This window comes from Anopheles maculipalpis, chromosome 3RL (assembly GCF_943734695.1).
Source record: "Anopheles maculipalpis chromosome 3RL, idAnoMacuDA_375_x, whole genome shotgun sequence".
In the NCBI taxonomy this organism is placed as follows: Eukaryota; Metazoa; Arthropoda; class Insecta; order Diptera; family Culicidae; genus Anopheles; species Anopheles maculipalpis.
Window position 1 is genome coordinate 69,646,558 of NC_064872.1, and position 134,570 is coordinate 69,781,127.

Consider the following 134,570-nt stretch of genomic DNA (forward strand, 5'->3'; position numbering starts at 1 on the left):
TACTAAGCGGAAGTTGGGGCAAGTGAGCCACTTATCATTTCTACAAAAATGCGTTTAATCTTATAATATTTTCACCAGTTCAAATAAGCTCTGACAAGAACAATAGAAACAAAAATTCAAATAGCCTTCAATTACAAGGCAAAGTTGAGATAAGAAAAGACAGCAATTCGTGAAGTAAATTCAAGAAAAAAAAACTAGAGTTTTCCAAGGAAAAATCGAACATGCAAATAATTCATCTTTAGGGCCAAAACAGCCTCTATTTTTACCGGCAAGAGTGCCACCAATAATTTACGCTGATTTTATAAAAAAAAAATGTTGTTTACGAGCTCAAGATCTTAATTCTGGATTGGAATACTTATTCCGATTCATCCGACTAGCGATCGAGCGCCAGAAACCGATCCATATGTGTTTTTTTCATTAGTAGACCGCAAAGAAGCGGCGATGGTGAGTCCCTGTAAGCGGATTGGACCACAAAAAATGGTGGCTAGAATACAATCGGCAGCGAAATTCGTGACCGAACAGAGACATTGGGTGACCTGAACCGCTTAAGAAGATGAAGTTTTAATCGATAACAAAAGTCAAAGATTACCACCCCAAGAAGACAAATCCCATGGCCAGTAGCAACCAGCTAGGTCGTCTAGGTCGTTAGGAAACTATTATTATTTTTTATTTTAGTTTAAGTATTACGGCTCGGTGCCGTATTCTAAGTTTTTCTTGATCTGATTGTTTACAAATTTGTCAAGCTACTCCCTCTTTATTCTCGGTATTCTCGGTTTTTTTGAAGCTATTTTAACACCCAAAAAAGGAGGAATTGGTGAATCATATTTTACCCTAGTATTTAATAATGAAATTTCGTCTTCTTCTTCTTGGCTTTGCGACCTACTACTAGGTCACGCCGGCCATCGAAAGGCTAGGTAGACATTCTGATATCACATTATTGGATAGTCAGTCCCTTTCTACGGGGATCCAGTACGAATGGGTTTTTAATCTCTTCTTGCCGTATGAAGACCGGGGCCATATCTCCATCGGACCGCCATATTTTATCTGAATTGATTTTTTTTTCATAATTTTTGTATATTTTATTTAGATGATCTTCTTGCCCCTTATGGGTGGCACTCTTGTCCCAGTACTTATAAAATCACCACAGTTTTTTTTAGCTTTAATAAAACAGATGTATTTTCATATTTTATTTTTCTGTTGCTGGATATTAAATGAAACAATAAGGGTAAAATGACAATGAAAGCATATCCAGCCATTTTTTAAACAGATTTAAGTAAGTAACAGCATGAATTGCTTAACATGGCACACTTGCCCCAATTTCCGCTACAGCTAACATACGCAATGCAATAGTCGATGCAATCGTATAATGTTTAAGTACACAACAGCCGAATTAGTAAGAAAGTTTAACGAAACACACACACACACATACCTAGAAGCAAACAGCGAAACAAATGGTCCGACACCCTGCCCGCATAATAGTAACAAAGTAATAAGAAAAAAACATAGAGGAAACACATAAAAAACAGAAACAAAACATTAAACGAATCCCCATTTACCTAGATGTTATGTGTTGTTGAAAAGAAACTAAATAAAAATGAATGAAAAGAATGGAACGGAATAAGCAAGTGGCAACAAAAACGCAACGGAGAAAAGGACAATGCATTCAATAAAGGCGTATAATATCTGTATTGGAAATCGGTAGTTTAAAAAAAGATGGTCCCGACATGCACTACTACTCTCTGTCTTTTCATTATATTTCTCAACACTTTTTTCCTTTTTTGAATATGCAACGAAAATCCGGATTCATATGGTTGCCCGATTCACGATTCATTCGAACGGTGTTGCCGGAAGCACCACACCGGCGCACGTGCCGAATCCAATCCTCAGCCCATCATCCGTCGAGCAGTACCCACGGATGACGACCTCATCGTTGTCCTGTAGAAATTTACGCGACTCCCCACCGCTCAGCGGAACCGGTTTCGTGCCCTTCCAGCTTAGCTCCAGCATCGAACCGAACGAGTCGGACGCATCACCGCTGATCGTACCGGACGCCATCAGATCGCCCGGGTTAAGATTGCACCCGGTAACGGTGTGATGGGCGATCTGCTGCAACGCCGTCCAGTACAGGTTTCGGTAGTTCGAGCGGCAAACCGTCGTTGCTACGCCCGTTGCTTTCGCTGTACGCGGTGCGAGAACGAAGCGAAGCAAGAAGAAGAAGCAGAGGAAAGAATCGGAATGTTAGAATCAAATCTATTCAAATGTGGCACCGAGGCGATCGAAAAACAGGTTTCACTTTCAGCGCTCGCGAGAACCGGCTCCACGAATGACTTACGCTTAATGTCGACTTCCAGTTTGATGTCGAAGTTGAATTTTTGCTCGTGCTTTAAGTACGGGAATGGAGTCGGATCCTGCGGGAAGTTGTCCACGAGGAACGGTTCCAGCGCTGCCACCGGTACAATCCACGGTGAAATGCTCGTGCCGAGATTCTTCGCCGTGAACGGTCCCAACGGAACGTACTCCCACTTTTGTATGTCCCGTGCACTCCAATCGTTCATCAGCACGAACCCGAACACACGCTTAGCGGCGTCACGCACCGTAACCCGTTCGCCCAGCTCGGTTGGTGGTCCACCGACAAAGAATGCCATTTCCAGCTCGAAATCAAACAATCGGCATGGGCCGAAAGCTGGATCGGCACCATCGACCGGAAGCGTTTGGCCATATGGACGACGGATTGGTGTGCCGGATACAACGACCGAGCTAGCACGGCCATGGTATCCAACTGGAAGATGCTTCCAGTTGGGCATCAGGGCGTTTTCCTTACCCCGGAACATAACGCCAACGTTGGTGGCATGATGGATCGAAGAGTAGAAATCCGTATAATCGCCGATGTTGGCTGGAAGGTGCATTTTCGCATCGGATTGCGGTACAAGGGCACGGGCTTGAAGAGCCGCATCTTTGTGTAGCGCAGAACCTTCGAGCAGGAGTTCCTTGGTGATGCGTCTTACTTCGGTCCAAGCGTCACAACCGAGCGACATTAGATCGTTCAGGACGGTCGCTTGCAGGGCATTCTGGAATGGGAAGTGGATGGATCGGATCTTTTGTGATCTATTGCTTTATAGGAAATTGTATTTTACTGTACATACCCGTACACCTTCCGGATAATAGCTCGCCACTGCCGATAGATCGAGGATCTTTTCGCCGATCGCAACTCCAATGCGAGCTGTTGGCTGTAAGGGATGGGACAAGTATAAAATGCTTTTGTATCGTTCATTTAATGTGATCTTACATTGCCAGCGGTGCTAAATACACCGTACGGAAGATTTTCGATCGGGAAATCGCTTCCCTGTGGTACCGCAACAAACGACATGGTTCCGCTCGTAGATGGTTGGTGCTCTGATTCGGAGAGATAGAAGTATGGAATGCAGACACAAACCACAGTGACTAGCGTCGGTAACAACCACAAACGGATAGCTATACTGTTTGCTTCCTTACGATAGCGGTCTCGGTAGATAACTGACCATCCAAATCCAGAAGATCCGACCGGAGAGCTTCTAAACGCGAGCGTGATGACGACGTAAAACGATGACGGTCTGGAAGGCACAACTTGTTTACGAGTTGGCGTCCAGCATCGTACGGCGAGAGACCGGTTTTTGTGGTGTTGGTGAGATAGCATGGAATGAGTTTTTTTTTGCCCTAATGTTGTTTACCGCATGGGAACAGAGGGCAAGCAACATAGCGATGCGGCGACGCAGTCAACCGGAGATAAGCTCATTTGCATTCTCGCTTTGGGAGGCTTGTCTCTCAGCGCGCGAGGGTGTAGATATATCTCGTACAAAACAAGCTTTTAAAGTGATACAAAACTTCCAACATAGTGTTTCTGGATATATGTACATTTACAGGGTGGCACATCGTCGAAGTGATACACTTTGTTTATGTAATAAAATTTGAAAACTATTATAGAAATCGTTTCATTCACCCCACGAGGAAAAACAGTCTAACATCAGTTGCAGAAATAGACAACCAGCTGAGAAAAAATTGGGTGGAAAATTGTGAATCGTTTAATATGTTTAACAAAAAAAGCTTACCGGATCAGTTCTTTCAATGGAGCAATTTTGTACTAATGAAATGAATTTCTTGAAGGTAGTGTTTATAATGTTCTCACCATATCAATCTACAAACTTTTGGTCGCGCCGTTCACAACTCCGTAACCACAAGATGCTGTTTGGCGTACTCCCACATAAAGATCGCCCCGGTAACGTGCACGTTAAGCGATCGTACCACACCGAACTGTGGTATTTCCCCGATTAAATCCAAGTGTCTTATAACTTCAGCCGGTAGGCCATTCTTTTCGTGTCTGGAAGAAGCAAAACAAAAAAAAACCTAAAATGGTCGTCAATTTTTACACGCTAGAAGAGTTATACGTACCCCAGCACAAGGATACATTTCTTAGGGAACATTAGCTGCTGTATCGGTTTACTGCCGGTCGTTTGTTCCGCTCCCACGATGGAATATCCTTTGCCCTTCATTTCCTCCAAATACTCGACTATCTTGTGTGCTTTCAGTTCGCCCACATTAAGCCACTTTTCGGCCGTCATGCTGCAGGGTTGGGGTGAGACAAAATGAGCTTTTTATGAAGCGCTTCTAATCAATTACCGTCCGGGCAGTCCGGAAGTAGAGGTAGAGGAAGAGTCGTTAAGAACAGAAGGAAGTTTTTAATTAGGATGTGAAAGTTGTGTGCCTTACCTAAGCGCTTGAAACTCCTTATTATCGATATCTTGCAGCGAGTTTATGACAAACTGTTTGACCGCAAATATTTCACACGTTCTAGCTAGCCCACCGAGATTTGGAGCCCGATTAACCAAGCTCGCTACAACGATTAATCCTTCGGTTGAGTCCTTAAAAGAAAGGAGGAAAAATAAAGATAAAAGCACAATTCTCCTTCGTCTTATTTTCGCTACTTTACCATTTTCTTTACACAAAGCTGCTGCGGCAACCCTAGCAGTAGTTCCTGGTTCGGTTCCAAGCTTTTCAACGGAACGATCTTTCGCTGCACAAAATCCGTTCCACCTACCGATTGGGCGAGGAAAAGATTTTCCCGCTGCTCCATCTGTAGTTCATCAAACACAAGCGCATGACCAAGATTATTGTCACCCAGCCCGAGCGTTTTCAAGCAATCCCTCAGTATATCTGTCTCGACGATATCCTCACCGGGCGCACCCGATACCTTCGGTATGCTGTGGAACACGTTTTCCATCGTGAGCAGATTACCGTAATCAAACACACTGTTGAAGCGAAAATCTTTCATACACTTTTCAATGTTACGCTCAACATTGCCCTGCCGAAGGTAGCTATTAACGGCGCCATATATCTCCCGGAACGGTCCTTCATCGATTGGACCCGTTGCGAACCTACCGATCAGCTTTTTGATCGTTATTTGTGCGTACAGTCGGGTGGAAAAGTTTTGTGCCATTGTCCAGGGTAGTAGCAGATAGATGTACTGCTCGTCGAGCACATTCGTCTGGCAACAGCGCAACCAGAGTATGACAAACACCGACTGTATGCCGGACACTTTCACCTTCTCGTTGCGGATCGATTGTGCGATCGTGAGCGTATCGATCGAGCTGTCCGCTACGATCAGTTCGATCAGATAGTTTATGTTGGGTTGATTCGTTTCGTACAGCATGACCTCTAGGAGAGGGTACGGTTTGGTGCCGGTTAGCTTCAGTACGACACACAGAGCCTGTACGATTCGAAGCTTCTGCCGGTGGGTGATGGAATCGGCATAGTAACGTTCCTTCGCTTTCGTTAGTTGTGTGAACCGTTCGATTAACATACGTTCTAGCTTAAGCAGAAAGAGAACGGCATCCGGATGGATGGTCCGCACGATTCGGTAGAGGAACTGTACGCAAAGCACACGTACTCGGGCGTCCGCCTGCGAAAGGTAGCGTGTGCATTGCTTGAAGCTAAAAATAAAAAAGAATATGATCAACAGAAATTATGTAAATTGAATTTTAGACTCACGGAACATTGATCCCACAACGATCCACAACATCGCATTCCAGTCTGTAAAAATAAATTAATTTTTAACTTTTTTTCCAACGGTATCTCCACGCGATGTACGACTTACTTTTGATCTCGCTTCGGGACATCGCCAAAAATCATTCCCTGCAACAGCAGCTTTCCAAAGCTTCCCCAATTCAGTAGAATTGCTACGGGAACTTGAAACAGCGTGTCAAACACAATATTAGCCAGCCCGTAAATGGTTTTTGCCTGATCGAGAAACATGCTAACGTACTCGGTAACACGTGGCTCAATTTCAACCGAATCCAGATCCCGTTCGGCGGTCATACGGCGGTACGGTTGCAATAGCATTGCAATGAACTTCTCCATCAGCTTCATGAAATGGTCCGATTTGCGGTAATTTAAAATTTCCTTGTAGCAACGATCAACCACAGTAAACCGTCCCGCATCGTAACAATCATCTGCCGTATCTGTGTAAAGGATTTCGATCACCGTCGTTAGTACATGGATGTTCCCAACGTCCAGTAAACTGATCAGTTTCGAACAATCCTCATCGGATGCGAACGTTCTTGCTGGTGGTACGCGTGACTGGCAGAGGCACAAATAAATGTCCGTAATCATCCCATACACTTCATCGATCGTTGGACGTTCCGTGGTTTGATTGCGTTGAAAGCTGTCCTTCAGATCTTTAATTGAAACTGTGAAATAAAATTTGGCAGCAAGCATGTGGTCGTTCATACATGCAGCTAACACGTGCGTCATTTGAATCGTCTCTATGGCAACCGTTTGAACGTAATCGAAGGTAGCCAACCGGGTGTTTGCTAGCGTCCTCAGGTACGCTACTAGTTCCATCCAATCCTCCAGACAATTACTGTCGCAGACTGACCGCACTAGACTGGCCAATTGTGCCAGAACGTTAAATGTAACGGAAGGAATCCTTTGTCCCGTTTCTTCTGCTTTCATAATGTTGCTCTTTGTGGAGTGAATAATAGAAGCAATGTTCGTAAGCTGAGTTGTTTGCAGCTCGGGGAACCATTCCAAAGCATTTAAATAAACGGGTTGATTAGAAACAAGGATTGCGCTTAGGAGTTGATTCTTTTCTAGCTCGGTAGCTGCTGCAATTCGCTTCGCCAACAGTTGCTCGATGAAAAACCTATCCGTCACGCTAACGTTTCCCAAGCAAGTCATTAACGCATCGGTGGTAATATAGTCGACGAATGTACATCCTTGCTCATTATGGAATTTTTTCAACGACAGGTGAAATACAGACGAAAGCTTCTCGATTTCCTTGACCATTGTGAGTAGAGCGAGCGAATCTTGATCATTTTTCGATTGGTTCAAAAAGCGAGGTATACATTTGAGCAGTGGCACGAGTGTAATGTAGCGCAGGGATACATTCTTAACGTCGTGACATATTTTTACACAGTTGGTTAGAGATGAGAGGCTTATCCCTGGGAAGGAGTCCATTTTAGATGTTAGCTTGTGTACCACGTTTGCGATGCAGTAGAATGGAACAGAGTTCCATCCGATGTCTGGTATTGTGGCTAGCAGATAGGCGTAGGCAGAAGCTTCCGGTGTGCGATAGTACTCAGTAAGGTTGGAGATCATTTCCGCAACATTTTCAAACACTGCCATCCGGTTAAACGTGTCCAAAAATAGTTTTTCTACTTCCGTTGCCGTCGGATCAAACGTCCTAAAGCGTAGAAAATGATTCATTCCAACGTTCACAACACGCCCATTTTCGTGCTGCATAATTAATCGTAGAAGCACATTTTTCCATGCAACATGCAGCGGGTACACCTGCCCAAACAGTTGCAGTGCTGGTAGAATTAGATGCGTTTGGGATTCATTTAACGCTTCCACAACGGTCACGAACGATTGCCAACCGTTGGTAAGCCGTTCCGATTCTGCTCGCTCGGCGGACCAGTGGACATACTGTCCATCCAGCTTCTGTCCGCTTTGTTTCGCATATCCGATAGCGTACCGTACAAAGGCCAACGTTTCCTTTCGGGTTATGAGGTCCCTGGTGGTGAAACCTTCCATACATATCTGCCAAACGTGTTCTGACTGCAGGGTGGTTAGTATATCAGCATCTCTATCGCACAAACGCAGCAAAGTCTCCATCAACTGGTGCAGCATAAACACTTTGCTCTCGATCATGAGCTTTGAATCTTGAAGTAGGTTCAACCACTGTTTGTATAAGTCCTTGTTGAATTCCATCATCGTTTGCAGACAGGCCAATGCTTTCATCCGTACCAATCTCGATTCCGATGACAATCGGCGAACCATTTGCTCACCATCCAATCCACTGCAGCAGATGGGAACGAGCTCGTGGTTTTCCTTTGCTAAAATGAGTATTGTACGCAGCACATCATAGTACAGTGGTATTTCGTGAAAATCGCGATCAAACTTGTTAACAATCGTTTCCAGCTGCGAGCGGACGGATCGACCACCATCCTGCTCGATTAAAACGGTCAGCGTTAGGGCACTTAAAATCCATCGGAAGCTTTCATTATCCTGCTGAAGCCGTAGATGGTTAAGGTGAATGAGCGATACAACGTTCTGGAGGTTAAATTTGTCCCCGTTGAGCATTGTGTCGGGAAGTTTGCCGCGCCGTTTCACGAGCAACACGTACACCAACGCTTCGAGGGATGATTTCCGTAGGTTTTGTACATTCTGTAGGAAAATGCTTTCGTTCAGCACGAATTGTATCACTTGTTCGTAAATTTCCGTGTTGGTTGTGCATAAATCATGCAACAATTTCGTATTAAAGCCCATTTTTTCGGTTGTTGAAAGTTTACTTTGTTGAACGATCGTTTGTTTAAGTTGACTGGCGGGCGAGCATGCGGCTTTTTGGTGCAGTAGTGTGCGTGAGAGAAGGCGCAATGACGCTTGACAGCTGGAATGTAAACATTAGGCCCAGGCTACACATTTGCATGGTTTTTGAACATAATGCACTATTTTTGTTAATATATTATATTTGGACAACATATAAATTCAGCTGTAAAAATATGAGTTTTGATTTTGTTCACTCAATGAAAAAAAACATTTCACAAAGTTGCAGTATTTTAAAATAATCATCTCAAAGGAAAGCAAAGGAAAAATGAGTATCATTCCGTAACGTGTAACACTGTGCGAGGGATTGTTTTGGTGAAGAAAATAATTTTGACAGCTAGCCAAGTCCAGTCCTGTTTATTTATTTTACGCTAACAAATTTCGCAAATAAAAATCCGTAATTTTCAGGCAAAATGAATGAAAATCCAGTGCAAGAAGTGCATACCGAAGGGTGAGTACGGACAGTTCCTAGTTTGCCGGAAAACTAATGCTTTCCTTCCCGTGGTTCTAGACCCTCGACAGAAGAGCCACAACATCTGTCCCTATCACCACGGGCTGATGGGGGAAAACCTGCAGAAAAGTTAGTCCCACACGATGATTGGGTTGATATTACAAAGGATTTCTTCGAATGTGTTAAAGGTAAGAAAAAGGCACGCGAGAACGGAGTATGCATCGAAATTGTCACTTTGTCATTCTTGTAGAGCTCAAACTGGGCGAGCTGGTGCATGATTCGATGTTCGGTTTGCTGGAAGCAATGTCCGCTATTGAAATGATGGACCCCAAAATGGATGCTGGCATGAGCTGCAATAGAGAGGCAACACCGCTAACTTTCGATACAGCTGTAGAGGTAACGGGTTTAAGTTCTAGACGGATTAAGAATATGATGGCAAATAGGAAGTATTCCTCCATATTTCAGACCGGACAGATGAAGCTAAACAATCTGCTGCCGAAAGAATCGATCGGCATCATCGATGCGGTATACTCGTGCATGGCATCCTGGCTCGAGGGCCACTCGATGGCACAAACGGTGCTGACCTGCCTGTATCTGCACAAACCGAACCAAATCGAGTGTAAAACGATCAAATCGTTCTCGATCGGAATACAGAAGATTATTAATCTGATTCGGAATTTCACCGTCCGGTAAGGAGAGATAGAGAGATTGTGGCTTGCTCTGGATCGATCAAAGAACTTCTTTGGCTTATTTATATGGTACATTTTTTTTCATCGCTCAGAGCAAACGTGTACGAGGAGGAAGACTTTCAACACAGCTCGTTCGATTGCAATCTGAGCGCGGAAGTTACGGAAACGAAAGCGATCAATATGCTAAAGGCAGCAGAAGAGGAACTGATCAAAAAGGCGAAAGATTCCGAGGATGAGCGTGAGAAGGAAGAGCTACAGGCGCTGCTGGCACGCGTTCGTTTCACACGATTGTTTTTGTTCAGTTTGGTTGGATTGTATCCACTCAAGGTGAGTAAAATCGGACAAAAAAGATAAAAAGGCATAACATCTGGCTGAATTTCTAATTATTGTATTCTTACAGCAAGGAACAACATGGCAGCATGGTCAGGAGGTCGCCGCGGTACGTTTGAATATTAGATTTAATAAAAAAAAAAAAAAACCGTTGAAACGATCGGGCGAAATAATTCTACTACGATTGTCTCTTTATAGCAATCTACCGTCTCGTTGAAGACAGAAATGATTGACATCGTGAAAGCACTGAATGGAGCACTGGAGCTGGCACAGGTGATAGAAAAAACGATCGAACTAGGAACACAACCAGAAGAAGGATGTAAGTAGACTTTTGTTGGGTGAATCTGATTTAGATTCAAGAATTTGAATGAATCTTTCAGTGGAATGAATGAATGTATGAATGAACGATTCGTAATTTTTAAATCCCAAAAGATTAGTAGTCGATTTTTTATTTGAATGACTGTTCATTTAACATTCATATGAATGACTCTTCCTAAAAGATTCATTGAGTACTACACTAAAGTACACTGTTTCATGAAATCGATTGACCATCGTTCGTCATCTTTCTGGCTTCTCTTCCAGCGGATGCACCTAACCCGATGGGATTTTCTATGATGGTCAACCAACGCTTACTTCCACCGACATTTCCTCGCAGTACGAAGATCAAGGATCGACACCTTAGCATACAATACCTGACGGAGCTAATTCAGCGCATCAAACATGGGTGTAAAATTATCAACTGCACCAGCTACCATGCAGCACTGGTGGGTTTTCGTTAACTGCCGGCATTCAGGATTGTTACGCATTGGAATGTAATATTGTTTTCCGTTACAGAATTTTTTGATGGACTTTAATAAAAAGTATACTCCGTGTTTGCTATCCCGGAGTATACCGCAAACACTGTACTTACCGGCCGGTCGGATGGTGTTCGGTGTGAAATCACTCACGGAGGTGCTGAAGGAATCGGTCAAAGCGTTCATCGCACCACCGGCATTGCGTCCGGACAATCCGCTGTACAACAATCCCTTCGTATGTGATGCTCTCTCCCCTATTATTTTTCATTCTGTACCGTGGTTTTAAACTGTTTATACTTTTTTAGGCGATTAACTGCATCAACTCATTCTTCGAGTACAACGAACAAAGCTTCTACTCACTGTTCGCCCTCTGCGGCTACAACCAGGCCCGGCAGCGTGACAATCTCGGCTGGATATTGCTCGGCTTTGCCGAACTGCAGGATGGTGCGGAACGGGTGGACGTGTATCTGCACTCACTCACGCCGAGAAGTGAAAATTCGCGCCATCTAGCATGCTTTGGCACGTGGGTGTTTTATCACTGTTTGCGCGCCATGTCCTTCTATCTGCTGGCCGGCCTGGAGCTCGAACTATACAGTGTGCACGAGTATCTGTACATCTTCTGGTATCTGTATCAGTATCTGTTTAGCTGGATCGTATCGGCGCTGACACGTGCGGAAACGTTCCTAGCCGAGCAGGAATATGCAGCCGACCCGAAAGCGCTAAAATCGAACCAAAAGAAACCAAAGCCCAAAAAGCGTAAGGCAAAGACGGATGCGAAGGAAATCCTTTTTAATGAAGCACTGGAAACATTGTGCGGTGGATACTATAAGGCGCTGGCCGGTTTTATCAAGGAGGGACGCATCCCGGAACCGTTGCCAATGTTTGATAATGAGCAGGTACGGTTCGAGCACCGGTTTGCACCGTTCGCGAACCTCACCACGCCGCCCCCGATGCCGTACAGTGAGTTTAAGAATATGAAAATGATTATGCTACAGTCGCCAGCGACGGAACTGTATGCGGCGGCGGCGAAACACTTTCATGAGGCACGCAAACTGCTCGAAACGTATCCCAATCCGGACGAGGAGGTACGATTTGATACCGGCCACGCGCCGCGGTGCAATGCCTCTAAACTAAAATCTTTTTTTTTAGTTTTTTTGAAATTATTATTGCTTTCTTTTTCCACTTTTTTACAGTGGCACGATATAGTGAAGGTGGCTAAGATGAACTTTGTCATGATGAACCTGCTGGCCAGTGGGCACAGCCGGCAGTCGAAGTTGCCGCCCGAGTTTGACTTTTCCTGCCATCGATACTTTCCGATCATCAAGCAGCGAAAGTGAATGGTCGACGGAGTGTTTCACTACTAGGTTCGAACTCCTAGTGCTTTAATTTATTTCAATAGGAAGCTCTAACCCGAACGAAGTTGAACGGTAATGAATAAAAGGTTGCTATTTTTTTCTTTTTGGATGGAAATCTGTGGACACGTTTCGTAATATCGCTTGATTTTGAACCAAGAAAGCTGAAAGAAGCAAGGTAAGATTTTTAAAAATTATTATAACTACTTCTAAAATATCTAACGGTTGGGATCTACTGGTTGAGCATTAATTGTGGCTTAAACCAGTAGAAGTGGGTGTCCTCTGACTGAATTATGGCCGATTGGCAGTGAGTATTCAACCAATAATGGTCTATTCTTATCCGGAACGGTCCAGATGGGATTTGAACCCCAGTCCTGCCGTGTGAAGACCGGCGCCGCTGTAGTCTACATAGGCCGCTCTCTGATTAAATTATTTAAATATTAAGAATCCCTTCTGGCTTTCCACCACTTTCTATTGTACGAATTTAATTCTTTGGTATTCAAGATGAAGTAGTTTAACTGACTAACTGGGAGAGAAAAAAAAGAACTTTTAGTTTTATGACAGTTGTAACTTAGTAGATCCCAGCCAACGATCGAGGAATTTGCCTGCAAGACCGTATTTTGAGTTAAAAGTAGAAATCGAGCAATACCCTATCCAATTACTTATCTGTGTGTAGTTATAAATAATGGTCAACTAAGATGGCTTCTCTTCCGAGTCTTGGTTGGTCTTCGCTCGGTTGAATAGTAGACAGCCAGACCTGTGATAGTTGCAAAAGTCCTTGGAAAGTCTTCCTTCCACCAGCACCTGATGTGTGATGCAGCAACTATTATTAATTAACTTAATACGTATGTAGGGGAATGTTTTATTCCAACACTCACTTAATCGTATGCAAATGAATTCGGATTAATCTACGAAAGCAAAGTTTTGTGCTCTGCTCCGCCGTCCAACTCGTCGTAAAACAACGTTCCTGGGCCAGGGGCTACTACCGAATTGAAATAGGTCAAATCTACCCGTCTCAAGCGCGTTTTAATGGCTGAACCAACGGGGGCAGAAGCTGGAAATGGCACATAATTCAATCACCGAAATGATCCCTGTATCGCGTTTATGGGCGAAAGTTTTTCCATCCTTCCCCCTCTTTTTTCATTCCATTGCTTCAATGCAATGTATCATTTTATTAGTCTCCAGATGAGCTGCGCTGGGAATGGTGATGGAAATGGGAATATTTCGTAACGGTGTCCTGTCGTAAAAAGCTTGCCAGTGACCCACCGAGCAACACCGGGTCTCTTGGATGAAACGATGGGATGTTAAGTTTATCCTCCAGGAATTCCAGCCGGATACCGGCTCCTGCAAGACCGAGCATATCCACACCACATGGTCATGGTAAACGGTTACGTTTTATGGCCATTAGCGCTAGACAAGCAAACCGAGGAATGTCTCAGGGTTCGGGTTGGTTTAGTTTTGCATACATGTTAACGAACATTCTCAGCTTTGCCGGGATGCGAGCTGTAAGTCGAACTATTTAATGCCAATAAGTGTCTTGTTAGTTGAGTGAGTTTGGCAACGAATGTTAAACAATTTCAAGCTTAGGAACATCACCATCACCAATTGGAAATAATTGCATAAAAGATGTTTCGCAAGCATCAGTTCTTCGCACGTATACGTATGCTCGTGCACCCTCCGACAAACTGCGAAAGTCTAAAGTGCGTCCCATATGTTTGCAGCCTATCATCCGACGATGATGATGATGATACCGCAGGGTGTGTAATGTATGTATGTTCGACTGGCTAATATCACTTTACCGTTTGCCGCTAACGGCCACGAAGTTGCTCCGACAGAAAATGTTGCACTTTGCGAATAAACGATAATTGCCGCTGAGTGGAGTTTGTCCGGAACTTCATCCATATTGTCGAATGATGATGGGATGTGTGGGTTATGTGGGGGGGGGGGGGAGGGGGGGGTGAAGCTTGGCACAAGGTGCGTGTGTGAAATGGAAATTATTTTTTCTCCCCTTGCTACACAAACGTACACTGAATCCAGTTGCTGTAAAGCCACAGCTGAATTGGGGTGAAGTTTTAGGTGTTACAAGTTACAAATGATGTGTAGTTTTTATTTAATTCGTCCAATCGATCCCTATTCCAAGAAGTCTCATCAAAAAGACTTCGCCAAAGAAATCTCTTGTCAAGGGACCTCTACTGTCCTACGAATAGATCTTGTCATTTAAGAGGCCTTAGAAGCCCTTATTGCCAATCAAAATTGACCAAGAATTTCGTCAATCATGTGTCGTGGATTATTTGAAATCAACATTAAATTATAAGTTTCTTGGAAAACTCGGATGGTTATAGAAAATTGTAAGATATAGAAGTTATAGTTATAGAAAACGAAAGATTTTCTTCTTCGTTGACTCTGTATAACCTCCAAAAGGAGTTCAAGAGGTCGTTCGATTTCTAGCTGTGAATAGACATATGAAAGCTGGACCTCGTTCTAGCAGATCACCCATATTCCGGATGCTTCATAAACATTAGAGCTCTACAGAAGCTGGACGCAATGTAAACAAACGCACACAGATAATATTGATCGGCGCATCACTGGGGATAATCGTCGTAGTTGTGAGGCGTGCATCTCATTTTCAATTTGATGAGAATTGACCATATGATTACATATGATTATCAATTTTTAAACTCACAAAAGCGCGCAGCCAGATTACTCTAGAAAGACTAGAAAGTATAGAAAAACCAACTGGAGATTATGGCTGATCCGATCACTCATCGATCGCCTGCAGGAGAACGACCGACAAAGCATGTAACGAATCTCATTAAACCTTATTAGCGGCTGCACAAAGCACGGAAAATACATACACGGTGGGGGAAGTAAATTAGATTTCAATATCCCCCCCCCCCCCTCCCGCGGTCATTTATTTGTCCACCTTGCACAAGGGGAAGCAATGTGTACATTTTCGGTTCCAAATCTGCATCCAAACTCGCACCTATTCTGCTCCGGACTTGAACAGGACATGACCTGTATGGCCATAAAAGCCACACCTCTATGAGTTTTCCAATTCACCCGCGTCCACCGATGGGCGAATGGATTTATGATGATAAATTAATTAGACTTGTTACGCGACCGACCGTGTGCCGGTCAGCTCTCTCTTTGGCGGTTTAATGATACGACGAACTCGCCAGCAATCACGCCACGTAAACATCACCCGGTTGGAAGAATTCGATTGTGTGGATGATAATTTTCAACCCATTTTTGAATGTGGGAATCGATTCCGCGTCCACCGTTCCGGAGTTCCGGACAATCGATAAATCTTCCCACGCTGCTACACACCAGGTCTCGAACCACAGGCTTTGGGGGCAATTAATTTCGTGCCCATCGTTTATGTAGCACTGGTCGCGGGGAGGGGGGGGGGGGGGTTTGTAATTACCCGGGCTAAACGGGATATCCTATGGCTCATTAACGGGAAGCGAGTTTGGTTTGAAAATTGTTCCGGTGTTCCGGACAAAAATTCCACCAGAACCAGAACCACCTGTCTGGCTCGTTGGTTTCGGTTGGATCGTACGAATTGTGCCGGAAACGACAAATCCAGACCCAGAACCCCAGATTGGTCAGGCTTTTATCATTTAACAATTCCAATTTACGGCCTTTATCGAAACTGGACCTCTGTTCCGGATGCATCCGGCATCGTTCACACGCAAGTTCAATTGTGTGCACATTTTTCGTTGGAAGGTAAATTCCGTATCCGAGGTGAGGCTCGCTATTTTGCTAATGATTGATTCAAAATTTTACGCTAGTAAGGACCATGATTTGCTGCTGAATTTTACCACATCAGAAGACATCAATTTGACTTATAATTAGACCGACAAAACAACACACATTACACCAATCACGAGGATAGGGGCTTGTGGGTGGTTAATACAAAGTTAAAGTTCCTCGCACAAAATGTCAACCACAGGTGGCCTCGAGCAACAGACAACCGCTTCCAAACAGCACACAAACACTTGAACTCCCATGACCACTAACTGTATGATTCACTCTTACGTTTATACGTAACGACGAAAGGCACAGGTCTGCGAAGGGAAAACGAAAGTGTAAGGCAAAATGGCAAATGTCATTTCCCATATGCCTCTGTCGCTGATACGCGCGGCATTCGGTGTCCACTGTGCCCGCACTGAATTAGTTTATACTCTAATTGTGATGCAAATGATGCCGGCTCTGTCCTAAGGGGTTCGCATGGCACAAGAAGCCACCACACCGCCCTCGACAGACAACAACAAAGTGGCTCACACCGTGCCCCAAACAACGCAGAGCCTGGGAATGGCGAAAATGGCGAAAATCGTTGTGCAAACACACATGGAACACGAAATCGGAGCACAAACTCTGCGTCTCCAGTGTTGCTCTCCGGTGCTGTCGACTGCCATCCCCCGTGCAGTCGCAGTGTGATTTGCCCTTTGCGAGCTGAAGCTATTTTATGCAAATATTTGTCCGCTTCCGGACGCCGCTTCGAATTGACCATCCGCAAAAGGAAACAGGCAACACCGGGCCGACAACTGCCGGGCCAGAAGTCAGCAGAAGAAGCTTTCAATTGCTGTTATTACGCATAACGGCGCTCGGGAAGGTAAACTCTGGGTTTTAGGCCAATGCGACCGCCACACTCCACCGAAAGCGTTACGTAAATCGAATTATTATCATTATCACGATAAAGCGTTTAGCTATTGACACATACCCATACCTTTGTGGTGAGCGGTACGAAACTTCCTGGATAGGACGCACGTGTAAGGGAAGATAAATGCATAATTTGAAGTAGTGCGTTTTGTGTGGAGGTTGGAACTGCATTCCTGGGTTTTGTCTGTGTGTGTGCGAGTTCGTGTGGAGTGGCGGATAACTATATTTTCCGACAATTGATCGACACAATCGGAAAAACCGCAGCTCGTTACCATTTGTGGGGCATTCTTTTGTGTTGTTGGAAGGCAGAGTTGAGTCGTTGAAAATGTGTACAAAGTTTGGTTTGGATCGAACTATGTCAGCATGGAGGTACATCAATTGACCAGTAGCAACAGAATCGATGACAAATACATGGCTCAAACTACAAAAGAAAAGCTTCCTAAACGTCATATTTTCAGTCTCTTAAATTTTCAGTTCGTAAGATCCAAAAAGATCCAAATGTATAATCGCATTTCAATATCCATCAATATCCTTAAAAAGGTGGATTGAACCTACAGTTCAAGAATCTGTAACTGATACACCTTCATACCAACCAGTTGCTTGAGAATTTATTTCCAAGTGGTTCAACCTTAGACATTAAGATGGTCAGCTGTGGCTTGTATTTCTCTTGTGGTTCCATTTGCTCGATTTGAGCTGATCATCAGTAACATCGCGTACCAGTGAGAAGTTTAGATAGTCGGCCTGATGCAGCAGCTATCAACGCCGGGGGAAAGTCGCAAGTTGTTCAGAATTTTGAATGGGGTGATGTGCCTCAACGAGCAGTGAGATATTGACTACGGAAGACCACAACACTACGGAAGCCAGCTTGATGATGACGACGTAACTCCTCCGTATCCGGGTGAAAAGAGGCGAATATCAGCCAAACGAACAAAAAAATACATACAAAAAGGGCGACACACTGGACTGTGCATTTTCAGTCCTAAATGCTGCCTATAGGATCTTGTCCCAACAACTCTTCAGACTTGCGCTCTTGACTACATACTTTATCTAAAGCAACCAAGCTACCAAGCTGTTCAGCGATCTCGAGACGATCTACGATACTGTAGATCGGATCGAGCTGTGAAACGACAGCAGTACATCTTATCGGAATCGTTCGGTTCTCTCCCTGCGGCAAGGGAACGGACTCTCCTGTTTGCTGTTTAAAAACCTGGAGCTCTGGAAGGTGTCATGCGAAGCGCGGGTTTCGTACATCCAGGGCACGGTTTTTACCCTATAACCCCCTCGTGGAAGACTTTTTTTTTCGATTTATTTATAACGGCTTTGCGTCTCTACGATCTCATTCGCCTCTTCGCGGGTGGAAGGACATCTGAAGCGGTACAACCAACTAAAACGCGAGGCAGATAGGGTTGGAATGAGGAACAAAACAAGATACATGCTTTTCAGTGGCTCTGACGGTGATAGTGACAGCGACGATCGTTACTGACGGAGGACGTCTGGTCGTATTTGAACGGATGGTGCTAAGGATTATCTTTGGTATGGTATGGTGACGAAAAATGGCTATTTTTGACGATGCAGATTTTTCGACAGCAGGTCAAAACCGAGGACGCCCCGAAACTGGCATATCGGATACAATCGTGGATGGCGGACAACAGCCCTGCTAGTTGTTGTACAAATGTTATACCCCAATGCAATGTGATCGTCACAAACATTACATTTAGACAGTTAATGTAACACAAATGAACCATAATTTGCGTAAAGCCCTTAGCTGTAACTTGACTTTATCACATTTTCCTACCGGCTGCAATATTTAGATCTTTCCCAGGCTCTTCGCTACAACATCATCGATCATTCCCATTGCTCCAATTTCGCCATTACGAAAGCACACGCCTTCTCGTACGTGCAAGGTTTTGCTAGACAAGCGAGATGCGCCACACAGTAATTAGTCATCTTCGTCGCCGACGTCGTTGGTCGCTATTGCGTCCAACCTTCGCCCGAAAACGTTGCACGGTCCGACATGGTACCGTGTGACGCTTTTTAACGCCCCGCTCTGCTGGGGCTTGCAAGTTCGACCGACCGACCGACCGACCCCGTGTAATGCAAGCCAAAGCGTATATGTGTGTGTATGTGTGTCGTCCATCCTTGGTATCAAATCATTATCAAGCCATGCAGGTACATGGAAGAAGTGACTCGAAGTGGTATCCTCCTTTTCCTTTTCCTTGAGGTAACACAATATGGTACAACATTTATTCCCCGTTGCCCTACCGACACACACACACACACACTCCACACATGGATGGACAAAAGGATACGGGACCGGGAGATATAAATTGCAATTAGTGTAGATGTCTGATTGCGCGTACCACTAATGCGATTAGGTGCACGACAGTAACGATCGACATGCATATCAGGTATCATCTAGCGAAACCGTTTTCATCAGCCAACTTTCATCCATTAGCATGTTGGATGAACGTGAAGGAGGGGGGGGGGGGGAAGGGTTCAGAAGTGCAGGTGAAGGGTTTGGTGGGTGCTTTAAAATACTTCAGTCGCTGGTGGTGACACTAGAAGCTTTTAAAGTGCAAAGTTAAAGGTGGCTCAATTGTTCAAGCATTTTATGTTGAATGGCAAATTTCTTGAGACGCACAGAAGAAAGCCCTGGCCACATAGTACAAGCTGGAAAGTCATGTCCCCGCACACACACACACACAAACACACACGTAAGCTGCGTCTGTACGTGCGAATGTTAAATAAATATTGTACGGAAATAAATTACAAGTACACAAGCGTGTAACACACTCACACACGTGGGGTGGTAATAGCAGCGTAGCGAATTTTCTGTTCTGTCCCTGCAGTCACATAAAATAAGCACGGTTTTGTGGTGAGGGGCTTGAGGTGTGTGCGTGTGTTCTGGTTTTCCGGGAAGCGACACCGTCCATAATCACTCTCCGCATTCTTGTGCACGCCACGGCAAAGAACGAACGCACGGAACATTGGACAAAGCCAAAATGGTTGTAGAGATGGTGGGAGGGGATGGGGGGGGGGGATAGGATTAAGAAAACAGGGCGGGAGAGGTTTCCAGTTTCCCGTTTGCCTGTTCATTTCCACCATCCATCCAAAAATGCTAGTTCCCGGTGTTTGTCGGTCGGTTCTCCATTTTTAATGCCAGCATAAGTGTTTGCTGAGTTATTTTTGTACCTCCGAACGTCCTGTCCGGGGGACTTACACTTACACGACGACGGATGGATGCTGTAGCGGTAGCTTCGATTTTCTTTGCCAGCATTTGTACTTGCATTTGTTCTTGTTGGTTTGTTGTTGCAATGTCTGTTTCTTTTTTTTTCTTTAGGGGTTTTTCTTACTGTTTTCAAGCAAAGGAAGGAAACGAGCTTCTTGAAGAGGTGTTTGTGTGTTGACCGTATATGAAATAGGCAAAGGCACAAACGGGGGACGTGGGAAAGGCGAATCGGTCTCGTGCATTTGCATTTTCCTCACATTTTCTTTCTTTTTTTGTTGTTGCGAAAGGAAGAGTATAAAGTGGTGTGATGTACACACGTCAGTTAAATTGTTACACGGTACGTTTTATGATTGTGCTACAATCGTATTAAATTAAAGCGTGACATAAAGCGTACAAAAACGGTATACGTTTTATTGTGTAATTTGGCTAAATTCCCTTATGGAGGGAGAGATACAACAGCGAGCGTGTGAGAGAAACAAAGAGAGAGAGAGTTTTTTGTTTTCCGGAAGTGTAATAACATTCTTTAATACAGTCCTTAACATGAAAAACACGAAATTTTATATAATAAAACAAAAAAATTGGAGAGATATGTTAAATTTATGATGTAGCAAGTTGTAAACACTCATTCTAAATTTTTTAGAATATTGTTTCACATATTTTCACAATTTTTTGGCACTATTCTTCCATGTAACATCCTTCAAAAATGAAAATATCTTAAGACAATCTTTGTTAAAGTAAATATTGTATTTTGAAACAATTATTTAAAACGTTTTTAGCAGTGGCATGTTTTTCGCTCCCTGAGGGCGATCCGGTAGTAGAAGCAGGGACCTGGGTACAAACCTCTTCCACACTGTTCCCCCGTAGTGAGGACTGAATATCTAACTACGTGGTATCGGCAAGCCATTCGATGACCGGCGTGGCGTGGTCGTTAATCGAAGAAGAAAAAGCATTTTTTTCATATTTATTTGTTTTGTATTATCTGTTTTCATTCACAGAGCTTTTGAACAACTTTTTAAAATACGTATTTGTTTTGAAGATAGGACAACGCATAACCTTTTCAATAAATTAATATATGTAGAGAAAAATAGCTAAAAATCAGACGTAAATCGCTTTATGTGGGTAGCAAAAATTGAAAACTTACCGTAAAATTAGGTCAACAACAGGGTTCAAGGTTCAAACATTTGACCTAACCGAAAAATGAGGTGAAATGTTTGAAAATATTGAAAAGTTTTAGCAATGTTCGCACTGTCAGTATAACAATTTTTCGCATCTTTTCTATTTCTATTTTCTATCGAATGGGTGTGGTTAATTTTTTATTTAAACATGGTAGCTAGAAGGTTAAGTTAATAAAACTTTATTGAAATAGCAAGAGTTTAATTTAAACTTTGTACGAATGTAAAAAAAACTTAAACATTATAAAAAACCTTGTAGTTTTAATAATAATTTCCAACTCAAACTCATGCCTTTCCATACTCGATGGAGACGCATGGTTGTTCACGTGTTAACGCGTTCTCAAGTGGAAGTGTTTAAAAATTACCGCACAAAAAACAAGAAACAAAGCAGATAAATTACACAATAAAAGTTCACCGGGCGGTCACCTGTCCCAGTCACCGCAGGAAGTGTCAGACAGCAACGAGCATAGCAAAAAAGAAAAAGCCGTTGTCCACGATGATATGGGATTTGTATCTCGGAGCTTAGGGAACGAACGAGTGGCTTAAACCGCCTTTGGCATCGTCAATTCTTAAACGGAATTCTGTTTCTTTTTTCTCACTCTATCCCTCTTCACAATCAGCGCTAACCTGTATTACCGCTTTGCGGTCAGTTCGTGTCTTCTCCGCTTTTGCATTTCATCTAGAAACTATTCCGGGTATCGTTTCTAAGTAAAGTGTTCCTTCGTTACATGCAAAACTATCCAAACTGCGTGTCCTAGCTTCTGGATACGTGTGTTTGAAGGTTTCTGTTATCTGAACACCGGCAACAAAGCATAAAACAAGGAACAGAAACGGTGAATGAGAACCTCCGGCAATCTGTCCGGCGCTCGGCATGGATGTGCAACAGTACCGATTGAGATGCTGGAATTACGTACCACGTCCCACACGTATTTGGGAGAGAGAAAAATGAAGAAAGCAAAAAACAAAACAGTTTGTTCTGTTACCGGGAACAGGAACGTACGTCGATCGGTCCCTCCCGGGCAGATACATGTCGCTGCACAGTATGGTGTGTTTCAAAATTTTAAATCCTGTCTTTCCGGCAGACACATCCGTTTGAATCATTGAACCAAGACTGGAGCGCGTAACTGGCTGGATTGCGATGGAAGGGATGGGATCCTGGGATAAAGGATACGCGACATCTTCCGTTTGTTTAGGGTTAAGCGCTTCACGTACGGGCTTTTTGATTCTTTTTTTTTTCTCGATTGTTGTGCTACTACCACTACCACTTCTGTGCTGCTGCCACTTTGCTAGTCATATGTAACGTATCGCATATTCATCTGCCGTCTGATCCGGTCTAACTGCTCGAGTGAGGAAAGAACTCGAACATGTACTCAAACACGCACACACATGGAGAAAGCAATAGATAAGGATGTTTGAACGTGAACGAGTCATTGTATAGATAGAGAGAGAGAGAGAGGCATTGAGAAAACGCTCTTTCACAGTGAGAGAGATTTTTTCTACACCATCAAAATGGGGAAACATTTTACTCATCATCACGCTCACCAACTTCAATTCCAAGCATAATTTGGAGAGACGGCACACGGCAAGCTTAGGATTGGGATGACAAAACGGGGAAATTGTTATTGTACACACATTTCGATGCTAAGACGCTCGGATGGAGGGAATGCGAGCTGCGCATGAGCTTCAAACATGCGAGCATTTAATCGTTTCTAACGCGGATAAAGATGATACAGATATTTATCGAAGGAACATTTAATTGAGAAAGAGTTTTTGGAAATTTTTACTACAACACGCAATTTTTATGTTAAATACATAATTTATTGTAAAAAAGCGAAAAAAAATAATTAAAATAACCCGTTTACCACCGTCAAAAACGGATCACACGGTACTTTGTCATCGAAACACATCGAAAAACATCGCACAGAAAATGTGTTCTCTCCATCTAGTAGCTCCCATGACTACCGTGGAGATAATAGGCAGGAGAATGCGTCCACACCGTTCGGTGTGTTGGTGGCAAGAGCAAACCAAAACCGGGAAAGCTTGCCAGTAGTGTGCTCAGCAGCACCAGCAGCAGCTAGTCCTGGTTTGTCTCTCCGCCATCGCGGAGGCTGCGTGGTTAAACTTTCCCTTCCAAAGCCGTAGTAGCTCTTTATTCCTTGGTGCGAGACACTAAACTTGAACGCCATTTAACGGACTCCCGGGGTGTAGTGAAGAAAGAAAAGAAAAAAACGGTCGTTCAAAGAAAACGCCAGTCTCAAGAAAAAGTGAAATTTCATTTTCGAAGCCCTACTTTCGAAGGAGTGCATTTCGCTGTCTGTATGTGTGTGAGGTATGTGTGAGCGGTATACGTGATGGAGCGGTAGTGGTGGTGCGTTGAAGCGTAAAATATGTAAATCAACCGATTCCGAAGCAAACCCCCTCCCCCCTCCGTTTTGCTGCAAGTGTCCAGTGAAACGGGAGAAAAAAAGTGGGCGCACACGGACACTGTCGACCGAGACAAGAAAGAAGCGTTTGATGGACGTTCCTTTGTATGCTTACCGCAGGTTTGGGGCAGTAGGTGTGTATGTGTGCGAGAAGAAACATCTAAGCAAGCTGTGGAATTGGTTGATGAGGGTTGGAAGCGGATGATAGTGGGGAAGGGGGAACAACGGGACTGAATCCATCGGCAAATACCGGTGGAAGCTGCTGTGTTTCAGCCAGTCTGCATAGATCCTTTTGCATCATTACTCTGCCACAAGTACGCCTGAGGGTAGACTATTTCAGTGTCAAAGTAGTCTTTTTTGTTGTTGTTGCTCCATTGGTAAATCTTTATCCGCATCCCAGCATCCCGAGTTGTAGTAGTCTCTGTGTGTGTGCGCGAATGAAACGGATGCTCTAGCGTTCTTTTTCCCTCTCTACATCGCTTTTCCATCTCGCTCGCCCGTAACATTTATGACACCTTCTCTTTTCCCACCTATCGCCAACTCCACACCACGGCGCTGGTGTTTGGTTTCAACCGGATCATATCCCGAAGTGCGGACCGCTCGTGAAAACTGTTGACGGTGGAAATCTTTGTTGTGTCCTTCAGCAGCAGCAGCAGCAGCTCGGTGTGTTTCGAAAATTTTGTGCTTTTTTGTGTGCTTGTGCGCGGCGTCCCAATGTTTATGTGTTTGCTTGGGTACCGCAAAGGCGCTATAAGGCATGGTCACCGAACGATAAGAGAAATGGAACACATTTTCAACACGTTTAAAGATTGTTCCGTTCACACTATCCTCCGATGGCTTTTCATTCGCCGCTGGTGGAGTAGAAGCACTGTACCGCCGGTGTGTATGTACGGTGGAAAGTCGTTTGATCGCTCCCAAACTTCTTGGTGACTTGTGTGACTCTTTCGCTTGCCGGATAACTTCTTAAAGCGGGCAAAGAAGAACAAAAACTTAAGTCTTTGCTTCACAAACACAAAAACAGTTAAACACACACACACACACGAAGCACATACAGCCACACAAAGCGGTAAAATGCAATGCTTTCGACACGTTTCTTCGTACCGATTTCGTACTCCGAGGCCTTGGTCACTTTGACCAACTTATGGCACCCTTTGTATTCGCTATTGGAGGATTTCTTTTCCTTTGCGCCATCACTGTTTGTTGCCGCTTTCAATGCACCTCGGTGTCCTCGGTGTATCCTTTCCCGAAATAAGAAAACCTGTCGCATGTCTTGTACACCCTGTGTGACCCTTGTTTGTGTCGTTGGGAATTGTGTGCTCGGAACTAAAGGAATATAAAGGAAGAACGATTTTTCTCGATCACTTCGCGCGCGCGACCTAAGCTAAACCTCTTGCCCCGCGTGATTCTTGGTTTTGTGTATGCCTTCGGTAGTGAAGATAGAAGGACCAATAGACCATTATTTTGATAGGAAAGGATAATAAGAATAATGAAGTATCATCATCGCATCATTAATGTCAAACAACCTGACCGTTTCAAGTGCCCCTACCGTGTATGGTAGCGAGCGTGCGTGTGTGTGTGTATTGGTGGTAAATTTGTGCCAACAAAAGCGTCGAGGGGCGAGTGTTTGCACCATCTTAGTCTTAAGAACAATGGCTACCAAGTGTGTCGGTGTGTTTGTGTGTGATTTGGATCATCGTAGGTTTCTCATGTGTGGTGGTGGTAGCCATGTGCTGGTGTGTGCTTACCCGAAGCTTGAAAGGAGCCAAGAGTACACCCTTAATTGATTTTATCTCAATATCATTGACCTCGGCGTGAGGGACAAGGTGCTCGGGACGGCGAAAGAAAACTACAAAAGGACAACGTCGGGCTGCAGCTGTCTGTTATCCGTCGTCCTAAATAGGGACGAACGGAACGCGATCCGGGTGTAATCGATTTAATTACATACCAAAACAACATACCAAGGTAGAACCGAACGGAGCAGTATCGTATCGGTAGTCCTTTGGCCTGGACCTTGTTTGTAGGTAAGGTTGGACTAATGATGCTTTTTCTTTACACAACAGCTAAAATAGACAAATTTATTTATTTTGTAAATCGTTCCTGCCAAAGTAAGCAGAGCGTTTGAAATACGCTCGCTCAAGCGTAGTTCGTGGTTGGAGTAACGAAGTTATGGTACTAAACAATGTAAGTGCAGCAATTAGAAATCCATCACGTATGGCTCCATGACAACGCAGTATTTACAGCAGTAAAGAAGCTTTAGTCGCTGAGGACACACAATTAAACCTGGTTCGAATTCACCAATACTTCCAATATTGTTGAGTAATAGTAGAGTAGTAGTAGTAGTAGTAGTATTTACTACTAACTTAGCTAGGTACAGATAAAATAACAACAACTTCAAGCTGTTTGACGATACATCTCTTCACTTTAGTTGTGACTGGGACGAAAAGCCACTAAGACATGACAAGCTCCCGAGGTCCTGCAAGAGCTGCAAGAAAAATTAGAAAAGCTGCTTTGCTTTTCGCTTGTGTGTGTGTGTATGCGTGTGTGTCAGTGCGTGTGGTAATGTTTTATTCAAAAGCTTTTCCACGCTTTTCCACTGGTGCAAGAATGCTTCAACAGGACGGGATGATGTTTCAAGACGGCAGACCGACTTTAACGCTGAGCACAACCGCAACGAAAGCAACTAAGGGGACGGCTACAGCTGTAATACACGCGAGTTTAAGGATGAAATGCGTGTGTGTGTGGGTTTCTGTGTGGTTTTCTCCTTCCATACAAACACGACACAGGACAGTACGTCGGTTGGAAAAATATCGTTTCCAACCGTAACGTAACCGTTCGTAAGCTACCACGACAGACGGGCATACGGGTTTCTGCAGATCAAATCCCTTACCAGGACGGCAACTGAGCACAGGGGCACAGATAAAGAGAATATTCAATAATCCAAGGGCAATGGAAAAGTCGTCAGTACTTTACCATCACAAACCTTCGCGGTCGTCTTCGTCTTGGGCCGTTTGCCGCTCACATTCACACACACACACACACGCTACTAATACGCGGAGGGCAGACTCTAAGCGCTTGGAGCTTAAGTGATGGTCTTTTTTTGCTGTTGCCTTGCCATATTATGCCATGAAGAATATAGTCGTGACGCATTGAGTGGAGATAGTTACTAGCGGCTACCTCGGGGTGGGAAATTGGTTTGAAAAAAAAAAGAAATAGAGCAAATGTTTACCACAATGAGAAACATATGCAAAGCTCTCGTCGCTTTCTTCTGCTACAGCTACAGTTTCTGCTTATTAGCTTAAGAATCGTTAAGATGGTGGATGCAAAACTCTTGCTCGCTTTCCGTTTTTTTTTATTTCATTTTAAATATTTCTTTAACTTATCTAACCTGATTCTTAAAACCACATCCACCCACTCGTGCACTCCTTGTGCTTAATTCACTTCCGACCTTCGTTGCAGAAGCTCTCGACAGACACACAGACAGAAAAACATAAGGAAAAATCGCTGATCTGGCGACCTGGCTGCCAAGGTTGCAAGCAAATTGTTTCACCGCTTGCTTTACAGTAAGAAGTATTTTTAAAACTCACCGAAAACTCACTTCAAAATCTCCCCCCCCACACACACACACACACACACACTCATCCCCCACCCAGCTTTCTGTACCGTGTGCCAACCGAACCATGTGGGTTTTCTCACGCTCACGTACGTCTCCCGTCAATTGGTTTTATGCTGATGAGTTACTTCCTTGGCTCTTTTACCTTTTACCAATTGTTCGTCCCATTCCGAGCGGTGAAGCGGCGAAGAGAAGGACAGGAGGAAGAGAAGCGGGAAGAGGAGTACTGGGATAAAAATAAAATGTTCAATTTCGCGCACTCGGGGCAGGCCCAAGGAGGTGGAAAATTTTAATTGAAAAAGTTGCCGCACACAGCCACTGCAGGGAAGGATGCCGATTGTGTGTGCGTGTGCTGAGAAACAGGTTTCCGGTGACTGGTTTCCGAGCCGTATCCCGAAAGCGATGGCAGGAATGTTGGATGGGGATTTTTTGTCTTATAGTTAGAGCACACAAGCGCACAGTATTAAGATACATTTTCTATCTAAACCGAAATTCTTTCCTCCACATCGCGCAAACCTGTTCTGTGAGTGTTTATTGTCCGGATCAATTACTTTGGTGTTTGTGAAGTTGAGCTAGCACGATCATACCGTCGAGGCTCAGGCTCAATGAGGCGCATTATGTTAAATAATAATATTTTCAAGTGCCCACATAATAACCCTTGACGTTGCTCGAGCGATGCTTCTGCGTGGTGTGTAGTAGGTGTTTGACACGACTTCCCAGAGCTACACCAGCGCACGGTGGAAAAGGAGTTTTTTTTTGGGCAGGGTTGGATATTCGATGGCGCACAGTCATTACACCACGTCAATTCAGTTAAGTGTAGTTATGGTGGTGGTGAGCGCTGTTTTTGCAAACTGGTTACATTCAGCTTTATGGATACGGGCACCAAATTATGGTGTGCTGGTTTTATGATGGCAGTCGCAATTTCCCGAATGTAATTGCACGTGCGTTACGCTGACGTTCATAGGGGCGTTTTTTTTTTCCTGGGATGGAGGCGAACAGATCAAGAAACTAATCAATTTGATATACTTTCGTTCCGTTCGCCAAATAACGGAAAGATGAAGACTGTTCTGGAAGCTCTTCTTTAAAGAGCTACTGCCAGCTTCCAGTGGAAGCAGAAGAATGTGATTCAATTAGCTTGAGACCACCATCAAATACTGTGTTTTTTGTTGTTGTTGTTGCTACCAACATCCAACTTCAGCTGCACATGTGCAGCGCCGTCTAATGGGAACGAATGGGGTTTTGTGCTTCTGGTTTTTCGGCGGACGAACATCATTCATCAATTTCATACCATTTGCTAAAGTAGAGCGGCGACGAACGCTCCCCCGGTTGGAAGGGGAAGGAATTCCGAAATGGAACAGTGTTGAAGCGAATACCCCATTAGCATGGATTGCGAATGAGTGGTTTCTTCTGTCGATTCTTCGTAACAGAGTTCGCAACAGGACAACAAAGAGTACGTGCAAAAGTATCACCAGCAAAGGAAACGGACCCATCAAACCAGATGGAAAGCTCCAGAGGAACCGCCGTTACGCATTGTCGCCGAGAAGTTGCGGGCACCGGTCTGACATCTGGTCCGTGTGCAGGAATCCTTTCGCGCTTTACTTCTTCCCTTGGGCAAGGCGCCTGCTCTGGTCTGGTGTATCTTAAATGATGATTTCCGGTTCTAGCACCAGCTCATTATGCTTCTCTTCTTGTAAGCCTTTTTTTTTGTGTTCTGCCCTACATTTTATCATTTCATTTTCGTTTTGCCGTGTGGCGGTCAGCTGCTAATGCAGAACCAAAATTGGCCGGTGAGAGAGTGTGTAGAACCAAAAAAAAAAAAAAGATCACACTCTCGAGCATCAATCATTGGTCGCGAGTTCTAACATTCTTCGTGGGAACGTTGTGAGCTTGCGAATGCAGGAGTTGATTGCTGGCCCTGGAAGCTTCACCCTACAGGTCACGTGGGAACTATTGTCGTTCGGGGTAGGGCAAATTGTTGCGGTAATTAATCACACATAGCAAAAGTGACCAACGTTATGCTTCTGGTGCATGTTCGAGGTTTTCACACGTAATAGTTTTAGCACGCCTGTTATCTATCGAAAGGAAATGGGAGGAAAGAGAGGGAGAGAGAGAGAGAGAGAGGAAGAGGGAGGAAGGGTATAAACTTTGACGGCACTCGAAATGGTCGATATGGGCACTATAGGGCTACGGCCTGCAACTTTAATGAGTCTTTAATGAGTCACGATAGCTCTGGTAGAAGCAAGTTTCGTCAAGCTTTAAGAAGCATCGGCATGAAATATTCACACACACGCTCAAGCGTCGTAAAAAGGATAGGAAAATTAAATAACAAAGTTTGTCAATTATGTTTTGCATAATTGATCCCGTATTATGATTTGTGGGTCCTATGTTGTGTGCATATAGCTTTTAAAATTTGAAAGAAAATCTTCTACGAAATATATTGAGCTAAAAACATTGCACTGTTTTGCTAAGCGAAAAGTTGCTTAAAATATTGCAAAGAAAAGTTCTATAGGACCTCGTACGGTATGAACAGGTATCAAGTTCCATGCAGACTGTCTTGTTACATGCATGATTGATTATCTATGAAAGGGTAGAATCGGCACACGCCAACAAAGCCACAAATTGAAGACCAAGTTGTAGTAAAGAAAGGAGTAGAAGAAAAGATGTGAGTTTTTAAAATACTGTGAGTTTTCTAAATACTGATGAAGTTTTTTAAATATGTATTTTTATAAGTTAAAACATTGTACTAACCGAGTGGTTATGAGTCTTCATTCTCACAATGCTCCTAAGGCAGGCTCCTGTAGTACCCAGAAGAAAACTTGTAAATTTGACGTAAAAACTTACATTCAAACAAGATTTGAATCACAAATTTTGCAATTGTGGTGGAGAAGAAGATATCGGACCGGTCACGGTACGCCACGTGATGGTAAAAAAGAAACTCGGACTTATAATCGCGACGACTTTCTTTTCTTGAACTGTCCAAGCAGTCTAAAGATTCTAGATGATAATCTTTCTTACTAGAACGTTGGTCACAAGACTCGAAGATCGAGGTCTTACCTTTGGTATGGGGACTCCCCTGGGTCATCGGCGGAGCAAGTCGATCAGGTGATTTCGTACATCCAGAAGAATCCCTTACAGGTGTGTTGGAGGTTTGAGGCCTTACCTTGGGTAGGGGGACACGCTTTTGCACCGCCTCTAGGCAGCTCTCTTGACAGCTCTTGGCGGTTCAGAAGACAGCTTTATTTATACCCAATTCTTACAATAGTTATTGCTCGCATTTAGTAATCGAAAAGTGTTCCTTAGTTTTTATTTTTGTTATTGAATTTTGTACAAATAAGTTAACTTACGCACAAAATATGTTGCGGTCGCGATCGATTACTGCACCTACAAAAAATGTGTTGCTATTGTTGTACGGATCGGTCGCGGTGCGATCGATTGCTGAGTATGAGTAAAATGTGCCAGTTCTATCTGATTGCTTTGGTTCAATATGCGTATTATTCAATACATTATGGCTGTAGTATTAATTATTTGTTTTTTGCTTGTTTATTTAATTTACTGTTTTAAATCAATGATTTTTTTAAATTATTTATTTATTTATTTACAATTGAATATGACGGTCCAGTGCCGTATTGTCAACACCACTTGTGTTGAAAAAAAAAGTACAATTATATTGATAAGGCATTTCCTCCTTATTCTTTGCCTTATCCCGGGCATACTCGGTTATGGTTGTGGTGATGGTGATGATGATGATGGTGATGATGATGATGATGATGATGATGATGATGATGATGATGATGATGATGATGATGATGATGATGATGATGATCTATTGGTGGATGTTGTGCGTTTTGATGGTCCAGGACTATTGTTGTGTCTATGTGATGATGGAGGTTCATTATATCCGAATTCCGGTGGTGTTGTGGCCGTTCTATTGTTGATCTTTACGATATGATCTGGACTGTAACGAACAAATAGACATCGTTAAGACAGCACGAACATTTATTTGTCTGCGTACAGTGCTCTCCAGTGCATTCCAGCAATGACATTCCAAGCTCAATCTAGTCAACGTATGATTTTTTTAAATATTTCATCCCATAATTGCAAAATTCCCTTGCGAGTTTGCAATATTCCACTAACTATTTAAGATATATGATTGAAAAGTTTCTTTGTATAAATCGAAACGCTGTTTATCAATGTTATTGTAAATTCTATACAATGATCTACTGTAATATTCTATTGAAGCCACTTCGTACCACAATAGCTTCTGTCGTATCTAAGGCGATAGTCAAATTCAACATATTTAAAACGCTCCTTACCATTTTGCCTAAAAAATTATTTCAAACTTCATCATGATTCATGATAAACCAAAAAAAAACTTATCGTCCTTCCATTTACCTATGCTGGGCCACTGTGCTGAGGCACAAGAAAAAATCTCTCAAAAAAAATATTGTTCCAAAAACAAAAAAAGCTCCTTGCTTGAAGAATGGAATGTAATACAACGTAATGTAAGTCAGTCAGACGAATCATGTGCTCCGTTGCATCGTGGCATGTAAGCGTTAAAAGTAATAATAAATTTATTTGTCTCACGTCAATGCTAATAAAAAACGAAGCCCGAATCCGCCTTCATAGAAATCAGCGTCGTACCAGCCGGCAATGGCGATGATGATGATGATGGTGATGGTGATGCTGGTGCAATGGTTGAAGAAGTAGTGGAGCAGATTGTTGACGGAAAGCTAGTAGTGGCAGTGGTTGCGATGGGCGGAAAATTCATTGCCTTCCGCTTTCCCGAGACGTGCCGTTTGCCGTAGCGTACTGCTGCGCTGCACACGAAAAATCATCCTTCACCGAAAAAAGCGTGTTGATGAGCAAAAACCCGTAACGATTGTTACGTGAACCTATTTCAATTTTCCCGCCTTAGCATCGGGCGGCCATCGTTCGGCGGTGGGTGGGCACACGTACCACCGGGATGCACGTACCCGCTCGCTGACTCCGTTGGGGAAAAGGACCGAGCGGCAACAGTGGACAGATAAATTAAAGAACTAAAAGTCCTGTGATTTATGTGCCGCGTCCGGGGCACACGCTCGTCAGCTTCGTCGTACGACGGAAGAGTATCGAATGTCTGTGGGTGTGTGTCCGTTGCAACTGTGTGGTAAAGCGAGGCTATCACCGAGCCCTATCCACCAAAAAGTCGGATGAGATGACGAGTGAGAGATGGTCGTTTCCGTTTGGTAAAGATCGGCCGTTTCTTCCGAACGGTGGACGGTTTTGATGCGTGATAGCTTTGCGATGACTGGTATTTCGCTTTCGTGTCCTGCTTTGTTCGATTATCTTGCCATGCTTTTGTTATTACGCTTTGGAGCAAGATTTTTAATATCGTTTTTATTGTTTCTCGCTGCGAGTGGTGAGTGGTTTTGTTTTTCCTTCTTCTCTGCTACATCCGAGACACACGATAAACAAGGAATGTGTTTTCTGATGTTTTTTTTGCCCTCCTCCTGAAAACTGTCTTGTTCACGTCTCTCACTATCTGTATGTATTGTGCTGAATGGTTGAGGGGGCTGGGGAATGGTGGCGAGGATGTAGAGAAGACGGAACAGAATTTATGGTACAATATTTTCAAACACGACCAACACGAAGGATTGAACATACTTGTTATCGTTGTGTGGAACAATTTTTGAGCCCGATGCTGTTGGGTTCGGTTGGTCGACGGCTATCGGGTGGATCTCGGGTAGCAGTGGTACCGATTTGCGTCTTGCAGGTTCTGAAAGCTTGTGCCGCGCGGCTCTTTCCATTTTATATGGGCCAGTTTCGGTATGGTACCGAGTTGCACGTATAACATTATTATATGGCTCATCTTTTATAACTGCCCGACTTACTCTGGTCGTTCGGTGTTCCCCGATGGAAAGGGAGGCTGGCATGTTTTTCCTCTTGTGTGCGTGTGCTCTATCGTTGCTGTAACGATGGTTTATTTTTAACAAGCTCGTGCAGCATCGTGCCTGACCATGCGCCTCCATCGATCAGCCACGATATGGCCTGGTGGCCTAAAAGTGCGAATGTATCCGCGTGATTGTGTGTGTGTGTGTGTTTGTGGCTTGCAAACAAAAAAAAATGGCCTGATTCGAATACACGGTCCGGGTTGAAGTTGCAGCGAGATTGAGAGAACCCTTTGACCGTTTGAGCTTGATTTTTGGATGGACGAAATGGAGACGCCTGGTCGGTTGTGTGCCGCGCTCTGTAGGATAAGACACTTTATTGCTCGGTTTCACACGAAAGCGAACGTTTGTTCCCGGAACGGTGCACACGTATGGAATCGAAGCGTGTGGAAGTATGGTCCTACTACTTCCGCACCCAATTAAGAAAACCACATTGTAAAAGTTTTATTGCATTGCGTCGCTTTGGATCGCTTTTGTGTGAGTGTTTTTTCCTCTCTCGTTTTTCTCTTCCCCCGTCTCGCCACACGTACTATATCTATATGATTGTGGCGTGCGCATTATTTCCTCCACTTGAACCCTCAACGATAGCATCTGCAATCCATAGCTCCCTCCCGTTTTTTGTCTGCAAGGACCCAATTCGAACTTAACGGCGTGAGAGACAAGAAACTTTTTCGACAAGACGATTTGGTACCCTCAACAGAAGAGAGCTGTTTTTCGGGGGGTTTTTTGAGAGGGTTTCCTGAGAGGCATGAAATAGTATTCACAATGGCAAGCGCCGACATCCCCGACCTCCGTTGCTATTTTCGCTTCTTTTATTACCCGCACCCCGTTCGAGGCGTGAAATGGTTGGAAAATCGGACGTGGCGTGCGCGTGGTTATCGTAAAGATGTCCGCAAGCTGCCAACCTTTACGTTGGTGTTTTTTTTTCGCCATCCCAATTTTTGGAACGGGTTCGGACGACGGGTGGGGTGGGTTAGAATTTATTTCGTGTGCCAACGGTACACGAAGGCGAGCGAGCTTACGCATGATGATGTATGGCGCGTAAGTTATGGAAACGAGTTGAATAAATCTTCACAATCGCGACAGAAGGAGCTGAGGCGCGAAGAAGATGAAAATTATGGTTTCGTTGGAAGGGCGGGGTGCGCTTACCCACTCGGTTGGAGCAACGGCTTGAAGATTGATCGGAGAAAAAAGGAAGTATAGACGAGCGCACAGAACCTCGCGCGAGTGAAAAGGAACGCTAGAGTGCTGGGGACGGCGGAAGAACGGGGCCCAGAGCCGTGGGTCGACATCCTTTTGAGGAGATAACTCGTTGTCTTTGATTAAATTAGCATGGTTCCCGGGTGGAAAATCATTCCTCCTTCTTGCACACTCTTTCTCTCTATTACACTCCATTTCTTCGACAGGCGAAAAGACACTCGACACGCAGTAGGAAGGTTTTGCCAGTGTTTTTCTTCTTCATTGGTGGCACAAAGCAGAAGAAGTAACGTAACGCTCTGAGTGAGAAGAAAAAAAAAATCTGCTTCTTCCTGTGCCCTAACGAAGGCGTCATAAATATCGCACGCTTAGTACAATTAAAACGAGCCAAGCGAAGCAGGGCCGAACAGGGAGAATGGGATGCTGTGTGTATGCGAGAAAAGGAAAAATAAATCCCGTCAACCATCGGCTTTTGGGATCGTTTGTCACTTCCGGCACGTGAACGTTGGAGGCGCACGGGTGCAAAAAAAAAAAACATTCTCGCCTGCTGCCACAAAAAAAAGAACGGAAGTGATTTTGAAATTTATTCAACCGAATTAGCCGATGTTAGACCAAAACCCCCTGAAACGGAGAAAAAGAGTTGCAGGCTGTTTGACGTTATCGGTTGTGGGAGGAAAATGAGCTACGATCGGAAATTATCTAATTTGGAAGTGTGTATCGATACGTAACACTAATTGCAATCGATGATAGACGGGATTGGGATTCTGGCCGTCGCGGTGATACCGATCCGATTAATGGCCATTAGACGTCATAGCTTCGGTATCATAAAACAACCCCTGAAGGGTGCATTTCATCGGTGGGGATGGTTTCGGGATTTAGGTTGATACGCAGTAATAAATGGTAAATTACACAATGGCACACACCCAAACGCATTCCAGAAACGGCACGAAATAATGATGCGCCACCGCCGCCGTGGTGAATGTTTGCTTTCGTACTGGTGCAACGATGTTTGCTTTTGGGTAGGATTTGTAGTATCCTGCACACTAAGGGTTGGTGGTATTACTGATTATTGCACCATTGTAATGGGTTAGAATTATTACAGAAAGCGTTGGGAGAACTAATTCAATATTTAGATTTAAATGCGTGTTAAATACATTTGCTGTTGGTATAATGATATTCCACGAATGATGTTGACACGAATGGGTGTGTGTGTGTATGTGCATAGAATGTTGAAGATTAATAAGCCTTAAACATCATTAAATAATTATTTGCCTCACTACGCCAAAGCAAACGCACAGTCAAATGTTAATCAAACAAGCCACATCAAACGGGTAAATTGTTTATTTCGAAGAATTTTGAAAATAAGCACACTGTGGAGTATTTGTTGTTGTCCAAATATTATAGTACAGAGAGGGAAAATTGTCTGAAGATACTGTTAGCATATTGGTTAATGATTTTTTTTTTAAATTTAGGTGACAAGATTCATATATGAATGCCGCTTTTATGAACTTTAAAATTTTTTTTTATTAATCCCTGTTGTTATATCATTTTATTTTTATTTTATTATTAAGTATGATGGCCTGTTGCCGTTTTGTCAACACCATGTGTGACTGAATAAACGAACGTTAATAATAATGTATTTCGGTTGTTGTCCAAGTCTATTGATTGTTGTGTGTTGTGTGCCTCAGGTAGATGTAGGTGTTTTAATTCTGATGCTATTGGTGTAACTATTGCATCAATGGAAGTTGATATGCAATCAAATTCCTGGGTTGGCTGTTGTGGTTTGATGGCTGTTTTGTTTATTTTCAGGCATTGAACTGTAACAAAAAAAAAAAAAAACATTGTTAAGACAGTACAAACAATTATTTGACTGCGTACAGTGCTCTTCGAATACTCCAACAGTGACAGCTCCAATTCTACCTAGTCCGAATCGGATCCAAGAATGATCGCAAGTTCTATCGCGCAGCAGCAGAAACGAATTCGCTACTTGATACGAATCGCCTGCCTTCCTTCTACGGTAGTGTTGAAATTGCCCCCGAATCCTGTTGTCCCTTCATCGGAACACTCGTGGCTTAAGACATTAACAACAAATAGCAAACCAGGAATGGTGGAAAATGAATATGGATTGGAAGCATACAGTGTTTCTCTGGTCCCAGAAGTGTTGCCATGCTTTAGTTCTCTGTTATTATGTTGTAACAGTTTTGGTGAAGATTCATTTATTTCATTCATTTCATGCCCGGAATAGGGTAAAAAACAGGAAGAAAAAGGCCTCGTTAATCTAGTTTATAACCATAGTCATCACATGCGCCGTTGACAATACGGCGCAAGCCGTCATACTTAAAATAAATAAAATACAATTTAAATAGAAAATTAAATTGAAATTAAAAGACTACATAAATTAAAGATACATAATTTTTACTCCTTATTCACTACATTTAAACTCAAATGCTGCGGCCCGTTGATGTTGGCGACAGCGGCGCCAGTCGTCAAACGGCAGGACCGGGGTTCAAATCCCATCCGGACCGTCATCCCGTAGTGAGGACTAACTAACCAACTACGCTGTATCGGCAGTCTAGGAAGCCATTTTCGATGGCCTGCATGGCCTTAGAGGTCGTTAAGCCAAGAAGAAGAAGAAACTCAAATGCTACTTTTCCAGAACTGATTGAAATAAATGACTGCATTGAACATTGAAAATAAACTAATGATTAGCTATGGTACAGGAAAACAAGAATCCACAGTGCATTTGGCAGTGCTTACAGTGCTGTGCAGTGCTTTCTCAGCTTGCAGTTTAGCACACTTTGTAGCTTTGTTTGGACCAAGAATCGATCATTTCATCGAAAAATTGGAACGACCCTAACAGGATCAGAACAAAATTTCCATCATCAGCTCGAATATATTTTTTCTTACCATTCCAACTGTCAATAAGCGATCATCTCTAACATTTTTTGATTTTGAAGATCAAAAATTCTCTATCTCGATCTCGACATTGTTTGAGAAATTAGCACTTTTGACGATTGTTTTGACGTAGTGTTTTTGAATGAAATCGTGAAGAAAATTCTGGCATTCTTTTGACTACTTTTGAGCACAACTAGAACATAATTTTCCGTTACAAGACATGTTAGTTTTATCAGTGAAAATGTATTTTTTTCTATTATCGTGACCATTGCGCTTATGGCTTTCGAATACGCAATGAAAAACGCTTCCTAATTCGTCATCTGCTTGCTCACTATTTTAACCCCGTAGTTGAGTACATTATGTGTGCTAAACAGTGCTTCCAACAATAGAATGAACTTGCACCTCAACCATTGTTGGCATATTTTTCTATGCGAAAAATCTCAACTTCCCATAATCAACGGGTCATGTGTGCCGGGTGTGCGTAAACAAACCCATCGCCAAAATGCGCTGTATGGCGCGCAGCCCCATTATTTAGTGGTGGTGCAATAAATTATTTAGCTTACACAAAGCTTGACTCCGGAAAAAGTTTTACTCACGGGCGGGCTGGGGCGTAAAATCCGTTCCGGAAGCTTGGGATCGCGCGGGCGCGTTATGCGACAAAAGCCAACTTTTGCCTGCCATCCTTCTGCCACCGGTAGAGACAACACCCGCGTAACTTTATAAAATGTCCACAGACACACACACACACATACTCGCGCAACCGACCACGAATGGTGCGTTTTTCGACGTTCCAGCGCACGGTGCTTTGATGTGTTTTTGTTTAGCATTTTCGGTGACTCGGTGCGGTTCCCTTGTGGACATAATAATTCTATTAACTGCGCCATTGACTGTGCACCGCCCCGCGGTGCCAAACGGGCCAACAACTTTTCCCGACTGTCACACGCGCTCGGCAGTCCAGCCCCATGTACTTGGCACCGCCGGTACGCTGGGGAAGCATAAGCCATCTAATCGTTAACTTTCATTCGCACAAGTTTGAAGTAATTTTTGGCGACAAGCAACGGCATTAGCGCGTGCCTTTTGAACCGGCAACGACAATCTTGGAACGGCCCCATGTTGCCCGGTGTGGGTGGTAAAGATTCGGTCAACTTTTGCAAATGCTTTTTGGCCGGAAAGTCAACCAAGAAGAGCTGGTGTAAGCATAAATTAGCCAACCATCAACAGGGGGGACACTAGCGACAAAACACCCCCAGTGCAGTAAGATTAAACGGCAACGCTGTGTCTTCTAGTAGCTCTTGGTAGCTTTGGAGTAAATTAAATTGTACTCATTTTGTCGTGTGTGAAGAAGCATGAAGAACTGAGGACACCATTTTCTGACACATCGTCGTTAAAGCGAATAGCTTCGCAAGCAAGAGTTTGGACACTGCAAGCTTCAATTTTACGTTAAAAACAACACCAAAGAATTGGTGTTGCATTCTTTATACAGAAAAAGAGAGTGAAAGGGAAAGAGGGGTGTTCCTCTTCCCCCGTTTTGTTTCGGTAGTTTTCCTTTGTTGTTTTGTTTTTCACTCACCTCGCCCACACACAGGCGCTGGTGAAAGTTTTTGGTTGGAAACAGAAAAAAAGGTGTGAAATATGTTACGGTTCATGAACGGCAAACCACAGCCTCAAATTATATCCGCTTTCCCCCACCACACACTGTAGTTCTCCATGTCCAGTTTCCCGGTGGTCGTCTACCTATTCTTGCCGCAGTTTTCGTCCGTCCGTCCGTCCCTTTCTTTTCACTCCAATTCTTTCTTCGTTTCACTTGGGTGCTGTACTTGAAAAGAATTTTACGCATGGAGCAACTTCGGAGGACCATCATCGGCAACCACACAAAAAAGGGGTTTTTTGACTTGAAGGTAAGGGTGGATGTGTTTTTTTTTATAAATAATACTTTTTTTCTGTATAGGGAAAACACCAAAGGAAGTTTAGTTTCGTTTAGAGTTGGTAGCCGAAGAAAAAAGTCCTTTCCACCTTGGTCTTCCTCTTTACCTTTCTCCATTGCAGATGTTTTATAGCTCGAGCAGTTTTATCCATTTGTTTTTCTCTGTGCGGGTTTTTTTGTTTGTTATTCACTCTAGCTTTCCCTTTTTTCCCTTTGGTTTGTTACCCAACCGAAAGCGTTTCGAGGCAGCGTATGAGTGGACGAACAAAAAAGGTTTTGTATTCGGTAATAGTTTATTGTGATATACTGTTGATTCAGCTCACCTCTTCGCACCATACGCCATGTTCTCGGCTCGACCTAACCTTAGTAGCACTTAGTTCCGTCCGCTCGTGTGCGCTCATGGTTCGTCCCTTTCGTTTGTATGTGTGTGTATGCGCATGGATGAGTTGCGAACAATGTTGTCATAGTTTACCCGAATGGTTTAATCCCGGCGACACATCACAGCCCCCGGAATCTAAAGGATCTCTTTTTTTCGGTTGTTGTTGTACACAGCAGAGAAGTACAATTTTTCCGTACCTAATAATACAGCACAAAGCGAAACAATTGCTGGAAAAAGTTATGTTATTTGTACTGGTTTTTTTTTACTTCCTGTCGACAACATGACCAAGCGTTTGGATTGGTGTTCCTGATGCGTTGAAATTCATTCTTTTTGAATTTTATTTAGCACCATATTTTAATGACACTTGTTTCCTCACGTATCAACTCACGTGCAGCGTTATGCGCGTACAAGTGTTTTAGTTGGAGTTTAAAATAATTGACTCAAATCGGGGTCTTTTTTTCGTTGCTCGTTTTGTTGCTCGTTTGCTTCATATGCATGGATTGAGTTTTCATATTCGAGGTATCACGAAGCGTCACGTACCATTATTTAGCACCAATTTGCTCCATTTAAAATTGTGCAAAAATGTTCCGTGCTAAAGCGGGTCCGCTTCTAATGTGTCCAACTGGCAAGGTGCAGTGCAGAATAAAACTGCAGTTGACGGCTAATTGAATCAGATTGAGCTGGGTTTTCGTTACGGCCTTTTTTTTGCCAGTCCATTTTATCGTGAGTATCGCAGATTTCAAATTCTCGGAACGAATTCTATAAACGGATCAATTCTACTCGAAGCCCTGCAGAGCAGAGAAAGCTGCTAGAGAACTGCTGCATAGTACCGTTCTGATTAACCGTGTAAGGAACGTGTTCCCGTTACGCTCCATCGGTAGAGGATCCATTTTTCTTTCTGCTGCTGCTAACTGCTGGTATCGGTTCTTTGGTGCTGAAATCCTCTCCGTACGCCAAAATGCTTCCAGAGCCCGGTTGGTTGCGTGCGGGTGCCACCAATTATCAATCAACTGGAAGCTGGAGACAAGGCGAACAATATAAATGGACGATTTGGGACGTTGGATGGGAAGAGAAGTCGTAGTAGAGCATAGACGACAAAAAAAGTCCACACATACACGTCGAAAACACTTATCAAACGTGTGCAGGCAGTGATCCGGTTCCGGGAGGTTTTTTTTTACCCTGTTGACCAAAGTCTTGGTCCTTGGGAATTGAAATTCCGCTCCATCGTGACGATCGTTTCGTGCTTCGTGCTGCTGAATACAGCCATTTCTTCTAGCTGTCCTAACAAGAAGGCCAAACATGCTGTACATCCTTCTTTCCATTCTCTCGCTTCCAAACGAAGACCTTTCACACCTTGTTAAGCTAAAATTTACAACCTCTCGAGCAGCACGAGCAGTGTATTGTTTCGGACACGCTTTCCATTTATCGCTGGATAATGAGAGCTTGTTTTTGCTCCATTGCCTAATGTGTCCATTGCCACACACTCGATACGACTTTGGGGTCGATTTAGCGGTCTCTCGCTCTCTCACACTCTCCCAGTCATGCCAGTCGAGTGCAAGTGTACAGGATTGTCCTACATACATATATTATTATACGGCCCGGGGGATAACATGATGGTTTGACGTCATCGAACATCGACGCACTCAACCCGGGTGACCAATACGCTAATTCGGCTTCGACCAAAAACGGTTCGAATCCAACTGCAACTGGGTTGGCTTGCTTTTGTACTGCCCTTGTTTTTTTTTTTGGCTGTTGGATGCTGAAGGAAAAAACGCCCCGTTGCATACAAAAAGCTTATCCCAGCGAAGGCACCTCGGGAAGGAACTTTTAGCCTAACGAGCTTCTTGTGCCGCTGTGTGCTGCCGTTGCTGCTGCTGCTGCTGCTGCTGTCTTCAAGTAGCATTCCCACCGAGAATTCTTCCATCCACAGAAGATAGTGTGGAAGCAATTGCGAGAAAAAGAAACAATTTGCCCAACCTTTTCGGACGCTGTACAGCTTCTCCTTCCTTGGAGAGCTGTGTAGCGCACCGAACAGGAAGGCAAGCCACGAAATAAGCGGATGCTACGTCTTATGGACGTACATCTGCATGGTCTGCGGCAAATGTCTGCAAAACGGTTAGGTAATGGCTATTGCGGTGTTGCAACAAAAAAGAAGCGAAACGAACCAAGTAAGAAACGACACTGCACTGGTTCGGTAGGAGCGCAAGCGGCTTGAAATCTCCACGCGAGTTAAGCTCCGCTTGAAGTCAGCACTTTAGCACTCGGTTGGTTGGTGGATGGGGCGCTGAAGGCTTCATCCGTTTCCTGCCAACGATAAATGTTTCCGAACCCCGGGCGCAAATCAGGTGATTTCAATTCGGGAAAATTTCCACTATCATCGATTCGCCATGCTGGACGAGCGCTTGTTGCGGGGGTCCTTTGGGGGATTGGATTTTTTTTTACCGTAAAGAGCGAGAAAGAGAGCGCGAGAAAATGGTTTACAAAGCTTGGGAATGCTCGCAATCTTGCATAGTTTTCATCATTGTTTTGTTACGCAAAACATCAACAGCCCGATGAATAGTTAAAGGGGACATAATGGGCCAAAACGATGCTCCGGATCGTTATGCATGCAACTTTTGATAGCGTTGAATTCGATCGTGAATTGAAAGCAAAGCATACGAGATTGTGCAACAGTTTACAAAGCTTTTTATTATCCAAATTTTTGCATGCTTTTTACGCTACTTGGAACACAATCCTGTCAAGACGATTTACCAAATGAGCTTCAGGAACTTGCCTAACTTCCAATTTATCACCCTCGCTAATGCTGCACAACTGGGTAGAATACGTAGAAGCAAGCTGAAGCAATGTGTGCCGTTAGCGTAATTAATTTATTTGTCTTTTTTAGTTGGAATCGGTTTTCTGGAAGCGTCTGCTGGTTCTCGTTGCATCACTCTTGTTGCGGAATTCTTTAAATTGAATTAAATTATTCACTTTGCCCAGTTGGTAAGTTTTCCGCGAAAATTTGACGTAGCAAAACAACGACTTTTTCTTGTCTTCACGATAATCCATTTCGTTGGAAAAAGGGCAAACTTTACTACCAAAAAAACAAAAAAAAAAAAAGATGTTGCAATAGAAAATGTGAAACTTTTGTAAAGAAAGCTACTCCACGAGAAGTCGCTTTGATAAGCAAACGGTTTTCCAGCTGGGCCCTGCTGACCAGCTTCAAATGTTAAGCGGTGGTTTCTCTTATCCGCTGGCGTAAATGCCGGGTTTGGATGAATATGCGTAACTCTCGTGCCGTTGCTCTCCTTTAGCAGGAACTGTAGGAGAGTTCTTAACTTCAATCTGTCCCTCCTTGATCCGTCCTTGGTATAATACCTCCTATCTTCCCGTCCGGTAGTTTGCTCTTGCTGAAAATCATTTTCAAAAAGCTCTCTCACAATTCGGTTTTCTTGTACCGTAGCTGTTTTTTTGTTTGTTTTTGATAGCGCTTGTCTCATGTTGCTATATTTAATTTTTGGTCGTTTTATTATTCCCGGCTCCCGTCCAGCATCATCAACGATATTATCATTCGAAGCTTTTGGACGGCAGCTAAGCGTGTACGTTTGCCGCAGTTTCTTCGCCGTACCGAACCCGGGCGAAATGGTTGCGATCAGTTTTGTTTAACAACGTTTCGTTCTTCCGAATCGAATTTCTTGCTAGCAAAGAAGAAGGAAGAACCTTTTGAAAAACCCACGACTCTAAACTGCTGCCTGATGGTGAAACGTTGTTCGAGTGGAAAATTAAAACCGCATCACAAACCGTGGTGGTCATCCGTTTTGGTTCGGTTCGCGTTTTTCTCCTTTCTGGTTAGTCGTTGGAGATCTGCGTTCGTTGCCATAATATACCCGCAGTTTATGATTAGTGTGCACATGTGTGTGTGTGAGTAGAAATTTTCACGTGCGAAAAAGCGAGAGAAAACAGATGCCGGTACGTACCAAATTTCTGGCCAGCTTGAAGCACACTGACAGTGTAGTTTGTCAAAATAGTACAATCGCAATAATAATAGCACGATTTGATGTTTGAAGACGATGGCTAGCGTTCCGAATAAAGTGTCCAATATCGTATCAGGATAACGTAAAACTTTCAAGGTCACGGCAATGTGCTTCGCGGTGGAATCTGTCTCTGAGTTGTCGTACGAAACCTGTACGCCTTGCTGATGCTAGCCGCTATTTCATTTTCCCTTCTATCGAGAGTGGCAGACCAAACGTATCGATTAGTTTATTTTTGGGAAAGCTTTTTAAGCGCTTCCGCTACACAGTGTAAGTAAAATACTTGCAAATGTGCCACAATATTGTTAGCTGCTGTAAAGCACCATTAGTCATACAGCCGCTCCGTGTATGCTTCTTCATATAAATTGACTTCTAACCTGCTGCTGCTGCTGCTTCTTCAACTAACACATTTACGATCATCACCAACACAGCCACCCGAGCGTGTCCCTTTTACTCGCGTCCACTACTGTGCAAGTATGCGAGGCATGAGCCGACGTTTTATGCTGCTGAGAGCTGGAGTATCCTGGCGCGTGAGATGAGAGTTTTATAACGCACACACACACACACACACACTCTCGCTCACAGTTTTTGGCTTCAAAATTACTCTTGTTAAGTATCCTTTTTTCTCTTAGTCCGCTCTCAGTGTGAGTAAATGGCGGGATGCTGGGAAATTTCGCGAGTGTTCCACGCTGCTTGCTGCTGGTATGTGTGTGTGTGTTTGTGTGTGACTATACGGTTCCTTCGTTCGATGTGTGCAATGTCGGCTAGTGTGTCGCCGGAACGCTCGGTTGACATTTGCAGTCCGTGTCAAGTCAGCTCGGGAGACGACTGTCGGCGGTTACTGTGTAGTGTTGGCGTTGCGTTCCAGTTTAGGTTGTAAACTTCGTGCCACCGATAGTAAGCTTAATGTCTTACTGCAGATAAAAGTGTTATAAGGGGAAAAACAGCATGTGAATGAAATTCAATCGCCTAAAGATGAATGTAATCATGAGTGGTTTTTAGAAATAAAAACACGAGTTTGATGTTCAATGTGTTAATTTAAACCGACATTTTTGCGTGATAACCATGTGTTCAAATAAACATTTTTGTCGAAGCAAAAAGCAAATTGCGAAATAGCTAATCGAACAGCTATTGAAGTTCTCAGTATCCATCAGTGCTGCTCCACTATTGTTCTGCGGTCGCTCTACGCTTTCCAAGAACTAGAAAGCCAAAGCCGGATGGATACAAACCGATGGCACGGATTACGAGTTTTGCCCAATTGGAAGCAACCGTTCAATTCTGGTTTCAGAATCCTCACTAGAGCGCGGTATTGTGCATCCCCGGGTACTGGGCTGCACGCTGAGTAACCACAGTGAAAAGAGCATCGTTGTAAATCCCTTAATCCACGCTCCAATGTCATTTCCAGGGCAACCGGCGCCAAGGACGAATGCGCGCAATAACCTAGACTTGACTTACTGTGGGATGCTGGAGATACCGGAGCTAAAAAGCGATGCAACTAAAGTGCCGGAGTAAAAAGTGTATGTCTGTGTGTGTGTGTGTGTGTGTGTGTGTGTGTGTGTGACAGCGTAGAATCAGTATCAGGAGATAAATATAGAACAGCGCTCTATAAATAGAACAGTGGCGGAGCACCAACACGAAAAAAAAAAACAGGATCCACAGTTCGACAGTTACGGTACGATGGAAACTCGGTGGCTGCACTGCAGAAATAGTACGCATAGCCGGAAGTGCTAAAGTTTGTACTTTCAGCTTCCAAGCTGCCAGAGCTTTTTGCCCAATCGGGCACAAGTTAGTCTAGTTTTAAATTACAGTGCCATTGGGGTTTTTTTTTTTTTTTTGGGTTTTGTTAAACGGTTCTGAACGGACGATTTTTGTGTGGTTTGCCTAGATTGTGGAGGTACGAGAACACTAATTCTGACTTAACGGGATAACCGTTTTCATATAAACCCCGTACAACAACTGTCCAACAAATGAAACGAGTAAAGCATTGCTGTGTGACATTTGCATACTTATTGCACAAAATTGTTTTTTGATTACAGAACTCGGATCTATTATAGTGACAGGCGACAAGGACGACACTTCAGCTGTGGTCAACTATTCCACTATTCTGTGCAATTGTGTGTGTGTGTGTGTGCAAGTGTTGAAATCAGTGTACATAAAGCAAGTGTAGTTACATAATTTACTCTCGTGCGCAAAAGTTTAACCAAATCATCGCAACAGGCTTCTTCTTTCTCTCTCCCGGTTCGGTAGGTTACGCCAAGCCACGGGGCTTTCGTTAAGCAAAAGCAATGAAGTAGTGTTAAAATGGCCGAAAACGATGACGCGGGAAAGGTACGGTGCAATCATGTAGTGTGCAGTGAAGCATCTTCCTTCCAGTGTGATGTACGTAGTAATGCTGAAATGCAAATGAGGTGCAATTTTTGTTAGTTTGCTGTTAAGTGAGTGAGTGAATGTGTGTTCGTAAGAAAAGGTGATTGGTTTTTTTGTGGGGGGGCAGCCATTTAAAGGAAAGCTAAACACACTAAATCCTCAGCACTTACCAAAGCCGACCAAGTGATCCTACTGCAAGTGTTCAATGTCGCAGTGTTTGTTAAGTGTGTGCATGTGAGTGGATGCCGTGGTTACAATACGAAGCCGAAAGTTTCAACTACAGTTTTCTAAAGTCACAACCAGTGTATGAATGTATGTGTGTGTGTGTGCTGGGGGTGGGTATCCTAGTTGCATAGAAAAAAACCCCAATTTTCCCCAACATCAGGTGTATGTGAATCAGATCAACCGGCGAAGTGTGTATGTGTGTCGGCGATAGTCGCATTATAGTGCAATACGTTGAAAGAATCCTTAGCAGGTTCCCAACATCCAAGAGAATTAAATGCCTTGATCCAAGTGCGGGAACAAGATTGCACGGAAATAATTGAAGCCAGCGTGAAAATAGAGCAAGTGTGAAAGTGCAGCACCACCGTGCATGTGCATAAGGTTTCGTTTGGGCAGGGGGTGGGATAAAAAGTTTGGAAAACTCTTTATCCGAACTCCGTGTTTTTCTTCTGCACGTCGTTCGTACGAAGCGTGCCAGCTGGCTGTGGTTCATCGATGATAATGTTTCCGTTGCTCTGTGTAGTGTGATATGAGTCGAGCATCCAGTGCAGTAGTGCAGTAGAGTGGATGAAGCTCGGTTCTAGGTTCACACTGCAAGCGATTGTATCGTCCATCCGAGAACATCCGATCGTTCGTGGAAAATGCTCTGCTTCTTTCGTGCTAATGCTGCCCGTGGACCAGTAACTAGTGGACGCAATCAACGTTTTGAGAGGTGAGGTCAGCACCAAAACACGAGTACAGTTCCGCAGAAAAAGGGCCAACCGGACCGGGTAATGGACAGGTGATTTCTGGATCTACCGAACGGTTGAGCAAAGCTTCGACAGCTACGAAGCACAAAACTAAGACCTCGAGCAGAGGCTGTGCTTGTTCCAGCAAATGGCGTAAGCTCTGCCAGATCCGAAGCGGTATGACCAAGCTTTCCCTGGAACACCTGACGCGACAGCGAAAGGTGTGCACCGTAATTAACCGTAGTTTTTCACACCCATTCGCACTGTGACTGTGAGATTAGTTTTTCTTCGATTCCCCGTGTGAGCCACCTGTGCCATTGGCGGCAGCATGTTTGAATGGGTTGGGTGCTTGCTGAGAGTGCGAATTGGTTTTGGATCATGTTGGGCTCTCACATTCGCGTCATGTTGTTGTAGAGCGACCATATGCTGATTTTGACCCCATTCTCGTGATCGGGGTCGCTGTAGACTTGTCCCGAAAAACGGGTACGCAAAAGCTGGCAATCGTTACTTCTTGTACGATGTACCACGGGTGTGTTTCTTTTTTGACCGCCAGAAAAACGGTTGTCCCAAACGGGTTTTTTTCGCTCGCTTCCTTGTGCCATCGTCGAATCCAAAAAGCTTTCCGAAAATTCTGAGGTACTCGGGTAATGCAATGCCTAGCTGAAGCACTTTTTTTTTCTTCTTCAATGTCCTACCCAGCTTCGTCCAGGGTAGTCAACGTTGCGTTACGGTGGCTGGTGCTGGTTTTGTAATTAAGATGAACGGATGGACATTGTGCGGTGGAAGATATTCCGAAAAATCCCTTCCCCCTCCCGTCCACGTGAACTCCGGGTCAGCTGGCGGGGTTATATGCTGGTGCGATTTTATGGCCATGGGTTAAGCTTTGTTTTTGCTTTGCTTGGCGAGTTTACGCTCGGTGAGTGGTGAAGCACTGGGGTTTTTTTGTTTTTCTCTTCTGCTGCTTCTTAGTCGGCAAAAAAATGTATCATTCCATCCAGTACAGCAATTTGGATGATCCGTAACCAGAAGTGCCCGAGCACTGGATGACGACATTAGTGGTTTGAGTTGGCTGGAATAATGGAGTTGGGAATGAGCATATGTTAGACGTTACTGCAAGGCTGTGTAGATTCTCGGAATGGGTAGAATAGTAGCGTGTTAACCGCACGAAATGGTTGATTAGCATCGGTTTTCTGGTTGTTAAGCTCGGGGAAAAAGAGAGTCATCAAATCCATCGAATGGTCGAAAGCGAACGACGAAGCATGACAGTATATCGAGCATCAAATTGAGTTTGTCAATTAATAGACTCTGTAGTGCTGCTTAGCTTAGGCAGGACTTAGTTGATAAAACCCATTTCCATACAATCATTGAGCTCAGAGTTCTTTTAATGATACGAATGATTCTGCGGCCCTGCTCAGCCATTGTTCAATCGGTATGCAAAATCTGCACTCCACAATTCTCGCTGTTCGATTACTGCATTCTGATTTATAAAACGGATTGCACAATGTTCACCGTCCACCCAATTTCACCTCACCCGAAACCAAGGAAGGTTCGTAAAATTCAATGCAATGTTTTTAAAACGATAATATTTAACGCTCGTAAAATCGTTAGTCCCCGTACCAACCCGGCCAGGCACGTGCGAGGCAAGCTTGAACGGTTCCCGATGCAAGGCAACGGAGCGTAAATACTGTCACATTGATAACGCCTCCATAATCCCCGGCTGGCGCGAATCTCTTCGTCCATCCATCATCGTGCTCGTCCACCCGGATGGATCTGGGATCCGTTTTACGTCATCGAATGTATGGGCCATCATGGGGCGATGCGCTCGTGTCCGGTGGCCGGGCGTACAGCACTGCCCCCTGTCAGTCCTCCGGACTTTCCTCCATTGTAACACTTTATTTTTGGCATTATTGCAAAGGCCATCATAATATGGATGGTGTGTTTGGGTCGATTTCTTCGTTACTCAACTCAAATCCCGTACCCCCTGGTGCCGGGGGATTCCCTCCGCATCAGCCCCAGGGTACTAAGTATCATTATCGAATGTGACAACATCGCACATCAGTATTACCATCAGTGAGCAGCAGCATCGTCAGCAAACAGTGCATGGACCAGAGGACCGCATCATAATGTTGCTGCTCGGTTCAAGCCCCGTTGACCCGCTCGGAAGGCTTACTGCCGCTCCGGTTAATGAATGGCTTGAAAGGAATAAAAGTTTAATAACCCTTTTATGCTGCTTCCTTCGGTCGTTATGATTGATAATGCTTTGCCTGCCTTGCATGCATCGGTATTGCTCTGCCGCGTACACATTGCGGGGGTTTTGCGACTTGGTAATGGGCGCGAGACGAAGCGTGTGGTTGTTTGTGGATTGCCAATGAATCCTTACACTGGATGGTGGATCGAAGCTTATCGTGCTTTCTGCCTTTACTTTTCGATATGATGCGGTTCGGGATATTGGACGCTGTGTGCTTGTGCTGCACACACGAGCAGAGGGAAGGAATCGTCATCTTCACCGTCAGAATTTTCTCGCAGCTGTGAGGTAACGAGCGAACCTGAGAGGATGGGCTTTATGCATGCTAGTGACTGACGTTGATGAAGCGTTTCTGGCTGGTCTGTTCGGGAGAGGTACGATTTTGCTACTAAAGATCGGCAGCAAAATAGTGCCAGCAACGCGACCAGCCACCAAAAACCCTGTGAAGTTTAACGTAATGAAGTGGGAAGATTTTTTTTCCCTTCTCTATTGGGAAAGCATCATCATGATGCTGGGGCGGTTGCCTACGGGAATGTTTGACGGGGTAAAATCAATCCATCATTTCATTACTTGCGCAAGGAAGTTGGGAAACAGCGCGACAGGCGCTGCGCGCAGCAGTCGATCGAATGATGGCGAATGAGCACAAATTTGCATAGTTTGAGGCGCGCTAATACGGTTTGAATTGATTCCGACAAAACGGACGGAGGTGTTTTTTTGTGATTGATCGAGTGCATATTTTTAAAACGAATGCTTCAACGTGCAGCATTTTCCTGTAAATATTCAACTCCACTTTAGGAGTGTAACAAGTTAATTAACCCGAGCTGGTTTTGTGTTCCTTTTTTAGGTTCAGTGTTATGCTCTTATATTAAATGGATACTTTGTCACATGCAGCTTCATCGTTCCAAGGGCTCCGATTCCAGTGTGGTGCTACTGACAGAACCGTACCGATGCGGCATCATCGGTCAGTGTGATGTCAATTTTTGCGGTTTACCAATAGCATTTCCGGCAATCAATCCTCATTAGAACCGGTGCATGAACCGAACGACCGAGTGTTGCTGCAGCTGCTGCTTACTTACTTCTCAACCGATTTTCTGGTACGGTTCGTTGGTTCGATGGTGCGTTGGTCGTTTGGTGAAGTTTCCGGTTGCAGCATTCACATGCACTGACCTGTGAACGGCAACTGTTTGAGTTTCAGACGACACATTTTCGATTGAAATATTGGCGTGGAAGTTTGCCTGCTTCAAAGTAAATCAATCGTTCTGCTCGCTGTGGTCATGTTCACCCAGCTGGTGTACATGTGCATTTCGAAACATGTTACCGGTCGTGAGTGTGTGTTGTTGGACTGGAAGGAAAGATTGATTGCAGATCCGGAGGAAGTGCATGTGCAGTTGGAGACAGAACAAAACAGTTTCATTTAAAATCTGGTTTTGAAACAAACAGCTCTTGGCTGATTGTTCGAAATTGCTGTTTAAATACACGAGGACCTACAGGAGGAAGGAAAACCAAATTCTTTGGAAAGGAAAAAAAAATATTAAAAGTTGTGATAAAGCAATAATTAGCTTTGTTTTTAATTGTTCTGCAAATGTTTCAAGCAGGAGCTGAAGCTGAACTGTTTCGTGAAAATATTTATTCAATTTAGTAGAATTATTAGGAAATCACCAGCCAACCACTAGATATCCTTGTAGCGAATTAGTGTTGTCGAATTCTAAATCCACAAGCACAATACACCCGGGACCAAAGGCATGGCTTGTATTGGTTAAAAAAGGATGTACAAAAAGCTCACACTAAATCTAGCCCTCATCTCAATGTTTGATGTTTGTTTAGGATGACATAAGAATGGACGGCAGTGGCAAACGCTTCGGGAACGGTAAAGAAGCTGTTGACGAGCGTGCGGAGAGACATGCACACACACACACACACACACACACACACACACACACACACACACACACACACACACACACACACACGAGTATTGTGCGCTATTGTGCAACACAATAGAAAAAGGAGCAGAACCGAACGATGAAATCGCTGTTGAAAATTCAACTTGCCTGAATAAACAACATCCCCAGTTTGAGGTGAAGAATGTGCGTGTGGTGTTGGGTGTTGGTTTGTGTGTGTGTGTGTGTTTTTTTACACCACAACCCCACTCAGGGTGTGCTTCGTAAATAAGAAGAACCGTGCCGGAAACGAAAGCCAGATCGGGATTCGATGTGCTGTGTTCCCGGAACTCTCGGTCGGATTTTTAATCGGATGATTTGATTGACGGAAACGTGATTGAACTTTTCCGCCCTCCTTACATTCCGCCTCTATCCATCCCTTAGACACCCAGTTGTATAGGGTGTTGGAGGCGTGATGGTTGGTCATTTGATAGTTTGGAAGTTGAGTCGGTTGTCCGCGATGGTGGGAAAAGTAGATAAGAATTTATTTTTGATCGATTTCAACCCACAGCGCACATCTTGTCTGATAGAGAGCATACGAATTTGAAGAGTTGTAGTTTTCATCTATTACACATTACATATAATTTAGCATCCTTCGTAAGCTCTTTAAAAATGTGGAAATTATCACAGCAAAAATAAAGCTATGAGAATGGATATTTTGACGAAGGAAAAATGGCTTTGAAATGTGATAAGACGTGGAATATTTTGGGAAATCGTTCTCAATGTCATGTCATTTTCATATGACATGTTGGAGTAGCTTTAACACAACGATATTTTATTTTTAAAGCGCATATAACATCATAACAGCTAATCCACAGGGTATTTTTTGTGGCTTTGATAACTCCTCGTCCTGTTATCCATCGTTATGAGATGGAAACATATTTAGGTGGTAACATCATAAAACCTAAAACTAGCCAGTATCGCTCCCATACCTGCCCTTTTAATTGAAAACTCCCGAAGCAGAGCACCATCCTGCGTTATCGTTTGTACTGTCGAATGTTAGTTCAAGCCCAAAAGCAGCAATTCACTTCACAAGGATAAATCGGTTTTTTAGCGGACGAGAAAAAAAGAAACTCCTTTTTCCTCCCGCGGGCATTTTCCATGCTATATTACTTTCGCCTCATTGTGGGAAAGCTTTCTCCTCCCCCCCTCCCCCTCTCTTTTGGACAGAAGGCGATGTAATTCAGATGGTACTTGTCTTGTTTAGGGGGAGGGCAAGCTCCAGCAATGCGCTCTAAACGATAAAACCTAAGCATTGGCCCAAACACAACTCTTGGTCAGCAGCACTCTCATCTGCGTGCGTCGTTGCAGCGGGATGGTCGATTTATCGCAGCGTGGAATAGGCCCATTCCGTAACCGCCGAAATGAAGATTCAAGCCAAATCAGGGCAGACCGTTACTTTCGAATAACCGCACCGGAAGGACCCGGCAACGAGGTATGGGACGGTCGGTTGTGAGGCCGAAAGTGCCGAAAATTAATTTTGCCTTTATGACCGGCTATATTTCAAACAACAAAATAAACCATAATGAGAATTACGGCTACGGTTTTGCGAGATTGGTTGGCACAAAAGTGCCGGCGGTGGAGCGCGCACGTTGGTAGCCATTGGGTCCTTGGTGTTCTTGCGGCGACTTGCGAGCGGATTTTGTCCGAGTGAATTTCGCGGGCCCCGTTGTTAGTGTGAACCCGTGTGTAGTAATAAATATTAGGTTCGAAGTTTTTAATTGGATTTTTTATGGCGAAGCTTTTACGGAACGCGCTCGCGCCTTGTTTATTTGCTTTTTTTTGCTGTTGGACATTTGCTGTATGCTGTACAATGATCGTTAATGAAACAATTTTCTCGTTACTATTTTGTAAAGGCCGTGCTGGAATCTAAATTGCTGTTTTGTATGGTAGTAATTTATTAACTAGGCTTTCCAATAATTGACCACAAATTTGTAGAAGTGATCTCCATTTTGTAGTTATTTTGATTTTATTGGTCAGTTCTTGAACAAATGAAAAATAATTTCCTGCTAGAGATAGCATAATCGACTGACCCAGAAAGAGATCTAAAATAAGACAAGGAACAAACCAGTGATACAAATTGATCAAGTAACAAAAAATCCCTTACGTTAGGTGAATAAAATACCGCCATTGCAAGGACAAAAAGCGAATTTCCATTTCAAATTTCCCTCGAGAAAGGTGCAAAATTAATCGCAATCAATCTTACGTTTCCATTGCACCGTGAGGGCAAAAGAAAACACCAAAACCCCGAAACCATCTTCTACCTTTAACGGTTGATCCATTCACTCAATTTAATAGTTTTTGACGGATGGTTTTTGCGCGAGTTTGTTGCATCGATCGAAGCTGGGTTTTACAGCTTTTTCGGCACCGCTGCGCACCGCCGAGCGTTACGCCGGGGCAACGAAAATAAAAAATGGAAATGAATAAAAAGTTACTCCACAAAAGTGCAAACAGCAGCTTAAAATCCTCCCCCCCCACACCCCCCTCTTGAAGGTGTAGCTGGCCGTCCGATTCCTGCAAACGGACCCTTATCGCCACGGTCCAGCGTGGTTCTGGCACGTCAAACGATCTTGAAGAAAAGCGTTGGCAGTTTCCTGTTTTTTTATGTCGATGGCGTCGCACCGCGATTCCGTTTTGGGCACAACAAATTGTGTGCCTCGTCGTACATCACCCGGGCTGTACGGACGAAATAAAAAGTCATCAGCTCGTAAATTGGATTTATTTCGTGGTTATGAACTTCCTACTCTTTACTCGTCCGTGCTCGTCCACTCTCTATAAGCCGTTGCTTTAATTCTGAGCTTAGCATTTTTTTTGTTGTTGTATGTGTGTTATGTCTATTCTCTTCGGAGTTTGCTGTGTAACGTACCTCATGCCAGTTTTGTCGCTTGTTGCTGCTGCATGCTGTGGCTGCTGCTGCTGCTTGTTACGGATGCAGCGAAGTTGTGCGATTTGTGTGCTTTTGCGGTACACCTGAGCAACAAATCCGAGCGGCTCTAATTGAGTCTCTTGGCACTCCGATGTGTATGCTGTCCGGGGGTTTTTTTTGTGTATTTGTGTTTTTTCGTTAGTACAATTTATGTTTTCCTCTTCGTTTCATTTTCTACTTGTCTGTGTAGCCTGTGTAGCTAGCAGTATGTACATTTGCGCATGTGTGCGCCTTGGTGACCAGTGCCAATTGAGTCCGTTTCCGTTTTTATGACAGCTTCCGTTCAGCAGGGCGACGAGGGTTTCACTTGTTGTGCCACAACTGGCATTTGGTACGCGTAACGAGGACGTGAAACCCCTAAAAGACGCACCAACGCTGGAGAGCACTTTAATAAGCTATTTGATATTTTTTGACATGCGTTTCCCTTCCAAAGAAAGCGCAAGCGTCGTCCGAGAAAAAGCCAATCCCCGGTTCAATTTATTTCTCGTGTCTGGGAGTAGAAATTTGATAAAAACAAAAAGCGGACCTGTCAATTGAACGATTTATCTTCCATTTTGCAGTAGGAAGGGACGAAAAAAAAACAATGAAAACAATTGCTTGAAGGAAGCTGTGGAGAGGGAAAAAATTGGGAATATCATTAATAGTTCCTTAGGGAGCTTTGGGTGGGTAGAACACCCGTAGACGACATTCGATACTAGGCTCTAAGCTCCTTGGGTAGGTTTTCTGTTTGTGATAGTCCATGTTGAGCTTTTGGAGATTTTTTTCCCATCAATTGCTGACACCGTAGAATTGTTTTTAAAATGTCTATTAAATCAATACACCTCAGGGAATTAGGGGACTAATTGAACTTTAAACACTCCCCGAGGATTGGAGGAACTCAACAAGTGGTGCCTTAAAGAAGGGCTCGAATGAAATGCAGACAATTGATTCTAGAGCACTCTGAAGATTTTTGAAGATATCACAAATAAAGACTTCCGAGAAGAAGTCTTCAAGATGTCTCATATTGTTAAGCAATTGCAGTAAAAATGTTCACCCATACGGTGCAGTTTGATTGTGTGCACCGGAAAGGGAGCATAGCCTTAATCTTGAAAATTATGCAATATTTAAAACAATGCACAACTTCAAAAATAGTTTGAAACTTGCAGTTACTCGTTCAAAGAGAATTTGATGCGCATCTGACTGACTTCTGGTGGAACGTGAAATTGTGCAGATGATACCGAACTTTGGAGCAAATCTTCTTTGCTCCAAACAAAGGATTTATTTTGGATGCACATGCACTTTTAAATCGAAGTTGCACGTCAAGGCACCGTCTGTGCCGATTATGCCAGCATTTAATCGCAAAATTTATGGCCCTCGTCTCTCGCCTTCTCGAGGCTCTTTGTGTAGGGTTATGCAAACCTCATACGAACATGCCACAGCATAATGGAAATCCATTGTGGCCATGTTTTAGGTGTCGAAGCGACCTCAACGACCCTCGTCCTCGCGGGTGCTTCTCTACATCGAACCAATCGTTTCCAACTAGATAGGATCGCCAGAATACCAATACGCCCGGCATACGCTAAACGCTCGCTCAGGAACAGATTTTCGAGGCATGTTGCCAACGAAAACGGGAATCTACGGTTATGGCAATCGGCTTCCTTTTCCATTCCCTCGAAAACTACACGGATAAACCATGTTCGAGCCATCGTTCGGTAAAAGGGGATTTAGTACCTGTGGTCGGCCGGTTGTGTATGCCCACCAGCAACGATTTCGAGGTTAAATCTGTGGCTTTTTGGATGAGAGCAGCCAAATGTACACCGACAAGTAGAGCGTGCGCGCTCGCGCGTTCCAAGCAACAGATATGTTTCTCCATCCCTTGACACCCGAAACTCCTACCCCCCTCCCCGGTTGACTAGTGGACCGATAATTTACTAAATCTTCTCGAGAAATCTCACCTTGTTCGGGAAATTGTTGCGCTTTCTGGATGATCCGATGGAAGCATGCCAAGGGTTATGCTGCGATGCATTTTCGCAACCAGTTTGCAAGAGGAATCCGACATGATTTGGTGGTATTTGACCTACCTCATACCTCGTCACACTCACACACGAACCGAGCCGAGCATCATCTGCATTCTGTCTGACATTGCCCGTATCCGTAACCTTTACGTGTCTTAGCATTTGCGCCAGGATTAGAGCGTTAACGGAGGGTCCTTTTTTTTCTTCTTCTTGCTGCCGCAATTTCGTTACAGTTAGCGCCACCATGTCAACAGCCAAACGGCTGGTGCTATCGTTAAGAGGTCGTAAAGAATCTCACGGCACCGCCGGCACCTCCTCGACCCGGCTCGTCTCCGCCAACAGTACGTCGCCCGGTCACGAGCTCGACGAAATTGCTGTGGTTTCGGTCGGAGCCGAATCCGGCCACGTATCCTACGGTAGCTTATCCCTCGGGCACACCAATGGACCTCGCTACATTCCAGGTAAGTGTTGGTTTGATGTCGTTTTTTCGATGCCATTCTAGCTGCTGCTTCCCTTTCATTTTTCCCGCCATTCATTCACCTCCTCCGATCTCACAACCGAGGGGAAAATGGTAGGATCATCATGGCCGCACACGCCTCTTCGACATCATGCTTGTTTTTGCAGACTTTGTGATGCAAATGTTCCAAAAAAAAAAAAAAAAAAAAAAACTCGCCCCGCAGACGAGGCACGCTTTGGCACCTTCCGATGATCAAGTTCCATTACAAGCTTAAGGGGATAATAATCTTTCACGTGACTTCCACTAAGAGGTTAAATTTCGGTGGAACTATTATAGGCAAAAAGAAACGCAGAACACAAAAAATAGGAAGCAACTACAGTGTTTCGATCGGGCCGCTCGATTGGGGTGCAATAAAAACAGACCCCCAAAAGCCTTTGCACACCCTGGTTGACCCGGCAAGTACGGTCCGGTCCGAAGGTACAGAGCTACACACACACACAAGCCGCTGCACAACAGAAAGGCGCGAGAAGCCGTAAAAAGTTAAATGTCAATCAAATGTGGTGTGGTTGTTAGCCATTTTGCTAAATTGATGCCAATTTCTGTGCTGTTGCATCACAGCTCACCATCATTACCGCCTGCACGCTGTATCCGCCATCAAATACGCTGTCATTATCGTCAGCACCAACCAACCACTATCATCATCGCCATCGTCGTCGTCAACAGAGCTTGTGGGGATTGTGTGTGACCGTCAGAAACGAGTCCCGATCGGTTAGCATGTTAACTCTGATACACACTAGCTTTTGTTTTCGTTGTTGGTTGATGCTGCTGCTCCGCAATGGAGTCTGGGTTTTCTCACTTGGCCTGGGGAACGGTGTTCTGGAAATTTTTATAGTTGCAGAAGTTTCCTGCAATACACAACGAGCAATGGGGAACCCCGTCGGGTCGTGTGTTATTGATGGTGTTTTGGGGTAGCATTGTTTCGGGAATGGTTTGCAGGGTTGCTGCTCGCTTGGGATGAGATCCAAACGACTTGGGTGATTTTTATGGGTGAGTTTTTCTTACGCTTCCGATTACCATCGATGGGCGCTCCGGCTGGAATGAGACGTGTAGTGGTCGCTTGTTACACCCATCCACCCGGTTGGGTGGTTCTGGGGCCGTTTCGATATTCGAGCTCAATTAGGCCGAATGGTCGTTAAGGACAATTGGTTTCTGCCGTTGGCACTTTTTTGTTATTGTCGTTGTTGCCGATGGAGAAAGAAAAAAAAGGACCTTTATACCCGTCGTTATAGTAGGTGCAGTTGGAGGCGGCGTTAGACGTGTCGTACGATGTAAGCTCTAAACTCAGTTTGGATGATTCTGGGATTGACTAGAGGTGCGGATTGACTAGGCATCCGCATTCTCTAGCTATTCTTTTTTAATGCCAAAGGCTTATTTCTACTGCTTAAAGCCAATCGTATAGAAAATCCATTTAATTTCTCCACGTTTACTCTCAATAATGCCAATTGCGGGGTTTTTGTTTTTTGGGCAGTAATAGACAACGTGCCAATTTACCATATAAAAACACTTTCAAATGCGTTTGCCAGAGTGCACCTTCATTAACGCTCCGGTAAGTGGAAAAAATCGAATCAAGATTCGTTTCCGTCGCCAACCGACCGGTAAAACACTCTTGTACAAAGGGCTCCTCCCCTCCCCAAGGGAGTCATGACAATATGGTAAGAAGGACACGGAAGATTACACCTTACACCACGCGCGGTGTTCACGCTCGACCACGGGGTAAACCATTATCGTTTGTGCGAGAATAGCGCCAAGTTGCATCGTTTGGCTGAAATTAGTTGCAATTAATTTATTAAATTCATTTAACCTGTTTTTCCTGATCGTGCTTTACCATTTCCTTTCCAAATCTCCCCTGTGGCCAAACCCTGCTGCTGCTGCTGCTGCCGACAGTCGGTTGTCGGTGGTTATGGTCTAAAGGCTGCTCCTTCCTGTATCTCCCACCTTCCCACTTGCCTCATTTTATGTTATAAACACCCGTCGTCACACTAGGCGAAGGTGTCAATTTTCCTTCCCAGTGCGACGGTAATGGCCAGGCAAGTCCCGGTGTTGACACCTGCACTAGGTGATGCTCTGGCGCTTCACGCAATCGGGATGGTGTGAGTCTGATGACGGTTTCTGATACGGTTTGAGCCATCGGATTACAACCGCACGCGGGACACCGTCCGTCCGGCTGGGCTTGTGGGGCTTGGTGTTTTTTCTGTGTGTGTGTGTGGAGTGGACACACCAACAAATGGTGCGGACGCGACGCGGTTTTGCGTCAAACCGACCGAAACAACTGACCAATACACTGGTCTACTTGCGTCTTACATTGAGGCGCGCTTGAGGGTGGTTTGTTTGATTGACCGTTTCGGCGACACACGGTTTGGGTTGGGCACGTGGGTGCTTCACGAAAAAGCGGGCGACATACGAGGCAATTAACTTAATTAGAGATCAGTTAGTATCTGTCAGTTGAACAGTTCATTACCTTTTATCGACCCATATTGTGGGAGACACCGGCGGCACTGGTGTCTCGTCAACACTGCCATTGAACGTGTTAGCATGGCTCTTGGTGCGCTTAGTTGGAGTACGCGCAAATGGCAAATGTCGTAGTGTGTTACGCCACGATTGGGAATATGCGTCATTCGTTGCGGTGGTTGGTGTTGAAGTTCAATGGAAGCTAAAGCTTTCCTCGAAAAGGCTTCAATTTTTTTTTTACAACTGTAATTTTAATCATAAAAATGATAAATATCGCCTACGGTTGTTCCATATAAAGCAAGAATTTCCGTTCGCTAAATGAGACTCAAAAGTGATAAAATTTGATTGAATTCCTAGCGAATGTTCCTGCAAGCGTAAAACTTCCCTAAAAAATTAATCGTTATTCACTCCACGCAAAATATTCATTACCTTGTGCTCTCAACCCTCCCTATGGAACAAGTGAGTTGAGAAAATGAGGTAACGCTTAAGGGGCCTGATTGCTGGCCAGCCTTGTTTGCAACACGGCAAACAAGCAGAACTCAAAAACAGTTCTTTAATATAATTACACCCATTGAAGATGCTCATTTGCAACTATCGCCCGGAATCACCTTCACCAGAGGAGAGTAGCTTTTCGGGCAGCATCCGTGCTTTTGCTTGGATACGTCGGCTACACGATAAGGACCGGCGTAGTCGACAGGCTGAGCTTGTTCAGTTTCGGAACAACCATTAAAACTGTTTACTCCCACCACCAGAAAACCGATGTTCCAATTTGTCAATAGTTTTTGGTAAGAGAAGGAGAGAGAGAGAGAGAGAGCTACGGTTGGGTTGGGTGAATGGGTTTTAAAATAACTTCCAACGCGCCAAGAAGCGTATTGAAAGACTTTCTGAATTTGATACTCGCTTGTCGTGTGTTGGTGGTGGCGAGTTGTCAAATGTCGCAATGTCGCACAGATTCCCGGGGATGAGCGTCGTCTTCCTGGCCATTCCTCCCATCCCATCCTCTCGGGAACGCAAACCGAGGTCTGTCCGAAATGTATCCCATTACACAAAGCAAACCGTGGACAGTGGAGATTGAGAGTGAGGTCCCCCATCGTTATCGTCAAGCTTGATCCCTTCCTTCGTTTGCACGGCCGCTTACGGCCGCTTTCTTCTAGTGCTCCCAGTGTATGGGAGGGACGCATTTTCGTCGCCATCGTCGTCGTCGTCAGGCTTGGGGAAGATATCTTCGACGCTCGCGGATCGTGATAGCGCGTGGGCGTAAAATTCATTAAATTTGCATAATTACACACTTTACGGAGGAAGTCACAGTAGTCGGCGGAAGTCAGCCAGTCTCACCTAGTAACTACCGCGCCGGTAGTTTCGCTTTCTCCGGTACGCGGTCGACGCGTGTGGTGCGGGTAACTAGGGCTGGGGGGCAAGATTTACTGGCCCAAATACAATCCTCCGTGTCAGGCCAGAAGGGTCGGAGTCGGAGGTCGGGAGCCCCGAGGTCTCGGCACACTTGGGTTATTTTTATTGCTTACCAGCGTCGTCCAAGCACACACACACGAACTTTCTGTGGCAAACAACTGTGGGTTGTGGGGTGCGCAGCAAAAAAAGAAGGAAGAAAAACCCAACCGAAAAGCATTTCATTTCAGCAATTTCTGCTCTTTGCGCGAGGGTGTCTGTTACCCGTTTTAATTTTTTTTTGTTTCGTCGCCTTCCCTGTTGCTGTTGCCATTCCTCGGCCATCCGTGTCACCCCGTTAGCTGGGGACGTGGGAGCCAGGAAGCGAAATCGGGAAGCAAAATGAAAACTGGAATGTTTCAACACCCGTGACATCGGGGACAATTTCGTACGGGGCTTTGCTGGACATTGGGGAGTGTCTTGTCGCGCGAAACAGGAGCCAGGAGAGAGAGAGAGAGAGAGAGTGCTGGTGAGTATCCGTTTTCTATTTACCCTGCGGAAAATGGAAAATGTCGCAGCCCTTGATGGGGTTCGCTTTGCTGTGTGTGTGTGTGTGTGTGTACGCGCGGTTCAACGGGTGTGGTTAATGGGTAGGACCGTGGGGAGGGAAGCGAAAATGGTAGAAAAGTGAAGGCCCGCAGGGAAAGAAATTGTTACCGTTTGCGACGATTACATCATCGTCGTCGTGCTTCGCTTCGCGTGCGCTAAAAATAGGTCCCAGTCATCGTGTCCTTCGTCGGTACACGGTTTGCCGGCGTGGGTTTTTTTTCCCGCCTTCCGACTGGATTCCTCTTACTCGGTGCCTCGTGGAGCACGTGGAGGTGGTGTACAGTGTTTGATGACACGGGCACCTTTGCCGCACAGTGCTTCGGATGGGAACACAAAATTGGAAATGACTGCAGCATCTTCAGCTTGTCTCAATAGAAAGGAATCACGACATTCGAACAATTTTTGTTCTGCTTTCTGAAGATACGAAGATGCTTATCTCAATTTTCTTATTTTTCGTTTAAGTAAAAATGGATGACTTTGGGGCAATACAGGAACGCATTCTTCTCCAGGACTTTTGCACGAATCTATAAACCGATGATCCTACTCATGTCGTTTCACCAGGTTATCCTAGAGGTGTGTCCTAAACGTGTATGGACACCGAGGTGTCTCACCCTCGCGTGTGAACTCCATCACACATACACACACTACACCAGCAGTTGACAGTACTGAAAGGAAACAGAAACTGCTGTCACCGTTCGTTCTTATTCATCGGGCCAAGCTCTTTCATTAATTTAGGTGCTTGGGACAAAACGGAAACAAGACGAGATATGGCGCAAGCACTAGCTCAGAAAAACGGTACGACCTTCTGTGCAGGAAAACCCAGCAGTGAAAGCGCCATATCGAGTGTGCCCTACAGCATGAGTTATGATGGTACATTGCATATTTTCCCCACTGTCCGATTTTGGAGTGCCACAGTGAGCCAAAAGAAATTAACCTCAGTGGGACCATTTGCTCGATTCGGTGGGTCTGCCGCTGTCTGTGGGCGCTGCGAGTGCGGACCCCATCCACCCGGAGGAGGAGGAGGATGAGTCTTGATCTCTTGACACTAGACGCAAAAGCCAGGCACTGTTGCGCTGCTGTGGTGCTGCTGTTGAAAATGTAATTAAATTAATTAACAGTGGAAAAATGAAAAGCTTGCCTGCACACTGCAACTTCTGCGTGCTGAATCATTCTAGCAAGGCAAGCCGCGTACGGGCGATACCTAAGGGAGCTAGCAAGGGGTGGATGAAGAAAAAAAATACAGACACGTATTTCGCCACCAACCTCCGTAGCCCTCGTTGGAGTGGAGAGCTGTGGGAGGCGTTTTGGGGTTTTCGCTGCTCCAATTTCCACGAATCCCGTATTGTTCACCCCGAAAGCTGACCTCGTTTGTTGTTGCTGCGACACCAGTACGGACGGACTTTCCCAGGAGGATGCAGATTTTGGAGTGGCTCCTCTATTCCGTCGCTAGTGGTGGCGTGATAATGAGCTAGGGTAATATGAATACGGCAGATGAGTTTGGGACTGGTGTGACCAAACCCTAGCAGAGAAGTGAATTGGATTTTTGCAGAAATTTATAACTAAGGTAGGTGGCGTGTGCATTTTTTTGGAGACGCTTGCTTCAAAATTAATGCAACTGCTCGCTCCGTAAGCTACGGGTAGTGCAAATTATTAATTAGTTCCATATTTTGCGCGTCGTTTTGAACTGATATTAGAAGTTGTATGTATATCATGACGTAGTGCCGTCTACTACTCAGTGCCAGCACGAGTACTGTCTCGTGCCGTAAAGATTCACATAATACAGTGCGTTTTAATGAGCTGTAGCACTCAAACACACCACCGAAGACATATTGCACTCGGTAGGTTCAGAGTGTATGGTAAACCATAAAACATCTTATCCATCATTCTCGTGCCAGTGAAACACATTCCTCCATTGTGATACAGCTACCTGTACATCCCTGTGACAGCTGAAATAAGCCCGCTATTCCTGTGCCGCATTCCCACCCCACCCGCCCCCCCCCCCCCCCACAAATGACGGATGACAAATGGACTACTTAATGCGGCGTGATGCTTCAATCTCTTCCAAGTAATGGTCGCTCGCAAGGTCTCCCGGTCGCGCTCGCAAAAGGCGAGGGACCAAACCGTTGTCATCCGTTTGGGTTGCGCCCCGGTTGGAATAAATTTTCCAAATCTTCTCGATTATTCAATCTGCTAGCAAAAATATGTGGCCTAGTGGCATTGTGTTGAATACTGCGGGCACTAGTGAAACTTGGCACGAAAATGCGTAGAAATTTCGGATGTCAAAGTTCAAGTGCACGCGGAAACCCTTTCAACAGGTTTTCAACAGGCCCGTTGGTCTATACAGACAGGATTGGTAGTTGATAGTTCTCGCTGTCAACAGTCTCGTTCTGGAAGAAGCTGTTGTGTTCATGAGAGCACTGAGCGCTATTGCTACTAAAACATTAATGTACGTTCGTGGTAATTGAAATGTCTAAAGGTGTTGAAAAATGAACAATTTTCCACACCTTTAACTCGCTCGTTGGAGGTGTATTTTAAAAAAGAGGTAGAGTTAGGAAGGGCGCTTTATTCTTCCGGCGATTGCTGCCACATGAACTATCCGTACACAAGACAAGTCAGCAGCCGTCAGAAAACCTTTGGGAAGTCCCACCGCTTCTAGAGGATATTAAAACATCTCCCAACATCTAACCCTCCGCATCGCAGACCGCAACTTACTGCTGCAACCGAGGAATAAAACAAGGGGAAACCGAAGACGCTTGTGCCGGTGTTCTGGGGTAGGTGAAATTTAATATTCCTATTTCCGTGGAACAGCTCCGACGTCGGCCGGTCGGTCTGAGTCAGCCCTTTACAGTTTGCCCATGGTTGAGTGATTGTTTTGGGAATATGAATATCGATCAGTTTGCGTTTCGTGCATCGCGTCGCAAGCGCCAACCCGGAATGTTTGGGACTGCTGCTGGCACACTGCCGCTGTTTGATGAAGTGAAATGAAGATTTAGTGGTTTTGTGGTAAAAGCACAAAACCTCGGTTACAGTCAGTTGTGTGCGTGTTTTACAGACGTTGCGGGTTATTTAAAGCGATCCTGGGGAACACTTTGGGCCGAACCGTATCATTCACTCGTGCGGAAACTGTGAGAGTTGCGTCGGTAGCATGAGCGATTCTGGTAGTAAATTATTTGTTTTAATCAAGCTTCACTTAGCAAGATGTTGACAAAGTTTTGAAGAGCTATAAATGATTTTTTACTAAGCACTTTGTTTGACGTATAGCGGTCATACTGTCATGGTCAGCCCTCTCGAAAAATGATTCCAAAAAATAAATTTATCATTCATTCATGTCCAAAAAAGCACATCTTCATCTGCATAGTCAATTGTATTGTAGATTAGAATTTTTATTCCAGCTTACCCGAACCGTGCTCGATGTGTATGTGTGTTCCAGAGACGTGTCCCTTTGTTCTTCCTCCGCCTTGCTCAGGATCAACTGCCACACAAACACACAAGCTCTTAGTGTTCTATTTATTTTTATCGTTTCGATGCTGTCGAAAACTCTCATGGCACATAAATTGAATTCAATCGATTTTGCATAAAATATCGATCCCGACCACTCCAATACCCCAGTGCAGATGGACAAAGTTTTTGTACCGAATGCGAATGTGTTTGTGTGTGTGTGTGTACAGTGTTCGAATTTGGACGGCTTCCCAGGCTTTTCCCAGTGCTGCGTTCCGATTCACTGGTACACATTCGGGACGTCAAAACGTCAGCACGAAATTAATATTCATGGTTGAGCTGTGTGTTGTATATCGGCTGGCGATCTCTTTCAGCTTCCGACCACACTCGTTCCCCTTTCCTTCCTTTCTCGCCTTCGCCCAATCGCTGTCATTGGCCAGGCAGGCATAAATCATTCAATTTGCAATTTTGCTTGCACACACTAATCGTTTTCTTACACATCCGAGAGCTGGCAATGGATGAGAACGGGCTGTGATGTGTGTGTATATGTTTGTGTGGCAGTTTGAAATTGTGTAAGCAACGTGTATACGCTATGTCCATGTGTGTTTCTGGATCCCTCGCCAGAGCATTGGTTTTTGTACGAAGCAAAAAAGTCAGTCTTGAGACAGTGACGTTGCCGAAAGCCCTTTGAGATAAATTTAAATACATGTTTCCTGTGTTTTCCCTTCCTTTGACCACACGCCACAATTCTTTTCTCACTAAGCCGTAAAGTTTTTGAGCCCGACAAAGGGGGAGACGCATCGAGGGTTGAAGCTGATGGAGCAACGCAATTCCTTCGTAATGCGGAAGACAGTCAAATACTTTATTACGGTTGGTCTACAATGCACACCGAATGGTACCGAGCTGGAACTGATAATTTCGTTCCAAGCAGAGTGTGAAATGTGACTTACGGTAGGTTAAAACTCATTTGAATAATTAGAAACTCTCCCAGCATCGATAGAGTGGGAGAGAGAGAGAAGTGGGGTGGGGGGTTGCCTTTCCGTCAGCAAATCTTCATTTCGACTGTGCCGAATGTTGCTGTGCATGAAATGATGGGCAAAAGAAAAACAACATTTCTCGTCCAATTTGCCAAACAAACTCAACTCACAGACACATACACATGTACATCCCGGAATGCTACCTTAAGCGAAGTACAACACATACACACACACACACCTTGTGTTTGAGCTTTTCTTTTTGCACGTTCAACCTTTTTTTGTGTGTTGAAGAAGTTTGTTTTGTTGTTGCTGACGCTTTCTGAAAGGATTCCGTCCCGGACGTACAGGGAACAAGCGTAGTCCCATTGCCTGGTTTCGCTTGTTTTCCACCGTGGATGAATAAGGTTGAAGGATGTGTAAATTATATTTCTCGATTGTTGGGTGGTTTTTTTTGTGTGTGTGTGTGTCACGCTTTTCACTACGAATTTTCCTTTGTTTGAATCTCTCCGGGTCAGGTTCGGTGAGGGTAAAGGTATTTCAAATTCCGTGAAAATAATGCAGCAGGTTAAACAGCAAAAAAAAAAAGATGAAGGAAAAAAAAAGGATAAATATGTGAAACACAAAAGGTAAAATCTTTTGATGGATTCTGACGAAATGTAAAAGAAAAATGAAGCGTTAAATAAGCGCATTGGATAAGAAGGAAACGGAATGAAAAGGGATAATTTTGGACATTCCTTGCGCCGAAAGTTATAGTGACGTTGGTATGTTGCTGGGGTTATCAACGGCCATGAAACAGTATGTACAGTAGAAGAAAGGGACCAAATAAAAATTCATAACGTTGTTATTATTTTATAACTTTGAGAAAATAAAAGAAAAGACCATGACACCAATATTTATTTACATAAAAGATATTTTTATCCCTTGTAATAGACCTGGCCGTATTGTGATAAAAATATATTTATTATTAATCGAAACAAAAAAGAGAAATAGCACGTATAATGGAGACGCCTGGTCCATTATGAACTGTTAACCAGGCGTCTGCATTATCGCTATACAAATTTTGCAATGGGCAAAGCGTAGTTTTTGCCCCTACTTGGATGCTAAATTTTTCTCCATACAAATTGTATGGCAAAGCCCGACGCCACAGACTAGAGTAGACTTAACCCCTACTTGGATGTGCAGTTTCTCCGATATCACACATCAATATTACAAGTCTTTCCATTCAATTTACATCGATGGGAACAACGGTGCGACCGGATGACCGTGCACGTCAGGACTGCGCTGTATTAGATGGACGAGGGGCGCACACATACCTTATCAAAGGTGCCCTGTGTTAATGGATTGGAGCGCTTGATCGCCTTTCTGGGCACGATGTATGCGCAGTCATACGATTCGAGTGTCGAGCAACAACGAAATTAAATCCAAAACCTGATCAACGCACGATTGTCAGGTCGCGATATGCGTCGCTATAATCGTCCAACTTACGATGAAGTTGGTGGTATATTTGTCAGCAACGAACAATGACAGTCGCGCGACAGTCGCCTCCAGAGCCGTTGCACCGGAATTCTCAGCCGTGTTTACGAGTTGCATCAGTTTTACGATGCACTCCAATACCCAATACTGCATCTTAAACGTACTGCGCCGTGAACGCCCACGGACGATATCAGCAAGCCCAAGTTTGTGAGAATGACTTTGCCTCATCGAAGCAAATAACTCCTCGGGCATATGCCGCCTCCAGGTTATACACGCGTAGAACGTATTGATCCATTGTTCCGGACGATATATGCAGCAGTATTGCGTGGACCAGAGCTATAAAATTGAGGAGCAGCGCCTAAAGTATCAACCAAACCATCAAGCGCCACTGCGTGCTGATGCATACGATGGCATAATGGACTTTGCCTGTCCTGCCGACCTTGCGATTGGTGCGATTGGTAAACTAGATCACTTCATTACAGTAAAGTGCAGCCCAAAGTGGCCATATATGATCGAATTTTTACGGCGTCGGCCTGTAAACGGGCCAATTGGCTAGTGTTTTATTTCAAATAAAACCATAATTAAACCAAAATAAAAGGCTATTAAGATCCCAGACTACTTCGTAAAAGAAATATTAAAGGTCTTAAGCTCATTGTTTGAGAAATCATTCCGGATATCTGTTGTTTGGCTGCCTGCACCTTGTGGTATCTTCGGCAATGAAAAGGCAGACCAATTGGCCAAAAAGGGTGCTTCGGAAGGGTCCTTTTTTGACAGGCTTATCCTACCTCACATGCGTGCCACACAGTCTTTCTGTTTGGCTCGGTGGCAGAGTTTGTGGGACACCGATGAACTCGGGAGGTTTTTATATTCGATCACTCCCCAAGTGTCTTTGAAGCCTTGGTTCCACGGCATCTCAGGGGATCGTGCGTTCATACGAATGATGTCTAGGCTTAGGTCTAATCATTTTGCTTTGGGCGCGCATCTCCAGCGTATAGGACAGGTCGACTCCAAAGTATGTGGCTGCGGCCTCGGATACCACGACATAGATCATTTTCTATGGTCTTGTGTGGAATACGAGGCTGCTCGACCCGCCTTGTTCGACGCAGTCCGGGGCATTGGAAAGTTGCCAAATACTCCAATTCGGGACCTGCTGGGAGACTGCGACGAGGTCTACCTGAGAGTAATATTTCTCTTCTGCCGTGCTAACGGATTATTGGTATGATCACAATCAGGAACCTTCGAAATGGAAAACGATCAAGACCCCCGCTACCATCTGGACCACGAGCATGGAAACGCCTAACATACCCCGGGATAAGGTGCCCTCACACGATAAGACCCTCGCTATGAACGCGACTTTGGATTTGGATGACGGAATATACGCAACAGAACTACCGATCACACCCGGGATATGGTGCCCTTTCACGCTTCGGAGAAGGCAATGTCTCACAGCAAAGATGAAAAGAGTATCTTACTTTTAAGTTATTGTAAGCATTACGGCCTGGCCGTCCTTTATGAAAAAAAACAACCAAAATGTAGCATGAAAAGCTGGTGACCGAATGCATCGGGTGTCGATGATAACATTTAATTTATGCTGATAAAATTCGATTTCAATGAACTACTTTTTTTTAAATTTCATAATAGTATTGTAAACTTAAGCTGCATGAAACCACTCTTCTTATGCTCTGTTAATTTACACGATTTAAAAAACACAATGCTGATTCGCTCTCATAGCAGTTTTATCCAACTTTACAACCTTCTTTGCAATTAGTAATGCTTCGGACCATTACAAACAGAAGCAAAGAAATAAAGATAACCTTTTGACTTTTCCGTTAAAAATGTCCATTAATTCAAGTGAAAAATGCGATCACAAACTGCTCTGCTCCCTCCAATCAGAATCGTTGATTCTAATCAATTCACACCACTTCCCCCGATGCTCTTCTTAGCAACTGCTTCATGTTGGCTTAACTTTTTCATTAACTACTCTTAACATCAACTACCTAACCGGGGGATGTCGCTACGAGAAGGCGTAAATTTGCACCCTATTCTCCTCCCCCAATGCGTGCATTATGGGCCACTCCACGGTAAGAAAGGAACCATTTTTTGGCAGGCAGGGTGAGATCGTATCCCACATAAAAACCTCCACCTCAAACCTTGTTAGCGGCACGAATCCAAGGCACACGATTGTGAGAAGTTTTAATCAAAAGGGCGCTACTACTGCTGGGTAGCCCATAAAATTTACGCATTATTACCTTCGCTCGTTCACCTTGCGAAGGTGGAGCGAAGGTTTTATATCGTTCAATACACGAATCGATGGAGGGAAAAAGGGTGGTTTGAGTCATATGCTTTCTTGGGAAGAGTTTCGATTTCGTTCTGACGACGTTCGGAGTTTTTTTTTTGGTGCAAACAATGGCGCTATCGGTGCGGCGATGCCTGCAGACGATCTTTTCGGTGCAAAACCGTGGGAAACTACCGTAGCTCTTGCCGGAAGTTTGTGCCCCGTTTCGCCCGGAACCGTTTGTCCGGAAACCGGAGTGAGTTAGTGGGTCCTTTGGGGGTTTTCTCCCGCAAGCCGGGGAAAGAGTCATTCATTAACTCAGCACTTCTTTTATTTAGTTTTGGTATCGCTTTGTTTCGCCCAAACACCAGCATACGGCTACCGGGCTAGATGGGTTAGCTGAAGGGGCGAAGTTTTTTTTTTTTTTTTGGTCGTTGTTTACGCTGCGGTTGCGGTTCGCTAGTTCACATTTCCAGACCGTTTTCCGAACGTGATCCTCATTGTGTCGGAAGCTGTTACCGGATTCTTCCATCAGCAGTAGGTGCGTTGGGAGTTTGATGTCTTAGGATAGGATACGGGACGAAGCCGAACCGTTCACGGCACTAGCGAGCCTTTTGAAGCTGAAGGGTAGTTTGACTCGGGACGCGGGCCCGTTGACTTTAGTGGATAAAGTCTCTGCACACCTTTCCACATTCGAACGCACGGCCGTAAGAAAACAGATTTTCTTATCTTTTTCCTTGTTCTTCGTTGGAAGCATTTAACTTACCTTCTTCTACGTCGGGGGAAGAAATATTTTCGATTTCCTACCCGCTCTTTACCGGTTGTTCCTCGTAGCCTTTGGGGTGCGTGTAAATCGCACGTTAGAAACATACTGAATATTGTATTTATTTTCTCTCTCTTTTTCTCTTTTTCTCTCTTTCTCTCTTTCTCTTTGATGAGGTTGCCCTTAAGCGTTCTGCTCAAGCGTCTCCATCGAACGTGTGTGAGTGTAACGTTTTGTTTGTTGTTTGTTCTGACGCCAACCATATATTTGGCTGTTTTGATATCGCTTACAATCGAGCACCCGCGAAGGTGCCATCTAGCTTTGTTGGTGTATTTGTTGAGTGAACTTAATCAGAATGCTCGAAAATAGGCAGCATCACAACTGGTACAGATGTGTGTCATTGATGTAGTGCAGAGCGAGAGGTAGAGAACGGTCTGTCTTGAGGTTTGATTAGACAGACAGCGTAATATAAAGAGATAAAAGAAAATCCTTCCACTAATCCTTGAGGTGATTGAAGTACGCATTTGAATGCGAAATATCTGCGGCTTCCTGCGCCAAGTGAACGGCAAGCAGTAAAAAAAAAAACGAGCAAAAGAGAAAACACCAACAAAAAAGGTATCAATTGGCAAAATGACGCATAAAAGAGTAGCACAAAGTTTCGAACTCCCTCCGCCGTTCGTCACTTGTGGGAGAGTGCAAAATTAAATTCTAAATTTGTCAAGATCAAGGGAAGCCCTTAAATAATTCCCCTGCCGCAGTGGAGGGGCTTTTGGACAGAATTAGCTTCACTGTGTACATTTGCGTCGTCGTGGTTGGTCGTCGTTGTTGCGAAACTGTTGCAAAACTAGGACGCTCTACCGACCGATACCTCCCACCGGCACCGTTTGTACGCGTTCTGACCGAGCGTCGTGTCCGTCCGCAACAATACCCGAGCGAGAAGATGGCTTCTCGGTCGACAGGCTCTGACAGGTTTTGGTGGAAGCATGGCATAAAGTCCGAAAGCTGCTGACTTTAATAATTGCTCCCGCTTTCAACGGTACGTCCCCGTTTCGTTGCGGTGCTTCCACCGGGTATACCCCGGGTAACAGCATCATCACCCCTCCGGGATAATATTGACGTGAAGCTACACACTTCAAAGTTTCTCACTCGGAAACTTTGCTGCTGTGCACCGGAGAAGGATGAAAGGCGGGAGAGAAATATCACGCCACCCGCGGGACCCATAGGGTGGAAAATTGTAGCAGCTGAACTAAAATTGAATAAGACTTGCACACGCTACGTCACCGTTCCCCGGTCCACGGTCGGACGACGTACATGGTGGACGATGCGCTCTAAAGTTGTGGAGAGTGCGCGCGGGACTGTTGAGATTTGAAACTGTCGTTGCTGTTGATGACGGTTTGACGCTAACAAAGAGCGCCACGATCAGGGCACCGAACCGTTATTGGGCGTTATGTGGGCGCGTGCCAAATCCTCGCTCCAAAACACACAGCATCTTTCAGCATTAGGTTATTTGGGACGTCTTGCGATTGTTTTCTCTGCACCTTGGGCCTTGAGCTGGGTACGAATATGTATGTATGCCAAGCTAAATATTTGAACTAGGTTTTCCGCAATTTCTAAAGGCTTACTTCGGGAAAAAGCTGCCGATATTGCCAATACTGTCACGCACAACGTGCGCTTCCTGGTGAGCTTTGATGTTTGGCAAGGGGAACAAAAAAAAGGGCTAAAGGGTGCGTGCCCATTACCTGATGCTGATGAAGCGAAATTGAAAACCCATCGTTCGAGTTCTTGATCGACGAGATGGTTTAGTTTGGCAAATGTCTTCGATGACCTTTGGACAGAGAGGCGGAATTGGCAATTTATGGGGTTTGCATTGGAAAGTGATGAATTTCGATGTGTCAACAATAATCTTGCCGGGTTGATGGTGTTTATTTTTCGAAGACGTGCAGCTCAAACTACGCATTTAAGGCTGCTCGTATGAAAGGCAATTCTTCAAAGGCATTAAGTATAGCTTTTTGTTTCTGATAAATTGGAAAATTTAAATCAAATGGATTGCTTTTTCGAACAGCTTTTTACGGGCGATTTCAAAATGTAGTTCGCAATTTTTATTTTTGTAAAGGATTTTCTCATCAATCTTTGAATATTTCTTTTCCATGGAGGTAATTTCCTATATTGTTATTGAGAAACATTCGAATAAAATTTTTGAAACCATACGTATAAAAATATTAATAGATGTTTTTATGAAATAATCGGATTTATTTTAATACGTCAATACGCCGATGAAGATACTCATTTTCTATACTATTTTAAGTGGCTTGTCCGAACCACTGGAATTGAGTGCGAACAACCCCGCTCCGTTTGACGGTGCTTAAAAGTGACTTAACAACATAGCAAATAATCTCCACGGAAACGAAATATGCTTCGGACGGTGGAACAGTCCTTTCCAGAAATGAAAAATTACCGTTGACATTTAAAAACAGCCTTTAAAACCCTGTAAATCGCAAATTTTATATACTGCGAACAGAGCGCATAAAATAGCATCTTTTCACACAACCCACACCGGGCTTTTAGTGCTTACGATAATAGGCAGGAAAGACATTTGCTGAATGCCAATTTAACGGCAAATTGGCTCTCTGAGGCGCGCTACCCGTTTTGTCCGCGGCCCGGGGTGTGTTGTTCGCATTTAGCCACCGTTTTGCCTTTTTTTTGTTTTAGTTTAAAGCAAAAGTTTTGCGCGTCGTTTCCGGGCGTGTTGAAACGGGGATCGATTAATCGGTGGAACTGTGAATAGCTTTCCCCTGCCAGAAAAAAAAGTCAGGATAAAACAACACAATGAAATGCTACACAATTGGAGCTAAAAAAAACCAAAAGGACAGGAAAAATAAGGGAAAGTCAGGAAAAGTGAGTGTGTGTGTTTCGTTTCTTAATGTTTCTTAGTTGGCTTTCTGTTTCCTCGCGCCAAGTTTGCTCACTTTGGTGTAGCTGCTTTGTTGGAAGCATTGGCACAAGGATGAAAAAAAAAATGTCCGAATTAGCATTTCTCAATTAGCATTCGCCAAACATTCGGCACTGTAAGGTTGAAATGTTTGGTCCGATGTTTTTATTTTCTTGTCTGTTTTTCTAACTGCTAATGGCTAATTATACACCGTTGTTTTTCTCTTCTTTTGTACACCATTTCGCCCTTTTTTTTGTGATCGTGGATTTTGGTCAGCCAAAACAAGAATCATTTCTTTGTGTGTTTCGCCAAAAACCGAAGTTCATTTTCACCCTGTTATGAATGTGTTTACGTTGTGAAAATTAAATAATTTTTAAATGTATTCATCAACTTTTTACCAAGATTGCTTTGGAAAAATGGGATGTTATGTAGATAAAGAATAAATAATATGAGACATGTTTGCCTCAGTCACGGCACAGTGGTGTCTTTGCAGGATCGGGGTTCAAATCCCGTCTGGATCGTTTCCCCGTAGTGAGGACTGACTATCCAACTACGTGGTATTTGCAAGCCTACTAAGCCATTCGATGGCCACCGTAATCAAGAAGATCGTTAAGCCAAGAAGAAGAAGTCCAGCAACCTCCTCGAATGCAAGCTCTCTTGTTACTACCAGCCGCTCCCAGTAAGATTTGGCTCAAAATTAATACCAAAATTAAGCGAGTTTTGCAGGTTTTCCACGGGACTCGCTTACCAAAAATCTCCCGAAAAAAAATCCACTAGCATCATCCCAGGCTTCACCAAGCTATTGAGGAAAAACACTTTTTCGCGGTTGGAATTTGTAAGTGTTGAGCAAACCACAGGTCTGAGCGACTAGACGGTTGATGAATGGATCAGGTTGAGGTGTTTGGCAAAAACTTGCGCGGCTTCAAGACGCATCCAACGGTATGCCGGACGCTAGGATTGAACCAGGAACGACCGGGTTAGCGCCGATTTTCCTTGGGAATGCCGTTGTTTTCCTCAATAGCTAGGCGGGGGAGGGGGGAGGGGGGTGGAGGGATCGAGTTGAGGTGTTCAGCATTAAGATGCGTGGTCTCAAGAAGCATCCAGCAGTATGAAAGACGCCAGAATCAGACCAAAACTGAGCGAGTTATCACGGAAATGCTGTTGTTTTCCGCAATAACTAGGCAGGAGGTGGATGGATCGGGTTGAAGTGTTCAGCGAAAAGATGCGCGGCTTCAAGACGCATCCAACAGTATGCCGGACGCCAGGATCATACCAAAACTGAGTGAGTTATCGCCAATTTTCGCCGATTTTCCGCAATAACTAGGCAGGGGGTAGAGGGATCGGGATGGGGTGTTCGGCAAAAAGACGCGCGGCCTCAAGACGCATCCAACGGTATGCCAGACGCTAGGATTGGACCAGGAACCACCGAGTTATCGCCGATTTTCCATGGGAATGCTGCTGGTGGAATTTCCCGGAAGAGGTAGGGGGGGGGGGGGGGAAGGGGGTTAATCTTGGGAAGGCGGAACCCTTAGTTTCCTTAAATATTTAAAAACACGTTGTAGAGATCTATTTTAAAGATATTTCAAGAAACAAATGAAAATGAGACAGAAAAACTTCAAACAGAAAGACTAACTTAATTTCGATCGGAAAAATAGTTGTCATGACGGAAAGAAAATAATTTTCGGACCACTTTTAAAATTTCCATTTGCTACCTCTTCGCCTAGTATGCTCTCCTGTTACTCCTGGTCGAATTTTGCCACATCCAAAATTGACCAATTTTGGCCCAAAAATCCGCCCCGGAGCGACTTGTAGTAACAGGAGAGCATGAATTCGAAGAGGTAGCTCGGGTCGGCCAAAAAATTCCAAAATCAGTTTCCCCCCTTCCGGGAAATTTCGCCAGCAGCATTCCCATGGAAAATCGACGATAACTCGGTCGTTCCTGGTCCAATCCCGGCGTCCGGCACACTGCCGAATGCTTCTTGAGACCACGCATCTTAATGCCGAATACTCCAACCCGATCCATCTACTCCCCGCCCAGTTATTGCGGAAAACAACAGCATTTCCGTGGAAAATCGACGATTACTCGGTCATTCTTGGTCCAATCCCCGCGTCTGGTATACCGTTGCATGCGTCTTGAAGCCACGCAACGTTTTGCCGAACACCACCACTCGATCCCTCCAACCCTTACCCAGTTATTGCGGAAAACAACAGCATTTCCATGATAACTCGCTCAGTTTTGGTCTGATTCTGGCGTCTTTCATACTGCTGGATGTGTCTTGAAGCCGCGCATCTTAATGCTGAACACCTCAACCCGATCCATCGGCTCCCCGCCCAGTTATTGCGGAAAACAACAGCATTTCCGTGGAAAATCGGCGCTAACCCGGTCGTTCCTGGTTCAATCCTGGCGTCCGGCATACCGTTGGATGCGTATTGAAGCCACGCAACGTTTTGCCGAACAACACCACTCGATCCCTCCAACCCTCACCCAGTTATTGCGGAAAACAACAGCATTTCCATGATAACTCGCTCAGTTTTGGTCTGATTCTGGCGTCTTTCATACTGCTGGATGTGTCTTGAAGCCGCGCATCTTTTTGTCGAACACCTCAACCCGATCCATCGGCACCCCGCCCAGTTATTGCGGAAAACAACAGCATTTCCATGGAAAATAGGCGATAACTCGCTCAGTTTTGATCTGATCGGAGCGCTCCGTATACCGTTGGATGCGTCTGTGAGTCTTTATCCCGATCGCACCAATTTGACAATTCGCTAGAAACATATCGTTCAACCAGTTCATGTCGTATATGTCGTTTTCCATCATTTACACCGTCCATTCAACCGTTCCATCCGTTGTTGCCATTTGTTAGTCCAAATCCCGTCATCTTTTCATGCATTCGCCCGTCCGTTAGTAGGTAGTCGTGAAAAATTCGCATTTCCACCCCTTCTTTTAAGCCTTTTTCGTTTGTTGTTCTATGGCAGCTCTGTGTCGCCTCCACGGTCGGTGTCGCGCGGCAGCCCAAAACTGCCATATCTCCCGCCACACTTACGCTTCTTCTTCTTCCCATTCTAGATGATGACGGGAATGCTAGTTTTGACAGCACGAAACTGTCGAGACATCACTCGCACTCTCTCAACGGTACGGACGCGGCAATAATGCATCTAGCGCCACCGCCGCTCGAAGCCGTCGGATCCGATTTCAATACGATTCAATCGTCCGCGGACCATAACCGAAACTCTGTGAGCCGTCAAAGTCTCATGGGTAAGCTTCGGCACAGTTTTGTGTGCGTGTATATATGTGGGACGAAGGAGGGGGATGTGTTCTTATAGCTTGATTTTTGGTATTGTTTTTTTTTATGCTGTATTAGTCAATCTTTTTTTGTGACGCTGTGTGTGATCTCATCCACCAAATCATGTTCGTTTTCATCTAGTTTTTACATTGCACTTTTGCGGCTTTCCATTTCCTGTACTCGTTCGTATCGTATGGGGTTCGATGCGAATGATGTGTCGCTTATATCCATCATATGTGTTGAACTTAGTTTTTTTTCGTTCAACAGTTTCACACTTCGAAGGATTGTTGGGAATCCAACCAATGGTGACTGATGCGGTGATTTTGTTTTTATGAAGAATATTAAGCGGGTTAGTGCACTTGACCGATGACATGTGACATGTGACTAGAGCAATCAGAATAAAAAATCACATCCAGCTCCTTCACGTATTGCTATTTATTCGGCGCTAAAATCGCTTAGTGTCTTTGGTCTTCTGCAAAAGTGATTCTTTAAATCGCAATTGGTCAAACATCATCTTTTGCCAATCAGTAATTCCAGGGGAAATCGGAACTAGGAATGCTTCATAAGACCTTCCTTTCAAGAACATCGAGTTGTAAGTCGGAATCATGGGATATTCGGACCAAGAATCGTTCTAAACATCTTTTTTTTTCAATTAAGAGCGCGGCTAAAGCATTGTATGCAGCCTCAGCCTTGTCTGTTGGGATATATTGTTGGTCTGTTGGTATTTCTTTTGGGAAAATTTTAAATTAAACCTTAGCCGTCTGTAGAGATGGCTTAACGGGATGTCACACCTAGATAGATGAGGATTTGTTTTGAATTATTTTCTTTTTGATATCTTTAATCACCAGTCCACCATATTCTGCCAAAGGCTGCATCCTTTGGTAAGCTTCTGTTATGTAGAACAGTAGTTAACCGATGATGTCTAAAGCTTCAGCTTGTCTTGAGTAAGATCTTGGCATATGAAGACAATCTCTAAAATTTGCCAATTTCAAACCTAGAATTCTAGGTCAAACCTAGTCAAACCAAGTCGCTAGGATGAGGAGAACACAAATGGAGATAAACCGTGAATAAATTCCTCTGGTTAACGATCCTCTAGGTTACGCTGGCCGTCGAATGGTTTCGTATTCTGGTCCGCATGGGATTGGAACCCTTGTCCTGCCTCTGTCTTTGAAATAAAATTAACCTTAAATAAAACTTTCAAATATTTCTCCCAAAATCCTCAAAAATCAACGACACATTCTTAAAATGAGGATTGAATGAGCAGAATTAACCAAGTATTAAAATTGCATTGTTGATTAGCTTGCATATCATTTCTATAACGAGTTGTTAGTTACAATCATAAAGCTACATCTTAACTCCCGGAAAACCCTTTCATGCTTAGCATCGTTTATTGCCCGGATGCCCGGCTGTCCTATCGATGCAACCGACAGTCCTCTGCCAATGAAACACATGAAACAAGAGCATAACAATTTCATTTAGCTCATACCTTCTCACCGCTAAGCGTGAAAAGTGTTTTAATGGTTGCGGAACCATCGCATCACCGTACCGGAGAACGCATTGCCAAGGCTTCCGGTTCGTTTGTGACTTCTTGTCACTCTCGAAAGCATGATCGTTACCATCGCCACCATCGTAATCATCGTTCCCATCGTTTCCATGCACGGGAACCGTTTGGTGCCATTGTGTGTTTCTGCATACGCTGAGTTATTTCTGGTTATGTCTCATCAACAGCAAAACACTTCTCCCCGTACAACCCGACACAACGGTGGTACACTTGCAGCGTCCTTGTTACGTCCAACCTGGGAACCACTTCCTGTATCTCGAGATCCGCAAACGGGACGTCTTTGGCACACAGCGAAGAGACAGACCGAAAGAGAGCAAACCTATCAGAAACGATAAATTGGAATACATTATCATCCTTAAAACCATGCGCCCTGTTCGATAAATGTTATCTTTCGTGTGCCAGGCGCACCATATCATTAGCTCGCTGGGTAGTACGTTCGTTGATGGGCAAGGTTCGTAAGTGAAGTGTCGAGGAGGGCACCTCTGCCACTACTGTGTTTGCGTCGGATTGCTCTGGCATGTGGAATCGTGTCATCACATTGCCAATTAGCGATAAAGACCGGATGTTGTTAATGTTAGAATGTGTCTTTGCGTTTGTGTGCCTTTTGATAAATTTGCGTCTTAATTTTTAATCAACCGAATGGCGAACGGAAATATTTTTCCTCATGAAAGACTTTATGGCAAGCCTCAACAACACTAGGATTTTATCTTCGAGTTTTCTGGTATCAGAAGAAAATGTCGACTACTCTCTCGATACAAAACTTCCTACCTACGATGCGTGTATGGGGCCTACAAAATCTGACCTACAAACGCATTAAATTTTCCGTCCGTGTCCCAAGAGATGGGAAACAAAACTCGCCCATTGAAGACGTTGCGTTTGTCCCGAGGCCCTATAAAAAAATAAAACAACCCAGCAGCGCCTTACAGTATACGAACGACTGCCACTCGACAGACGCAATCAAACCAGGGCCTACAATCCACTTTGGTGTACCCTCGCGGTCACTCGTAAAGCTACACACGTTGCACATGTACGTGGAACTCGAAGCGGAAATCTTCTTTGTCTGGTGGTGCGATTGAGGGATAAGATTTGCAGGGAGTGTTGCCTTGGGAATCTTCGCCTCCAAAATTCACGGAAGCTGCGAATGTATTTTCTTTTCTCCGTTGCACAAAGAGAGCCAAGGTTTGCCAAACACAACACCAGCAACACTGGTGTCTTCGTTTGCTGGTTTCGGTACACTGCGCTGCCTTGGGTCTTGGGAATGTGGTTCAAACTAAAGCTCAGATGTGTGCCCGTCGGGAGGTCCTGTGGATAGGTGTGAGACGTTAAACAGGGAAGGGATTTACGGTGATCGTAAAAATGACACTCACCGTTACAACTCCTGCTTTCCGCTGCTGTTGGTCCCGCTGATCTGGTAATGATGAGCTATGAGCATGGACATCATGAAAATGCGCACAAAAGGGGTAGTTACACTGTGCGTCGGTTGGCTGACGTAAAACGTTACATGCGACGCACAAACTTGCTACTAGAGCGTTTGTTTTAATGTAGCGAAAAAAGGGATAAGCACACATCATCTGTTTTCGATCATAACACATTTTATGGGCAGCCTGTGCACCTGACCGACTTTTCCGGGACATAAATCTTCTGAGCGATCCTTCCGATGAGCAGGACCGGATTGTGTTTATTCGCGAAAAATAGTTTCATTCTTTTAAAGCAAAGTTCATGCTGTTTAGAGAGTGTGTCTTCCCTTTCAACCATTCCAGCACCTCCCATAGAGCTAGTACTAGTGTTTGTCCTTCTGATCAGGAAGTGATATGATTATTGTGGCTCTTTCCTTAATCACTGGTGACTGTGTTAGCCACTAGAGGACATGCAAAAGGTAGTAACCATTACAGCATTACAAAGAGAACACTTACTTCACCTTCATGGTCACGACTTCTACGCCAATCGACGACGAGGTAAACGAAATGGGTAAAACCCGTACCGCCTTTGTCACGTATATGGGGAAGAAAGTTAACCCTAACTTTTTACGACCGTGTTGATTTTATGGCACACTTACCGGGGACAGACTTTTACTTTCGCCGTTTGTTTTATCGTGGCCCTTTGTTGTTTTTTTTTTTTTTGGATTTAATCTTCGTCTCAGTTCTGCGTCTGCGTTTGCCCTTCTCGAGCATGTTTCCATCTTCTGTCACTCCCCAACATCACATCAACCACACGCATACATAGCGTATGCTTTTTTACGATTCAGCCCCTTTTTTCCAGTTTTCCAGCCGCAAGTTCGCCTGCATCGTTTCAGAAGGCCGCTTTTGAGAAAATCCGCATTAATGTTTTCCCCCTGTTTTTGTTTACTTCTTTTCTCGTTTTTTTTTCTCGTACGTTGCAGATATCGTCAGTTCCAAGCTAGGCATGTCCGGCCCCCAGCTGGGCCAGAGCATATCGCAGCAAGGATTCTTCTCGTCCCGTGACAGCCTCGCGGCCTCCGGTACGTCCCGGCCCCTGCACTCCCATGTATCCGCCACCACCTCCGAGATGGATCTGTCCCGGAAGGACAGAAAGCGCGAACGCAGCAAGCTGAAAGCGGGCGACCCACCGCTGCTTGGTTCGTGGAGCCGGACCGGGCCCCGCGAATCGAACGCCAATGCGATGGGCCCGTGTGCGACCCGCGCCTCCACCAACCATCTGGCCGCACCGTGCGGCACCGGTACCGGCAGCACCTGCAACGGTGCGGATCGATACATGTAAGTTGTAAATTGATTTTTGTGATATTTCATGCAATAACATTTGCTACCTAGCGGTCGAACTTTGCATCAGAAGCCGACAGGAGTGCAAAGGCCAAAAATGTACAAAAAATTTAGGTTGGAATTAGATTACATTGTCAGTAGGTTTAGGGCAGTTATATGTAAATTGACTATCGCTGCGGCCCGGTGGTGTAGGCGACATCTGCGCCACCGGGTTTGAAATCTCATCCGGACCGTCCCTCCCGTAGTGAGGATTGACTAACCAACTACGTGGTATCGGCAGCCTAGAAAGCCATTTAGATGGTCGGCATGACCTTAGAGGTCGTTAAGCCAATAAGAAGAAGATTATCGAAAAAACTTGAAATATTTGCTAGCCTTTTCAACTGCCTTATTTAGTGAAGAATATCAACATTATTATATTGACGACATCTGGGCATGTGAGTGCCGAGAATTGCGACCATTGTCAAGAACAATAGTTAGGACTCGCTCGTGGTTGTTAATCTGTTTTAAGTCGAGACGACTGGATTTCAGGAACACCATGAGCAAGAACTGTATTAGATTAGAAATCTGGACATGAGAGTACCAGAAATGGAATGAACTAGATCTTTCTCAAGAACGATAGATAGGGCACGCTTCTTTTTCTTGGCATAACGATCTACTAGGTCGAGCACTTCATCAAAGGGCTTACTAGACTCCGTCGATACCACTTAATTGTATAGTCAGTCCTCACTAGGGAGGAACATCCCAGATGGGATTTTAATCCCGGTCCTTCCGGGATTATTTCAGCCCCGGGGCCGCCCCGGTGATAGCTCTTGGTCGGTTATCTGTATAAGGTTGAATGCGCTAAAGTTCAAGAAATCTACGAATAAGAATAGAATTTGATTGGCAAGGACATCTGGATATCTGTGAGTACCAGAATTCGGGTGATCGTGATCTTTCTCAAGAGCTCAAAAATAACAGATAGGGTGGCGTCCGTGGTCGTTGACCAAGATGAGATCAAGTGTGCAGGAGACCAAAAACTCGACGAACAAGAACTTAAGAAGATTTCTCTAATCATCATGAGCACATTCGGTACTTCCAACATTATATTCATATATTTTAGTCAGCGAGACCCTCTCGCTAATGCAACTGAAAACGAATGATGGACAGTGTAGTAGACATGCTTATTATAAAATAACAAACAGAGGAAGAAATTAAGGACTATGTGGGTTTTTTTTCCACAACTAAGACGTTGCAGTCAACATGAGATTTTTGCCGTAGTAACCATAGCTCTTTTTCTAGCTGGATTAACGACTTTCTAGGTCACGCCGGCCATCATAATGGCTTACTAGACTTATGGATACCACATAATTGAATAGACAGTCCTCATTTTGGCGATTAATCATGGTTTTGCACATCAAATGTCTAAACGAAAACGATTCGACATGTTTTAATAATTTTATTCACGGAGAGGATACTTTTTATGTTTCCTTCTTAAAATCTTTGTATTTTTTAGTTCATCAAGAAAGATCACATAATTACTTGTGTCCGGACATTAGAGCTTTGGTAGTTTGGTAGCGATAGGTCTATGGATTTAACCTTCCCGTCGTCCTTTGGGATAGCGCTGTCTGTACACTTTATGAGGAAAACCTTCAAATGAAAGGACTTTATCCTTTCTTCCGTTCAAAGCGAGTACAAAGCTGATTATCCAAGACCAAAACTGACAAAAGATTTGAAACCAACCTCGTTTATTTATTTATATCAAGTATGACGGCTTGCGCCGGTATTGTCAACACCACATGCATTGATTGTTTTTAGAAACTAGATTTCCTGCCTGTTTTTTGTCTGATCCCGGGTATGTTCTGAACCCAACCTCGTTATATTGGCCATAAAGATGACTGTAACAGTCTCGTACAAATTACAATAAAATCTTGCTGAAGAAGCAATTCATACAACAGTATTGATCGCTTTCCAAACAAGTCTTCTTTTTTTTATATGTACTTTATATTTCATGGTAACTCTTTGCAGGGAGTTCTTTGCTGTTGGTTCCTGTGTTAAATTAATTGCGATATAATGCAAACAGAAACAAAAACACAGCAATCCCAGCAACCAACCGCTAGGGTGCGATTCTGAAACACGTTGACGAAACGATCGAACGAATTTATTTATATTTATCAATCATCAACAATCAATAATCATGATTCGATTATTCGCACGCCGATTGTCCAATTGCCACACTTTACCGGGCACGCGTTTGTGCATCATATTATTGTTTCCATTATTTTTCAATTCACACCGTGCCATGCCACACTTACACTTACTGGTCCCCTGATCTGGTGATGAAATGTATTAAATTGCTCACCACACACTATTTAAAATTGTTGTGTGTTTGCTTCTGCATTGTACGGTCGGGATCGATTTTATGCCATTCTTGTTCTGCGGACTGGTTTGCAATGGATTTTTTTTTATTAAATCTGTCAAATTGTTCCTCCTGCCCTGCCGTTGTAAAGAATTTAATTATAAAAATAGTAATTTGCTTTCTTTTTGTTTTCTCTGTTTACTTCTCTTCGTTTCGTTAGCTTTGGACGTCGGTCCGGATGTTCGACCTCATCGCGCAAGTCGAACGGGCGCCGGTGGTCGTTCGTGTTCGATCCGGCCGGCCGGCTCTGCTACTACTGGTCGATGGTGGTGTCGATGGCGTTCCTGTACAACTTCTGGGTGATCATCTACCGGTTCGCGTTTCAGGAGATAAACGGCGAATCGATCGTGCTGTGGTTTTGTCTAGACTACTTTTCGGATTTTTTATACCTGGTAGATATTCTGTTCCACTTCCGTACGGGTTACCTCGAGGACGGTGTGCTCCAAACCGACTCGACCAAGCTCCGGCAGCACTACATGAACTCGACGACGTTCTACATCGACTGCCTTTGTTTGTTGCCGTTAGATTTTTTATATTTATCGATAGGATTCAACTCGATACTGCGCTCGTTTAGGCTAGTCAAGATTTATCGATTCTGGGCGTTTATGGATCGAACCGAGCGGCACACAAACTATCCGAACCTGTTCCGCTCGACCTCGCTGATACACTATCTGCTGGTGATCTTTCACTGGAACGGTTGTTTATATCACATTATCTATAAGAATAATGGTTTCGGCTCGAAGAACTGGGTCTACCACGATTCGGAATCGGCGGACGTGGTGAAGCAGTACTTGCAGAGCTACTACTGGTGCACGCTCGCCCTCACAACGATCGGCGACCTGCCGCGGCCCCGCTCGAAGGCGGAGTACGTGTTCGTTATCGCGCAGCTACTGTTCGGCCTGATGCTGTTCGCGACCGTGCTCGGGCACGTGGCCAACATCGTCACCTCGGTCAGTGCGGCCCGGAAGGAGTTTCAAGGTAAGTCAGCAATTCCATTTCGCTTACAGTGTTGGGATGGGAACGAATAGCCGTCGTCGGAGGTACTGTTTGTGCCCTGTGTCGGACAAACATGTTTGTGTCTTGCGAGCAATTACGGGGACACGTACAAATACGACACTCGCAGTGCATGCATATTTAAAATGGCACCTAATTGGATTATTTGTACACACACTCACGCATAAGGACATGTGATATTTGTAAACAGCAATCTAAAATTAGTCTACGCAGCATTTTATTCGCCTTTTCCAGGTACATAAAGAAACGTCCGATGCGTCGCAGATTCATGCGAAGCTGTGGGATAAAAATATGTAAACCATTAGTTTGGTACTCTCGTACCAAACATTTGTTTGCAATCGGATAAATCTGTTTTTTTTTTCTTTTTAGATGTGTACGCTTGTGTGTGCGTGTGTGTGTGCGTGTTGCTGTTGTTGCAAGATTTATCATCCAATAACAGTCCCGATAAAACGGTACGACATCGATAAATGTGCTCATCAAACTTGCCACGTTTCGATCCAACCAACCCCGGCGAGCCAGGGCCCAGCATCGGCCTTTATCAAACCGCTTTGTTTGACAATCAGTTTGAACAGTGTGCGCACAAAACAAAAGTCCAGCCCGAAACAGAAAATGAAGACAAAATACATAAACGCTGTCGCAACTAATACGGGAAAAGTCGATTTACGTGATGGATGATGGTTGTTCAAATTAAACACTCCTTCACTACTCTCCACAGCCGAATCCAAAAGGGGCCTAAAGTCCTGGGTGCCATTTTTTTTTTTGCCGAAGCTTTCGGGACGGTACCGAATCCATCCGGATTGTCAGCTATTTGCTATTCGATTTCGGTGCTTTCCGGTCATTTCTGTGCTGTGCTTTTGTGTTTGGCTTTGGCGGCCAAAACCCATTGCGGCCCAGCAATAACCCAACCAAAGGGGGGGGTGGGTGGACCGGCAAGCAGAGATAAATTTGAATAAACAATGAAATAAAAATTTATTTCTACTGCCGATCATTCAAAGTGCTCCGGCATGGGCATGGGTAAGGCAGGCATGGGTGTGGTGAGGAAGTATTTTATCACATTTTTCGATTTAGCCACTCTCCCGGGATGCGAGATTAGGATCGAAGTACCATGGTGACTAAAAATCTTAACACAGCATACACACACACGCTCACACATATTTTTCTATAAGTTGAACCCTGGTGATGGTTTGTGTCTCTCCGGGTGGAAACTTTTTTCCTCAAACCCAAATGGGAACGGTCCGGTTATTTACAGTGCGTTGTCAAATGGTTTTCGGCAGGCAGCAGGCCCCATAAAATGGTCCCTCAAAGTTCTATGTTTCCTGGGACGCTTGAGTCGAGTGTGCCAGGAAATAAAATAATACCCGAACATGCGAACTTTTAAGTACACTTTGAGAAAAATTGTGCTATCTTTAGCGAAACGGGTGCTATTTGTTGTGAGCTTTTCATCGTAGCCTTAACAACACTCGGTTGATGGGCTCGATGACTGTGCTGCAGGAGTGCAATTGAAATGTGCGATAAACCGTGCAGATGGTAGGACTTATCGCTTAACAGCCTAAGAGCGGTTATTCTAACGAACAAATGTTTCCAATAATATTATGGCACTCTGGGAAGAATTTATAGCATTTGCAAGCTTTGTTATGGTATTTGTCCATCTAAACTTCTAATCCTTGGAACCATCTTTTACTAAAAGACTAAAGTTTCTCTCAAGAGCGCTTTTGAAGAAATGATTTAAAATAATAAATCGAATTAATTATTCAAATCGTTTTGCAATTCTATTATCCGATTTAATCCTCTGTTCCGTTATCGCTTGTAACGAATCCATTTTCTTCCCGCATAGTGTGAAGTATTTTTATATTAAATTAAATTCCATCCATCATGTCCACCTTCATCTCTACACCGAACGATCTTGGCCTGCGAATCGACACTAACGTCCGGTACGGAAATTATCTTCCGATCGACTTGCATTGCATCCACGAATCATTCGGCTCAACCCTTAGCTCTTTCGCTCGTGAATAATAATTCATTAAAATGACCTAACTTTGATGCCGAGATCGGATGCCCGCCTCCGTAAACTCCGGTACGCTGGATGAAAAATAAATTAACTTCCGATGCATCTTCCCTTTCGAGTCCGCACAGTTGCCAGCTGCACTGCCCGGCACCGGCGATAACCGCGCCGTTTGGTTTATGTTTTAAATGTTAGCCGTTCGAGCACCCGTACCCGTACACTAACGCCATTCCGGTTGACGGAAATGAGAATCCTGCTGACTGCTCGGACAGAGATGTTTATCGCTATCAGCTAAACACTTGCTTCGAGCAAATAAAATGGTAGCACACTGGTGGATGATGTGGTTTTGGGGAATGCAATTTTAGGAATCTCAAAATTGTGTACAGCAGACTGTTATTTCATTCCATACTCATATATTTTCTTGGAACGATTGGATTTGCAAGATTTTGCTTTCCCATCTAGACGAGATGTAGCAAAACTTGGTCCAAAATGAAAGTGAGTGCAATTAAAAAGCTTTCTGGTCGTAACTGATTGGAGCACATTAATTAAATACGAGAAACCAGATTCTTGGCTTAGAGTTAAGTTTAGCTGAGGAACAAGAACACAAGCCTATAAATTGATTCTCGCTAAAACTGTTACCCAAAATCCTAGAAACGCTTGCAATATTTCCAATTTTCTGAAAAAAACATTATCAACCCTTCAATAACCACCGAGAATTTCCTTTCAAAGGCTGCAAAGTTGGTAGGAAAATTGTAAAATCGGCCCACCCACCAATTTTCCAAAGATGTATTAAATTTCAGCACGTAAACGTAAGACTGACGCAGTCTCGTAGCAGCCAGAGTGTCCCCGTAGGCAGTAGATGCTGGATACGGACCGCAGGCGATGAAGGCGAACAAATTACCAAGACATGCCCCCATAACATGGACGACATTCTAAGCTGCGCTGGTGGTTCCTGTGGTTCCCCTCGCCTTGTCACCATTTTACCATCATCGCAATTGCTGCTCCTCCAGGGGGCGAATCCTTAACCTCATTCTTGCGGAATCGGTCTTGCACCGTGCGGGACCGTGGAAAGCAGAATTGACAGCTGCTTCTCGTTACCACCCGGACTCCAATCCCCCGCCGAGGCGTCAAGTTGTGTTTCATGTTTCACCTGTCCCAAATCCTCAGACCTCGGTAAACCCTTGCATTGTCGGTTGGTCCCTAGTGAGGTAGTGGGACTCAAATAAAATTATTGTACAATCTTAATATTTTATGGATTTACATATTAGATTTGTATACTTTCTTGATCTCTATCCGTGCAGTGTGTGTGTGTGTGTGTGTGTGCTTTTTTTACTTCTTCCATTCCTCCCGCTGTGCGACGGCGTCTGGTGATGTGGCGTTCGAGGTTCCAGCGTTTCGCTCTGGGCAGTAACCCATTTGCAGCAACACCTTTCGCGCGGCGTAAACATCTCCGAACGAGAATGCTGTGCACGCTTGTTGAGCAGGCATATCTTGAGGCGTGAAATTCTGAAGGCATCTGTTGTGTTCGGTGGTGGTGATGGTGGACTTTCTTGGAAATGAAAGCTCTCGCACAGCAGGCAGTATCAGCAGGTGGGCGGCAAAAATGAATTTCCGGTCCCGCGACACTCCCGCACCGCATGCCGCAACTTTCTTGAGCCTTTTTTTTGTGCCACAGCATCCAATGCCGATGCTACTGAGCCTACGCTACCGAAGGACCTTTTCATTTGTTTCTTTAGCAAACACCTTGTTTCTCCCGTAGCTGGGCCGAAGCTGCCTGACGTGTATCCCTTTTTTTTACTGCTGGTAGCCTTTTAATGGAAAAGCAAGGGAACGGTATTAGACTTCCCAACTCTGTGTGTCTCTCTCGCTCTATCAAAAAAAAAAAAAAAACGAGGAACGTCCTGTCGATCCTTGTCAGCATCATCAAACTCTACTCCGTGATTGGCACGATGAGTGTTGATTTGGGTTCGGTTGCAGGGTGGCGCAGGGTGACGATTGAGACGCGAGAATCGGTCCCAGGTTTGACGTGAGCTGAAGTGCTTATCGGCGAAAGATTGCAGCCTCAGCTTCGCGCACAATCGCACAAATACACGACTCGGGCTGCTGTTCGCCTGACAAGGAATGTCTGTTTCTTTGGCTCGCTTATTCCCCTCGCCGCTAGTCAATCAAACCGATATCGATATTCTTCGAATGTTTTGGGCCATCGTTTCGACGAGCTGCTTATCGATCCTCACGCAAAACACCCACCAATCCACCAACGGAATGTGATTTGTGAGAGCAACGTTCGGCACAGAGGTACGTCTAAGCATAAATATGTCGCTTCCCTTGAGAGAAGCACCAATAATAGGTATCGTAGGCGACGACTCCGAAAGAAAGGTGATAATACACACACGGACACACTTACACAGACAACGAGGAGTCCTCTGACGAGCATCGGCGAAAATCGTACGCTGTGGAAGTGTGTTTCCTTCGGAACCACATCACCCTCGTGATACCTCGGCGGCTCGTGTGACGACCCCGATTGTCACCCACCCTAACAATGCAATTTTTGATTTTGATGACATTTGCGTGTGATTGAATTACCGTGCGGTGAAATTTTGTTGTGATAGGATATTTTGATATTGATTGCGGTAAACAAATCAGGGGGACCTTTCTTTCGCTTGTTCGCCGTCCTTCCAGATTTCCCTGTTCCATTTTTTCTTTTGTTTGGTGTTCGATGTTTATCCCTTCAAACGTCTGTTTGTGTGTCGTTATTTTGTTGCGCAACAATCTACTGAAAATCAGCAAACTTTAATGCTTTAAAATACCGAGGTTTCTATGTTCGATCCTGTTTGTTTGATCCCTATAAGGCTTTTTCCCATTTTTTTCTTTCGTTTGCCCTGCTACGGGAAGCTCATCCGTCAAGTCGTGTGAGTACTGTGTGCGTTCGTCGCACCACTCGTGCAGTCCATTGATTCGTAAGCTAGACAACCAACACGGCTACAGCTTTCTCACCCGGGGTGCGTTGAGATTGCAATATTTTTTCGTTACCTTACATTCGCCACCCAAACCCGAGCTTCCCACTCGTGGTTTTCGTTTGCACTTTCGCTACTTTCCGCGTAGGTAGCGTGTAGCGAAACGTATCGGAACACTTTTTGAATGATTTATTCGCCACCGTGTGCTAGGCAAGTGTCAATGGAATGATTTGTTGTAGCATATTCTTTCGGCAGCTTTTCCGCACTCTCTCCGCGAGAAAGGGCGAGGTAAACATTGCGTCGTCCTATTCGATGAAATATCTTCACTGCGGCGGAGGTGGATTAAGGGACACACCAAGTCTCGCTGCCATGTTGTACATTGATGGGACATAATTTGTCCGATTGTTGCAAAATGTCAACCGATAGAAAATATGATCGGCAAACGAGGAAACATCGCTTTTCCGAGAATCGATTTCACTGGTGTGAGTGTGCGTGTGTGAGGGCGTAAAGTTAACTTCATATTGACGTTGAGGACGTTTCGAGAGATCTTGTGTGGGAGGAGTATGTGTATTCAAGCAGGAATAGATGAACTAGTTCGACAAGCTTTCTTGCTAAAGTCTGTCTACGTGAAGGCGTATAGGATGTTCTTCCTACATTGAATCACTCGATTGGACACACACACACACAGCCAATTTAAGAATTTTGATGAAATTGGTTCGTTACGGTTACGAAATAAAGATCGATGATAAATTATTCAAAAGGACTCCGGTATGTTTCCATGGGTTTAGAATTTTCTTTTTCAAACCAAACCGCTTATCACCTTTCCCATCTCACACCGGGGCCTGGCTTGTTTGTGATTTTGTGCGTTTTCATTTATCGCATCCTTGATCGGTCCCTTCTATCTACCTGGTGCGCGAAAAAACAAAACGAAAGCCAGCTACAAACAATCTTGTTGACCTATAGACATATGCTGCACAAAGCTAGCAAAACTGAAGCAAAAAGCTCGCCTGAAAACAGCTCCGAAAGTAGTACAAACCTCCTGCTGCTTGCTGATAGTGAGTGTCCTCTCGATTAGGCAACTTTGTTCTTGTACTAGTCATGTTTTTCAGGTCAACTTTCATGTTTGGAGCATGGCCGGAACGGCTCCTATTCACGGTGGACGAAAACAAAAAAAAAATGACAACACAATCCACCGCCCAAAAAAACAAAAACGCACATGAAGTTCCGACATGCCGCAGCAAACAATCCCTGCAAATCACATAAGAACATGGTGGTAACGTCCCCATCACTCCCTCCTGGCCTGGTATGATTGGTATGAATTATTCAAACGTTTCCAGTCAACACCAACGGTGTTCTGCCTCGTGTCTCGTTTCCTTCTCCCCCAGTCCTTGCTGGCGTTCTCGTGAAGCTGCTGTTTCACAGTGTGTGCGGCTTTGCCGGTGGTAATATGATGCTGATAACACATTGAAGCCCGCAATGGTCCGCAATGAAGCGACCCGGCAACAAGGTCGGTGGAACAAACAGATGTTACATTTCGCCTTGTGTGAGCGTGTGTGTGTGTATGCGTGTGGGGTGAATGAATGCTTAATTTTGACAGAGTTAATTGTAGCCGTTTTTTCTGAAGGCTTTTCACTTTCTTTAGCCAGTAGTGGTGGTAGTTGGTTAAATTTTATTCAAGCATTTTCACCGTGAAGTATTTCTTTGAATGCTTTTTTTAAGGATCACTCATCATCCTAAGTCGTGCTGATCTTTACACGATAGGTCCGAATATTGAATCTCTGTCGGACAATCTCCTCCGTACAAACCAGCGAAGGGTAAAATCAAGTCAAGAGAAGCCAGCATTGACAGAACAAGATTCCTCACGGCCGTATAGTGCCAAAAAACAAGAACGATCTTAAGCTCAGCACGTTGGGTTCTATTATTTTTATATATTTTTCAAACAGGTATTGGATCTTTCCACCACAAGCGATGTGGACAATACGTCGTTATACCGTCATAATTGATAGTAAATAAATAAATAAAATAGTAGATCTTTCAACAATTTTTTTTGTGGCTTTCTCAAAATTTAGGGCATTTTTATTTCGTCAGAAATGTTCATCTGAACTATTATTTTTCGTTTTGATAATTTACCAATACCAGATCAAAAATAATTGCTAATTGCTGCTCGAAGAAAGATTCAAACCAAAATGACAAAGATTTTATTTAAATAAGTGTATATTTTGAATATATGGTTGAGTATCACAAATCGACCAAAATTCTCCAAATAGCTTGGCCCAACACGCGTCTTATCTATGGGTTCGTCCACACGAAAGGCTTTACATTCGCATACAGCAACACGTAGCTATATTTCTTGCTGTAGAACTTAAATATGCATTGATGTTCGAACTGTAATCCATGCATTGTGCATTTTCTTGTGTAGTTGGGGTAATATATAAAACAATAGAACAAAAGCGATGAATTTTCCAACGCATTATCTAAATGTATGGATCGTAGTGAAGTCGTTACAGTTCTGATGCTCATAAATGCTACCAAAACCTGATTTGTGATAAACTTAAATCGTCCTGACTTTGAGGACGATTTTCTTAGCATGACAATCTTGTTTTTTCTAGTCGTCTTTGAGTGTAGCTGTCTATTGATTTTTCACAAAATTTAGATGAAAAATCGGTTGCAAAATAGCAGACTAGACAGAAGGATAGAAAGAATACAAAAACTCCTACGCAGTATATAGAATATACCATTGAAAAGCATCTTTGATCCTACCATATGCAAAAGCTAACTTTGAGCAACTGAATATTGTCCACTATTGAACCATTGGCGTCATCTTTCACAAAACAAAAAAAAAAACCAGTTGGAAATTTACCAAAAAACCCAAGATCATTTTTATCAATCGGAGCACACACGTCCAATCTGAGGTTCGGTACCTTTTGGCAATCAAATTTCCTTTTCGATACGAGTCGCCGTGATGCTGCTAGGCTTCCTGTGGATTTTTTTACATCTAAATAAATTACTCAACCACTGGCAACATCATTGCGTTCCGCCCTAAAATCAATAACACCCACTCTTGGTGGTGGTTGATTTGCTCCACTGAATAAAGGAATCGTCTTTTTGGCGGTGTTGTTTTGGTTCTCCGCCCTAAAATGTTAGGCAAAGAGGTACAATCTAAAATGTAATATTACCACCAACGCGCCAAATACTGATGAAAAATCAGGGCAAAATAAAAGCAAAAAAAAAAGAACAAGAAATACAAATCAGAAAAGGTATCTTTATCCGAACGGATAAGGACGGGACAGATGAACAGCAGGCCACCGTGAATGTGTGTGTGTGCAGAGCATTGCCGCAAAACATAATTTGACGAATACGTGATGATTCCCGTTGCACACACGCACACATATATTCGTTTCCCGATCCGTTTTCCTCATACGCAAGGATCAAGCAAGTGTGGAAAAATCTCTGCTCAGTACACTCAAAAACCAAATCCACAAAGAAACACACACACACGCGCGCGGGGACACACATAAACCTTAACCGCAGTCGGGTGTTTTTTGGGCGCCACTGACGACCCGACGGGCAAACGGGTGGGACGAAAGGCACGGTCACATAACGATGGAAACGTGGCACAATAATGATGTGATCGTGCTGGAGCTGTTAAATTGACAACATAATATATGTACGTACGTACACCAATACACACCACCTTCCCCACCGATCGCTCCTTGCCTTGGCTGTTACTGTGCTACACAGAATAAAAAAGAGGGAAAAAGCTTCAACTCGGTTAGCTGTTTTCTCGCAAGGTTCATGTTTGTGGGGCGGGCAAATATCCACGGCAAACGCGAGAGGAGGGCAAAAAGCCTCAGCACGATGTTGAGGTTAGGTTGGGGTTTTGGGCAGCGGTGCCAGTGGTATATTGACAAGCGTAAAGGCCTCACTACCGCGCGACCGAACCAACCTACGGAAGTATTTTATTTCGTGTATCACTTTTTTGGACGATTTTTTTTTTTGTGCGTGTGCTGTTGAGCTTGCGAACATTTTACCACTCGACTACACTACGCTTCGAGCGAGTTTTTCGAGGGGTGGTTAGAGGGGGACTTTTTCTCGTGATATGTGGTAGGTTGTGGCGTGTGTGATGACGATCCCGAGCCCTGTCAGTGTCTTTCGAATGTCGCTTTTGGTGCAAATGGCCAGGAAGAAAATGACACATCCCTGACACTGGTCCTTCGCAACTCGGAAACGCAACAAATAATGCTAACAGTCGCAATTGATGGCCAAACCGGATGCTAAGGATGGGAAGGCACGGTACGGTGTGGAACACGGTGACCGTATGAGAAATGTTAAAAATACGATAGGAAAGAAAAACACTGAGCAGACAAAAACTAAAACACACCAGAAACAAATGTCACTTCAAACGGTCTCGCAAGCCATTCATTTTTCTTTCCCACTGCTCCCTAATCATTTATCATAAATGCCTTTTAGCGATGACTGAAGGCAGTACTGTTTGTTTGTAGCTAACGCTGCTTGCCTTTTACTCTGATCCGCTTCGGCATTTCTTTGTTCCATCCGAAAACGGTTCATCTTGCTCGCACTTCACTTGCCCATTAGATGCTTGCTATGATTACAGCTATTAGATGGGAAAACTTTTGCTACTGACGCCTCCTCCATGTTAAACATCATCGTTGCCGCCGCTTGCCTGCCCTGTGTTTTAACCCGGCCGTTTTAACACACCCAGGAAATGCAAACGCGCGCAACGTGGGTTTTTGTTTCGGGTTGGTTTGGTAGAGCGAAAAAGTTACAAAACGACTCCTTTGCTTCAAGATACCGATTTATGCGAAGTGTAATCGTGAGGTTAGAAGAATTCCCGTTGCTCCACGTGCACGAGAAAGGGATTGTGTATGTCCGCCGCGAATGTACGCGTATTTCGTGGGAGCGAACCGGCGAAAGCGGATACTTTTGTGCAGGGGGGAGAAACTTTTGACACTACGAGGTGTTGTGGTGTAGGCGAAAAATTACTGATCATGGCATGATGGTAATGGAGGAAGATGAGTTGGTAGTTCGATGGGTGTGTTTTGCAGTGGAAGATTAGCAGTGAGTACAACATCGTCACGAATATCTGTTTCGTGATCATTGTTTGACTTACGGACAGGGAATGATATAATCGCTGAGATTGTTTATTGATTTGCTTTGTCATCGTTTTAGCATATTGTTGGAGTATTTATTTAAGAGTTATCAGACACTTTTACCTCTTTTTTATTATCTGTAAACAAATTTGGACTTGAAATGTTTTTTTTTAAGTTTTAAGTATTTTCTCGAAATACAAACTTTAACCAATAGTAATATAATTTTAATGTCAAGAAAGGACACAATGTTTCCAGCCTCCAGAAGATCATATTCTTCTCTTGTATGCTTCTTCCTTTCTGACAGCGCAAGCACCGTGACCACAACGATGATGTACACTAGAATTGAACATAGAGTAGAAAAAACATCCCAAAACGTACCTCGCACACACATATGCAAACGTACGCACGGGTCGAAACGATTTGGGGTTAAGATGGATGGTTGAAAATGACTGACACAACATGACTTTGCAATACGCCACATCTATCTTTAAGATTCGCACGGTGACTAATGATGGCGGAGTAGGCCCTCCCCCATCACGTTATCGTGCCAGCCAGCGACAGGCCCGTTCAATACGGGGCACACAAACACTTGAATTTTGGGAAGACTTATTTATTTCTCTGCTGAATCATAGTCCGGAAAGAGAAAAATGAAATAAAAAAAGCGAAAACAAGAAAACCGTTTTCCTTGCTGTCACTCGTGAGACATCGTGACACTTCGACCGACCGGAACAGGTTTGAACTTTAGAAAGGTTTATACGGTGACCCTGTCGCTACTGGTTGCCATTCTGCTGCGTTCCACACATTCAAGGGATGTTGGGCATCGGAGTACGGCCGTACGGCGAAAGCTTTCCGTTGGACATTTCATACATTTATTACCGGTTTTGTGTTACGTGTTTTGGGGGACGTTAAAACCGTTTTATTCTCGCTTGGCTACCGGGCATGTAACCAGTTTTTCGACGGGTTGATACTTTTTTCTTATAACTGATAGGGATTTTACGCACTCAAAGAAAATGCTCATGATTGACATGCGTGCTAAATTTAAAATTGTCCGTGCAACGAAATTTGACATTAACTCTTTGATATTAAAGGGTTTTTTGAGTAGTTATATTGGTGATGGAAATCCTAATTTTCTCCTTCTCGTATTAAATGATACAAAAAATAATATTATTTTCTCGAAGGAAGCACTCAGCAGTTTGTTAATCGGTAAATATTTTTTACAAATTCTTCCCTCGTACTGATGGAGGCGCCCAGTACTTTACTTTTTTCAAAGCAGAGTGCAATTTTAATGCACTGCATTTAAATTTTTCTAAACAAAGAAAATAAATGGCTGACAATACGGCACTGGACCGTAATAATCAATTATAAAAAAAAAAAATAAATTGTAATATTTTTTTAAAAAAACATAAATCATGCCATTTGAACCCAGCTCTTAAGCATTACTACTTTTTCCTTCGTTTATCACACTCCAAATGCATTGCTACATCAATAGTGTCCCCTTCGCCACTGCTGTGCAACTTCATCTCGCTCCGCTCCTCCCTCCCTTCCTTTTTGTCCATCTATCACACTCGTTTTGATCGTACATAAAACGGAACACAGAATAACAACCTAACGAGCTTCCGCTTCCTGATCGTCCTTTTGGGTTTCCCATCATCATCATCATCTTCAGCTACTTCTCTTTCTCTCTCTCTCTCTCTCTCTCTCTCTCTCTCTCCCTTTGCCTTGAAAGTTATGGAGGTTTGATGTTTGGTTTCTGTCCGCACTGTCGACGTGACGGGGCAGAACGTGCGAGAAAGGCTACTCCGAATAACTTTGCCGACTCACGTAGACATGCCGTTACTGTGCATCAATTCCCAGTTGCAATGCAGTCCTTCCTTCCAGACGGTTTGATTGGATCGCGAACGTGTATGCGTGTTTACGTGAGTGCGCCTCATTTACAAGTGGTTACACATGCAACGGTGTACCAAAGCTATTTAGTAGCTCTAGGGACGCACGAGAGTTCCTGTTCGCCCAAACGCCCTTTTCGCTTCACAGTAGCGATTGGGCAACCGTCACCAAAGGTTCGCGAACGATGAAGAAAATCCGCGTTATGTTGCTCAGCTTCACATTCCTAAAGAAGGATGATGATGATGATGATGATGATGTGACGAAAAGTGCCGCAAGAAGTGAATTCTGACAATCTTTCAACTTTTCATCTTCTCTTCCTGTTTCAAGCAAGGCATAGGGAATACGATGGGTCGTAGGGGGTTGGGAGGGTAACGTGTGTGGTCGTTAGCGTTTGCACAGAGAGGCAACATTGTGACACGGTGTCCAGAAGTGGAAGTGGACGGAACGGAAAGCATAACTGCGCCAAACTCGAAGCGGAAGCGGATGCGGTGAAGTAACAAACAGAAGAGGAAGTGTTGCACAAGAAAGCAGCGAATGGAAGAAAGAAATAAAGCAAGCCTGAAGGAAAAATTAGACTAGACCGGGTGTGTGTGTGTGTGTGTGTACGGGTTGGTGCGAAAGTCTGTGGGTGATGTGATTGGCGTCAAGTTCCCGGCGACCCGTGCCACTGGGAACCGCTGGCAGAAGCCGTTTCTTTTCCTTCGCCGTACTTTAGCGGAAAGTGGCGTGTGAGGGAATGTGGCTTGGCAGCGGATGTGCGAAAAACACATCCGCCAATGGTTTCCACTCGTGTTGAGCGCTTGCCTGTTTCCAACGATGGTGGTTTTGCCCTTGGCAGGCCGAAGAAGGAAAAAAAAAACATTGCCCTACCAAACCAAACACGCCGCTGCTGGTTGCTGTCGGTACGAGAACACCCGAGAAAGAAAGCAGGCGAAGAAATAGCGCTCTATGCCAGTGTTCCTGGAAAACTCGAACGATGGCATGAACGGATGAAGGGACGCACGGCCAAGGATGATGGGCTCGGCTCGGGCATGATTTGGGCTCGACATGGCCCAAGCTATGAGCGCCGAGCATGAAAGGCATTTGTTTATGTTTAAAAAGTAAACTTTCAGAATGACACCGACTCAACACCCGAGATGTTGAATTATTATTAAAATGTTAACACCTTCACAGTTTCTCCTGCGAGTTTTTCCTAGTGTCGGTGCGTTCTGGGAAAAACAGATGCAAAAGTAAAAATGAAGAGCAGCACAAAATCATAACTGGGCCAGCATAGCTTTTATGTGCCTGCAGTTTCCTCGCGAAAGACGAGAATATTTTATTCCATACTGCTGTGTTTTTGGGTTCTATTTTTTGGAAAATATGTTAACCAGCATTTCACATTTAATCAACCAAGCATGGTTCGGGATGAGGTAAATATTTAGGAGAAAATGCCTTATTAATAATGTTCATTATTTCAGTCATCGCACATGGGCTTACAATACAATTAAATCCTCCAAACCGATCGAATCGTTCCATGGTTAATCATGCAATGGCAATATCAATTTTATTTCCATTCTTTTTTCCGGGAAACGTGCCCCTGATTGACTCCTCGGAATGCTTTGAATAAAATAACGAAATGGAAAGATGGCTCTCTATCTCTCCCATACACAACACAGTTTTTGTGTTTTTTTCCACTAGACAATCATCGTTACGATTTCCATCCCTCAAGCAAAAAAGGACCAGAACCCCCATTTTAACACTTGTCCCAAACAGAACAGCTTTCCGGTGGCTTCTTGCTGTACTGCACAAAGAACAACACAAGAAACCCATTTCTTCACTTTCCATAAGCGAATAGTTCCGGAATTTTATCGCAAAACGCCTTCGAACGCGGGAGTGTTTTATCAATCCCGTTGGGAAAGAGCAAAAATCTGAGCCACATTTCCCGGTCTTTTATTTATTTATTTCCATCAATATACATTGAACCTTGAAGTTATCGCGCCGCTATGGAGTTTGAAAAATTGCCAACACTGAAATGCACAAACAAACCTCGCGACGAGCAAAGCAATCCTGGGCAAAAGGCCCAAAATATTACAAGCGGAAGGAGAAAAATTGAAATGACAACAACTAACAAGCTGAGATGTGGAGCAGCGACAATAAATACTACAGAAAATGCCAAAAAAAAAGAAGAAAGAAGTCGCTGATCGTTCCGGTGGATAGAGTACGGCCGCTCCATTGCCCCAGAGTGATGGCCGATAGCTTTTTCACTTGCCTGCAAAGATTCGGCTTCGTTTCGCATTCATCTCGCATAATCAAAAGTCCCTTTTTCGTTGAAACGGAAAGGGGCGAGCATGAAACGGCACAGAAGCGGGGTGTGTTTCAAGCATGGGACGAAAGGAAAGCCTCGAAAAAAAAAGAACAAGAAAGAACCACTCCGATTTCCCGAAACTTTTCCGGCTCGTTCGTGTTTTTTTTTCTTCCCTGGAATTCCCGGGAATCGGAGGAAAATGGGAAAACGCGGGACTTTGGGGATGTGTAGGCTATTTTTAGATTCTGACTGAGGCGAACTCCCGCTTCCCGTTCCCTGTGCCATGCCCCACACCAGCAAATTCAGCCACTGCTGGCAGGCACACAGTTTATCGACCGTTTTGATGCGGCACATTCGGGAAGTAAAGCCACCATCGGGAGTCTATTTTTAGCATCGCACCGCAAAAGGCTGGCCTCGTGTGTGCGTAAATAGTACCTACGTGTGTGTGTGTGTGTTTGTGTATGTGTGCGAAAAAGAGGGTATGACAAAAGTGTCTTTTCCTGGCAGGGGTCGCTGCTGGATCCACCGAGCCAGAAATGGTAACGGGCGTACGGCCAGGGACAGCAGGGATAGGGCGAGCTTTGTTTATATGCGTCTGCGTTGCGTTCGGGAACTTCGGGGAGCGTGAAGCCGAAGGGCAAGGGCTCAAAAGCTTGCTGTATGTACTATCGCGAGAGTCCGAAAGTAGGTTATGTACACGTCGTCGCACGGTAGTAGAAGAAACGAGCAGCAGCAGCAGCAGCAGAAGGAGTCTTGCGTACTTTCCCAGAAAACAAAGTGTTGGAGCTGCTGGAACAGGTTGGCTGAAGACTGGAGCCCGTGCACAGCGGATGAAAGGATCAGCACAAACAATGGAAATGGGGGATTGGCTTGTTGTTGGAGTAGGGCCAACGTTTCACTCAACAAATAGAACTAAAGCAAGCGAACGAGACCGGAGCGAGAGCGAGAGCGAACCAACAGAGGACAAGGTCGTGTAGCTACACGGTACGGGCGGCCAAGGCTTACGTCTGATGAAGTCCGTATAGTCCGAGGCGAAGTGTGTCGTAGCATCCCGTAGCCCTCCATCCGCCCTCATTCGAGGAACAACGTCAGAGTGCAAAACGGATGCTGCTTTCTCAGCTGGCCTGCAATTTGATGCCCCGCGGGTGGAATGTTGAACCAGTGTCAGTGCCGTACAACTTTTGCTAGGTACCACAAGCCCCAACATGCGCTCAGGTGCTACTATTACTCCCCGGTTTTGATGCTGTTGTTGATGAGCACTCTGTTGCATTTTCACCTGCTATATCAGGAATTTCTGCTCTCTACTCGTTGCTTCGGTGTGTCCTACCCATCCTACAAAGCAACCACGTCATCAAACATCATACGAGCATTAGCCTTCGCGTTGCTCCATCCTTCTCTCACAACCGTTTTTAGTTTTGTTTTGCAAACGACTGACGAGCCCCTCAGTCGCGTCAGTAGCTCTTTTGTGTTTGTGTGATTGTGTGTGTGTGTGTGTGTGTGCAGCCGCCAGCCAGCAGGATACTGCTGGGATGCTGGGATGAAACAAAAGCCCGTTCTCACGTCATTGAGCATCCTTTCAAGCGATGCAAAACACGCACACGGAGCGTTTGACGTCGCTGTGAAAAGCGCTTTCCAGCGATAATCCTGAGTGTCCGCGTGTGTGTGTGTGTGTGTGTGTCAGAAGGTTTTTTTTTGTAGAGTTGCTAGCATACTCATATACCTTCTCGGTGTTGTTTTTCGGTACCCCACCGTACGGCTGAAACGGTGCTGTTGTTGTTTTATCGGTGTTTGGTATTGCTGACGTCATAGCATTTCGGAATATGGAGGTCAGGCCGTTATAGCTCGCTGAGCGTTGCTGTAGATGGGCGGGGGAAAACTTTCGGCATAGATTAAATTTTATCCTTTGTCGTATAAGCCATTCTGCGTTGCGGGATTTCCAGTGGAAAAGTGTTGGTCTTCTAAGTTTTTGATCAGATCATCGTATAAGTTCATCATTCGGAGCATGAATTTAATCGAATTGGGGATATTTGTGAATTTTTCGAGCTTAACAAAAATATAATTATTAGGTCTGAGAAGCGATACATCAAATAATAGGATGACATGGAGCAAAGACTTAGAAACTATATGCTCCAGCTACTAGCCTAGTGACAACTGCGATTGCTCATCCACTGGTCCCACATGTTGAAAGTAGTTTTGCTTGTCGTTTTTGTTTTCCGCACGCTTTCCATTCATCAATTCTAGTGATGTGTCCCCTGCGGTGATCAGTTTGTTAAACTTCGCACTGTAAATTTCTATTTACTCCCATCTGGGCACACACAAACGCGATCGTACGCCCGCGGAACACAATCATTCCCGATAGTGACGTCGGTTGTGCTTTAGCGCCTGAATGTATGCTGTGACCAATAGCTATTGCGTTGTCCAGGAGTGTCGATGCACGGCCACAGTTGTCGGCACGGCACGCGAGAGTACTCTGCCGGTGAGAATTATCGGCTCGTGTCAAACAGGTTCGAAAGCAAACAATACACCAATGCTGCAGAGGATCGTGACACAGGGACGGACAAAAAAAAAAATCTCCCATTCAGATGAACGAGGCAAGCTGGTTGCGAACGGGTAGAGGTTAAAACAAAGTTTGACACATTTGTCACGCCTATCCGTCAGCAGTAATTACGCGCGGATGCGTGAGCACGGATCGCGCGACATGAGGAATGATTGTTTACCGTTTTTTCGTCCCCTACGAACCGAACGTTTTGAGCCGTTTTTTTTTTTTTGCCAGGTCCACCAGGATTTTTTGTGCATCCGGTGAGAGAGTGCAATGAGAAATGGGGAGCGAAAATGGCGGAAGGACTCACTGTCACACCTTCCAGCGTTTGTACAAAGCACTAAACGGGCAGAGCACGTTCTCGTTCCACCCATTCCGCCAACCGAACGCCATAACCCAATCCGATGGGAGACCGATTTTGTTTCATAAATCATCAAAATGAACATAATCGGATGGGCGAACCGAGGACGGAAATGGGAACTCACATACAGACAGCAAAAAAAAAAATGGCCGATGAAAAAGTGACTAACGCAGCACGTGTTTTTAACTGCCACAAAAGGTTGGTTTTTGTGCCTGTGCCACGTCCCCAGTATGGGGAGCGATACTACCGAGTTCTGCCCGGAGGGAGGATCGAATGGTGGATAATTAGAGTGCAGCGGTATCGGAGTGAGGCGGGCGGCTTGTGTGCCTTTGATTTATCGCACGTTATCCATCGCTCCTCTCGGAACTGCGAGCCCATGCGAACGGTACAAAATGTCGGGAATCAATGCGACGTTAATTGGCGTACGGTGAAATGCGATAGAGCTGATCGAGAACAGAGCCAGACTAGAAGGCTAGAATTATTTGTCAGGTGCGACCTACATGTGTGCAGACTTCGGAACTGGATGTGTGAGTACGCAAAGGGGGTTGAAAGTCGATTAATTCACACCGTGCCCAACAACTAACCGCGTTCATGTGGGATAATTTTTCGTCGGTTGATTTTGTTCGCATGAACGCTATTTTTTTCGCCCATTTTCCTATTCTCGTTTAATAGGGTAAATGTGACATTGTAGCAGTGGTTTCTTTTTTTACCGAAAACCTTCTTCATTCGAAACTTCTTTTTCCATTAAAGTTTACCGTGGAGAAACATAGTTTCTTAAGAAAATTTCTTTCGTTGCTAAGCAATGGACATTTTTTGAGGAAGGACTACAAAATAATGAAAAATAACAAATTCTTATGACATGAGCACACTTTCCTTCCTGGAAGACATCACAAATAAACTTCCTAATCACCTCAAAATGATTACAAGACAATCACTAGAATCATCAAACCGTTGAGCGATACTAACTGCTGCTCTACCGTGTGTACTTACAAGAAAGAATTAAGCGTTTTTCTCCGTTGCTGGCTATCTAAAGCGCACGCTCCTACTGAAGGATAATTCACTTTTCCATCATATCTCTTCCAAGAAGCGGGCAAGAGCAAGAGCAAGCGATTGTTTACCAAGTATCCAAGACATTTATGTAGCAGCACTTGTGCGATCAATCCACACGGAAACATTATCTACCAGATAATCTCATGACATCGTCCGTACATTGTCCGTTCGCCGAAGCACCGTTGCGAGCATACGGCGATGTTGTGTGTGTGGTAACGATTTGTAGACAATTTTATCGACATCCGCACAATAACGCCTTCCTGGAGGTTTTCCTGAAGCGGCCGCTTCCTGCTGCCGGTGGTGATGGATGTTCGGCGAAGCATAACCGTGAGAACATTGTTGCATCCACATCCACTCGGTACACACCACACGCCCAGCTTGAGGCCCACCACCAATCGTCTAATCGATGGTTCTTAAATGTGCCGAGCTGAAAATGGAAGCGTTTAAAGGAAAACAGAAGCTAACGGGGAGGTTCTGCTGTGTGCGCGAAGAATGATTGCACCCATTATGTGCGCGCTGCACTACACCGAATAATGCAGCCCGAACAGCTTCCGATTGATGATGTGCATCCACCACCGATGGCAAGCATAATAAAAGATAAGTGTCATAAAGTCTTCTTAATGTCGGACAACTTAACCCCCAGCCCAGGGGAGGGGGGGGGAGTTGGCTGGTGAGCTGGTGGTGGTGTAATGTGCGCCATGTGCCAACCAAGTGCTACACAGCATCTTTGCAATATTGTAAGGTAAGATACACCCAGCGAAAGATACAACACCCCTTAGAAGAAAGAAAAAAACCTTCGTCTCCGGTGCTTCACTAAGCCCTCCAGGGATAGGGACACCGAAGCAGAAAACAATTGCTGCACTGTATTATCAGCTGAAGCGTGTTGCATTAAAAGTGCAACAAAGAAGCTACCGTAATGCTCTCGACCACGCTACACCGCAGAAGCGATCGGTTACGGTGACGTAACGCAGCAGGATGCTGCTTGCATCATCGCTTGCTGTCCGGTTACGCTGGGGAGGGGGAGGCGGTGGTAGTTCCAAGATCTGTGGCGCACCCAATGTCCCACGAGTAATCGTTTTTAATCAAAGCAAGCTCTCCGGTAGTTTTATTCTTCGCACGCTGATGGCGTCACCATTGAACCGGGACGACATCCGGAAGGTCCCATCTTTGACCTCCCGGGGAGTCAAAAGCTTAATGCCAAGTTTGATTAACTTGGTCCTTTCTTCGCGTAGTGCTCGTAGTACGGTGCTGGATCATCGTGCGGACTTCCAGGAATTCCAGACCGGTGGTTCCGATGTTGTTTGCTCTATTTATATCTACCCATTGATCGCTTCCATTTATCTCTGCTCTATGATACTTTCTGGTCGTTGGTCGTACACTATCGCCATCTCCATCCGGGGGGAGAAAAAAAAAGGAAAAACCTCACTCAAACACCATACCCCGAACCCCTTTCTCTGTCTTTCACAGCCAAGCTGGACGGTGTCAAGACGTACATGCGGATGCGAAGAGTGCCCAATCATCTACAGGTGAAAGTCATAAAATGGTTTGATTACCTCTGGCTGACGCAAAAGTGCTCGGACGAGGAGCGAGCTGTATCATGTCTTCCTGATAAATTAAAGGTGAGTGGAAAAAAAAACGCACATCGCAAGTGCTTCTCTCGAATTAAGCACGACACACGAATCCTCGCGTAATGCTTCTCACAATTATTCGCGTTATTCCGATGTTTTTTTTTCTTTTTTTTTCAGGCTGAGATAGCTATAAATGTTCATTTAGATACACTTAAGCGAGTAGAAATATTTCAAAATACCGAGGCAGGATTCCTGTGCGAGCTGGTGCTAAAACTTCGACCGGTTCTGTTCTCTCCCGGTGACTTCATCTGTCGCAAAGGTAAGCTTTTATTGCACCACTTTCCCAAACGGGTGGGAAAGGCTAGAGGAAAAACCTCCAACTCAGACTTCATGGCTTTGGGAACCGTCCAAAGAACGTGACTCGCATTCCGAGTTCGAGGTTCCGGGAACAAACTACCACTAAACTATACCACCTGGACCACCTCACCGAGCACAACTTAATCCATGGCAAGGCAAATTGTCTTTGTTTGGCGGCAGAAACATCCACTTTTCCACTGTTGGCAAATATGGTATGCGTGCGTGTGTGCGTGTATCTGGCACAACGTTCAGCGTTTCTGTAAGATCCCGGAGATCCCGAAGATCCCGAAGATGCCGAGAAATTATGCGCGGTTTTGCTGTGGAAGAACAATTAGATTTTTAGCCAACCGTTCGGAAACGCTTGGTGGGACGCCATGCTAGCCCCAAGCAACACATGCGGGTGCTAAACTTTACCTTCGGGCTTCAGGAGCAGCGCGATGGATTTTTGGATGCAATGGTGATGCCCGTGGAATTTACGCATAGTTATGTGCCCATTTTCATCCGTGCATCTCAAGGAGGGAAGTGAGTTTCACTAACCATCAGCCCAAAAATTGGTTCCCTCTGCTCAAGAATGAGGTGGTTGTTTATCGTCCGTAAAGTTTTCGTTGCAAGTTGCGACTTAATGCTGGGTATTAATTGTTTTCGAGCCCAATTGGGGCCTTGTTTTTGTGCAATGATGATGTTGATGAAGGCGTCTTTAATGTGTGCTGGTGCATTATTCTTATAACCCATGCGTTACTCGTCCACAGGAGAGGTCGGCAAGGAGATGTACATAGTGAATCGGGGCCGGTTGCAGGTCGTGGCCGACAATGGGAAAACGGTGATGGCATCCCTGAAGGCGGGCTCGTACTTTGGCGAAATCAGTATCCTCAACATGGGTACGGCAGGTAAAGCGCTCGGTAAATATGATAGCCAAGCAAAATACTGTTGTTATTGACGTTGTATCTTTTTCTCATTCATCGTTTCAACAAAGTAAAAATCCAAACTGTATCGAAAGATTCAAAAGAACAAGAAACCGATTAAGAAACCGAAAATGGGAAGCGGAAAATTGTCCGCTCTATCCTACCTAGGATTGTTACTGTTTTCTTTTTAAAGTTCAAAATCGTCAAATCGCGTCACTACTGCGCACACAAAAATCCCGTCAGACCAACTCGACCACCGACGTCGACGATGATGCAGATGTTGACAAGCAAACCGAAAGGCCTAAGAGCCGCAGAAAGAGAGAGAGTGACCAAAAACAAAACTGCTCAATTTCAAACGAAACGCACAAACACGTGTGAACTAAAGCCCCAAGAAAAGGGGCTTACCGTTCAAGCGAACGCACATGGACACTCCACATCCCACAGCGAAAGCAACGGCGAGGTTAAAGCTAGGAGTCACACTTTACTTTTACTTATACGTACCGATTGCTAATATTTTCAAGTAGCTAGAATCCAAAGCTCGAATCACTCGATATCGATGAAACCCCGATTGTCTCCCGATTTGTCCCAAATCTCTGCTTTTCTCTAATAGTTGATGTACTTGTGACCTACCCAGTATACATCCACCGTGTGTGTGTGTGCCCATGGGCCACGCGCTAACTAAACCCAATACAAAATCCATCCATTTTAAACTCCATAAAAATGAAAACAATGATGTGCGCTTCTATTTGTTATCTATTTTATGCCATTGGTCGAAAAAGAAAGTATCGAAATTGTTTTTTTTTTCTTCTTCTATCCACGATGTTTAACCTGAACTTTGAGACTGAACTGTACTTTCTTCTTCTTCTGTTACTACTGTTTAACTCTGAAAAAAAAAGATTTTCCTACACTCGTATTTTCCCCCTACTAGCTCCTTTTATTGGAGAACCATTCATGTTTTGCATACATGTTGCTCTCTGTCTCTCTCTCTGTATCTTTCTATCAACCTCGCTCTCCTTTTCTCTCTCTCTCTCTCTCTCTCTCTTCCTCTTTCTCTCTATCTCTCTACATATCTATTGCTCTATCTTTCTGTACAACTATTACTGTGTAGTTAGGAAGTCCCAATGGTAAACTTTCCTATTTTCTTATTGAGCTTTTCTACTTTACTTCAAACCCCCCCCCAAAACCCATATTTACCTTCCGTCCACAATAGGACAATAGAACCGTAGCTAACTTCCCGATCGATCTTAACCGATCGAACCGCCGTTAGAGAACCAATCACACTCACACACACGTAAAAACCAACTTGTAACAGAGCTAGTCTGATGCCTAGAGTGTTGCATACATGAAACCGTGTAAACTTCGATGTTTGTTTTTGCCCATAGTGCTCCGATGAGCTCGTAATAACTCGTAGTGCATATATAGACCGTACATGAAACATGAATTGCATTGAGCATAATGTGTGTAAACATCATCAAGCAGTAACGAAAGTATCGGAAATCTAACAATCAATAACTATCGTTCAGTTGAAGCTTTGCTTGGCTATTAATACCTTACCAAAAAAAAAAAACTGAAACCATTATATGATCAGTATTATATACATATCTATATTTATCTTAAATGATTGTACCTTTTTTTTTTTTAATCATCTCATTGTACTTCCCTTCAAATATATATTTTCTGTTTTAGCTATAATCTCTCAGAACGCACCGATTTTTGTTGTTGAATGGTTTTCTATTTTTCTCCCCTTTTCTTTTTAGTTTTGAAATGCGTGTATTTTTTTTTTATTTAAATTTTTCAACTCTCCCTTACTTCTGAATCAGTACAAAGATGCCTTCGTGATAATCTTTTCCTTTTCTTTCGGAAGCTACATGTCAAGAATGTCTTGCTGCATTTGTGTGTGGATTGCCATTTTTCTCACTCGATTGGATGCGTAGTTTGAAGCTTTAAATATTTATTAGATAATTAAAGAATGTTTCTTTTCGTTTTCGTTTTTTTATTTTTAAGAGCACTTTACAAGCAGTTGATGGCACAGTTGCGTTTTATTTGTTTACATATTTATTTTCAATTTTATAAAACTACAAAACCTATTCTTCCAATAGTGCGCTCAAATGTGGTTTCACATTTTACGGTGTCTCTTCAATTAATTCCCCTAAACCTAGCTCATAAAAATGGCTCTAATCCTCGTGTATGTATTTGTGTGTCTGATTCCAGTAAATCCTCGTTATACCGAGTCCTTTCGGTATCTCCAAACAAACCCTTAATTATCCTTTCATGTTTCACCGAAACATAAAACAAGTGTTGTGCAGCGCAGGCGAGATTTTAAAAGCAAACGTCTTGCGCCTGTAGTTACCGGCATCGTCTATTGCGAAGGATTATTGGACCGGAGAGCAATTTAAATCACAATTAAATCCGATTTGCTAATCATTCCTTCCTTCTACTTGTTGAGCAAAATAGCAAAAGGATAAAAGCAACAGCGCTTGGCAACGAGAGCGAGCGAGCATTAGCATTCGAAATCCAAATCAGCAAATTAATCAACTATAATCTAATGGGAACAGTTTCACAGTGCTTGTAATCCGACCGTTTTAGTGCTGCTCACCAAACTGCAGCGCGCTGCCAACATTTCTGTTGGCAAACATTCCCAATAAACGGCCGGAAGTTGAACGCCGGAAGTCTTAGTGTGTTTCTTAGCGAGGTTACGGAGTCATAAAAGTAAAATGTTATCGTTATCTCTTCAAGGAGAAGCGCAACAAAAAAAAAAAAACGAACGAACAAGCAGAAACTTTACCTTAAAGTTGCTCCATTTTCGGTCCGCCAAATCTTGTGTTACGTAAGGGCACGGTTGGAATGGGGTTTTCGATGTCCGAAAGAAAATTGCATATCTCACACAGCGTGCAGCGTTGCATGTGTCCATCCCGTTTGCCGACAGTTTGATGGTGGTCAGCAGTAAAAGCCATTTCATGCAATTCTTTCCTCTCGCCATTTTTTGTTTCTTTTCTTTCCGCTTACACATACACGAGCAAAACACACATACGAACTAATGCCTAAATCCTCTTTTGATCCACAAGAAAGCAGCTTACGATGCACTTGAACCCACACAAAGATAGTAGAAAGCTTTGGGGAAAAAGCTTCTTCTTCTTTTTTTTTGTTTGTATCTCCGGTAGGAGGAAGTTCCGGTGCATGGGCAGGTGTTATAGGCGGGTATTATGGTAACGTTAAGTAATTTCCTACAATCAGGTCAGATGTCCTTCAGGCAACTATTGAGGTTTTGTTTTTCATAGAGAAATCTCTATAGTGCCCAGTACTTTGACTCTATCTCATTGTATGCTGATTACATGTTTGCTCCGGAAATGGGATGAGATTTTCTCCCGCCCTTTCCGCCCTTATTGTTGGCGCTTTGAAGTATGTGCTTCAGCATCGTTTGCATAAAGCGATTGTTAGTGTTTAAATTGCTATCTAAAGTCTTCACAAGCCATCCGAAGAATTGATATTACTAACATACTTTAAACAGCTCTGCACACCAACGATGTTTGCACAAAGAAAACATTGCCCGAATTTTAATTCCATTTTTTTTTTCGCTTCTGTGGACATTCATGTTCACAACACAGTCCCTCCATTAGCGTTTGCTTTAATCTTCATTGAATTTGTAGCTTCCTAAGCATATTTTCCCTCGCGCTTTTTCTCACACATATGCCCGTCCCATGTGGCTTCGTGGTTAGTGTCTCTATCAAAACATAGGCGAGCAAAAGGGGCGCGCACTCGGGCGCTGGCGCTCGGGGTGGAAGGTTTTTGCACCCAATTATGTCACTTGTTCGCAGATCGGCCTCATCAACATGTAGTTTCCCGCTCCCGGTTTGCTGTGTGTAGCAGAACGTGAATGTCTGTCACACATTGCCTGACGACGGCGTCGAGACGCCAGTGGGTTCACATAATTGAACAATTCAATTCGCTCAACCAATCCACACGGCGAATGAGATGAATTTAATTAAACCGTTGGCGGTTTTCCCGCGCATGTACGCGCGTGCCTTACGGGCGCCCGGTTTGATTGAACTGCCGCGAGGTTAAGGTTTTGTGGGTTTGTGCGAATGAAAACGTAATCATTTAAAATTAAACCACCATTCAAGCGCTCTCCGCCGATCGCAGAAAAGACATCCCAATCGGGCCGTGCCGTAAGGCGTGGGAAAAGTGTCTTTTTTGTCCGTTCTTTCGGTTTTTGCTAGCACACCATCTTGTTTCTTTTTTCCTTTGCTGCTGTCTTGCTTTTTAGTGCACACTGTGCGCGTACGGCGCAGGGGAAGCGGATAATCGCACAAAATGGCGCACAACTTTTAAAGTATTTGTTATTAGATTTTCCGCGGGACGTCGCACAATAGCGGGCCAGAAGGGAGGAAAACCCTTTTTCTTAATGGTCCTTTAATGGTCCAGTGTTGCTGTGTGTAATTGATATGTATCCGATTTTGGATTCATGGATTTATAAATTATTAAAAATTTACTCATCCGGCGCTAGCTTTCCGAACCCGCGGACATGCTTTTGATGTAGGAATGGTGCTAGAAAAGTTTCGCAACTTCAACAGTGTCAGCAAACGAACCAACACTTGATTTTAGGTTGGGGTTTTCTCCTCAAAATTTCTTAATTACAAGCAACTCCTCTTTTCCAACTCCAGGACGGTCCACCTCGTAATGATCGTCCTCGGGAAGCGATGGGAAAATATCACCGTCCAATTAAAAAAGCGAGCGAATAAATATCCAACAGCGTGTGATGCAATGCTTCCCCTTTTTTACGTGACGGTGTGGTATAGGTCCTGAGTACTTTTTTTTTTACGTTCCTACGTTTAAAAGAAATCCAGTTTTTCTAAGTACCGGATGGCAAATTTGCATATTTTTAATCAATCGATGCTAATCCACCTGCTGCTAATTACGTGGTGTGGCAGGAATCTTGCTTTTACCGGTTTATAGTTGGGTAATGTGAACATGATTGCATTAAGGTGTAGGTGCACTCGTGGAAATATTAAAAGGATTTTAAGGACGCAGAGAGAAATGTGTGTATAATCCAGAAAGAGTCACACAAAGATTTATTCTCACTCACTCAGATCATAATCCTAAAAGAGTGAGTCATTAGTAGGCAAGTCAGTCAGTCAGCCAGTCCGTCAGTAGAAAGCGAGTGAGCAAGTAGTCTCAGAAAAGAGTGAATATAATGTCATTATGTTTTTTTTTTGAGTTCTCTAAAGACTGAGTTAAAGCTTCGTATGCTTTAAGAAGCTACTCGTATTATTTATTTATTTATTTAGTGTTACATAGAGTCATCTAGTCTATTTCTGCCTACATAACTATCCTTACTTAACGTTATTGAAAAAACCCTTTTACAAAATACCTTTACGGAGCACAATAAAAACCATAAATGAAAGACAGAAAAAGAAGGATTAAATTGACTAAGCAAGATTAGTCTTAGCTTATTAATGCTAATGTTGAGATCGACTGCGTTAGATAGAGTAAAGCTAAAATTTTTAATAGAGGATCTTTTGAAGAAAATGTTCGGTCGATCTAAATACGGAGCAAAATAGTGGCCTTGGTCTAAGAATTCTACTAGGAGCCTGGAAGTTTATACTTTCAAGAATGTTCTTCCATGTCGATCCTGTCGTTAATACAGGATTTGTATCGCTTCGCTGCTGTACTGCTTGTGCTGCTCCAGCCCTTCCAAAGCCTCCGGAATCTGGCCTGCCTCCTCACTAGTGAAGGATAGCTTAAACCGCTCAAGCGATTGAAAGTTTTTCAACGCGATCAGCTTTGTAAGCTGTGCAGCTTTGAGGGTTCGGAAGTGGGAAATAGGAAAGTTGAAGTCGAACAGCTCGTGATCTCTGTTGAAAGAGACGCAACATCTTAACCAAGGATCATTCTGGCCAAAAACCGAACTTCGGGAAGGGATGAATATGGGTGGTCTATCACGAAATCGACGAGAAGGGACATACAGGGTTATAGAAGATAGAAGTGAAGGAACGTCGAGTTCAGAGGAACGGATATAGGTGATGAAGTAGGACTGCTCGTGCGAATGGCGAGATCTAATATCTATTAGACCCAACATACGGAAGCGGAGAGAATATGAGGGCACAGGAACGGTGTAACCGTATAGAAAACTGCGGACAGCGAGGCGCGTAAACTTCCTCTGAACCCTCTCTATTCTCTGCATAGCGGTTTCCCGGGCTGGGGTCCACACTACGCTTGCATAATCCAGCACGGAGCGAACCTAGCAGCAGTACAGTGCCTTTAAACATGAAGGATCTCTGATCTCAGAAGCCATGCGGAAAATTAGGCCTATCGCTCTATTAGCCTTATTAACTACATGGTTAATGTGTTCATCGAATGAGAGTCCCTCATCCAACCAGACCCCAAGATCTTTCACGGTGGTTACTCTACTTGTTTGGGTGCCGCATAAGGAGTAGTCCCATAACAGCAGACGATCAGCAGAACGCCTCCCGAAAGAGACGACACAACATTTAGGGGGGCAGAGCACCAACCCGTTGTTCAAACACCAAACAGAAAAGTCACTAAGAGTGCGTTGGAGAGATCGACAATCGGAAGACGAAGACACGGGTAGAAAGATTTTGGTTTAATCAGCAAAAAGAAGGTGTCCATCAGTTGGAAGAACATTGTTGCAGTCATTGATGAATAGGGTAAATAGGATAGGTCTAAATTGCACTTCCCTGAGGAACGCCAGACAAGCCTACAAATGAAGATGAAAACGAGTGTTTCAATCTGACTGAATAAGATCGATTCGAAAGAAAGGACCCGATCCGGGACAAGATTGGTCCTCCAAACCCAAGTTTCTCCAATTTTGCAAGCAGTAGGTCATGTGGCAAACTATCAAAAACTGCTTTGAAGTCAGTATATAGTTCGGGATAATTTTGACAGTCACCTACGGAGAAAGAAAAAAAAATTATGGCAAAATTAAGCATCGGGGAAATTTTTTTGTTTTAGAAATAGTAGCTTACCATGTATTTTATTCATTTTATTCAAAATATCCGCCCTCGGCTTCTATTACGGCCTCCACCCGTCTCCGGAACCGGGAACAAGCACTGGCGACAGTTTCGCGGGGTAGGGCCGCGAAAACGGACCTGATTTTCGCCATCAGCTCCACCTTGGTGTTGCTGGAGGTTTTGTTGGTGTCCCGTTCCACCGCGCCCCACACGAAATAATCCATTGGATTAAGATCCGGGGAGCTGGAAGGCCACAAATTCGGCGCGGTGAAGTCGTTGAAATTGGACGCCAACCACTTTATCGTTTTGGAGGCTGTATGGCACGGAGCGGAATCCTGCTGGAACACGTACGGTCTGCCGTTGGCCACTCTCGTGATCCAAGGCTTTACGACGGTGTCCAGCATGGAAAAGTACCCGTCCGCGTTCAGCCTCAGCCCCTGCTCGAAAAAGTGGGGCGGCATCACGTCCCCTTCCGATGACACGCAGGAAAACACCATCACCTTCTGGGGGAACTTGGTTTGCGGCACCCGTGGCACGTCCGTCGGGCAGTAAGCCAGCCACCGGTTGTTCTGAGTGTTAACCGTGTCGGCGGTTGTTGCGTCCGGCGCGGATCATCATGATGCATGTGATCCGCTTCCACAATGTACTCTTTTTTGGCATTTTTTTTTATGACGGGATGTTTTCGTTGCTTGTTTCGTACACTTTTAGTTGTCGAATGACGTATTGCTTGTTTTCCTAACCTAAACCTAAGCCTAATAACCGGCACGCCTTAGAAATAGTTAGTTCGTAATGTTCTTCGAAAGTTAGCTTAGAGTCTAATAGTAAACCTAAATCACGAATGACGCTAGTTCGCGGAACTGAGCTGTCAGCTAATTTGTAATCAAATTCTACAGGTGACCGTTTTCTAGAGAATGTTATAACTGAGCATTTTAAAACATTTACACGCATACAGTTTAAAGACTCTACTACTTGGATTTAAAATATTAAAAAAGGCGAGAATTCTTTCCTCTTTACTAGTTGCTAGCAATAATATCCAAGAACAGTGTAGATCTGCCATTTTTGATTTCCATATAATTGAGATACCCGTTAAAAATCAAGAATTTCTGTGAAATTCTTTACCTTTATCCCTGCCTCGCCTACACCAGAGCGGTGGTGGCCTAGGCAACAACGGCGCCGATCTTCAAACGGCAGCACCAGGGTTAAAATCTCATCCCAAACGTCCCCCTGTTATGAGGACTAACTACCCAACGACGTGGTATTGGAGAGTCTAGTAAGTCATTCGATGCCGGCGTGACCTGGGGAAGGTCGTTAAGCCAAGAATAAGGAGAAAATCCCCTCCTGGGTGTAAAGACCAGCGCAGTAATGTTACGGCTTCTGGTTTACTCGATACTTACTATCGCTAAGTTTTGCACTATGGAAGAATATTTAACTGTAGTTAATCAGCTTTATGTTGTATAATTTTTGTTTCATAAATTAAACAAAAAATATTTTTTTTTGTATTTCATTACTGCTTCAAACCTTCAGATGCTTTGAGTCAACAGTATAATTTGAAATGCTGTGGTTTTGTGCTCCAGTTTTTCCTACCTGTTTTTCGCTAATATCGGTGGACAACTTTTAAAAATCTATTTCTACTTCTTTATGTGTCGCATCCAAGATTTGTCTTCTCTTCATAATACACACCAAAATAAAACAAATCTCTCTCGCTCTCTCTCTCTCTCTCTCTCCCTTACTTACTTATGCTTTTAATTTGCTTTCGTTTACGTTTCCATTTATGTCCTGCTCAATCGTTTTTCGTCAATTTAAATCTGTCTCACTCTCTGATTTCCCACATTTCAACCCCAACATTCACCCCCAAACCACACATACACACACACACACGTATATATATTTAACTATAAGAAAACCTTTTTTCCACCCACATATTCCCTCCTCCTCCGTGCCAAAACCCCAAACACGTACCGTGTCGTCCGTCAACTAATCGGATTACTTTGTTTCTCTTCTCTTGCGCCTCCCTTACGCCACCGGATGTCTCCAAAATGGTAACACAAAAATTCAACGCGTACGACGCAACCGCACGCACACACAACTCCCCAATCGATGCTGACTGATACACACATGCACGCACAATAATAACAACAATATTTAATCTTCTCAAATGGGGCCGCCGAACGCAACAAAAAAAAAACCTCCTCCCCACACACACACACACACACACACACTCGACACACGAAACCCGTTACGGAATTAACACCAATCTCCGCTTTTTTGATCGAAATCCGGTTACGGAACGGTGCACAATCTTCGATTTTCTTCTACGGCGCGCACCATCTTATATCCCACTGGTTGGGGGGGGGGGGGGGGACTGCAAAATCTTTTCCTCTCGCCCGGTCCCGGTGTTTTCCTTCGTCGGGACAATAAAATGACCAACCAATCTAACCGTGTTGGGGGGGGATCTCTCACGACATTCGAAATCTTCGGTGGCGTGTCGGAAAACACAACAACAACACCAAACGAAATTCCACATACACACACACGCACACACACACACACACACACACACACACGGAACGTTTTTCCTCTTCCCCTCCCTCGGCGAGTGCAGGCAACCGGCGTACGGCCAGCGTCCGTTCCGTCGGCTACAGCGATCTGTTCGTGCTAAGCAAAAAGGACATGTGGGACGTGCTGAAGGAGTATCCGGCGGCCCGGGTGCGGCTGGAGGCGATCGCTGTGAAGCGGCTCGAGAAGTACAAGAAGGCACCGCTAGAGAAAGGTAAGGATGGAAACGCTTTAGTAGTAGTGGTTCGGTTACACGAAGAATGTCAATATCTGCCGGACATTTCACTGATGTTCTATTAAAATCTTGGGCTTAGGGCGCATTTGTGTGTGTGTGTGTGTGTGTATGCTTGCTGTCCTCGCTGCAACGATGGACAGCAGCAAGTACAAATGCAACATGCATGCACGCACACATACGAGCGGTAGCGGTTTATGTTGCTTTTTTTCGCCGTGATTTAGTCAGCTTTTGGCTGCAGTTTAGCTTTTGTGTTTCTCGTTTCGGCTTTCGCTCGAGGTCCTTTGTTGCAGCCTGTGCTGTTTTCTTGTGCTTTCCTGCTGTTGCTTTCTTTTGCTCTTTTGGCTTTCATTTTGTGTTTCTTTTTTTTTCTAATTATTTTGCTTTTTGCTGCGTGAACTTTGCGCTTTCTTTTGCGACTGATTTCATTTGCAATCATTAGGATGCTTTCTGCTGCTTCTAATTCTAAGGCTGACTAAGTACAGCCGACGGGTAATAACATTAAGCGCCTCAATTAGATTGTCTAGATATTCAAGCGCCATGTTTACTTGTTCCTTGGCTTCGTTTCAACGTTCGGAAAGTGCCATAAAAGTGTGCCGAATAGGTTCACCGAGCATTACAGGACGTTATAGAAGCTTCCTCGGGGCGGTTCTGTGTTAAAGCGAAAGTGTCCCTCTCTACATGGCAGGACCGGGGCTCAAATCCCTGTCGGACCGTTTCTTCAGAGTGAGAACTGTAAGCCATTCGATGGCAGGGCTTGGCCTGGTAGATTATCTTGCACCTCACCAAGTTTGTGAGCTTTTTGAGGCCCAAAAGAATCATTGTTGTCTTCGGAAATTCCTTCAATTCAAACCAAACCCGCCATTAAACAAATTTAAATTCTCACGTGTAAAGCATGAAACACACGTGTGTGTGTGTGTCTGATAGAATTACGTGCGCCTTTGCTCATCACGAAATTTGCAAACAATCACCACAAAGTATTTGAGAAATGCATCGATCACATCATGCATTCCAAAGGGACCTCAAAAGCGGGCAATTTTCCATCGACCTTCACCGGTGTGGCACAAGCTCCAAAGTACGAACAACTTTAGATTGTTTCGGCCCGTACGCTTTGGCCCATCTGCTTCCGGCTGCCATCCCGGTTTCTTCCCGGGAGCAGCTCTGGGCAGCGACGTGCTCATGACATATTATGGTTTGCGTTCGGTTTCTGTTTCATTTGCGTCCGCTGCACAACCCATTCTGGGAACTCGTTTGATGTCATTCTGCTCACAGTCCTATATGGTTCATGGTGTTTTGTGTGCCGAACGAGCGCGATGCCCACATTTCTTTCACTGTTGCTCTAGCCGTCGGTTGTATTATTGCGTTTCGGCGGCTGGGTTGAGGTGTCTAGCGGGTTATACGGAACGCATTAGCCTGTGCCTGTGCTGTGCCCTGGCCACAAATAGGTCAACAAAGAAAGTGTCACCGGTGATGGTGTAGCACCGCAACAGCACCCACGGTGCTGGACGATGCTGGGAATGGAAATATTAAATTTGCAACTTTCAGGCCAAGCTCACTTTCTCGTTACGGTGGATGAAGTTTGGTCGTTTCGTTGGAGCAACGGTGGACATGTACATTAGCCTTCATGGTGTTGTACAAATGAATACTATTTATTAGCATTATTAGCTGTGGTTATGAACTTTTCACGATGAAGTTAGTTAATGTCTTACTTTTGCTTTGGGAATTGTTGTGGGAGAAAGTAAACAGGCATGATCTGATTATTCCTTAACTTATTCATACAATTAATAAAACATCGTGAGATGAGCTTCGAGCACTTAGACTGTGGAAAATCGATAATTGGTAGCGTGCTTCAAATTTAAACTTATAATTTACATGAAATATTTCAAACACTTTTGAACCCTTTCTCCGCCCACCAGTATGCAATCCGCTTAAAAAAACTGCGTATAATTCGCTAAACTTTTATGTGCGCCGTGGATTATGCAATGCGCAAAGCAACCAACTTAAACCAATTCCTACACTGGTTTATTCTCCTACTACTTGAAATCAATTTTTGGGTTGAAATTTTTGTTTCTCTCTTCATTGATTTGTATTTACGGTATTTACTGTAAGAGTAAAGCCTATGAAACAAAAGTTTTTTTCATCATTGTAGCGCTGGTTGATCCATCTCGCCCAGTTATTCCTCAAAAAGGGTGTTTTAGGCAATAAATTGGCGTGTGTGGTAGAATCGGGGTAAAGAGTTCCACCAAAAGATGCACAACTCAAAGAAACATTCAATGGGACGAGGAACACTCTGATCGAACCACAAATGAGTGCGTTATTCCCGACATTCCACAGAAAACCCCTTTTTCTTAGACTTACTGTCCGGGCAAGGGGATGGGTGATCGGCTTGGGGTGTTGCGCAAAAAGATGCGCGGCCTCAAGATGCATCCAACGGTATGCCGAACGGCAGGATCAGACCAAAACTGAGCGAGTTATCGCTGATTTTCCACGGGAATGCTGTTGTTTTCCGCAATAACTAGGAGAGGGGTGGAGGGATCGGCAAAAAGGTGCGCGGCTTTAAGACGCAGCCAACGGTATACCGGACGCCAAGATCGGACCATTAATGAGTGAGTTATCGCCAATTTTCGCCGATTATCGGCAATAACTGGGCGGGGGGTGAAGGGATCGGAATGGAGTGTTCGGCAAAAAGACGCGCGGCCTCAAGACGCATCCAACAATATGCCAGACGGCGGGATTGGACCAGGAACGACCGAGTTATCGTCGATTTTCCATGGGAATGCTGCTGGCGGAATTTCCCGGAAGGGGGGGAATCGGTGGAAGGGGGAACCCTTAGTTCCCTTAAATATTTAAAAACACGTTGTAGAGATCTATTTTTAAGATATTTCAAGAAAGAAATAACAATGAGACACAAAAACTTCAAATGGAAAGACAAACTTAATTTCGATCGGAAAAATATTTGTCATGACGGAAAGAAAATAATTTTCTGACCACTTTTAAAATTTCCATTTGCTACCTCTTCGCCTAGTATGCTCTCCTGTTACTCCTGGTCGAATTTTGCCGCATCGAAAACCGACCAATTTTGGCACAAAAATCCGACCAGAAGCGACTTGTAGTAACAGGAGAGCATGAATTCGAGTAGGTAGCTCGGGCCGGCCAAAAAATTCCAAATCCAGTTTTAATTTTCGAAATCCAAGTAAAATTTGAGCTGGAAATTTTAAGTTGGAAATTCAACTTTAAAATTTGCATCGGGATTTTGAAACTGACTTTGGATTTTAAAACCGGATTTAGAATTTTTTGGCCGGCCCGAGCTACCTCTTCGAATTTATGCTCTCCTGTTACTACAAGTCGCTACGGGCCGGATTTTTGTGCCGAAAATCCGGAAATTTTTATGCGGCAAAATTCGACCAGGAGTAACAGGAGAGCACACTAGGCGCAGAGGTAGCAAATGGAAATTTTAAAAGTGGTCCGGAAATTATTTTCTTTTCGTCTCGACCAATATTTTCCCGTGCCATTTTAAGTTTGTCTTTCCATTTTAAAATTTTTCTGTCTCATTTTAATTTCTTTCTTGAAAATCTTTTAAAAACACCAGCAAAACATGAATTTTAATATTAAAGGGCACTACGGGGGATTTTTCAAAACCTCGGTGGGGGGGAGGGGGGGGGGGTTCTGCCAGCAGCATTCCCATGGAAAATCGGCGATAACTCGGTCATTCCTGAACCCACCTTGGCGTTCCGCATACCGTTGGATGCGTCTTGAGGCCGCGCACCTGTTTGCTCAACACCCCAACTCGATCCCTCCACCACCTGCTCAGTTATTGCGGAAAATAACAGCATTCCCGTGGAAAATTGACGATAACTCGCTCCGTTTTGGTCTGATCCTGGCGTTCAGCATACCGTTTGACGCGTCTTGAGGCCGCGCACCTGTTTGCTCAACACCCCAACTCGATCCCTCCACTCCCCGCCCAGTTATTGCGGAAAACAACAGCATTCCCGTGGAAAATTGACGATAACTCGCTCCGTTTTGGTCTGATCCTGGCGTCCGGCATACCGTTAGATGCGTCTTGAAGCCGCGCATCTTTTTTCTGAACACCTCAATCCGATTCCTACACCCCTCGCCTAATTATTGCGGAAAATCGTCGAAAATCGGCGATAACTCCCTCATTTTTGGTCCGATCCTGTCGTCCGGCATACCGTTGGATGCGTATTGAGGCCGCGCATCTTTTTGCTGAACACCTCAACTCAATTCCTACACCTCCTGCCCAGTTATTGCGGAAAAAACAGCATTTCCGTGATAACTCGCTCAGTTTTGGTCTGATTCTGGCGTCTTTCATACTGCTGGATGTGTCTTGAAGCCGCGCACCTTTTTGCCGAACACCTCAACCCGATCCATCCACTCCCCGCCCAGTTATTGCGGAAAATAACAGCATTCCCGTGGAAAATCGGAAATAACTCGCTCAGTTTTGGTCCAATCGAGGCGAGCAGCCTTTGATTCCTCCAGCTCCACCCCCAGTTATTCCATAAAAAGTGGTTTTCTGTAAAAAATCGGCGATAACTCGCTCAGTTTTAATCCGATCAAGGCGTACAGCATTACATTGGATGCATGTTTCAACCGCGCATCTTTCGGTCCGTATCTAATCCCAATTACTCCACCCCCTGCCCAGTTATTCCACAAACAGTCGTGGCTTGTGAAACACTCGAAGTAAGTGCAACAACCTGCTCAGGTAAAGAGTGTTTAAAAATGAATTTAAGATACAGAAAATCATCTCCACGGAAAATAAATATTCACGGGAAGGTGAAAAAATTCCTTCCAAATATAAGAAATGCTGTTGGCACTTCAACGTAGCCTGGAAAGCTTTGTAAATGTTCGTTTACATTTATTTGCATCCATGTAGAGGTATTTTTCGATAAATTGCCTGGCTTACAGGCAAAAATACTTGGTTTAGAAGCAACATTTGACGGCAAATATTATTCGTATGCCTTCGTAACGCACAAGCGTAACAATGCGTTACTACTTCTTCACCGAAGAATGCCTTAACTTCTCTGGCACAATTCTTTTTTTTTTTAAATATATTTTCAATCTGCTTTTCTCTATGTACGTGCGTGTGTATGTCTTTCATTTGTTTTGTCTTTGTTTTTCGGTTCCGTTTCGGATTAGAGTGTTACTGTGTTAACTGTGTGCCTATTTTTGTGATTAATTTACTAAAGTTGCTATGGGACGCTGCCAATCGACACCAGGTCTAGTGGAGACGAAGGGGCGCACCACGATCGAGGACATGTGGATATCGCCCACGACGGCCATCACGTCGGCGGGCTCGATGATGGCGCCCTCGTATCCACCGCCGGCCGGCAGGTAAGTAACGGTAACAGCCGCGACGGGCAACCACGACCTGACGCTCGTCCCTTTTGTTTATCGCATGCGCAATCACAGCCGCATCACGAGTCCACGATCGCACCGTGGGGACGTGTGCAGCAGCCGACAGCCCCAGTCACCCGGCTCGATCAGCCCGAGCGTGCACAGTTCCGAGGAACGGCCCCGTAGTCGTACGGCATCGCATCTTGCCCGACCACAGTCGCAACCGTGCCGGACAGGTAAGTTGAGCGAACGCGTTGGTCCAGACAGTGTAGCGGTTTCTGCAAGTTTTGTCACTTGTGGTGTTAAATAATTAGCATTGGGAGTTGTACACAACAGCAGTTTCAAAGGCAAATATACTAAACAGTTAACACAGTGTTATTTGTAACATTTACTGTAGATTTACATTCATCCACCAATATTTTATGCACCTTTCAGAATTAGCTTCACAACAATATTTATTTCAATAAGACACATTTTCTTTATATTTATTTTACATAAATGCACTATTTTCTACCATTATTTTACACATTTTCTACATATAGCATGGTAGTATAGTTTGTCTTCATAACGTTTGTACCTGATTTACATGCTCTGTGGGACTTTAAATTTAATTTCATTTAATTTATCAATAACCTACATTCAATATTGAATGATGTTAAAGCAGTTTGAGAAGTATTATCAAAAAATAAATTCAGAAAGATAATTTAAAGATCTAAATTTATCGAATTTACTCAGAATGAACTCTAAAAATTCATATAAAATTCAGTTCAGTTCAATGAAGAAAGCAATGCTGAAGTTAAACCCACTTCACTCTCTGAGTTTGGTGTGTTTCTGTCCCCTTTCTCAGCAATTTATTGCCTCCCGGTAGAACAATTACAGATCAATTTAAACCAAAACCAAACCTCCCCATCGGCAAATGCAACTTAATGCAGCCCGTTCTCATTCTTCTCCCATCACAGGACCGCCCTGTGGCTCTCTGACGCACATCGAATCTTCCGGTGCGACGCCCCTGCTAGGTTCACACGAGGCGCTCGAGGGTGAGATCAAGCGGCTGCGGGAACGGCTGCACACGGTCGAGTCGGAAAACTTTACGCTAAACGCGAAGCTCGCCCAGCAGCAGTGGGAGGTCGAGCATCGGCTGGCCGAGATCGAGATGCAGATCTGCGGTGCATCGTCCGCGTCGAGCGTTAGCCAGGAGAACGAAACCGAAGACCTGGAGCGGAACCGCGAAAGCATCATATAACACGGAACCGAGCTGCCTCGAAAAGTTGCCCTGGTGTATGTGCGCTGCATGACTTGAAAGCAACACGCGCGACAGAGAGAAAAGCCGACACAAAACAAAAAAAAAACATCCCGCGGACGGAACACCGCCCCTATTTGCAGCCCCCACTTTCCCCCCCGGTTCCTAGCTTCCACTAGCTGATGTAGGTGTCCCCAAAAATGGCCATCAGTAAGAAAGCAGCACGTTTCTTTAACCGCACAAGTCTCGCGGATAAGGTGAATCTAGTGCCGGAAACTAAACTGCGTAAGCGTGATCAAAATGGGGGGAAAAATATCCAGAACACGTACGCCGAATTTATGCATGAGCTAGGGATTATCTGATTACCGGACCGAGCTCTTGCGCGCGAATAGTGGTTGGTAGCAACTTCTGCCACAACTTCTTTTAATAACTTCATCGATTTTAGCGTGCGCCGCGTACACGTGTCTCCGGTAGACAGATCGTGGAAAATCGGGGCAAAACAAGAGGGGTGCAAAATGGTGGCCAAAAAAAGCAAACCTCGAAGACGAATGTGGAAAACCAACAACTACACGAAACGAAACGGAGATCTATTCTACCCAAAGACAGCACGACGACGGGTTATCTTTGGCAAAAGGCAGCTTAGAGTTGGAGAATTTGACAAAATGGACGGCAGAAAACGAAAACGAAAACATTCAAATACACGCACAGACACACACACACACACATACACTCACCTGTAAAAAGGGAAAACTATCGCGGTCACGGCTTGCATATTGATCGACCATCGATCAAAGAGACACTCAGACACACACCCAAAAACATCACAGAGAAAAAAAGGGGAGGTGTTCGATGATGTCGCTCGTGCTGTGTTACTTGAAGTGGAAACAAATTGTCAACACCCGCAACCCGCTTGTACAATGTATATTTCACTGTAACATCACACCTTCGCTTCCATTCCCAGAGCAGTCGGCGGAATTCTGGAATATCGTTTGAACTCGGCAAATTAGCCGGCCGTAGCATGTGTTTTCTGCACGGAACAGCCCTGGAAACAGTACGGGATATGGGAAATTTCGGATAATGTGTTACCAGCTATGCGTCGGCATGTGGGATGCCTGTACCCGCCAGAAGGAAGAAAGAGGTGGTTAATCTTTTAAAGCGAAACAAAACTGGAAACAACAAAAAACCCTTCAAACCAATGAAAATTTGTATTATTAGGGTTAAGGAGGGAGGAATGGGACAGGATCGGATCAATTAACCTTTAGCGATAGCGGTAGTCCAAAAGGACCCTCCGGTCATCCTGAACTCCATCACCTGCCCTCCCATCATTTTCGGTTTACGGTGATACGGTCGAAAAGAGATCCGAGAGAGAGGAAAAAGGTGGCCCACGGTGTTGCTGCCACGGTGTTGCTTTAAGCTGTATCGTTGCGTAGCAAAAGCGGAAAAGGGTGGAATTTTCTGTAGCAGATTTAAAAACGAAAACTAAAAAACAAATGCCCAAAATTCGTTACAAATACTAGAGAGCAAAAGGCCCAAGTGATACATAAAATGGTACTTCGTAGAAGTGTGACAACCAAAAAAACCCGTCTGCGTTGGCCGTGGGACGGTGGCAAAACGGTTTCGAGCAAAACTTATCGCACCATCATCGTATGACAGGACAATATGCGTGCAAGCGATGTGTGAACGCAGAATGTTGGGTCCGGTGGAAAACCCAAGCCGGGGGCCGAGCGAGCGAGCGAGCGGTGGAAGAAAACGGTCGAATGAATTTGTGAATATTTCACGTCTGTACAGAAGAGCTGCAACCCAAAGGTGGATCGATCCCCTTTCGGAATGATGGTGAAGATGAAGGAAAAGCTAGCCTAATACAAAATTTCTGAAATATGTCATCCCTATTTGGCTAACGGAAAATTTAGCCCGTTGCCATCCGTGCCAACTAGCAACTCACGAAGAGGGAGTAATATTTCCATCTGAAGGTAACGCTGTTAAGCTAATCACCTTTATGCTGGCTTAACGTCCTATCCGGGAGCCGGAAAGTAGGGAAATTATTATTTGAACGCTAGGAACAAAAATCTATTTTTACCACCTAAAACAACCGCAACGGTTGAATTTCATAAAAATTGCACAATTTTGATTCCAAATTTCAAGGCGATAAAAATTGGGAGAAAAAACGAAAATGCGTTAAGCGACACCCTACACGGAGACTGTAAAATAATCACCCTTTTTTTGGATTGACGCATTGGGTTTTAAACTACTATTTACTACCTTACTACCTTACTATCTAAACTAACTTAAGGCTAAGTGAAACCGAACCGGCGCCAGCGTAGCATTTGTTGACAGTTTGTAAAAGAAACGCACCTTCCCCCGCAGAACGTTATCCTTATATCATACCTATCTCACCATACCATCTTGTCTGCCAAATTGGAGTTTGTATTATAGCATTTAAACTAAAACAAAACTTACGGTACAATGTCGTACCGGGATATGCGTTTTCGTATCTTGTAAGAAGCGTTTTTTTTTTGTTTTGTTTACGAACCAACTATTAGATTAAGTGATACTGCTTCTGTACATTATTTTGTTGCATCAACGGTGGACGATACGATCGGTACATACGCCAAACGGCATACGGTTTGCTTGTGGGCGCAAGGGAAAGAAAAACACATTTTTTTTTACTATTTTTACGCAATCACACTTAGCTTCAACTTTTACGCCTGCGTGTATACTATTTGCAGCAGCAACAGTGCTGCTCCTTACTTGAGGCCAAACAAAAATCCCATTGTAATGTAAGCATTTCGAAGAGAGTAAAACATATAAAAACGAACCCACTTTACTACAACGGTTGTTAGTCACGATTAGTTCGATGTTTGGTGAGTGAGAGGGTGGGAGGGAGAAGGGTTGGTTCCCCTAAAAAGCCCACACATTTAAGCATACTTTAATACTACACGATGTGTTAAAATGATAGTTTAGGCTTGTTTCTTCCTTACAAATCCACCGTACACTGTGCTGCACACACTGGATCTGGAAGCAGCCTGGGGACTGGGTGTTACACCCAAATATTGTTCCTTTTGTTTCCCAGTTGTTTGTTTACGAATCTTATGCCAACCAAGGCGTGCATCGGGTTTGGGTCAGATTTTACAGAAACTAGACACGTTGAATGAATCACACAGTTGGTTACAGTTAAGTTTGTACACGGTTTAGGATGGCGCTCCTTTTTGTACATAAGGATAATGATCGCACTCACACACGGTGGTGGTGTGTGTGTGTAGTGGTGGGAAATTGGAAAATACACACTACGCCACATATTCTAAATAGTTAGCCGATAGTGAAACGAAACGAGACGACTAATGCGATCCCAATTTGCAAGGGTGGAATGGTGGACAAAATTATTCCCGTCAAGATTCTAGTTGCGTAAGGGGTTATTCGTAGCGTGTAAGAGAGTGATCGATTCCTAAATTTCCTACTACACATTGAAGCACGATATGAATATCAACTGCACATCATCGTATCGCTCCGTTTACTGAGCTAGGTAACGCTTTAATTATTTTGCTCACAATATAAGTTAAACGTTTTTAAATTATTCTTCGTATTATGCGCTTTCAAGGTTTTTGAACACTCTAATGGAACGGTTCGCTATCAACGCTTGATTCTTCTCGCACACCTATGTGGGTATGATGTTTTACACAACAAAGCTATTGAGCTCATCATGTTCATTATTAGGACATTTTGAACATAAACCAACAAAAAAAAAACACCCCCAACAGAAGCATACAAAACGATCGCACACAAACTCTACCTATTAGTGAACGTAAGAGAAATTCCAATAAACGGGACCAACGGTGTGTTCGGAAGTAATGCGTACAACACCCAAACCAGCATCGAAAGCCACTTACACATAACCCCACCCCACATCCATAGATTCAGATTCAGCAAAATTAAACAGTCCACCAGAACAAAAAAAATCAGTAAAAGCAACGCCATTCACACAGAACCACCTCTGCAGCAGAACCATGCACACGTACGTATAAACCCCTGTAATTGATGGCTTCAGTTTTTCATCAAAATTAGCTTAAACATCCCGTTAAATAGTCACAATTTTTGCACACAATTTATTATCCAAAAAAAAAAGGTTTTAAAATGGTTTTTAAACAATTCCATCACGTTTGCTCGTGTAACGCGTTACGCGTTAGTTTGGTTTGTGTCCAGCCTAAATGACGGTTTCGTTTGGCTGCGTACTGGATGCGTGGTTGCCATTATTGGCTGCGTCCGGAGCGGAGCGTTATTTGGTTTCGATTGAACCGTTTTTTGGGCTTCTTTTGGAGAACGATTGATTGATGCAACAGGGCAACGGGGAAGATACAGCAGTACTGCCATTTTTTAGATAAACTAACCGATGGAAAACAAATGCCAAGATGCAACTTGCAACTGTAGGTAAATTGTGGGTGTTTATAATAAAATCTCACAACCGAAAAGTTTAGGCTGCAGTCTTTGATCGAAAAATTAAACTAAAAAACCCAACATGTGTGTGATCATCACTAGCCATCAGTTTGCCAACAGTGTGCGTAGTGATACGTTCTACCTTTAGGGGATCGCAAATGTAAACGAAAAATTTAAAGCCCATTTCCCAAAAAAAAAAAACCGACTCCACATTCGGTCTTAGAAAGTAACAGCAATTTTGAAAGCAAACCTAAACAAAGAGAAAGGGAACGAAGAACAAACGTTTCTTACCCCAAATGTTGTTGAAGCAGAACCGGCACAACACACACGATTGCACATACCAAAGCTCACAGCCGCATACACACACAGGCACATTCGAAGCAAACCCCCGGCAGACCCAATTAATAGAATATTAAATGCAATGATGTGAACCAAACCATGCCCGTAAGCCATAAAGAACGAAAGGGAAAATGAGCCGCGGAAAGGAATCCGATTGCAAGATTACAAACGATCTTTTACACACACAAAAAAAACAAACACAAACACACACAAATGAAGAGGTACTAAAGCGTTTACTAGTATTTAAATAATAAAGCTAATTGCGGTAACGAAACGATAGCCAAACGGTTGGCCAAATTTCGCCAAGTGATTGATAAAAAACTAAGTATAGAGAGCGAGAAAGAGCGCGAAAGAGAAATTAAAGTGAAGTAAAAGTTGTAATGTTATAGTCTTAAAGCTGCTAGTGAAATGTAAAGTAAACAAATTAAGCAACCAAAAGAAAAAAAGGTTAAAATCACTCATATACATAGGTGGCACGGGTGTGTCTGGGTGTACAGTGAGCAACGTTAGCAATTGGAGGGACAAAATTATCATGATACATTATATAGGCAGAGGGAAAATTTTATAACCGACAACGCTACTACTACTCCTCCTAGCTTTTTTTGTTTTTTTGGACAAACACGTTCGCTCCCTTTATCGAAAGGCGATCCGATCCCGATCCCCGGTGTACGGGAGAAATATTGTGAAGCCTAAAAATATACGGGAACCAGTTTGGCGAGCGCGTGCGCCAGCGAAGCAGGCAACACATTGTCGGTCCGATTGTCCCCTAACAGGGGGAGGGGGGATGGAGGCTAAGCACAAGATCGTGTTCCACTGAACTAGTTTTATTTAATCGATGTAGCGATAAAGTGATGGAGAGAGTGCGAAAAACAAGCAAAACTGCCAAATTTTTAGATAAAACAAATATGATTACTTACGATAGGAAGGGAGCGGGAGCGTTACGTCGGAAAAGGATGTTACAAGAGCAAGGAACAGGAATTTTTATTTCGTTCATGTATAAAACCATTTTACTCAGCTCGCGTGAGGCCGTTGGATTTGTGGTAGAAATTGAGCGTATCATCACCGTTTCTCCGTTTGAATCCGCTTCGCCATTTCATCAGTTGACGAAACGAACCGTCGAACCGCTTTTTATCGTACGGGAAGCTTGCGTAGACGAGTGATGCTGGCCTTAACATTAACATCCAACGCCCCATGTGGGGGGATGAACTTGCTCTCAATCTTCAAATTTATGGGCTCGCCGTGGGAGCATATTGGAGAAAAAAGGTGTTGTTTTAGCTTGCTTTCTTGTTTGGTTCTACCGTTCAAACGCTCCAGTGTGCTGCATAAATTGATTTATGTCTATTTCACGAACTTCACATCACGACCTTTCTGCATGCACACCTTCCCCCTGGCACCGAACATACAAAAATCAAAAGGTCTTCTGTCACACTGCCCGGCCAGTGTGCACAAACCTCGAAGGAGAAGCAAAAGCATATCGAAAATGCGAACCCGCTACTTAATCCTATCGATCAAGGTTTTACGGGTTGGCCAAATTATAATGCTAAGGCAGCGAACAGTAGGCCACATCCGTTAGCAATCGCTTCAGAAGGTGCTAATTTTCCTGCTGTTAGGAAGCGCTACCCAGCCAGCTTCCAGTGCCTGAGACAAATGGCTTCATTAGCACCGTTCCTAGTCGTCAGCGGAAAGGCTCACTGCCACTCCCTTGCCACTAGCCGAAAAGGGATTGCTTTTTAAAAGGCATTAAGATTGACATTTAAGGTCAAAGGGAAGCTTTTCGTACGGTTTTCCGAATATTTTCCATCTACATATGACGAAAAATCTCTTTTGCGTTTTTTCGGGTTTAAAATCATTTTAATAACGCATTCACTTTAACAAAAAAAAAAACAAGCATCCAAACGAACGTGTTCAAATGTGTACAGAAGCAGAGAAAGGAATGATAGACCGCAGCGAGCGAGCGAGCGAGCGAGAGCGCCTCTCTCGACCATGTAAATAGATACGTTTTTAAGATGAACAAGCGGACAACAATGCTCCTAGATAACACGAGGGAAGGAACGGGAAAACAAAAGAAAAACAAGCATCCTTACTTATTAAAATAGCAAACGTATGACACGTATCCGTAATTCCAAGTAAAAGCAGAAAAAGAAGTTTAAAAACACAGCCAAAAACGAGTGACCCGTGTGCAAGAAGCCGAAAGTGAAGACAAAAATTTGGAAGAAAAAAGTGTGTTTTTTTGTGCACCGTTAAACTGCGAAAGATGTGAATATAGACAAATGAAAATAGGAGAAAGTTATCCGAGAAGCACAAACCGAACAAGAAAAAAAACCCTTCTCACTCTCACTTTCAACTAGATAAATACAAAAAATCGAACAAAAACGTGAACAACAACAAGAAAAAAAGCTGCAGGTGCGATACAAGGCATTCAAACTTTATAAAACTAAATGCAAAGTGATCAAAGTTGCCAACAAAAACACAGAAACACATAAAAGAAACACATTTGCACCAGAAAAAAATTGAAGTTAAAAAAGAAAACGTCAAGAAAACAAACACACACAAAATCGTACATAATAGAATAGAGATCGTGCATACAGAAAGAAAGATGGCAGTTTATAATAATCCTCCCTAGCGCGGGATGCAAAATCCAAAACGAAACAATGTTACAGAAGTTAGCACAAAAAACGAAGCGTGTCAGTGAAAGACACGTTGTGGTGCAAAAAAAAAATGCTAATAAAAAAACATGGAGTAAAGATTAAAAGAAAAAAAAATACAACAGCAACAAAAAAACAACGCACAAACACCCGAAGCACAGACACTTCTTGAAGCAAAAAGGAAGCAAAAGGAAAGAAAAAACGAAACAGAAGAACAACAAACAAAAAACAAAACGAAGAAACCACTGTGGAGAAACCACGAGAAAAAGGAGAGAAGCATTTGTTGAATTATAATATTTTCAAATTTATTGTAATTTCTATGAAATATATGAAACATGCAAAAACATGAGCAGAAATGCGATCGAGAAAAATCAGCCAAAAAATTCCATACGAAAAACTGGCTTTTTCTTTTGCCTTTTTTTTTTTTACGGTACTGCTTGTTCGTATTTTTCGTTGCAATCGGTGATGGATGGTGAGTTCTTCAGGCGATTACTATTTGCTCCCTTTGCGTTAGTCTGTTCCTCCTAGCTGTGCGTTGAATGCAAATGTTGGGTAAAGGAAAAAGAAAACAATTCTCCACACAGCACACAGCAAGAAAGAGCTTAAATAACGCATCGCTGGTACGCTTTTTGTTTTTCAATTCAATTCAAGTTTATGTCAGTCCATAAATCTTGTTCTGCGTTCCATTACTGGAAGCGGTTGATGAATAAAGTTAAGCGAGCAAAAATAAAACACCCAAATAGTTCAAATCTAGCGAAGCCGAAAGGAGCCTGTCTTATTTGTCTTAGCTACTGTCGGAAGCTACTCACCCGTCGGGAGGGATGGATTAGCGGTGAACTGTCAAGAATGTAAACACCACCCTTCAACAGCCGTTCGCGTCCGTCCTATTGCTATGCTTCATTAAAAAAAGCTTCCCACGAGCTTCCTCGTAGTGAGCATGGGAGGTGGCGCAAGCAATCACCGTACGGTCGCGGCTTCCTTTTTGTGTGTTTCATTTATACGTTCCGCCTTTCCACCCAGTGTATAACGAGTACAATGTTGTCTCCAAGCACACACACACATACACATATGCCCTTCTTTGTGGTTGGTGTCATCAATATTTGATTGTGTTTACTCACCCAGCAAGCAACGAGGTGAACCGGCCGACAAACTTCAGTAGACTTCAATGCCGGGGAAGTTGGAAGTTTGTGTGCTTTGGATGTACTTTTCTTGAAAGAATTCCCAGTTTATTAATCACACAGCAGTTGTTCCGGCGTTATCCTTGAAATAAAAATAATGGCTTTTTCTTGAATCAGTCGCAGAATATCTCACTTATTTCTGATATTGACTCGAGGTTTTATTTAATTTATTTTTAAATTATTTTTTCGCTCCTTTATTTTTTGACGATTCCTCAGAACAACTGAGTCATATTCAAGAGGATTTTACACATTCTTTTGTAAGAAAAACTAATAAAATTCTTGCTAAAAGTTACTTCAAAGGTTCAACACAGTATAACGGTCTGTTTAATCATATTGAAAAATAAAAGAAATATGTGTATTGTAATAAGAAAATTGCTGCTTTCAAACATATTCAAAATGATCTGGGAATCGGTAAAAAACTGTGGTACAAAAATAAAAATTTCATGGAAAGCATCAGTCGCAAAAAGCACCGAGGACACCCTGCATTTTCTGCAGTAAAAAGAAACACAGCCATCACAATCCTACCGAAGAAGGGTTCGCTTTTAATTTACGCCCGTCCACTCAATCTACACCTTTCACACTATGTGACGAACATCGTGTCGCGTCCGATTAACATTGAAGGTATCAGGAATTGGAGCAGCAACAACACACACCGGGGGCCGCTCTGTTTTTTTGACGTAACGTTTGCGGTGCTTTCAAACCGTTCGAACGTGTAACCCTGGACTAAATTCTTTCGATTCCGTAAAAAAAAAAAACATACATAGCGGTTTAATTGTAAAAATGGTTCAGGAAAATGAGAGAACACACACACACACACACATCCAATGAAACAGTCAAGGCTAAAGCGGCTGACAGTCAAAGGAAGCAAAGTTTATGAGTGATTGGTACGATCGGATTCCGCACGATCGGTAGATCGGTACCAACTTGCAGCAAGTATGTCATTAAAATGAGTAGCGGTTTTTTTTGTTTGTTAAGGCAGCAATGAGAGCAAAACCTACCATTCTCGTAAGAGTGAGAAGAAATTCTAACCATCCAAGTGCCAGCCGCATGAATCACGACAGAAATGAAAGGCAAAATTGTGTGTGGAGTGTGTGGTGAATGCTAAGCTTTGTTGAAGCAATTTGTACAGAAGACTTCAGCAAAGCGTTCTTGCCTACATGACTCACAGTAGCAGTCTTATGGCTTCTCATCAAAATTCTCATCAACACCTTCATCGTGATTCCTCGGACACGCTTCACAGTCCAAATCGCACACAAACCGATCTGCATAACCGAGCTGCTGCAACCGATCGCCCTTACCGCAACTGGGTAGGGCAGGTAAATATTTCACTTTCGGGCCAACACCACCTTCACCAGCCGTTTGAAACCTTGGCTCGATCGTGGCCCACACTTGGGTAACTGGCAGTAAAAAAAAAAAAAAACGCACACACATTAAACCACGATCATCGAACCGGTCCGACGGTCGGGACTGTGCTGGGCTCGTGGCCAACAACACAAAATCCAACCCCTCCGTAACGCTCTCCCGCTCGGTTGTCAACAACAATTCGGTGGGTTCGTTGTCCTTCCCTTGTTGCGCGGTTGCGGCGAGAAGACTGAAACGATGACGTTTCGGTTGCTGATGCTGTTTGGTAATCGCGAAAACACACACGTACGGGAACCCCAATCTTACACCACCCCACATTGGGCTTTTGTCGTGCGCCATTTCCCAAAGGGAGGTCTCGTGCATATCGTTTCATAAGGGGGATGAGGAGGGAGCATGTGGTGGAGGAAGAGCAGCAGCAACTTGGGAAGCATCGGGGTCCAATTCCGAAAGGCCGTCGTTGAAAAACAGTCAATCGTGTTCGGTGATCATAGGCGCGCTGAGGCGCTGTTGTGCACCCACTGGTCTTGTACGGTCTTGCTTTGGGCTCTTTGTCGGATGGGGAGCAGGGTGATTGAGAGGGGTAAAAGGGACAAAATACCACTCCACTCCTCTCCTTCCCACGAAACCACACAGACAGACAGGTCTTGGTAGGGTAATGAAATCCACACCTCCTTCTCTTTCGCTTTTAAAAGCTGATTTTGATAACCCGAATGCTGAACGGTGGCTGTACGGTGAATGGTCCGTTGAAGTAAAGGTCCTGAATGAATAAAATACATTTAGAGAAAATAGTTTCACTTTGAAACGCAATAAATGTTCGCTAGAAACATTTGAAAATGTTAAAACTTTAGAGAAGGCGATTTTATTTTGAGAGATTTGCTAAGAAAAAAAAGTTTTCAAAAAGCACTCGTGTTTTACAAGGTAAAAGTGAACTAAACTAAACTCTTCGATCGCAAAAAAAAAATAAATTTCCATTTACGATATCAGTTTATCCTTTGAAGCTCATTCCGAAATAATCATAATTTCTCATCTTAAGCCACGCGCATTGCTTAATCGGCCATTAGGTAAACAGGTTTCCCCTAAACGCCCTAAAATAGTCGCCAAACGATTACTGATCCCACTAAACTACGGATTTATTCTAATCACAAACGAAAAGGAATGCGATTCCGTACATGTTTACCCCAAAGCAGTATGATAATGAAGTTCTTAGCTTTGGCTGCTCGTGGCATAGAAACTGGTTCCTTCTGAAACTCGTCTCGTCTTCTACGCTCATCCTAGATAAAAACTTCCTCCATTCCTATCGTAATAGCCACGGTCTATTAACGCTATCGTGCCTTCCCGGGGAGCAGCTCCGGGAAGAAAAAAAAGCAGATATTTTTACTCGCACGATCGCTAACGATCACGGTCAACCATTGGTGGTTGATTAGCATTTCTTCACGGTCACTTCGAGATCCTCGTGCGGGCGTCCTCGCGCCTAAGAACACCTAACAAAAACGGTTAGCACTATGTGTGTCACGATCATCAGGATACGGCGTGTGCGATCCCGTGTTGGAGTTTTCGCGTTAATTGGATTTCCTTTCCATTTTGCGCTCAGCCACGCGTAACCCATAACGACCCAGTTCCGTGAGGGATTGAGGATGGAAGCGAGAGTGAGCACAGTTCACTATATGCAAAAACACATTTACCGTTCCGGGGAAAGGAAGAGTGCCGATTTAGGTGAATATGTTGTTTGATTTTTTTTTCCTTCTCTTCTATCACTAGTGGGACATTAGTTTGTTGCAAGTCCACTGGGAGGAACAAAAAACGAAACGGCCTAGAATGTTAACGATAAATATGATAATTTCGCGAACCGGTAGCACATGGGCCCCTGCTTGGAAACTGCCAAGGAAGGAGCGGGCATTGGCATAAGCATATACATACAAGCGCACCAGCACCCAGTTGTGTTGGGTGGGTCGTGGGGGGATTCAACCTTATGTGGTTCGTTGTATGGATGCAGGCTTCACACTATGGGACGGGTCGGGGACCAATTGTTGGGAATCATATATTTTGCTTCATGCTTTGCTTTCAACTTTGGAATGAAGACTTCTTCTGAAGAAGACTGCAGGATAGTCAGTCATGTGTACGAGGAGATGATGCCGGATTCGACATGATTCGATTGCCGGACATGGTTCGATACTAGAATATGCTGTTTTTATACACGCACTCTAATGGAATAAATTATTACACATTACCATTGCAAAAAACACTCAGAGACATTGACTGCAGATATACAGGGTTTTCACTGGTTTTATTGACACATTCAGCGTGTTCGAGCATACTATTGACACGTTCGGCGCACTATTAACGTCTTCGGATGATTGTATTGATTTGATCGGCAGTGCTATTGACAACCCTTGGTTGACACATTTTTCTCATGCTGTCAATGTATATATTTTTTTAACCGGGATGTTTACTGCCACACTGCCAAAACAAAAGTGTCATCGATTAGAGCGCCGGTAAATTGTCATTTTGCAAGTGGCAACTCGTTACTGAATCCCAGGAACAGCAGAAGAAAAATGTGCCAACCAAGAGTTGTCAATAGCGATGCCGATCAAATCAATACAATCATCCGAAGACGTCAATAGTGCGCCGAACGAGACAATAGTATGCTCGAACGATTCTATAACGCGCTGCATGTGTCAATAATACCGGTGGAAAACCCTGTAAAGCAGCTAGAGCGATCGAAAAATGTGTCTCCCATAAATAGTGAGAGCATTAGTAGAGAAGATTCAGCCTCAAGGGACATCTTGGGCATCGGCATCGGGGAGAAGTCGGGTTCTTGCAGTTGATTACAGGACAAGACTACTTCTTGGGTCACCTTGAGCAGATGAGACTTACTCAGGAGGCACCAGACCTCGATGAGACGCAAGAGGGCATGGGATATTCGAGTGTTGAAGTGACTTATCCCGAAGGTCAGTTGAAACAATCAGTACAAAGACGATCTGCAGCATTGACACATACGGCTGTGTCAGCCTCATTATCTCTTCGGTGACTATCAATGATAGGGAAAACACCTGACAACTCGAAAGTTGGCCCGTGGCAAAAATCGCCTATACCACTTATTTCAAATGTCTTATGCTCGTTGTCAATCGG

General features: G+C 44.1%; 4 protein-coding genes across 10 annotated transcripts; 2 read left to right on the plus strand and 2 right to left on the minus strand.

Annotated features, from left to right (window-relative positions):
- Positions 1–1,822: 1,822 nt before the first annotated feature.
- Positions 1,823–3,376, minus strand: LOC126562355 (fumarylacetoacetase). Its single transcript, XM_050218830.1, has 4 exons — positions 3,287–3,376; positions 3,144–3,227; positions 2,333–3,068; positions 1,823–2,177 (listed from the first exon to the last, which is right to left on the minus strand). The coding sequence occupies exons 1-4, from the start codon at positions 3,365–3,367 to the stop codon at positions 1,828–1,830; spliced, it is 1,251 nt and encodes a 416-aa protein (XP_050074787.1). The 5' UTR covers positions 3,368–3,376; the 3' UTR covers positions 1,823–1,827.
- An 818-nt stretch (positions 3,377–4,194) lies between these two features.
- Positions 4,195–8,799, minus strand: LOC126561381 (uncharacterized). The gene is made up of 6 exons (XM_050217491.1): positions 6,128–8,799; positions 6,022–6,063; positions 4,964–5,963; positions 4,744–4,895; positions 4,426–4,596; positions 4,195–4,354 (listed from the first exon to the last, which is right to left on the minus strand). The coding sequence occupies exons 1-6, from the start codon at positions 8,797–8,799 to the stop codon at positions 4,195–4,197; spliced, it is 4,197 nt and encodes a 1,398-aa protein (XP_050073448.1).
- A 470-nt stretch (positions 8,800–9,269) lies between these two features.
- Positions 9,270–12,459, plus strand: LOC126560927 (N-alpha-acetyltransferase 35, NatC auxiliary subunit). The gene is made up of 11 exons (XM_050216877.1): positions 9,270–9,307; positions 9,368–9,495; positions 9,558–9,703; positions 9,773–9,996; positions 10,089–10,323; positions 10,397–10,435; positions 10,525–10,645; positions 10,909–11,090; positions 11,161–11,355; positions 11,426–12,205; positions 12,314–12,459. The coding sequence occupies exons 1-11, from the start codon at positions 9,270–9,272 to the stop codon at positions 12,455–12,457; spliced, it is 2,232 nt and encodes a 743-aa protein (XP_050072834.1). The 3' UTR covers positions 12,458–12,459.
- A 34,607-nt stretch (positions 12,460–47,066) lies between these two features.
- LOC126561567 (cyclic nucleotide-gated cation channel alpha-3) lies at positions 47,067–121,544 on the plus strand. 7 transcript variants are annotated; one of them, XM_050217791.1, is made up of 12 exons: positions 47,067–47,201; positions 56,556–56,783; positions 76,205–76,393; positions 80,363–80,717; positions 83,276–84,093; positions 103,782–103,933; positions 104,060–104,201; positions 104,989–105,138; positions 114,712–114,879; positions 120,102–120,246; positions 120,325–120,485; positions 121,209–121,544. In XM_050217791.1, the coding sequence occupies exons 2-12, from the start codon at positions 56,567–56,569 to the stop codon at positions 121,490–121,492; spliced, it is 2,781 nt and encodes a 926-aa protein (XP_050073748.1). In that variant the 5' UTR covers positions 47,067–47,201; positions 56,556–56,566; the 3' UTR covers positions 121,493–121,544. The 7 variants fall into 7 exon arrangements, with proteins under 7 accessions (XP_050073748.1, XP_050073751.1, XP_050073750.1 ...); XM_050217794.1 differs by having other exon boundaries at positions 121,266–121,544; XM_050217793.1 differs by having other exon boundaries at positions 120,132–120,246.
- Positions 121,545–134,570: the final 13,026 nt, after the last annotated feature.

Excerpts from the sequence above, each read along its gene's own strand:
- LOC126561567 (XM_050217791.1), top strand. The coding sequence starts at position 56,567 with ATGTCAACAGCCAAACGGCTGGTGCTATCGTTAAGAGGTCGTAAAGAA. Across the intron at positions 80,718-83,275 it reads AACGGTGCGGATCGATACAT|CTTTGGACGTCGGTCCGGAT; the intron begins GTAAGTTGTAAA and ends TCGTTTCGTTAG. Across the intron at positions 84,094-103,781 it reads GGCCCGGAAGGAGTTTCAAG|CCAAGCTGGACGGTGTCAAG; the intron begins GTAAGTCAGCAA and ends TGTCTTTCACAG.
- LOC126562355 (XM_050218830.1), bottom strand. The coding sequence starts at position 3,367 with ATGTCGTTTGTTGCGGTACCACAGGGAAGCGATTTCCCGATCGAAAAT. Across the intron at positions 3,228-3,286 it reads TATTTAGCACCGCTGGCAAT|CCAACAGCTCGCATTGGAGT; the intron begins GTAAGATCACAT and ends CATCCCTTACAG. Across the intron at positions 2,178-2,332 it reads ACTGGAAGTCGACATTAAGC|CGAAAGCAACGGGCGTAGCA; the intron begins GTAAGTCATTCG and ends CACCGCGTACAG.
- LOC126560927 (XM_050216877.1), top strand. The coding sequence starts at position 9,270 with ATGAATGAAAATCCAGTGCAAGAAGTGCATACCGAAGG. Across the intron at positions 9,704-9,772 it reads CTTTCGATACAGCTGTAGAG|ACCGGACAGATGAAGCTAAA; the intron begins GTAACGGGTTTA and ends TCCATATTTCAG. Across the intron at positions 11,356-11,425 it reads CGCTGTACAACAATCCCTTC|GCGATTAACTGCATCAACTC; the intron begins GTATGTGATGCT and ends ATACTTTTTTAG.
- LOC126561381 (XM_050217491.1), bottom strand. The coding sequence starts at position 8,799 with ATGGGCTTTAATACGAAATTGTTGCATGATTTATGCACAACCAACACG. Across the intron at positions 6,064-6,127 it reads GTCCCGAAGCGAGATCAAAA|ACTGGAATGCGATGTTGTGG; the intron begins GTAAGTCGTACA and ends TTATTTTTACAG. Across the intron at positions 4,355-4,425 it reads AAATGTATCCTTGTGCTGGG|ACACGAAAAGAATGGCCTAC; the intron begins GTACGTATAACT and ends TGCTTCTTCCAG.